The sequence below is a fragment of the Zootoca vivipara genome, chromosome 14, assembly GCF_963506605.1.
Source record: "Zootoca vivipara chromosome 14, rZooViv1.1, whole genome shotgun sequence".
NCBI lineage: Eukaryota > Metazoa > Chordata > Lepidosauria > Squamata > Lacertidae > Zootoca > Zootoca vivipara.
Window position 1 is genome coordinate 53,498,443 of NC_083289.1, and position 136,441 is coordinate 53,634,883.

General features: G+C 51.7%; 10 protein-coding genes across 17 annotated transcripts; 5 read left to right on the forward strand and 5 right to left on the reverse strand.

Moving 5' to 3' along the window:
* Positions 1-2,469: 2,469 nt before the first annotated feature.
* Positions 2,470-13,335, forward strand: INTS15 (integrator complex subunit 15). Its single transcript, XM_035132200.2, has 7 exons — positions 2,470-2,575; positions 3,946-4,144; positions 4,971-5,192; positions 5,988-6,153; positions 7,012-7,536; positions 9,132-9,171; positions 10,018-13,335. The coding sequence occupies exons 2-7, from the start codon at positions 3,953-3,955 to the stop codon at positions 10,214-10,216; spliced, it is 1,344 nt and encodes a 447-aa protein (XP_034988091.2). The 5' UTR covers positions 2,470-2,575; positions 3,946-3,952; the 3' UTR covers positions 10,217-13,335.
* Positions 13,336-14,122: 787 nt separating this feature from the next.
* Positions 14,123-29,999, forward strand: NAA60 (N-alpha-acetyltransferase 60, NatF catalytic subunit). 5 transcript variants are annotated; one of them, XM_035132214.2, is made up of 7 exons: positions 14,130-14,285; positions 23,288-23,403; positions 24,047-24,176; positions 24,791-24,887; positions 25,843-26,077; positions 27,025-27,188; positions 27,403-29,999. In XM_035132214.2, exons 2-6 carry the CDS (start codon positions 23,294-23,296, stop codon positions 27,179-27,181), a joined length of 729 nt encoding a protein of 242 aa, XP_034988105.2. In that variant the 5' UTR covers positions 14,130-14,285; positions 23,288-23,293; the 3' UTR covers positions 27,182-27,188; positions 27,403-29,999. The 5 variants fall into 5 exon arrangements, with proteins under 5 accessions (XP_034988102.2, XP_034988100.2, XP_034988105.2 ...); XM_035132211.2 differs by lacking the exons at positions 27,025-27,188; positions 27,403-29,999 and adding an exon at positions 15,756-15,843 and having other exon boundaries at positions 14,123-14,285; positions 25,843-27,018; XM_035132209.2 differs by lacking the exons at positions 27,025-27,188; positions 27,403-29,999 and having other exon boundaries at positions 14,124-14,285; positions 25,843-27,018.
* On the reverse strand, positions 27,575-39,006 carry NUDT16L1 (nudix hydrolase 16 like 1). Its single transcript, XM_060282420.1, is given in 6 exon segments — positions 27,575-27,704; positions 30,933-31,108; positions 31,111-31,164; positions 31,632-31,886; positions 33,382-33,630; positions 38,833-39,006. Coding segments are annotated over 6 exon segments (1,038 nt in total).
* LOC118092907 (forkhead box protein J1-B-like) lies at positions 37,869-41,743 on the forward strand. The gene is made up of 3 exons (XM_035131582.2): positions 37,869-38,116; positions 38,935-39,514; positions 40,500-41,743. The coding sequence occupies exons 2-3, from the start codon at positions 39,026-39,028 to the stop codon at positions 41,208-41,210; spliced, it is 1,200 nt and encodes a 399-aa protein (XP_034987473.2). The 5' UTR covers positions 37,869-38,116; positions 38,935-39,025; the 3' UTR covers positions 41,211-41,743.
* Positions 41,744-42,533: 790 nt separating this feature from the next.
* On the reverse strand, positions 42,534-59,245 carry MGRN1 (mahogunin ring finger 1). 3 transcript variants are annotated; one of them, XM_035132199.2, is made up of 17 exons: positions 59,040-59,244; positions 56,450-56,568; positions 55,837-55,925; positions 54,788-54,934; positions 53,589-53,706; positions 53,121-53,187; positions 51,341-51,393; positions 50,959-51,006; positions 49,924-49,992; positions 49,266-49,425; positions 48,316-48,425; positions 46,891-47,114; positions 46,555-46,672; positions 45,282-45,327; positions 44,713-44,838; positions 44,169-44,213; positions 43,730-43,859 (listed from the first exon to the last, which is right to left on the reverse strand). In XM_035132199.2, the coding sequence occupies exons 1-16, from the start codon at positions 59,125-59,127 to the stop codon at positions 44,173-44,175; spliced, it is 1,623 nt and encodes a 540-aa protein (XP_034988090.2). In that variant the 5' UTR covers positions 59,128-59,244; the 3' UTR covers positions 43,730-43,859; positions 44,169-44,172. The 3 variants fall into 3 exon arrangements, with proteins under 3 accessions (XP_034988088.2, XP_034988089.2, XP_034988090.2); XM_035132197.2 differs by lacking the exon at positions 44,169-44,213 and having other exon boundaries at positions 42,534-43,859; XM_035132198.2 differs by lacking the exons at positions 44,169-44,213; positions 50,959-51,006 and having other exon boundaries at positions 42,534-43,859; positions 59,040-59,245.
* Positions 59,246-67,820: 8,575 nt separating this feature from the next.
* Positions 67,821-91,134, reverse strand: C14H16orf96 (chromosome 14 C16orf96 homolog). Its single transcript, XM_035132195.2, has 16 exons — positions 90,510-91,134; positions 89,835-89,939; positions 88,840-88,908; positions 87,818-87,892; positions 85,819-85,957; positions 84,641-84,708; positions 84,402-84,512; positions 83,170-83,244; positions 82,302-82,466; positions 81,278-81,396; positions 79,574-79,636; positions 79,376-79,462; positions 73,926-74,085; positions 73,189-73,288; positions 72,718-72,804; positions 67,821-69,126 (listed from the first exon to the last, which is right to left on the reverse strand). The coding sequence occupies exons 1-16, from the start codon at positions 90,924-90,926 to the stop codon at positions 68,981-68,983; spliced, it is 1,986 nt and encodes a 661-aa protein (XP_034988086.1). The 5' UTR covers positions 90,927-91,134; the 3' UTR covers positions 67,821-68,980.
* A 2,347-nt stretch (positions 91,135-93,481) lies between these two features.
* CDIP1 (cell death inducing p53 target 1) lies at positions 93,482-108,517 on the forward strand. Its single transcript, XM_035132215.2, has 5 exons — positions 93,482-93,614; positions 103,286-103,387; positions 103,851-103,976; positions 105,266-105,530; positions 106,946-108,517. The coding sequence occupies exons 2-5, from the start codon at positions 103,300-103,302 to the stop codon at positions 107,055-107,057; spliced, it is 591 nt and encodes a 196-aa protein (XP_034988106.1). The 5' UTR covers positions 93,482-93,614; positions 103,286-103,299; the 3' UTR covers positions 107,058-108,517.
* Positions 108,518-110,485: 1,968 nt separating this feature from the next.
* On the reverse strand, positions 110,486-120,881 carry HMOX2 (heme oxygenase 2). The gene is made up of 6 exons (XM_035132207.2): positions 120,757-120,881; positions 116,998-117,134; positions 115,051-115,168; positions 112,286-112,777; positions 111,318-111,438; positions 110,486-111,216 (listed from the first exon to the last, which is right to left on the reverse strand). Exons 2-6 carry the CDS (start codon positions 117,075-117,077, stop codon positions 111,089-111,091), a joined length of 939 nt encoding a protein of 312 aa, XP_034988098.2. The 5' UTR covers positions 117,078-117,134; positions 120,757-120,881; the 3' UTR covers positions 110,486-111,088.
* Positions 120,882-121,161: 280 nt separating this feature from the next.
* NMRAL1 (NmrA like redox sensor 1) lies at positions 121,162-127,131 on the forward strand. Its single transcript, XM_035132208.2, has 6 exons — positions 121,162-121,426; positions 121,801-121,869; positions 124,188-124,426; positions 125,035-125,284; positions 126,507-126,697; positions 126,886-127,131. Exons 2-6 carry the CDS (start codon positions 121,830-121,832, stop codon positions 127,063-127,065), a joined length of 900 nt encoding a protein of 299 aa, XP_034988099.1. The 5' UTR covers positions 121,162-121,426; positions 121,801-121,829; the 3' UTR covers positions 127,066-127,131.
* Positions 127,132-127,803: 672 nt separating this feature from the next.
* On the reverse strand, positions 127,804-136,027 carry DNAJA3 (DnaJ heat shock protein family (Hsp40) member A3). Of its 2 annotated transcripts, XM_035132201.2 has the most exons (12): positions 135,850-136,027; positions 134,896-135,032; positions 134,032-134,115; positions 133,680-133,880; positions 133,234-133,386; positions 132,807-132,954; positions 132,503-132,567; positions 132,273-132,401; positions 131,531-131,646; positions 131,031-131,128; positions 129,653-129,774; positions 127,804-128,929 (listed from the first exon to the last, which is right to left on the reverse strand). In XM_035132201.2, the coding sequence occupies exons 1-11, from the start codon at positions 136,016-136,018 to the stop codon at positions 129,668-129,670; spliced, it is 1,407 nt and encodes a 468-aa protein (XP_034988092.2). In that variant the 5' UTR covers positions 136,019-136,027; the 3' UTR covers positions 127,804-128,929; positions 129,653-129,667. The 2 variants fall into 2 exon arrangements, with proteins under 2 accessions (XP_034988092.2, XP_034988093.2); XM_035132202.2 differs by lacking the exon at positions 129,653-129,774.
* Positions 136,028-136,441: the final 414 nt, after the last annotated feature.

A 136,441-nucleotide genomic window follows, 5' to 3' on the forward strand; every position in this document is an offset into this window, starting at 1 on the left:
TCAATGTTTAACAGGTATCTGAAGAAGTGTGCATGCACACGAAAGCTCATACCAAAATAAAAACTTAGTTGGTCTTTAAGGTGCTACTGAAGGAATTTTTTTATTTTACTTCGACCCAGACCAACACGGCTACCTACCTGTAACCAATGTTTAATAGATTACTGTGTTTTATTTTTCTGTTGGAAGCCGCCCAGAGTGGCTGGGAAAACCCAGCCAGATGGGCAGGGTATAAATAAAATATTATTATTATTATTATTATTAGGGGCCAGACAGAAGATAAAGCTCTCTGAGCCTGCTCACCCAAAGTTCATTTTGCACGACACTGAACGGGTGAAGCAAAGACTGCAAATGAGTGCTGCCTTTCTGGAGAAGATAAAACAGCTGCTGAAACAGAAGGGAGGTGAACAGGAGGGCTTAAAATGAAATAAAATAATTAAACAAACGAATGAGAGATGTGGTGAAGAGAACCCTGGCCCTACATAAAAGCAACTTATAGGTTCTACTCTGGGATGGGGAATGGACTTCCTTTGCTTAACACACACACACCCCTCATCCACCCTGCAGTGTAGCTCATATTTCAATCCCAGCACTGGCTAGGTAGCCTGGAGCTAGTTGTTTATACCTTACAGGGCTGTTGTGATTGTCAAAAATGAGGACAACCCCCCCCCCACACCTCTATGAACCTGGCTTGAAACTCCTAAGAGCCTGCTGGATCAGACCAATGGGCCATCTATTCAGCATCCTGGTTGGCTGCAGTGGCCAGCAGGGTAATAGCTAGGGGGTGGTAAGGTGGGCCCCCGCCAGGGGTGCAAGTGAGGGGGGGCACAAAATCAGCTGTAAAATATGTCCATAAATATGTCTCTAAATAAAAATATCGATGATTGCCTCATAAGAAAAGGTTTTTAATAGATGGTGAATTGAAGGGGGGTTGGAGGAGAGGCAGACAGAAGAGCTAATTTGTCCATGGCTAGAGGGCACAATCTGGACAGTTCTGCCAGGGGCACAAGATCACCTAGGGGTAGCTACAGCTCTGGTGGCCAGCCAGACGCCACAATGGGAAGCCCAAAAGCAGAATCTGAGCACAAGAACAATTCTTCCCTCCTGTGGTTTCCAGCAACTGGTATTCAGAAACCTTCCTCCGGCTGACCATGGAGGCACAGCGAAGCCATGTTGCATGAATTTGTCCAATCCTCTTTTAAAGCCTTCCAAGTTAGTGGCCATCCCTGCCTCCTGTGGGAGGGAGTTCCACAGTTTAACCGTTTGCAGGAAATGGTAGGAAAAACTGTTGTTGTTGATTAGTCGTTTAGTCGTGTCCGACTCTTTGTGACCCCATGGACCAGAGCACGCCAGGCACTCCTGTCTTCCACTGCCTCCCGCAGTTTGGTCAGACTCATGTTCGTAGCTTCGAGAACACTGTCCAACCATCTCGTCCTCTGTCGTCCCCTTCTCCTTGTGCCCTCCATCTTTCCCAACATCAGGGTCTTTTCCAGGGAGTCTTCTCTTCTCATGAGGTGGCCAAAGTATTGGAGCCTCAGCTTCAGGATCTGTCCTCCCAGGGCTGATTTCCTTAAGAATGGATAGGTTTGATCTTCCTGCAGTCCATGGGACTCTCAAGAGTCTCCTCCAGCACCATAATTCAAAAGCATCAATTCTTCGGTGATCAGCCTTCTTGATGGTCCAGCTCACTTCCATACATCACTACTGGGAAAACCAGAGCTTTAACTATACGGACTGTACGTAATTTCAAAAGCTGTGCATCGGTAGCTATAAAGGTTTTGATACTGGGGGCTGCGCCTGCGCCAAAGAACACCGGGACAGCCTGGCTACAGTATTGCTGGATAAGCCCAGCATCCCGTTCCTCGCAGTGCCAAAGGGAAGCAAATGGGACCCGGGCATATATTGCCCCTTCTCCTGGAGGAAGAATGTACAAGTAGCCACGTGGACAGCTTCGGCCTCCGTTAGCAGGGAAACAGCAATTCGGGAGCCCCTTTTAAAGCCATCGACGTCGGTGCCCGCCATCTCCACGTTTTCCGGCAGCGAATCCCACAGCTTCACGATGTGCTGCTGCAAGACTTAGTCCCCTGCCCTTCCTAGATGCGCGACCATTCAACTTCACGCATCTTAAGGCATTCCGACGAGACGAGGATGGGGGACGCGGGCTGGGAAATTCCCCAGCCACTCACAGGTGCCTGCTGCAGCAGCTGTTCCTGAAGGGGCGTGGCTCCGACCCCAGAACGCGGCGCGGCGCTCGGATTGGGCAGCTTCTGAGCCGCCCCGGCGAATGGCAACTGCCGCCCCGCCCCGAGCCACCGGATGGGGGCGTGACCGAAGTGACCTGCCACGCCCCCACCTGCACAGCCCCGGGCAGCCAGTAGGCAGCGCTGCGCTCGGATTGGTCAGTTTCTGAGGCGAGCCTGCCAATGGCCGCTGCTGCCGCGTTACGCCGTCCATCTTGGCCCTCGCGGGCCGCCGTCCCTATCCTGCCTCCGCGGCAGCAGCGCCAACAGCGGCCCGAACATGGCGGCCTGAGGCACCCTCGGAGGAGCTGCTCCTGGGGCGGGAGGCGGGCGAAGAGGTGAGGCCGCTGCCGCCCGGGACGGCGCGACCATTCACGTCGCCCTAGTCGTTGGGGGTGGCGCGTCAGGGCGGGCCCTTTGCACGTGTGAACCGGACACCCGTGTTGGGCGGGGTCGAGTCAGGACAGAAAGTCCCGCGTTCCGGTTCTCGAGCATCTCCGGTCAGGACTGTCAGGAGGAAAACTAGTCGGGCCGTGTAGGCCAGACTCCCCAGATTAGCGCCCTGCTGGTGGGAATTGTGGTCCAGCAATGTCTGGAAGGCACCCTGTGGGAGAAGATAGAAGGTGGGGGGGGGGGCAGGGGGTAAATAAGGGCGCCGACTGAGCTGCATTTATTGCACTTTTCTGGATGTGCTTAATGGATCTTTCATTCTACGTATATGGCTTTAATTTTATTAATGCTTAATTATTATTATTTTATTCCCCAACCTCTATGTTTTAACTGTTCCTATTTTATCTGCAAGCTGCCTTGAATCCCTGTCAGGGGGAAATGCATAAATATAATGATAATCAATAAGGTCCCCTCATTCCTGTAGTCCTCTGCCCTGGTGGATTCTTTGGGTCCCCTGCATTGTTAACTGAGAAGGGTACTTTTGAACATGACTACAAACAATGAACTGGTTTTGTTGAATTCTAATATTGGCCTGTTGTGTTGTTTCCACTTTTCCTTTCTCCTGCTCCCTAATTAAAGTCAGTGGAGGCCTGGCCCATTAGGGAGGGGGGCACCAACTTAATTGGCACCCTCAAAAAGCAGTACCAGACTCTGAGCCTTCATTAAAAATATAAAACAAGTCTCTAGCCCAGGGGTCAGCAAACATTTTCAACACGGGGCCGGTCCACTGTCCCTCAGACCTTGTGGGGGGCCGGACTATATTTGGGGGGTGGGACTGGGCCGCATCCGGCCTCTGGGCCTTAGTTTGGGAATCCCTGCTCTAGCCCTTCTAGAAAGAAAGTTATGAAGCATAATGTGCACTTTTTAAAACCAGGTTACATTAAATGACCAGCCTGGCTGTTCCTGTCAGTGATTTTAGCCAATGAGTGAAGTCAGAGCTGTGATTGATAAGTGAGTTGTTTGGACACTACATACAGTAGTAGGAATCGCTGGGATTCCAATATGGCCGTATTTATAAAGGAGTTGTTGTTGGAGCAATTGCACCAATGAAAGGCCCCAGACTCCGAGCATTCATTTCAAAAAAGGAAGTCTCTAGCTCTTTTAGAAAGAAAGCTGCGAAGCATAATGTGTGGACCTCCTGTGTATCTGAAGAAGTGTGCATGCACACGAAAGCTTATACCAAGAACAAACTTGGTTGGTCTCTAAGGTGCTATTGGACAATTTTATATATATATTTCGTGTGGACCTGCTGTTGCAGGAAAACCATGAGCGACATCCGCCACTCGCTGCTCCGCCGGGATGCCCTGAGCGCCGCCAAGGAAGTGCTCTACCACTTGGACATCTACTTCAGCAGCCAGCTACAGAACGTGCCGCTCCCCATTGTGGACAAAGGCCCCATCGAGCTTCTGGAGGAGTTCATCTTCCAGGTTCCCAAGGAGCGCAACTCCCCACCTAAAGTAGGTCGTTGGACATCAAGCCCCCTCAAGGGTCACGTAGCCAACATTGCTCCTCTCCACCTGGGGCCTCATAATTGCCTTTAGGAGCCACCCTTGAGGATATCTCTCCGCCATCTCACGTGGGGCTGGTGTCTGATTAGAATAGTGGTGGGGAGCATCCAGGCCTGCAAACTCTGCTAGAGGTCAAGCGGGGTCACAAAGGTGAAATCAGGTGATTAATAGGTGTGCAACCTGCTCATCTGTCAAAGTACCTTGTTGGGGAAGACGGAGCTCAACATCTGTCCTGCTGGCTGTATCCTATTTTTATTTACCTTATTTATTTATAAAAATAATAATTGTATAGTGCCATATCATAAAAGGATAGCCAGTGCCATTGCTGAGGAGGGCCTCACTGAGATAGAGGGGGCACCAACTCTTACTCCTCAAGGTTTCTTGTTTGTCAGTCAGACTAGGTAGGTCATTGATCTGACGGAGTAGTTCCAAGGTTATTCTGTGAAAATCAGATAGGGGAGATTTCAAGCTGTGGCCCTCCAGGTATTTTGGATGACATCTCCCACAATCCCTGGCCATCCAGAGAGATCCTGGCATTACCGGCCAGCTATCTTAACATTTGTCCCAGGAAAACTGGTGGGTAGTGTTTTTAAATATGAAATAGCCAAATAAATGTCTTTGGTCAAGATACACATATGAAAAGAGTCCTCTTGTTTTCTTTGATGCTATAATGCCAGCCTGGGTGATGACTGGGATGTGGTTGGAAAGGACCCTCCTGCGGGGGGTGGGGGCGCTTTGGCTCTGGCTCACAGACTTTTCTTTCCCTTTCTTTCAGAGGCTGAACTCACTGCAGGAGCTTCAGTTACTGGAGATCATGTGCAATTATTTCCAGGAGCAAAGCAAGGACTCTGTCCGGCAGATCCTTTTCTCCTCCCTTTTCAGCCCGCAAGGGAACAAGACGGATGACAGCAGAATGGCCTTGCTGGGGAAACTCGTCTCGATGGCGGTAGCTGTGTGCAGAGTGCCTGTCCTAGAGTGTGCAGCTTCGTGGCTGCAGGTGAGAGTTTACCCCAGATGCATGTGACATTGCCTTCCCTCCTAGAGGAGCTTCCAGGCAGCCTCTCATCCAGGCAGTGACCAGATCTAGACCTGCTTCATTTCAGCAAGGGGACTACTGTGCCACCTGCCCGGGGGGGGGGGGGGACAGCATCGGATTGGGCAAGGCTGAATTGGACCCTACCCTGCTGGCATATATGCAGAAACATGAGATAGAATGACCTCTTTGTCCAGGTCACATCTTTGCACAGCATTCCTCATACTGCTCTTGCAAAGCTTCTAATTCAGAATGGGGCCTTGGGCTGGGGTGCACCTTTCAGAAAGGCACCAAATCTAGGAGCGTGGGGTCTTCCAGTATTTCGCTACAGCTCCCATCACCCATGAAAAGAGCCCTGCTTGAGCACAAGGCCCATCTAGCCCAGCATCCTGTTCTCACAGTGGCCAGTTAGGTGCCTACAGGGAGCCTGCAAGTTGGACTTGAGGGCAGCAGCAGCAGCTCTTCCCCACTTGTGATTCCTAGCATCTGCCATTGATGGCCTTATATTCCGTGAGTTTGTCTGATCCTCTTTGAAGGACCAGTGCTCTTATTCCGTGATTGTTGGGCTCACTCAGGAGCCTTTAGGGGCTGCAGATCCTTGAACTCTTCATCTTCAAGGCTATTAACAAGCTTGGGGCGCAGCCAGCATCACTCGCACTGATGCCTTCATACGTTTTGCTGGAGCCAAGCTGTGTGTGGCTTCGTCGACGCTGCTCCCCACAGTTTCTCTTGGTGGCTAATCGTGCGTCTCTTTTGCAGCGGACGCCAGCAGTCTATTGCATGCGGCTGGCCCAAGCCTTGGTTGATGACTACTGCAGTCTAGTGCCAGGCTCCGTCCAGACCCTCAAGCAGATCTTCAGTGCCAGTCCTCGCTTCTGCTGCCAGTTCATTACATCGGTCACCATGCTGTACGACATGTCGTCAGGTAAGTTCCTCCAAATGAAGCGCCGGAAGCTGCCCAATGCCATTGGAAAAGGCACAAGACATGATACATGAAGATCGGTGCATGTGCAACTTTACTCCAGGGCAGGGCCAGAGTCAGAGACTACGATGTGTATGATTGACTCTCCAGGTATTTTCAGTGCTGCTTTGCTTGGTATGTGATAGCTCTGGTTTTAAAGCTCTCTGTCATTTAGATTTTATCTCCTCAAGTTTTGTTTTTGGCAGTGCAGTTGCTGTGTTCTAAATGTTGTGAGCTGCCTTGACCCTTTTGTCGAAAGGTGGGATACGAATGTTTCAAATAATCTACTATATATTTTGGAAGGGAGGCAGTGGAAGACAGGAGTGCCTGGCGTGCTCTGGTCCATGGGGTCACGAAGAGTCGGACACGACTAAATGACTAAACAACAACAAACAACAATATTTTGGAAAGCTGTTTGTTTGCAGTGCATTTGGATGTTTCTTTAGATATCGGAACCAAATTTTACATGTGATCAAGGTGCAGGTTTTTGTGTCTGGATACAATGAGACATCATTTTGAATCCAGATGGCTGACTGAACCTTTGAAAACTACACTGATCTTTTGGGTTCCTTTGAATTCCCAGCCTATGCTGGGAGGCTGCTGGTTCTAAAATAAATGTGAAAACACTTGAGCAACTCTCTTGGGAAGAGACAGAGCCTGGAATGCCCTTGATCTACAGCATGCCCCTTTCCTAGCAGCCTGCAGCCCACACTCGGGTGTGGGAGGCTCCGGTTCCAGTGCCAAGCATTGGCGAGCCCCAGCTGCAATTTCCAGTCCCGCCATTTCTATGGTCGCCAAAGCTGGCTTCCCCTTCTTTTCCAGATGACCTCATCCCGCCTCCAGACCTGCTGGAAATGGTTGTGTCTTGGATCTTCGAGGACCCCCGCTTGATCCTCATCACCTTCCTAAACACGCCAATCGCGGCCAGCCTGCCCATTGGGTTCTTGGAGCTCACACCGCTCAGTGGCCTGATCCGCTGGTGCGTGAAAGCTCCACTGGCTTACAAACGGAGGAAGCCCCCCGTCTCCAACGGCCACCCGGGAGGGAAACTTGCCAAGGACCCGACTACCATCTTGGACAAGGGCTGCCAGCCCTTGTACTCCAAGCTGCACCTCAGCGTCCTCCAGGTCCTGATAATGCTGCAGGGGCACCTGACGGAGAAGAACCTGTACGGGCGCCTGGGGCTGGTGCCCTTCGACCACGTGGTGGCTCTCGTGGAGGAAATGAGCAGGCTCTCTGATGAACTCAACCCCCTCAACGCCACCAAGGAGACCGAGCTGGCTCTCGACCGGCTGGCCCAGGCCTTGCAAGTGGCCATGGCGTCAGGAGCGCTGCTGTGCACGAGAGGTAGGTGCTGGGGGCAGCCACCAGTGAGCCCGCGCAAGCCGGCGGAAGACTATGCCGAGGCAAGGCGGGAGGTGCGGGGAAGTAGCAAGGAGGTGGGGAGGAGACTTTGGGCATTCAAGGAGCTGCACAGAGAGATAATAGAAGCCGTCTAGGCCGTGTCAGAGTGTTTGTCCATCTGGGCCAGAATTGCCTACTCCAGACTTCCTCAGTGTGGTTCCTCCCAGATATTGCTGGGCTGCAACTTCTTCCTCCGCCACCATCCCTTACCGTTGGCCAAGGTGTCCGGGAGTCTAAATATCCAGAGGGGAAGCGGCACATGGTGGGGAATCCTGCTCCACTTTTTAGGATCTTCCCCAATGCTGCCTGCTACTTGATCCTTTCAACTGCAGACGGCGGGGATTGACCCTGGCACTTGTGCAGCAGCTAAGCCCCTGCTCTCTGGCTGTTGCCCTCTCCTCCAGTGTAGCATGAATCCAGCCAAGGTGGAGAGGCTGTTGTCCAGAGGTCACGCCCTCTGCAGTCTGGGGGCCTGTGCAGATAAACTGCTGAGCTGGGCTGCCTCCCCCTTTTGCATCAGCCCTGGTTCTCTGTGTGTGACGGTGGGTCACATTCGGGGCACACTTGACCATCTCTCAGCTCCCTGCCCCGATCCCTCCCAAGTGCCCAGGGAGCAGAATGCCATCTGGCTGGGACTCTCACCTGCCAGAGGAAAGGAAGAATCATCCCCTTCCCTCACCCTTTGAAGGGGTTTCTAACAATTGCGCCCTGTGTGTGGTTTTGTTGGGTTTTATGTTGCTAGCTGCCCTGGACACCATTTGGGGAAGAAGGGCAGGTCACACGTTTTGATAGTAAAAAAATAACAATGGACCCTCCGGATACAAACGTAGTTCATTCCGGGGGTCCGTACGTACCCCGAAAAGTCCACATCTAGAGGCGCCACTTCTGCACACGCACGGAGGGCGAAGCCTGGAAGTACTGTATACACTTCCGGGTTTGCCACATTCGCAACCCGAAAGTTACGTTACCTGAAGGTAACATAACCCAAGGGTCCACTGTACGGTAAAAGTGGATCCCAGCCAGCAACGCACCTGCTTCCTCTTCTGCTGATTTATCAGGATTGGAACCAAACATCAGGGGGTCCTGCTCGCTGTTCGACAGCTGACCGGCGGCCTCTGTGACTCTCCCTAGTGCTCTTGCTCCCCAATTCTCCTAATCTCTCCCCCTCCTTGTTCAGGACAGGGATGTGAATTTCCAGGCATGCCTCTCCTGACAGTGGAATCAGACTCCCACGGAAGGACTCCTTTCTTGGAGGTTTTTAAACAGAGGTCGAAACTATCGGGGATTCTTTAGTTGTCATTCTGCTTTGCATAGGGTTGGAAGAGATGGTCTTTTGGGTCCCTCTCAACCCTATGATTCTGCCACAACAGTTCCACAACTCGCTTCTCCAGGGTTGCTGTGTTATTGAAGAGCAGCTCTCCCCATGGGTCTGGGATGGAGAAGCTGAGCGAGAGTTCAGAGCCCCCCCCCCCCAGGAGAGAGCTTTCCCCTTTGTCTTGCTGTTTCCACCTCCATTTTCTTCTGTTCTCTCCTTCCAGAGGATCTGAGGACGGTGTGCGCCAGACTGCCGCACAACAAGTAAGTCAGTGCTCTGTGTTTACAACGGAACTGAAACCGCTGTGCCCTCCCTAGAAGTATTGTCCAAGAGACACCCACAAAAGCAGAAAGGTGTAAATTGGCAAGCTGTGCTTCCACAGGAAAGTGAAAATGACAAAAGTGCGGGGGAGCCAACTCTTTCTCCCCCCCACCTTACTGTCTGTCTGTGACAAGGACAGCCAGGACTCAGCGCCACCCTGCTGGCAATCCATATACACCCCTGCTTTGCAAATGGCTTCCTTACTTCTAATGGTTCAAGGACACCACTGTGGGTGCTTGAATCCCATCTCTGTACATGAAAACAGGGCCATTTTTAGCTGCCAGGAGAGTCAAATGTTTTTCTCCCTCTCTCCTAAATTAGCACTGGAACTCATGGACATCCAGTGAAGCTGAACATTGGAAGTTTCAGGGCAGACAAAAGGAAAGTGCTCCTTCATCCAGCACGGATTTAAACTGCGGAACTCCCTCCCACAGGAGGCAGTGATGGCTGCCAACCTTGCTGGCTTTAAAAGAGGATTAGGCAAATTCCTAGAGAACAGGGCTATCGTTGGCTACTAGTCACAGTGACTTGGCTCTGCTTCCACAGTCCGAGGCAGTGATGCTTCTGAATACCAGTTGCTGGAAACCACAGGAGTGGAGAGGGCTCTTGTGCACAAATCCTGCTTACTGGGTTTCCCACCTGGTTGGCTACAGTGAGATCAGGATGCTGGACTAAAGGGGCCATGGGCCTGATCCAGTAGGCGCTGCTTCGTGTCGCTGTAGAATCCTGTTCCTCAGCAGGCCAGCTGCCTTCACCCACAATTGTCTCTCTCCTTCTTCTTCCTGCAGCCTGCTCCAGCTGGTGATCTCGGGTCCAGTCCAGCAGCCCACCCACAGTGCTTTGCCCCCTGGGTTTTACCCCCCCATCCACACACCTCCCCTGGGGTATCCCACCCATGCAGCCCACCCAGCAATTCCAGCTCTCCCAGCTCACCCCGTACAGACATTCATTCCAGGCATGGCATTTCCGTATCGGCCGATCCGCTAAAGAAACTGGACTTCTCCTCTCTTCAGGGAAAGAGTGTTTTCCACCCATTACAGAGAGAACCAACCTTTACTTTTTGCTGGGGCTGTGCAATTCCTCCTCCAGGAGAGACCTTGAAGGCCCTGGGCTTTAAGATGCACAGGGGGCTGGTAGTTGTTATTTTTAAAGAAATAATCTTGTATGAATGAGGAGGAGACGCTAATCTGACTGGAACGAATGGGATCTTTCTTTTTTGCTGTCAACCCAGTATGACGGTTTTACGCAGGAGGGTAAATGTCATGATCTGGTTTTCCACTCAGAACATCTGTTTGCAACTCCTCCTTATGCAAGAGAGTCTGGAGAGAGCAGCCCTGCTGTGTTTTGTAAGCTGTTTTCTTGGGGTCCTTTTTATGTGAATATGTATGATTTCAGTGCGAGTACACTTTTTTCAAAAAAATAATTGCAGACTTTTTTTGCTTCAAAATTAGCAGTCTGGCATTTTCTGTAAAAGCAACAACAAAAAAGCAACGCTTACTGGCCTTCGGTTTCTTTCTCTTACATTATTCAACATGTCTACAGCTGGTTAGGTGAAACTTGAACCTTCATTGCTCTGTTGCTCTGGTTGGTATCTTTCACAGGGTGAATTTGGGTGAAATACTTTTTTCAGAAATATTGGTGTCCATCTGACATATTTCACATGTTTTAAAGCAGAAACTAAATCACAGCTTAATTTAGTTAAGGGGATGACAGAGGACGAGATGGTTAGACGGTGTTCTCGAAGCTACGAACATGAGTCTGACCAAACTGTGGGAGGCAGTGGAAGACAGGAGTGCCTGGCGTGCTCTGGTCCATGGGGTCACGAAGAGTCGGACACGACTAAACGACTAAACAACAACAAATCACAGCTTAAAATTGTGTGGCATTTAATCTTAAATTAACTTTGCTGTTAAGGGGATGTTCAAATCAAGGCAGGTAGGACTGCATTTTTATTTAAAGCATTTTTATCCTGCTCTTCAGCAGAAAAAGACTCGCAGAGCAACTTACAAATGTCAGTGATAAGACAGTCCCTGACCTCAGGATAGCAATCTAAAACATGGCACAAAAGGAAAAGGTATTGGTTGGGCAGAGGAAAAAAGAAAACTCAGGCACTAATTCTTTGTTATAGATTTCTTGTAATGACAAGCTGGAATAGAAATACTGTACATTAAAGAGAGGAGCCCAAAGTTGCTGGTCTTTCAGCAGAGCTGATGAAGAGGCCCTGCAGCCCTGTTTCCCTCCCTCTCTGATAGCTGCTGATGGCGGGGCGGGTCTTGGTCTAGTCCACTATGAAATGGGGGTGGGGGGGGGAGTTGTCTCCTGGGGTTTACAGAAGACATTCCTGGGGCATACACAGTCCTGCTTCGGACACTAGGAACTACACACAAGTGCCAATATGTTAATGAGGGTGTATTTCAGGAGCTGAATGGTCTTTGCTCAAACAAGGTCTATTTATTTCTCTTTCAAGCCCTTCTAACTTTCAGAGGATGATGTAGAGAGGCCTGATGCTTTGACAATCTTCAAAATGTTGCCATTGGCCCGTTTGGTAATGGAGAGCTATAACGCCACATGTTCCACAGTGCCTTGTCCACAGACGTCAAGCCAAAAGGCTTGTAATATGGCTTGTAACTCTCTTAAATTAACAATGAAGGATCCTGGCGTTTGTGTCCGCCTCCATATTGCCTGCAGCAGAGGGCAGAAAGTCTCTTGTCAAGCCCTCTAATGAGAAATAATCTCTTGTCTTAATTTCAAGACACATGAATGATTCAGACTGGCCTTGGTAAGTCTTCCTTGCATTTTGAAAGGGAAGGAACTGATTGCTCTGAAATGCAAAATGTCTTCTCTAGTTACAGATATTTTCCAATATCTATCCCTTGTGCCATGTTGCTTCTGATTTTCAGCTTAAGGTCATCTTGCCACTATTCTCTTTGTTGAATTTGGTATTATTTATTTAGTATTTGATCCTATTGGAAGAAGTTGGACCTCTTGAGGCTCAGTCAGGCAAACAGCAGGCAGATCTGCCTTGATTTCTCCAGCTGAGACCCATCTCTGGCTACAAAAGCCAAGCTGGCTCTAGAAAGCTGAAAGTTTCCCCAAGCTGAAGCGCAGCTGTACCTTTGACAATCTTCTCTTCATTATTGTGGAAAGCACTGATGGACAGCTGGTAAATATGCATCAAGGAATGTGGGCTTTTAAGCAATAGATGAACTAGATTGGTGGCAGCCCTGAATCCTGCCATATTTTTGTATAGGTAAGCAGCATAATCCTGTGCAGAAGTAGGGCATTTCAGTAGACTTAGCCATGCTTAATTCTGCATGGGAAGGGGTTGTAAGAATTACAAATATAGGTGGGGGCATGTGTTTGTCTACTCTCAACCAAATACCTGCCCAGACCCAAGCGTGCCCTCCATGCTGGGCAACACTATTGACTTACATAGCTCTAGTCTAGAGAAACAGGCAAAGGCTGACTTTCCCAAAACCTTAAATTAGGTGCGCAGCTTTACTTAACATTTAGAGGTGTCCATTTATCCCCCTGCTATGGCTTTTCATAACATTCTCTTATAATAGAAAGTAGCTTTTCAAGAACCTGTCAGGACAAGTTTTTGCAGGTTCACTGTAAGGAGAGTTCTGCTGGATCTGCCTTGAAGCCCCTTTCAGCCCAGAATTCTGCTTCTGCCCCCCTGCAGGAGGTCAGTTGCCCTTCTCTGCAACTGGCTTTTCGGGTTACAGGTAGGTAGCCGTGTTGGTCTGAGTCGAAACAAAATAAAAAAATTCCTTCAGTAGCACCTTAAAGACCAACTCAGTTTTTATTTTGGTATGAGCTTTCGTGTGCATGCACACTTCATCAGATACCTTTTCGGCTTTTCGGGGGCACACTTCTTGTGGATGCGAGAGAGGGCCTCCTTGGTGGTGGCTGCTCCCAGACAACCCTGAAGCTCCTTCCTAGAGAAGTTAGACCGGCTCCCTCCTTGCTGTCCTGCCAGCAGCTGAAAACATTCCAACAGGATCTTGGGAAAGGACTTTTACTGAAAGGGCTGGTGCCATGCCATGCTGGATTGGGGGGGGGGCAATTATTTGTATGGCCTTAAATAGATTTGTTGTGTGTACTGTGTGTGTATTTTTATCTATAGTGTGAATTCAATCCATGAACTTTCATTGTCTTTTAAATTATTCCCCCCCCCGCCCCCTCCCATGTGTTTATCTGCTTCCATTTTAACTGTAACCCTCCCTGAGTCCCTTCAGGGGAAAAGGCGGGGTTCAAATAAATATATTATGATGGCAACGCTGCCTGCGGTATGGGAAGTCATCTATAGTCCCCCTGCCCCAAAGACCAACCTGACACCTTTTATGGAAAGCCCATAAAACAGGAGAGGATTCCTGCATTGCAGGGGGGGTGGACCAGATGACCCTCAGGGGGTCTCTCTGTGGTTCCAAGAGGGAAATCTGTGGTTCCCACCAGAGGTCAAAGAGAACAACAATTACCAGACCTTTAGAAGGCATCTTAAGGCAGCCCTGTTTAGGGAAGCTTTTCATGTTTGATGGATTTCTGTATTTTAATATTTTGTTGGAAGCCGCCCAGAGTGGCTGGGGGAACCTGGCCAGATGGGCGGGGTATAAATAATAATAATAATAATTATCCAGAATCCAGGGGTAGACTGCGCCTGACCAGGGAGGCTCCATCTGGCTAGTAGGCAGCCAAGGACCAGAAGCGGGCGGGGGAAGTGCAACTGGGCATGCGCAGAGCCGCCGGCCGGCGAAGCTTCCTTTTCGGCGTTGTTTACAGGCAGCTTGACTCCGCTGCCTCGGTGCGGTGTGCGCGTGCGCGGCCGCAGCGCCTGCCCTCGATGGTGACGCCAGCCATGTGACGCCGTCCTCCCAATGGGGCGCCGCGTTCTTGCGAGGAGGGCCTGGCGCAGCTGCCGCCGCCGCTGAGATATCCGCTCCCAGCCGCGCTCGGTCTCCGCCGCCCTCGCCCTCCTCGCCCGGGATGAACTAAGCGAGCCGCGTCCGGACGCCGCCTCCGGCCTGGAGCTGGGGCAGCCGCCGCCCCTCCTCAGGTACGTCGCGCTGAGCGGGCGCCGGGCCGCTTCGGGGAGAGACGCGCTGCTTCAGGGGAGGAACGTGGGCGAGGCGGCGCGAGAGGCCCAGGCCAGGAGGAGGAGGAGGCAGCCCGGCCTTTCCCTTCGGAGGAGCCGCCTCCGCGCTCCGAAGAGCAAGGCCCCTCCCGCGCCGGCAGCCCCGCGAAGCCCTCGGGCCCTTCGGGGTGGCCGCCGGCAGAGCCCAAGAGCGCTTGCTAGGATGGATTCCCCGCCCTTCACCCGAAGGTCGCAGCTTTAAAGCCAAGTACTGTAAGCAGCGCGCGCACGCTCACGCTCACGACACACACAGTATTATTATTATTATTATTATTATTATTATTATTATTATTATTAGCTTTTTCTCGCCAAAGGCAACTCAGAGCAACTTGCCACCAAGTAGAAAACCCAAATAAACAAAACCCCACGTAAATAAATGCATCTTAGAAGCCCATTGAAATAATACATTAAATGCGCACCCGTTCTCGCGGACACAAAACCCCACACGTTAAGTAAATAGAAACCTCGCCACCCTACTCACCACTCCACCTCTTCCCCCCCCCCCCTTTTCTTCCTAATGTAACACTAATGTCTCAACAAATGAAACTGATCTGTAGAAAATGTAACTTGAAAAAAGAGACATTGCACGAACTTTTGTAAACCAATAAATCTTTAATAGAAATACATTAAGATAAAAAATAAAAGCACACCCATTCTAAGAAGCAGATGCAACCTGCTTAGTGGGAGGCATTAATGCGTAAGCAACTGCCCAGGCCCCCCTGTCAGTACAGAGCAAGCAGTTGCCAGGATTGCAAAGGAAACCCTCCCTACCCCTGGCAGGTCCTCTCAGGTTAACACTGGTCTGGCATTCCTGAGGAGGCATCTCACTTCCCTCTCTCTTGACCTTGCCCCCTCCCCAAAGTCACCATGAGATAAGAAGTTTAATTTATTTGTTTGAATGAGTTCCGTGCCACTTTTTCAAACAGTCACAGCAGCTGAGGCAATGCAACAAACATTCAATGAGCCACAACAGTCACCATAAAAAACTAACCATCCTGAAAACATAATTTACTTGGGGATGGAGTAAACATAATTTACTTGGGGCTCCTGGGGAAGCTTGTTGCTTCCATTTGATTCTGCCATAAGACCTAATTGTGTGTTTCCTGTGAACTCTGATCTCCCAGGTCCTTGTCCGGTGCTGTTAACCATTACATCACAGGGCTGTACTGTATTTAGTGTTATTGCTTTACCTTGTTGAGTAGTTTTGGTCTGTTAACTCTCAGGATTTGTTTGAATATATTTTATTGTTAATACTCTATTGATATTCTGATTTTTTCTGATTACTGCTCTGGAATCCATATTTGAATAAAGGTATGGTTTTGATTCTTTCAAAGTAGTAAGGAGAAAAGGGAGGTGAGATGTGTGTAATAGTGTCTTCACCACTTTTCACAGGATTTCTTGACCCTGGACTCTTAGCAGTTGGACTTTACAGCAGCCCAAAAATAAGATCAAGTCAAGACTAGTCCTAATATTGCTGCAGGTGAGCCAGGGCAGGGGCTGTATCTATACTGGGTTGCTCCTAATGCCTCTTTGGAATATGTTGATATTTTAAAGCTGAAAATAGCATTTAGGTTTGCTTTTTTGTGTGTGTGTATGAGAGAGAGAGAGATGGAATGTGTGGGATGTTGTTTTGCATTCCAATGAAAGATCTGAGTCACAGTTCCAAAAGAATGGGTATAGGAACCGTGAGTGTTTTGTTTCCCAGGCAGATTTCTTTGGGTGAAGACATCATCTTCATTCTTTACATTTTTCATTGCAAGGAAGCCTGAAACAGGCAGGCCTCCTGTGAAGTGCATCAGAAGAGAAAAATGGGAACATTTGCCATTTGGGATGACAACAAGCAGGCACAGAGGCAAGGGCGTACCCACCGCGGGGCAAGTTAGGGCAGCTGCCCTACTCTAGAAGCCAGCTCCCCCCCCCCCCAGGCAAGGCCAAGCGCGGCGGGGAACCAGGGAGCGCGGCGCGGTGGGCGGGAACGCCGAACTCGCGCTCCGCTGGGCTCCGCCTCCGCCCACCAGCCCTGCTTCTAGGGAGGGGCACAGCCCGGCGGAGCGTGAGTTTGGCGTTCCCGCCCGCCGTGCTGCGCCCTCCCTCCAGCTCCCCTCCGCGCCCTCAGGCAAGGCCAAGCGCGACGGGGAACCAGAGAGCGCGGCACGGCGGGCGGGAACGCCAAACTCACGCTCCGCTGGGCTGGGCTGGGCTCTGTCTCCGCCCACCAGCCCTGCTTCTAGGGAGGGGCACAGCCCAGCGGAGCGCGAGTTCACCATTCCCGCCCGTCGCGCCGCGCTCTCCCTCCAGCTCCCCGTCACGCCCTCAGGCAAAGCCATGCACGGCGGGGAACCAGGGAGCACGGCAGGGGGGCCTTCCTGCCCTGGCGAACTCCTGTCTTGCTGCCCCCTTTCCTGGCGCAGCGGCGGCTGCACTATTGCCGGCGCCTCCCCAGCTTTCCTCTCTGTGACAAAGGCACCCGCCTTTGGCCAGGGTCTTTTCGATTGGGCCATCGCGAGGCAGCAGGAGGAGCTTGGCTCCATCATCTGCCCGCATGCAAAACCGTGCAGGGGTCGGCAGTTGCTGAGAACAGGGTCGCAAGGAGAGAGGGGCGTCTGCGCGGTTCCAGATCTCTCTTTCTCTCTCTCTCTCAATCTCCCTCTCAATCTCCCAGCTGGAGGGAGGTCGCGCTCTGTCGGGCTGTGCTCCGCCTCTGCCCATCAGCCCGGCGCCTCTGACTGCACTTTCCCCGCCCACTTTGTGGCCCCTCCCCTTCCGTGCCTTGGCCCCTCCCCTTGCCCCCCCCTAGTTTTGATCCTGGGTACGCCCATGCACAGAGGAAACAAAGGACTTTATGTGAGAGTAGCATAAAGTGTGATGGAGAGCATACCTGTGGCTATGCTGGGAATGGTAAAGGTCATGGCTGCACTTGGCTCAGAAGGTAAAGCAGGATGCCAAGTCTTCTCTGCCTTTTGGAAGTGTCCTTGAAGGGCTTGAAATGCAAGTGGTTGATTGCTAGCAAAGTTTTCTGCGTCCTCCTAAGACTGGTGGCACTTCTATAAACATGACACACCCCATAGCTGCCAAGTTTACCCTTTTCTCGCGAGGAAGCCTATTCAGCATAAGGGAAAATCCCTTTAAAAAAGGGATAACTTGGCAGCTATGGCACACCCTGGGGTTGAGCTGATGCTCCCATTTCCTTTTAGAGTATGAGGTGCAGCATTAATCCTCCAGGGCTAGACTGAAGTCACACCCTGACCTTGGACTCTGATGCTTGCAGTGATTGCCTCCTCCCCTTTAATGGTGTGGAATAGTCCTCCCCATTAATGCTACGCGAACCCTTTCAAGAGCCAGCAGGCATCCCCAAACCGCGGCCCTCCAGATATTTTGGCCTACAACTCCCATGATTCCTAGCTAAGAGGACCAGTGGTCAGGGATGATGGGAATTGTAGTCCAAAACATCTGGAGGGCCGAAGTCTGGGGATGTCTGACCTAGATGAGCAAGATGCTGATGATGAAAGCAACCAAGGGCATGTTGCCACTTAAGCCTGTTGAATGGTTGTAGCATCTTCCAAAGAATCTCAAGAACAGAAGTCCTTGATGGAGCTGATAATTCTGCATTGGAGTCCTGAAGTGTAACAGTTTCCCAGAATTGTGTTTATTGGTTGTTGTTTTTCCTGGGAAATTCTTAAACTCTGTTTAAGCTCTGTGTATACTCTGAAATAAATTAGGTAGGCATTTCTGACCTCAGAGCTTGTCTTGACTTGGCAAACTCTTTGTCATTTTGTTGGTTCGTGTTGCGATATTTTTAAAAAATTTAATATGAGATGAACAAATTCTTGGATGGATCTGAAACTTGTAAGAACAAGGTCGAGTGTCAGGAAGTAAGGAAGTCCTTGCCTAAAGAGGATGCCTGTTCTCTAAATGGGACCACCTTGTTCTTCCATTGCTCTTTTTTAAAATATATCTATTTTTCTCCATTGCTCTTTTTGATCCATTACATTTTTACTGATGAGGGGGAAACTAGACTCCTGCTGTCCACCTAAGGCACCAGAGGAATGGGTTGCAGCAGGAGTTATTTAGTGACATTGCTAAAACAATGGGCTGTTGGTATGGCCGAGGTGATAACCTATAAGTCTCCCTTTTAGTGGGAGGGGAGAGGCCCTTGATCTAGTCTGAGTCCCCACACCAGGCCTCTAGCTGGTACTGCTCTCAACAATGAAGCTGTTTTTCGGTACAGTAGTACCTTGGTCTCCGAATGGCTTGGCTCCCGAATGTCACAAACCCAGAAGTGTTCCGGTTTGCAAATGTTTTTCGGAAGCCGAACATCCAATGCAGCTTCCACGGCTTCTGATTGAGTGCAGGAAGCTCCTGCAGCCAGTCGGAAGCCATGCCTTGGTTTTTGAACCGTTCCGGGAGTCAGACTCCTGGAACGGATTAAGTTCGAGAACCAAGGTTCCGCTGTATTTCATTGGATTTATGCTGCTTCTGTCTGGGTTCACTGATTTGTGTTATTCCTCTCCCATGGAAGCCATTAGGTTTTGACAGGGAGATGCTAATGTGATAATAGTTTTGCTGTACCTGCTGGTATTCTATCCTTGTGATTAATTGCCATCTCTGTTTTAAATAATTAAAAACCTGGTTCTTATTTCTAACTTGAACTTTGGACCTTGAATGATTAGTATGCCTGTCACTAAAAAGCTATTTTGCATCTCTTATCGGGTTTTTTTTTTTTATAATATGACTGGGTTGTGCTTGTTGATAGCAAGAGAGTTTCCGAACCTCTGCCTTGGTTGTTGGTTGGAAGAACCCTATGCTGCTGGGGAGAGAGCTTTCTACGGGTAGAAGGAAATATAAAGTGCATAAGAATCACACCTGGCTTGGTGTGAGGGAACAGGAGAAAAACGGATTTAGAGAGTATCCAAAGAAATGGATATGAACAGTTTCAAATATATCAAAGACTTCATTTTTGTACATAGTTAACCTTTACAGTTCATGGCCATAAGATGTGGTAGCAACCAACAATGGGATGAGGCTCACAAGGAGGATGCAAAGATACCACTCTTAATGGAAAAAGCAACAGGCCCTTTACCTGAAATGCTGAGAGTGAGCAGCTTGTTGGGTCAGTGTTTTTCCATGTGCTGGAGACTTGCCTTTGCCCCACTGTTGCCCCCCAGGGAAACCTGATATCTAGTGGGTTTTCCCCAGGTTGACATTTGCTAAAGAGCAGCTTTCGAGGGGAAAGCAGCGGGGCAAGGGCAAAACCGCTGGGACCAGTGCTATCTAGGCATGGGAGAGCCATAAGAGTCCATAACAGACGAAGAATAAGAAATATTCATCATTTCCAAACAGGCCACTGGAAATTCTGAAGGGAGCTCTTCAAAAGCTTTTTAGGAAGTCAGTTAAAAGCTTGACCTCTTCCAAGACTGGAAAGCTGCCAAATGTGAAATTAAAGGAATGTGTTTTTTTTCTGGAAAGTGAAGACAGGATGACAGTAGAAGTTTTTCTGGACATGGGAAGAGGGCATTCGCAAGTGCAGCGCGAGTCAGCAGGACTTACTTTGGGTGGCTGAAGGGAGGAGTTATCACATAATCTGCTTGGGGAGGAGTTATCACATAATCCTAATTCGTAATTCTTAAGTGCTGTGTATGGTCCAAAAATATTCAGTATTATCCAAATGTCTTCTCATATTGCTGTTGATTTTCATCCCTTTTTGTCTGGTAGCCGTCTGAACTGCTGTGACGAGACCCCAAAAGACTCAGCCGTCTTGCAGGAAGCAAAGTCCCTATGGTGATATTTTCCATCTGCTGGTGTTTTCTTTGCAAAATGCAAAGCACATGGTGTTTTGACCCAGTTTTAGAGCAACGCTAATAATAAACTGCCGTGAGCCTGCCTCCTTTGTGTTATTAAGAGGACCTAGAAGCTACTGAAAGGTTTTGGGTAGTAGCTGGCTTAATTGGGAGTGCTGGATTCTACTTGGGCAGGGGTAATCCCTGGTGATTCTTAAGAAAGGTGTGCAACCTTAGGGCTGCTGTCGTCCTGCTGCTTGGAGGCAGTTTGGGCAAGGAAGGGAGAGTCTGCTTGACATTGCACTAGTTCTGGCCCCTCTGGCTGTTGGCCTCTTCTGGAAGGTAAGCTGGCAGTTTGTGCCTCTCTGCTTCCTGCTGCTTTGAGTCCGGGTAGTCTTCCTGCTTCCCAGACAAAGGTTTTAGCCAGAATTCCTGCTGTAGCAGAGGAAGTAATCTGACAGGTGGGTACCAGGGCCACCTCCTTCAGCTCAGCTGAGAAGTCAGCTGTGTTCTGCACTTTACCTGCCTGAACTATTTCCTTCCGTTAAAGTCTGTCATTTTAAGAACTCTTAGCTTTAACAGCTGGTGACGGGGTTTTGCTTTTGCGTTTCCCTCCTCATCTCTTTTTCCTTCTGTGTGGTGTTTTCAGGTTGTAAGTCTGTAGGCTGGGACTGTCTTTGTTTTTAGTCTGTGCACTACATTTTGGAATTGTTAGGCAATTAATAAATATGGAGAAGAAGAAGAAGAAGAAGAAGAAGAAGAAGAAGAAGAAGAAGAAGAAGAAGAAGAAGAAGAAGAAGAAGAAGAAGAAGAAGAAGAAGAAGAAGAAGAAGAAGAAGAAGAAGAAGAAGAAGAAGAAGAAGTAGTCCTGTGGCCCTTAAAAAAGGCAAATGTTATCAAATTGGACTGTCCATCCCAAGGCTAGATCTTCCACTCATCAACTCCCCTCCCTACTTACTAATTTGAGCAGGAGGAGGGTTTGAGCCATATGTTCCTCTCAAACCATATTACTGATGCCTGTCAGTCTGATTTACTTCTGCCATGGAGTGTGATCCTGTGCATGAAAGTAGCCCCACTAAAGACATATAAGAGAACTATATTTTCTGACCCTCCGCATGTTTACTTCGAAGTAAGTTCTGCTGAGTCCCATGGACTGCAAGAGGATCAAACCTCTCCATTCTGAAGGAAATCAGCCCTGAGTGCTCCCTGGAAGGACAGATCGTGAAGCTGAGGCTCCAATACTTTGGCCACCTCATGAGAAGAGAAGACTCCCTGGAAAAGACCCTGATGTTGGGAAAGATTGAGGGCACTAGGAGAAGGGGACGACAGAGGACGAGATGGTTGGACAGTGTTCTCGAAGCTACGAACATGAGTTTGACCAAACTGCAGGAGGCAGTGGAAGACAGGAGTGCCTGGCGTGCTCTGGTCCATGGGGTCACGAAGAGTCGGACACGACTAAACGACTAAACAACAACAAGTTCTGCTGAATTCATTACACAAAATTGTTGCTTGGATTACATTTACACTGGTAGAGGGCTTTAGATTAAAATAAATTGGTAACAGATGGTGCAGCAGTTGAGTTAACATCAGAGATGTTCCTGGAACTGAATAAAGATTAGCAGCACTGACATTTCCCTTCTTGTGTCTGTGTAGAGCTGGCAGTAGTAGCATTTCCCTAGGCAGACTGGGCCTTTTGAATTTCCCAGTCAGGGTCATTGGATTTGGCTTGTCGGCAGCAGGTAAACATACACCTGGCAAAGAGAGAATGCTTTGCTCTTCCTGTTTGGTGTTGGGAACATCTAGGTTGCCTTTGGTGTACACAGTGCATTACAATGCTTATATGTAGCAGCGAGATACCCACCCACCTCCAATTTAGCCCCAACAGAAGCTTTCATTTTATCATGTGAAGAATGTGTACACACAGACCTGTCCTTTGTACCTTGTTCGTTGCTCAGGCAGACATTTTTTTTTTTAAGTGATCTAATCATGTTCCTCTCCAAGTTTGGGGAACTCCCATCATTCCTGGCCATTTGCCATGCTTTCTGGGGCTAATGGAAGTTGTAGTTCAGCACCATCTGGAAGGTCAAAGGTTCCCGGCACCTGCTCTATTCAAACCAAGCAAACTTGTTTGCTTTTCAGTTTAATTTCCTGGAGTGTTAAAAGGAAGATATCTAGCTCTCCCAAAAGCCGAACGTTTATGTAAATGCGGGAAGAATGAACCTGATACATTGGGCCACATTTTCTTTTCCTGCAATTATGGTATTAATGCGAGAAGGCGATTGCTGGGTGCTTTGCAGGTGGATGCATCGATCGCTGCATTGCCAACTATTCAGGGGTTACTGTCGGATAATAATGATGGAGTTACTTTAGTGGTGGCTGAGTTTTTGTGCTCGGTTTATGCAGAGAGATTGGGCCACTGTGGAGAGGACCAGGGGATCCTAATTGAAAATTGATATATCGTTTTAAAATATTAATTTAATTAATATGTATTTTATTTCATGAAGTCTATAAAGTGAATGTTTTATCCTTATTTTGTTCTGAAGCTCTTGAATTTGTTATTGATTGATTGAATTTCCTGGAGTGCATCATTTGTCAAAGCTCTCCAGCTCATAGGAAGTGAATAGGAAGCAGACAGCTCAAGACCAGTTGCAGGCCTCCTTCAGCTGGGGGGGGAGGGGTGGAGGCGGACATTGCAAAATGGGCTTAGATCTATAGCATTAGGATGTCGGAGGTCTTTGCAGAGGTAGGATAAATTTTCAGATGCTTATTGAATATCTTTTTATGCTGACAGTTTGAATATTTTCAAAGCGAGCCAGTCATTTTGATGATTATTTTATATTACAGTGGACCCTCTGGATACGAATGTAATTTGTTCCAGGGGTCCGTACGCACCCTGAAAATTCCGTAAGGAGAGGTGCTGCTTTTGCGCATGCGCACGCAGCAAAACCCGGGTTTGCTGCGTTCACAACCTGAAAGTTACGTTACCTTTGGTAATGTATTTTCCACTGTATTTTTATAGAATGTGATCATAGAATTGTAGAATTGTTGAGGTGGAAGGGACTCCCAAGAGTCAGCCAGTCCAACCCCCTGCTATGCAGGAATCTCAGCTAAAGCATCCATGACAGTTTTCTTTCTTTTCTTTTTCAGGTGTGAATGACAGAGGAGGTGCCTCCAACTGCACTTAGTGAGATCTACCTTCGTCTTCTCTGCCATGATGACATAGACACAGTCAAGCAGCTCTGCGGTGATTGGTTCCCAATAGAGTATGTTGCAGCCTGGGCTCCTACAATGGATTTGCTTGTGGGGGGAGGAAGAGGAAGGGAATCTGCCTCCTTGAATTTTGTGAACTGGCAGGTGTAACCACAGCCAGAGCTGACACTGTCAACTCAGAGGTCCTGTTGTTATGCTGGGGCAGGTGATCATAAAATGAGAAAACTGTCAATCAAAGGCCATCTAGACCCAGGGGTGGGGAACCTCGAGCTTTGGCCCCAGATGTTGACCCTCCAGGCTTCACTACCTTGCCCTCAAGGCTCTCCCCACAAATGACTGTTAATAGCAGACACTTCCTCACATCACTGTCCCCCCCCCTTTAAATTGTAAACAAACTCTGAATGCTATTAACATCCTATTTATATTAATCTGTGCTTTCTAGGGAAAGTAACTAGAAAACAAGTTAAATACAACTTTGCAACTACCCAGCTTGACTGGTATTGTATCCATCTATCTGTATGTTAGTGGGTTTTTAAAATGAAATTCGGGGTCCCTTCAAACTGTTCAATTCTATGTTTAGAAATGGGAAATTTTCCATGTGAAGAAACAGCAGGGAGAATCTTTCCACTGCACATGTGCTGTGGCTCGTATGAGATCTGTTGGGTTCTTCCCTCATTGCTGTACCTTTCCTCCCAGGTACCCTGACTCATGGTATCGGGACATCACCTCCAACAAGAAGTTTTTTTCCCTGGCAGCCACTTACCGAGGCTCTATTGTGGGAATGATAGTAGCTGAGATCAAGAGTCGAACAAAAGTGCACAAAGAGGTATGAGAGAGGGAACAGGTGCACAGCCCTTGCCTACCCACCAGCCATTGAGCAACTGAGGCTTGCATCATGGAGTCCACGCTTGTCTTTATAATGGGACAGCAAGCTAGCTGCCTTTCATGGTTTCAGTCCCGCACTGCTAAAGGATGGGTGGGGGACCTAGGGCTCTCCAAATGTTGACTGTTGTTTCCGTCATCCCCAGCCATTGGCCATGCTTGGGGGGCTGATGGGAGTTGCAGTCCATTAACACCTGGAGGGCCACAGGCAAGAGATCCCGGGGCTTGAAAGGGATTTCCAGTGGTGTTGGGTAGGGACTTTCTCAATTTTATTTTGACTGTTCTCTGCCCCTCTCCATAGACTACAGTTTCAATTCCCATGTTCTTATTTACCACCTGCCAATTTCCATTTGGCTCCCCTCCCCTCCCTGTGTGTGTGTGTGTAACTGCTCCAAATCTTTCATTGCCTCCATCCAACTTCCATGCCAAGTGAAGGTGGCTGGATTGGCAAAGAGGCAGCTCGGCAAATAGCACGAAGCATGCCAGAAAAATGGGTTCTGTATCTTTGTATGTTGTGCAAATGCCTTTCTGTTGTGGTTTGTTTTTCCCCCCCTTTAGGATGGTGACATTTTAGCTTCCAGTTTCCCGGTGGATACTCAGGTTGCTTACATTTTAAGCTTAGGAGTGGTAAAAGAATTTCGAAAGCATGGCATAGGTAAGAGTATCTTAGCTTGCAATCTCATATGCCTAGTTGCCTTGGAAGTAAGCCTTATTGAACACAGTGGGACCTAATTCTGAGTAGACATACATAGGATTGCACTTTAAATACTTTGCACTGCTGTAGTCCATCAAACAAAACCCAAAGAAAGGCTGTGTAATTGCATAGCAAGCACAAGAGCTTTCACATCTGTTTATACTCCTCTGCACTTGAAAAAGAAGGGAATTCACATTTCTGGACTAGGAGTGTTGCTACTTTGTGCTCTCCATGTCTGGGGGCAAGGAATCCCATGTGCCCCCCTGAGGCAGGACCCCCCAGCTACCACCTGCCTCCCTGTGGCTTCTGAGAGTTTGTCATTCTTTGCCTGCATGCTTTGAAGCCTAGCCTTACAAACATGGGAGCTGGAAATGTGCCTCCCCTTTTAACTAAAAACTGAGGTGCTTGTGACACTTTCATACTGCAATTGGAAAATCCCCCCCCAGTCTTAGCTGAAGATGCCAGGAAATGTGGTGTGGAAGCCTTGTCAGGCAGAAGTGGCACAGCCCTTGTCATGGTCTTCACTGCAGCACAGCTCCAAGCCTGTGTTTGAAAACTGCAGAAAGCCTGCCCCTTAATGGACATAAGTGGTCATTCATCCTCACCCCAGAGTATATGTTTCAAGCTGTGATTAACCTGACAAGCTCCTTGCCAGGCTACCCATGTCCACTGGCCAGGGTCACTTGGCAACATTGTGCAATGTGTTGCTTCTGCTAAGTAGTCCAAAAATTAAGAGATGGAAGCATTCCTGTTCCAGTACTAGCGGGGAGGGGGTACAAGGCAGGGGGAGCCCTTGTTTCAGAGTAAGGGCATGTTACTGCAGCTAATACTCAGTCACAGCAAAGCAGCAGCGAAAGCTGCATGGATAGTGGGTTGGCCACGTTTGTTGCTTCTAACGCTTTCCCTTCTGTGGCAGGTTCTCTCTTACTTGAAAGCTTGAAAGATCACATATCAACGACTGCCCAGGACCACTGCAAAGCCATCTACCTGCATGTCCTCACCACTAACAACACTGCTATAAACTTCTATGAAAACAGAGACTTTAAGCAGCACCATTACCTGCCCTACTATTACTCCATAAGAGGCGTCCTCAAAGATGGCTTCACTTACGTTCTGTACATCAACGGTGGGCACCCTCCGTGGACAATCTTATATCCTTTGCTGGTGGTCTGGCAAGCTGCGGGATGCTGCTCATCTGGTCTGTGGTGTTTTGAGAAGCCATGCACCGCGTTGCATGAGCAGAGGTCAGGGACTGGTGCTTGGCAGCTCAGGGCACCGCGAGAGCCCCTTCCTCCTACCCAGAGCCAGGCTGGCACTGCTAGGGGGGGTCTGGCCACTGCTGCAACCAAGTGCAACTCTCTTAACATAGACATTGTACCTGGGACAAAATGTCCAGTGCAATGCAAGATGCTGTATATTGAAAGAAGTTAAATTGCTGCGTATTTGCTTCCTCTCCTGGCCCTTGCACCACTTCCAGAATAGACTTCATTCTCATATTTTGATAATTTGCAGGGGAAAGAATTCCTACCCTTGTGGAGCTGCCACCTTTCTGTGTCTAGTGTCAAGTAATAATTGCCTGGTGTGCTCATGTTTTGCCTTGTAAGACTGTGGTTATGGATTGCCTCTTAGTGGGGCCCAAGTCTCTTGGCCTTGAGAGGCACAAAATCTAAATTATAATCACATTGCACCTTACATGGATATATTTATGCTGCTCCCATGAGGCACCCTGAGCAACCCCAGTGTCCTGGGGTGGGGACCCAGAGCACATTAGAGTTTGCAGGCGATGGACCCTCTCTCCATGGGAAGCAATATTTCCCAAAGCACTTGGCCTGCCGCCCAAGTGTCTTGCTCTAAGATGCAAATTAGAGCTTGCTCATAGTGGTGCTCTGTGGGCTTGGGTCTGCCGTGCCACTGAGCTGACACCCGCAGTGCTGTCCAGCCGCTTGTGTGCTCGTTCCCTCTTCGAAAAATGGAATGCTGAGAGTCGTCCCAGAGAGAGCAGCAGCGATGGCACTTGCTTCTTCTTCTTCTTCCTCTTTGGCTTGGCCATTTCAGCTGTCTCAGTCTTCATTGTTGGGGCTCCTTAACGGCAGTGCACTGACTATCTCCAGCACATCGGATCGACCTTGGCCAGTCTGAGCCCCTGCACAATTCCCCAGAGGATCTACCGCCAAGCCCAGAGCCTCCTCTGCAGTCTCTTGCCGTGGTCGGGCATTTCAGCAAAGAGTGGCATTGAATACAGCCGGACAATGTGATTCTAAGGTAAGCTGCAGCCTGGCCATGCCATTTCCCTGCCCTGTGGGTGCTCCTTGGGCTGGGAGCAAAAGGTGGAGACCACCCTGGCACCCACTGTTGTATGCTCTCTTTAGTAAAATTTAAAATTAAGGTGCAAGTGCATTAGAAGTGGTGCAGGCTCCACCTTGAATGTGGCACAATACTTGTTTTTTGATGGTTCTGAACAGTGGTTCTCTTGTAGGCAGGTCCTTCTCTCCATGATGAAATGGACAACGGCTTTGCTCGCTGATCCATCCCATGAACCTGGATGCCCCTCTGTGAACTAGCCAAGACTTGGCAGGTTTTCTCATCTTGCTGGGCTCTCGTTTCCCATGTTGGCCCAGGGCTTGAAAGAAGAGTTTGCAGGTCGAAAGTCATGGTTCTCCCGTAGATGCTCCTCCTGCGCTGTAGGTGAGCAGCTGTTCATCCCCCAGCCAGTTGTTCAGCAGCTGCCCGAGAGATGCCAGGTGTGCTCCAAGCCCTCTGCTTGGGGTGAGGATGGACCTTGCAGAAAAGAATGGAAGACTGTGTTGATTTTTTCCTGATGCTGTGACTAGGAGCAGAGAAGCCCGAGGTGGTTTTTCACTTCTTTGGTGTAAAAGTTGTGGCTTCATAAGCTGCACTTCTATTTTTGCCGGCTGCTGGGAAGCCCAGAGCTCCATCGCTTCCCCTCTCACGAGGGCTTCCTTGGCCTGGGGGTGGTTTTTAATGAAGCATCTTGGATTGGCTGTTTCATAGGGATATGGGTGGGTGGGTGTGTATTTCTCAACATACACTGTGTATATAGTGTATATTCTGCCTGTAGACTGAGCTAGAACTCAAGACCTGTAGATGCTGTGAAGGTGTGGGGAGATCTGACTTGAGGAATTCATCTTGCTGTGGAAACTCGGGGGCCCTTCACTTCCTCCCTTGCTGAATCTTCTCGTGGGAGCCTGAAGTGCTTGCCTGTCGGTTTCCCCAGTGTCCCAAGGTGTCATTGTGGAAATGGGTCTCCCCATCAGGTTGCAGCCAGGGCTGAGGACGTTCAGAGGAGACGCTTGCTTTGCTGCAAGGCAGAAGTCTCACCTTCGGTTCCTGCTGTCTGTTGAGGCACCCTGGGGGCCTTCAATGGATGCTTTTTGTTTGCCACGTTTTGCACACGACTCCCGTTCCCCATTTAGCTATTAACCACTGGCTCTGCTGCCCAAAGGTGCATGGTGTAGACCTCTGGTCCCTCAAGCGTGGGGGGGGGGGGCACAACTGCCCTGCCCTGCCCCGCCCCATCTGGGCTTTGTGCCACAGCTATCCAGTATGGCTGCTCTACAGGCCAGTAGGATAAGGTGCCTGGCTCTTGTGCACAGCACCTCTCTGGAGAAGGAGTGCTTTGCAGAGAGCAGCACCGACAGGGTTGTGACTTCTCTGATTCTCAGGCAGCATCTCCCCACTATATGACTGCAATGAAGTCAAGGTGTGCTGGATGCAGGGCAGACAGCCTGTCCCTCTGCTGTCATCTTCTGGGAAGAGTTGCCAGATCCGAGTGGACCCTTGGGACAGGGCCAGCGAGCTCCTCTTCTTAACTACGCTGCTGTGGGAGCCCAGAACTCTTCTGGGCTAGGAGGCCCCTGCATGACCAGGTGCCTCTTCCCTCCCTTCCAGAATGCCCATTTGTTTACCACCCAGTTGAGATGATACAAAGCTTGATGAAGCAGCAGGCCTGAATTTCCAGTTGGAATTAGAAAGCAATATAGATCTCACCGCATTTGCAGCAGGAAGGTGCTGGGATATTGCAGTGTCCAGCAGATGATGGAGGGCCGACGGTCTCCCCTGCCCCAAAGGGGTCCCTTCCCCCAATATTGGCTTAATCTGACTGCATGCTCAGCTCTGTTCTGAGACTTGCACTTTTAGATTTTAAGGAGTAAAACAACTCTTAGGTTTCCTCTTCCATCATGTTGCTGTTTGTCTAATCAGGAGGATTCAGAAGCCTAGGCAGGTGCTCCCTACCTGTGTATGGCTTCGGGGGAAAGAGCTGCCTTTTTAAGAGGAAGGGCAGACACAGAACCCCTCCACTATGTCTGGTCACCTGGCTCATGAGGAACTGTTGTGTTCCAGTTTCCCATCCTCAACAGGTTTAGCATTTTGGGTGCTGGTGTACGCCACAGTGGCGCTGGGTTTGGCAAAGCTTCCGTGGTCCTTCCTGCCATTTAGGGCTTGATAAAATGTTACCTGCCTTCCAGTAACGATCAAGAACCCCCATTATGCTGCGGAGGGCAGAGATCTTCCAGAGCTTTGGCTCTCAAATTAAGAGGCAGGCTCAGCTGACACTTTGGGTGCTTCCTTGCCCCCTGGATTGATTGCACTGGCAATGCTGCCCTTTGCATAAAAGGCAGGGAGGGTGTCATGTCCTCCAAGAGCCCCCAAGCTTGGATGTAGGAAAGTCCATTTAAATAACAATCATTGTGTGTGATTTTCTTTTAAGTGTGTGTTGTGGTGGGTTTTTGTTTCATTTTGAAACTTCCCTTTTGCCTGAGAATGTCCTGAGCTGTTATTGTTTCCATGTGTATTTTGGTTTTCTTTTCATGGTTTTGTATACTCCTTGTCTGAGCTCTTTGTGGCTCTTGTATGCCTGCCTGCCTGCCTGCTTGCCTTTGTGTGTGCACACTACTTCTAAACAGATGGCTTCAGGAAAAGGAAACAAAAGGCCTCAGCTGTGGGCCTGCCCCCTTTGAGAAGATGGTGGTGTTTGCCACAACCCTTATTTATTGAAGAGCAAAGGTCAGCCAGTCACTTTAAATGTCTTTGATTAAAAGAGTTTGTTTTGTTTGCGATTCTCCTGTCTTGTTTTTAACCATTGCACAACAGTGTGGTCTTCTGCCTCTGTCCCTCAGGGCTCTGGCCCATGAAGCCAGACTGTTGGGGCGGAAGAGCTTTTTCAGAAGCACACACCAAGACTTGTGCTACTCTGTGCTACTGCACCCCGGCGGCACCCTGTGGCATTTGCCTATGTCTCCCTATGCACAGGGCAAGGCCAGGCAACACAGCAGCTGAAAGGGGAGAAATTAACAGCAAGAGGCAGTGTCTGTTGCTGGAGCTGGTCTGTGCTTAGGGTGGAGAAAGATCCACCCGTAGCCTTAGCACAGCTAAGATCACAGGTCCAGGCCCCAGCCAAGACTCTTGAGCCACTGCAAGTCACAGTAGGCAGCTGTGAAGTAGACTGACTGACTGACTGACTGACTGACTGACTGACTGACTGGTGGGCTAACAAAGTCAAACAGCTTTGTATGAAAGGGAGCCCTTTTGGAACGAGCTGAAGTCATTTCCTTCTGAAGCAAATATTACCGTAATACTTGGAGAATGAATACTTGGTGCAGGGGAAAGGAATCCCACACCTTTGAGCTAGTACAGTCTAGGAAAGGCTTTGCTGTGACACAGCAGCAAAATCGACTCAAAGCTATCACACACACACACATCCTGAAGTGCAGTGTTAAAAGTAGGAACCAAAAACCCCATCCTGACCTCAGAGGCCTTTCCACAAACAGGCTTTTAAAATAAATAAATCCAATGGCCAGCACCAGCAGTCCACAGGGCACCAAGTGGAACATCTCCCCAGGACAGAGCCTGCCAGAGGGCTTTGGGTTGCCTGAGCAAGAAGGTGTCTCCCCATCTTCGGCCCTCCTCACTCAGTCCCTAAACAACTCAGAGCAGCTCCTCCTGCTGCAGAGGCTACACTTTGTCTGCCGCTTGCCAAGATGGCACCTGCCTGACAGTTGGTCCAAAAGGTGGCAGGAGACAATGCTAGAGTGGTTGGGGGGGGGGCTGAGGCAGCTTCTAAGGAAGGCCTTCTCCACAGGTACCATGTTCAAGACTTTCAAGGCATAAAGGAGCTGGAACTTGGCTGTTCTGACAAAGGAATTCCCCAGGAAGAAAGGCAGAGGCCCCCCTTGCGATCTTTCTGGGTGTACAGGGGCACTCAAACCATTCCCATCACCTGCAACAGCACGGGCAAATGAAATACCACCATGCTATGCAGCCCACCTTCGCCCACAGTCATGCTTCCTCCAAGTTCCTAATTCTATGGTGCAACTTGCCTTTCCCTGGTCTCTGATTCCCACATTCCCCCCCCCCTTGCCGTGACCCACACCAAGCCCTCCACTAACGCCAAACTGCTTGTGCCTCGTACACCTTCCCACAAAAAATGGTCAGCAAAGAGCTCTTTTTCCTCTCTGCACTAGGAAAACCTGTATATTGCAATGCAGTCTGAAACCTTACTGCTCATAAGATTAAGGAATGCCCTTTGCCCTGAGGTTAAGGCCACCAAGTGAAAGCCCCCACCCAGGGGAAGCCCTATCAAGCTCTGCCACCCCATTAACTCTTTGTCCCCTCCAATATTCTTCGCCTGGTGTGGACAGAACCTCAACCTGCCCTCTGTGCTGCTGTCAACCCCCGGAGCCCCACCTCCAGTCAATGTTCCCGCGAGTGCACGGCACTGATCTCGACAGCATGTAGCTCCAGCAAGGTCAGCTGCTTGGCATACAAGTGGGCTACTTTGCGCTGGGGGCCCTCCGTGGTGTGTGAAGCCAGGTAGTTAGCTTCCATCAGACGCACACCTCCCAAACCCAAACCCAGCACCTGGTTCAGGCCATCCTCCAGTGACCAGAACCGTCGGTCCACAGACCCTCCAGGGAAGCCCAGCTGGCCATTGAACTGCATCTGCAACACAAGGAGGAAGAGAAGGAGCATGTTAATTGTGCATCCATTTGTGGAATGTTTTTCCTTACGAGGCTTCCCTGGCCCCTTTGTTGCATATATATATATAAGTGCCAGCCGAAAATGTTCCTCTTCAACCAGGTCTTTGGTTTCTAATCAGGTCTTTGGTTGCTTGATTGTTTATTATTTACTTATTAGATTTATATGCCAACCTTCATCAAAAGAACTCGGGGCAGTTCATAAGGAAAAAAACGAGAGAGAAAAGCACAAATAGAGAGTTAAGAAACAACAAAACAAAAAAAATCCCCTTCCCACAGACACATTTACAAGGTTGTAGAATATTAATCCAGAAGAAATATCAGCAACCTCAGGTATGCAGATGACACAACCTTGATGGCAGAAAGTGAGGAGGAATTAAAGAACCTTTTGATGAGGGTGAAAGAGGAGAGCGCAAAATATGGTCTGAAGCTCAACATCAAAAAAACCAAGATCATGGCCACTGGTCCCATCACCTCCTGGCAAATAGAAGGGGAAGAAATGGAGGCAGTGAGAGATTTTACTTTCTTGGGTTCCATGATCACTGCAGATGGTGACAGCAGTGTACAGAGGACTGTGATGAGTGCCAGAGCGCACAGAAACACAATCAGCCCAAGTCCTGGCTGAAGAGAAACATTTTTGCCTGGCGCCTAAAAATAAGCAATGAAGGTGCCAGGCAAACCTCCCTGGGGAGAGTGTCCCACAAATGGGAAGCCACTGCTAAAAAGGTGTGTTCTTGTGTTGCCACCCTCCAGGGATCAGCAAACTTTTTCAGCAGGGGGCCGGTCCACGGGCCTTAGTTTGGAAACCCCTGCTCCAGACCTCACAGAGGAACATGAAGGGCCTCAGACGGTAACCACAGCATTGGTTCATATAGGGAGAGGCAGTCCTTCGGGTATTGTCCTGAGCCACTTAATAGGCTTTATAGTTCAAAAGCAGTACTTTGAATTGGGCTAGGTGCAGATGGGCCAAGATTATGCTCAGGCGGTCTTGCCCCAGTTCTGCACACAGTGATGTGAGTCTCTGATTTGTCTTTCTGCCCTCATTTACTATGATTTTATTATGTATTTTTGTGTTTTATCTGTAGGCTGTCTTGAGTTCCTGTTGGCAGAGCGTAAATATATAATAATAAAAATAATCCGCCCTGTGGTCTCTTGATGAAGGGAATAACCAGTGCTTTTTTTCTTTAAAAATGTTTAGGGCTACTCTCATTTTCCTACACAGATTGAAATACTGCCCCTCAATGAAGCCAAACTTAGATTCACAAAATGTTTAGGGGTATGTGTACCCCCAGGAAAAAAGCACTGGGGATAAAATAATAATACTGTAACCATAACCATAATAATAATAATACGGTAGGAGGAGCCACAAAGGATGGTCAGGCGCCTCTCTGCCCGCTTGGCTGGCCTCCCACGTGGGAAAGTGAGCACGTGGCATCCCTGCCCTCGCCCCCACACGCCACGCCCCTCTGGAAGCCCCTCCCCAGGACGGCGTAGCGCAGCGGGATGCGGCCGAAGAGCATGCCGGGATGCGGGGCATAGAGCACGGCGTGGCAGGAGTGGCTCCATCCGGGGCCCAGACGGAGCGCCTCAGGGGCCTCCGCTCGGCCACGCCCATCGGCGTAGCGGACGGGCAGCCATTCGGTCCAATGGTCCAATGGAGAGGCTGCTCGCCTCACAGCGGCTCCGCCTCGAGACTCGATGGGGCGGAGCTAGACGGGGACTCGCCCCTGATGCTGCGCCTCTTGGGAAATGTGGTCCGTTCAGCGGCAGGGAGCGGGCGAGGATGTCCTAGGCATGTGCAGAGTGCTGCCTTCCCCTCCCGGGCCGGCTGGCGACACGACTGAGCGGAGGGAGCAGCTTAGCTCCGGCCCAGTTTGTCTCTGTTGTTTTTAATAAATCATATAAACACGACTTTAAGGGACATAATGTGGTGAATAAAGTGTCATTATGCTGCTTAGGAACCCTTTGAGTAACAAGTTTATTTTATTTTACAATATTAAACAATAAATATAAATCACACACAAACCCAGTGATTTTTCCTGCTACTTCCCTCCCTCCTGCGGTTTCTTATTTTTCTATCAAATTCTTACTGCATATCTTAATTTATCCTTTTTACCCATTTATCCTTTTTAATTCCCTTGTAATCCTTATGGCTCCTGTTTATATCAATCCTGCTAATGTTTTTAGTTGTTTACAGTTTGTTTTCCTATGTCCAATACATTCCCCCCCATTCTGCTACAAAGAGTTTATCATCCTGATATCTTAGTCTTCCAGTAAGTTTCGACCATCTCTGCGTATTTCATCAGTTTTAGCTGCCAATCGTCTTGTTTTGGGATCAGCTCCTCTTTCCAGTTTTGTGCATATATCATTCGGGCAGCCGTGATAGCATACATAGTTTTTTCCCCCTTACCTTTCGGCACCCCTTCTCCAAGGATACCTAAAAGGAAAGCTGCTTTTTTAACAAAAGTTATTTTAAACTCCCCCCCCCCAATCATTATAAACAATTTTCCATATGGCTTTTGCAACCTTACAGAATCACCACATGTGGAAAAGTCCCCTCTTTCTCTTTACACTTCCAGCATATCTTGGATTTAAATTTGTACATTTCTGTCAGCTTGCTAGGCGTCAAATAGCATCTCTACAACATCTTCATGTAGTTTTCTTTTTAATGCGTAGCATGCTGTAAATTTTAAATCTCCTTTCCAAAGTCCTCCCCCACGTTGACATATCAATATTATAATTGGGTGACAAGTTTAATGAATGAATGGAATGAACTCGCAGAGGAAAGAGGAATGAGTTGACTGTGCGCAGGAGCCCTGTTTTAAGGTCCATCGGGGTCCTGGCTGGAAAAGTAACCTTTAAGAACATCAGAAGAGTCCTGGATCAGGCCGGTGGCCCTTCCGGTGCAGTGCCACCTGCTTTCATAATAATAATAATAATAATAATAATAATAATAATAATAATAATAATAATAATAATTTATTATTTCTACTCCACCCATCTGGCTGGGTTTCCCCAGCCACTCTGGGTGGCTTCCAACCGAATATTAAAAACAGTACAGCATCAAACATTAAAAACTTCCCTAAACAGGGCCGCCTTCAGTTGTCTTCTGAAAGTAAAATTGTTACTTCTTGCCTTGACATCTGCTGGGAGGGCGTTCCACAGGGTGGGTGCCACTACCGAGAAGGCCCTCTGTCTGGTTCCCTGTAGCCTTACTTCTCTCAATGAGGGAACCGCCAGAAGGCCCTCAGTGCGGGATCTCAGTGTCCGGGCTGAATGGTGGGGGTGGAGACGCTCCTTCAGGTATACTGAACTGAGGCCGTTTAGGGCTTTAAAGGTCAGCACCAACACTTTGAATTGTGCTCGGAAACGTACTGGGAGCCAGTGTAGATCTCTCAGGACCGGTGTTATGTGGTCCCGGCGGCCACTCCCAGTCACCAGTCTAGCTGTCACATTCTAGATTAGTTGCAGTTTCCAGGTCACCTTCAAAGGTAGCCCCACATAGAGCACATTGTAGTAGTCCAAGCGGGAGGTAACCAGAGCATGCACGATTATGGCGAGACAGTGCACAGGCAGGTAGGGTCTCATCCTGCGTACCAGATGGAGCTGGTAGACAGCCGCCCTGGACACAGAACTGACCTGCACCTCCATGGACAGCTGTGAGTCCAAGACTCCCAGGCTGCTCACCTGGTCCTTCAGGGGCACAGTTACCCCATTCAAGACCAGGAAGTCCTCCACACCTGCCCGCTTCCTGTCCCCCAAAAACAGTACTTCTGTCTTGTCAGGATTCAACTTCAATCCATTAGCCGCCATCCATCCTCCAACCGCCTCCAGGCACTCACACAATACCTTCACTGCCTCCACTGGTTCTGATTTTTAAAAAGGGTAGAGCTGGGTGTCATCTGCATACTGGTGAACACCCAGCCCAAACCCCCTGATTATCTCTCCCAGTGGCTTCATATAGATATTAAAAAGCATGGGGGAGAGACCAGAACCCTGAGGCACCCCACAAGTGAGTGCCCAGGGGTCTGAACACTCAACCCCCAACCACTTTCTGAACCTGGCCCAGGAGGAAGGAGCGGAACCACTGTATGACAGTGCCCCCAGCTCCCAACCCCTCTAGATGGTCCAGAAGGATATTATGGTCGATGGTGTTAAAGGCCGCTGAGAGATCCAGCAGAACTAGGAAACAGCTCTCACCTTTGTCCCTAGCTCACCGGAGATAATCAGCCAGCGCGACCAAGGCAGTTTCAGTCCCACGGTGAGGCCTGAGTCCCGATTGGAAGGGATCAAAATGGTCCGCTTCTTCCAGACGTGCTTGGAGTTGTTCAGCAACCACCCGCTCAATCACCTTGCCCAGGAATGGTAGATTTGAGACTGGGCAATAGTTGGCCATATTGGCCGGGTCTAAAGATGTTTTTTTAAGAAGCGGTTTAATGACCACCTCTTTCAATGGGTCTGGGAAGGCTCCCTCGTAGAGGGAAGCATTCACCACCCTGCGGAGCCCATCGCCCAGCCCTTCCCGGCTCACTTTTATTAGCCAGGATGGGCAAGGATCAAGGAAACAGGTGGTTGGTTTCACTCGTCCAAGCGGCCTGTCCACATCCTCGGAGTTACAGGTAGGTAGCCGTGTTGGTCTGAGTCGAAGCAAAATAAAAAAATTCCTTCAGTAGCACCTTAAAGACCAACTAAGTTTTTATTTTGGCATGAGCTTTCGTGTGCATGCACACTTCGTCAGATACACTGAAACAGAATCAACCAGACCCTTATTTATATTCAGGGGGTGGTGGTGGGGGGGTGGGAATGGGTGATGGGCTGATAGGAGAGGTGAACCTGTTGATGGCTGTTAACGACTGCTGATTAATGCAATTGGTCCTGCGGGGGGGGGGGGAGCAAGGCACAAAAGAGAGCTAGATCATGCATAATGAGGCACAAAAGAAAGCTAGATCATGCATAATGAGATAAGAATCCGATATCTGGTTGATTCTGTTTCAGTGTATATGACGAAGTGTGCATGCACACGAAAGCTCATACCAAAATAAAAACTTAGTTGGTCTTTAAGGTGCTACTGAAGGAATTTTTTTATTTTACATCCTCGGAGTTAACAGATTGGAATTGATCCCATGAAACATGACTAGACAGCGCTCTAGCACTCTCCCGCCCCGGCCCTGCTCCCACGGTGGAGTCTACCTCCTTCCGAATCTGAGTGACATTATCTTCAAAAAAAACTTTACAAAAGCATTGCAGGAGATCTTGGGGTCCCTATCAGGCCCCGATGATGAAGGTGGTTCCGATAGATTGCGAACCACCTGGAAGAGTCTCCTGCTGCTGTTTTATGCAGATGCAATGAAAACGGTGAAGAAGGTCCTCTTCGCCGTCGCCATTGCCACTTGGTAGACTCGAAGTTGAGCTCTAGCCCGTGCCAAAGAGATGCCATTCATGGTGTACAATGGGAAACCTGCAAGCAGAATTGCAGCACAAGAGCCCTCTCCGCTCCTGTGGTTTCCAGCAACTGGGATTCAGGAGCCACCAACAGCTCTCTCCTCCATGAGTTTCCTCCATCCTCTTTTGAAGCCATCCAAGGTGGCCTCCTGAGGCAGTGAATTCCATAGTTGAACCGTGTGTTGCGGTTTACATATGCAATCTGCTTTTAGGTACCCAGGACAGATGCCATGGATGGAGGCCGTGCCGGGGAGGCCTGTGAAGGCAAAAAGGCTGCCTCTGCTGTGTGTGCGCCATGCCCCATGAACGCCTCTGTCCCACCCCCGAAACTGCTGCCCTCCCGATGTTCCAAGCTCCCCTTGGCCCCAGCGGTGCCAGGAAGAGCCCTCTGGGGCAGAAGTCGGACCAGGCAGCCAAAAGGAGGCTTTACAAGGCAGACGGGCTGCCGGCAGCTGCTTCTTAAGCCTCCTGGGAGCCACTTTGGGGACCCCAAAAACTTTCCAGGACCTGGTGATATTGCGAGTAACAAACTGCCTCCTTTTCTTCCTGCAGCGCAGCAGCTTTCGCAAGGTGGCGGCGCGTGAGACAAAAGGTGGCCTCGACAGCCAATGAAATGTGGGGCTTGGGGTGGGGGGTGGCAGCCTGAACAGGTTGCTTCTTTCAATCGCTTGCAAAGAGCCAGCCGGACGCGTCACTCTCCCCTGGTACTCGCAGAAGACGGCCCACACCTCGCCTGTTGCTGCGGGGCAGCAGGTAGGCGCTTGGAGGGGAGGGGGCACCTGGAACTTAAGGGGGGGGGTTGTCTTTTCAGAGTTTTGCCCGAAGCCCTTGCACAGGAGATGCACCCCAAAATTGGGAGGTGGTTGGGCTAGAGAGGAACGTATAAACCTCATGGCTGATAACGCTGCCCCCGTCCATCTCTCTTCTAATTTTCCGACCAGCTAGGTGCTCCTTCCATTCAGCCCGGGACACCTCCTTGGTAAAAGTCCCCCTTCCTGACCTTGCTCCCACCGCCCCAACTTCACGCTGCTCCCTGGTTCCGAGGGCGTTTCTTGCGCATGGGTGGCAGCTGTCTGGGTACTCCCGGGCAAGGGTGCTCGCTCCTCAGAAGCAGAGAGACTGGTGGAGGAAGGAGCAAGGGGGGGCACTGCCCCACGCAGGTGGCACCAGAGGACGCGGCGGATTTAAAAACCCAGCATCCTGCGAGCCGCGCTGGAGTTGGTCTCCGAGTCCCGCAGGCGGGCGCAAGGAGGGCAGCAGCAGCAGCAGCAGCCTTCGCGGGCAGGGCTGGCCAGGCGTGCAGCCGCCGGGGGTCTTCTGGCGCAGGGTGGCGGAGGAGAGGCCGTGTCGGGTTACAGCTGAGCTGTGCACTCCCCTAATGAATGTAAAGACGAAGCCTCGGCGGCTGCCACCTGCGCACCCTCCGAAACCGGATCGCTAGTCCCCAGGGAGCCGCTTCCCCAACCCACAGGCGGGCTGGCGAGGCCCCGGCGAATAGAGCCCGTGTAACCAAATGCGCCTGCGGGGGACCTGGCGGAGCAACAGCTTGTCCTTTGTCTCTGGCCCTGCAGGAGAATTTCCCGTCCAACGCCCCCGTCGCCTTGCCTATCCGAGGGCTCCCCTGGCGCAGGAGAAAAGGACATCTGACTCGGGCCGTGGAGAATGTCCCTCGTAAGGCCGAAGCAGCAGCAGCAGCAGCAACAGCAACAGCTGGGCGCAGAGCCCTGGGGCGCATCCTGCGGGGCTGGCGCTGTGGACGACAGCCTCACCAACCTGCAGTGGCTGCAGGGCTTCTCCTTCCTCACCGCCAGCCCGGAGAAACCTTCCTCTGCCAGCCTCCTGGGCCACCCGCGCCTCCTGCAGGGCTCCTACGCGCCAGCCAGCCCGCCCGCGGGCGACACAGCGGCCATGGGAGTGCCCACAGGGATGGGCAAACCTACCAGCTCCAGCTCCTCCCTGCAGCCCCTTGCCCCCACCCCAGAGGTGGTCGACTACCGGACCAACGGGCAGGTGAAGCCCCCCTACTCCTACGCCACCCTCATAAGCATGGCTATGCGGGCCAGCCCAGAAGCCAAGCTCACTCTCTCGGCCATCTACGCCTGGATCACGGAGAACTTCTGCTACTACCGCCACGCAGAGCCCAGCTGGCAGGTGAGGCGGTGCCCGAGCAGCAGGTGGTCTTGCAAGCAGATGCCTTGCAAGCAGGTTCATTCCCCATGGGCAGAGGAGGGGAGAGACTCTTGCCTGAAACCCTGGAGAGCCATTGCTGCTGGTCAAGGTAGACAATACTGAGATAAATGGACCAAGGACATACAAAGGCAAAGTGTTGCGTTCCTATGACAAAAGGCAGGAAGAGCCAGGCCCAGTGGGAAGGGGGAGACTGAGCTGGCCTCCCATCAGTATTGTGGACTTGCAAAAATGGGAAGCGAGTTTCTCCCCCTGCCCCAGAGGTGCCATTCCCCATTCTGTTGGGCAGGTGGAGGTGGGGGGGGAACATTCATCAGGTGGGCACGAATCATGTCTGCCAAGGAGCTCTCTTGTAGGGCAAGAGACAAAGGGCAACTCAAATGATCCAGGGGGCGGAGGGACTCCCTTGGGAAGAAAGGTTGTAGCGTTTGGGACTTTTAAGTTTGGGGGAAATGCAAGGAAGAGGCAGCTGTTGAGAACATTAGGCACGGCTTGGAGAAAGTGGGTGTATTGAGAAAGGTTTTCCTCCCTCTCCTGCAAATGCTAGAACTTGTGGACATGAAACAAAACTGAAGACAGGGAGGTTCAGGACAAAGAGAAGAGAAAGCAATTCTCCATGGGGCACAAAGTTACTATGGAACTCCCTGCCACAGGAGGCAGGGATGGCCACCAACTTGGATGGCTTTCAAAGAGGCTGGGCAAATCCACGAAGGGCAATCGGTGCCTCCAAGGCACAATGCCAGTCACTGGCTGTAGTGTGCAGCGGGTACTGCTTCCAAGTTTCTCACGAAAGGCACCTCGCTAGCCCCTGTGAGAGCAGGATGAGGCGCCAGAGGGATCCCCCTGGCCTGATCCCGTAGGGCTCTCTGCATGCCCTTCTGCTCACCCCTCCCTCTCTTTCCCCTTCTTCCCCTCCTCCCTCCCCATGGGCTTTTTGTCTCCTTCGCAGAACTCCATCCGCCACAACCTGTCCTTGAACAAGTGCTTTCAGAAGGTGGCGCGGCAGAAAGACGAGCCTGGCAAGGGGGGCTTCTGGCGGATCAACCCCCAGCATGCAGACAGGTTCGTCGACGGGATATTCCGGCGGAGGCGGGTGCCAACCTTTCAGGAAACACCCCTCTTGCCTGCCTCTGGTGCAGAGCTGGGCTGCTTCCGAGGGAGGGGACATGGCCCCCTGCAAGAGGACCAGGTGCCCCGGCTTCCTGGGCGGCAGCGCCACCTCGGTAAGCTGCCAGGCCAGGGCCCCAGCAAGGCTGCTTGGAGCGGTGCCCGCTCGCCTCTGGCCTCCATGGGCAGAGAGGGGGTGGCTCTGCCGGGGGACCTCAGCTGGGCGTCTGTGTTGGAGGACACCTTCGTTGGCAGCGGAAGCAGCATCGAGGACCTGGAGCTGACGGCAGCCCTCAGCTCCCTGGCCGCCGAGGAGGTGGTCCTGGCCTCCGCTGACCAGCCAGCCAGTGCTCTGAGCCAAGAAGGTCCCCCTCCCCCTGTCACAGCCCTGGTGGAAGACTTGACTCTGTATGCTGAGCCTCTGGGCCAACCGTGGGGGGAGGAGGAAGCAGCCACAGAGCCACCGCTGGGACCCCCCTGGGCCTTTGAGGAGGAGGGCGGCACCTGCTTTGTCGAGGGCTTCCTGGCCGAGATGCAGCCGTGGGAAGCATGAGCTCTGCAGGCCCCAAGAGGCAAGGAGAAGATGCAGCAGAAGCGGAAGTGGCCTTGGTTTGCAGCTGACCTCTGCCAGGGGCGGGCAGCTCTGCCAGAGAGCAGAGGCTGGGGGTGTCCGCCATAGTGTATTCCCAAATGGCAAAGCAGAGCTCCGTTAGCTGGGGACGTCCAGCTTTTTCTGAAACCAGTGAGCATATTCTCAGAGGTGCAAGGATGGGCAAAGTGGGTCTGCCAAAGGGCTGGGGGCCAAGAAACCAGGGGGAAAGGGGGCACTTCTATTCAGAAGACTTCAAGGCCTCTCCCTCCTTCCCTTCCTGTGCACGCAAAACCAATTATCCTTTTTTCCAAATCAACTTTGGCAGCACAATGTTTGTAAGTAAATACATGCAACTAATTTTGTCTGAGAGCAGAGTCTGGTTTCTGCTTCATTGAGCAGCTCCCATGGCAGGAAAGGGGTTCGGTGAAGGCATCCTGGCTAGCAGCTAAAAGGCCGGCCAGGAAGAGCATCGGAGCTCCCTTGGCAAAATCCCTGAAGATGCTGGAGGGAGGGAGGGAGGGAGGGAGGGAGGTGGGCATTCCCATGCCATGCCTGTGCTAAGGCCTGTGCCAGCTGCTCCTCTGTACATGGGAAGGGAGGAAGGCAAACAGACTCTCCTTCCTGTGCTCTGGTGAGGAGATGGACACCGGGCAGCAGACAAGCCTGGACCTGCCTCGGGCAGTTGGGCAAGTGCTCTGGAGACAAAGACAGACGCGCACATTGGCTGGGTGCTGGCTCATTGTTCCTCCAAACGGCCGGCCTCCTCAGAGGAACAAACTGTCCTGCTCACCTGCCAGGGTGGGAGAAAGATCTGCGAGGGCAGGGGCCAGTTAGGCCTGGCTGAGAGCACAACACCACCCCTCCCCTCCCTGGGGCACCCCACCCAAGGCAGCTGCCGCCCCCTGAAGGATGAAAGGTGGATCTCTCCTCCACCAGCCCCACTGAACGGACCACTGGCCTGGCATGAGAGGGCACTGGCATCTGGGTCAAAAGCGTTTGCCAGCGGGTGAGTGGGAGACCCACTCCTGACTGGGGTTTGGGGGAAAGAAGGGCTTGCTGGGCAGGGAAGGAAGGGGCAGAAGGCAAACCCAGAGCACTGCCACTCCCAACATTTATGTCACTCCTCTCAAGGTACCAAGAGTCTGACTTGGCATAAGGCCCATAAAGGCAGGAGGCTTCCTCAGGTCAGTGAAGAGAGTGGAACTGCGTGTGCCCCCGTCCGCCCACATGGTCAATGTGCCCCACTTGACCCCGGGAAGGAAGAAACCAACAAGACAAAGCCACTTCCAGTCACCAGCATCAACCAGACCGACACAGGAGGGTTTATTACTATAAATATAGAAACACATTGGCCCAGCTCTGCCCTCTGGGCCTGGAAAGAGAGTGGCCCCCTCAAAGGTGGCAGTTGGGGGGGGCAAGGAAGCAGCTGGCAGCCCCTCAGGCAGCTAGTCCACAAGGACGCCCCCCACCCCACCGCCTTCTGGGTGAAGCAGTTGGGAGGGAGGGAGGAAGAGGAGGAGAAGAAGGCACAAGGCCACCTGGGCACAGCCCCAAACTGTGGAGCTCAAGGTGGGGGCGAACAGGCTCCTGCTCTGTGCCACAGGCAGCACAAGGGGGGGGGGGACCCACCAGATGCCCCGGCCTCAAGGCAAGAGAGGAAGCTGCAGGTTCTGCGTCACCTTCCAGCAAAAGTGCCCCCAGGTTGGTCCTGCTGCTCTGCCCCCAAATCCTGCAGCAAAGCAGCAGGTCGTGGTGATGGAGGAGGGGTAGCTGTGGGGCAGAAGACACAGTGGGGAGCCTCAGGCCACTTCCAGCTGAGTCCCACCAGCGCCCTCCCGCCCCCCGCTGGCTTCCTCTCTGGAGTCCAGCCACCCCCCTGGCAGAAAGTCCATGGAGGAGGGGGGCAAGCAAGTGCCTTGTGCCTTCCCCACTTTCCCTTTCTGCAGGAGCTGAAAGAAGTGTCCCGCCCCATGTGCCTAGATGGGGGGGGGGGGTCCTGCCAGGAGGCCCAAGTGCCAGCTGGGTGCAGAGCAGACAGGCTGGAAAGCAGTAGGGGGGGGGGAATCAAAGGCAGAGAGTTGAAAAGGCCAAGGCGCCAACAGATATGTCCAAAGAGAGCTGGGGGGGGCAGGAAGAGAGCACAGCAAGGCAGGAGGAAATCTTTTCCATCCCACCAGCCTGACGGCCAATGAGGGTGTTGAATATCATGCATTTCTGTACAAAGACACTGAAGAGTCCCTTAGAGGGAGGGGGGAAGAGTCCTGGTCCGAGGCTGAGCCCCGCAGAGGGGAAATGTCTGTCTTGTGCCACAGCATTGGAATCAGTATCCCGTAAAGGATCCTTCGCTGGTGGAAGAGGAAGGGGGGCAGAGGGGGCTGCTTCCCCACAGGCAGGCAGGCAGGCAGGAAGAGGAACCGCCCCAGAGGAGGAGCCTGGACGTTTGGCATGGTGAGCACCTCGGTGGTGGTGGCGGCTTTCAAACCCCCGAGCCAGGCGCTAAGGGCGGGCTCTGCCCACTTTCCACGCAGAGGCGGGGATTGCTGAACAGGAAGGGCTGCCCGGATTGGCTGGTCCCACGGCCAGGGAGGGTGCCAGCGAAGTCAGAAGATCCTGTGGTTGGTGGGGGGGGGGAGAAAGAAAGAAAGAGGCTGGCTCAGGAGCCCTGGTGCTGCTGCTGCTGCTGATCCTCTCAGCCCTCCTGCCCCCCAGGCATAGGGTGGGAGCAAGAAGCCCAACTCCAGCCCCCTGAGGTGGGTGCCTGGCTGCTGAAAGAGACCGCCAACAGCAGGGCGGAAGGTGCCCAGTGCATCTCAGGCCCCTCTCTCTCCTCCGCCCCCTCGCCCCCCTTCTGGCTGCCCTTCCCCACCCTCCCTCCCAAGAGGCCCCCGCCAGCGTAGAGGGAGGAAAGATGAGACGTACCAGCTTACTCCTCTATCCCAACAGAGCAGGAGTCCGGGCCGAGGGCTGCCCAGGCGGGGCAGACAGAAAGGGGGGAGACGTTAGAAAAAGCGGTCAGAAAAGACGGACGGACGGACAGACGCCCCCTTGCTGTGCCATGCGTGGGCATCGGGTGGTGCCCGAGAGCGGGGCGGAGGCCTCTTCTGCAACCCACCACGAGCCTCACCCTCTGCCTCTCAGCCTCTTCTGGCCTCCTCTGCATGTGTGTCCCACCCCCCGTTCCCACTTGCCCTCCTCCTTGTGCCACACGGATGGGGCCTGCATGGTGTGGACGTGCAGAACAGGGCCGTGGCTGCTGCACGGAGAGCAGCAGCAATGCAAAAGCAGCAGCCAGGCCAGGGGTGCAGGAGCAGGAAAAGCCAGGGTGGCATGTGAAGGTGGAGGGGTGGGGCGTGGTGGCAGGTGGGCCAGGGCCCTTCCTTCTTGGCCAAGTGAGGACATCACCCCCCTCTCAGCGGAGGGAAAGGAAGCGCCAGTCACCACCGAGGGCTCCTTTCGACGTTACCTGGCAGGTAGACGTCCGCTGGCAGCTCGCTCTCCAGGATGGGGAGGCTGCTGGGGTCACAAGTGGCGCTGCTGCTGCTGCTGCTGCTCTCCTGGACAAGGGCCTCCACAGAGGGAGGCTGGGCACCTGCGAGAGGGAGAGAGAAGGGGAAGCCTCAGCGCCTTGGCATGCTGCCACTCCCTCACCCCAGGTCAAGGGTTTCCCAAAGGTCTTCCCATTTCTGCATTTCGTCTCTAGTGGTTCTCCTGCCCTTCTCATTTAATCCCCACAACAACTCTGAAAGGTAGGCGGCGGCAGCCCCAAGGTCACAGCCAGTGAGCTTCCTGGACCGTGGTCTCTCCCAGGTCCTGGTACAGCACTCTAACCACTACGCATTGCTCCCATGCCTGCTCCCCTTTGCCCAAGCTGCCCCTCCAGGGGACCAGTCCCAGCAGTGGGGTTCTTTCCAGGCCCATGTTTAACAGCACGGACATGCCATATACCCAGGAGGGGATCAGGCCAGAGGGTCAGGATACTTCCCCCCCCCCACACACCAGTTCTCACCCACCACAGGCCCAGGGAGTGCTCACCTTGCTGCAGGGGGCTGGCTGCCTCTGCTTCTTCCGCTGTAAGGCTCTTGAAAGATGGGAGGAGGAGGAGGAGGAGAAAAAGAAAAAGAAAAGGGTCTCATTTCTGGTAAAGGAGGAGGGTGGCTATACAGCCCCCTGCTTTGCATTCCAAATGGGAAGAAACCAACACCGTTCCAGAGCGGGGAGTTTTGTTTTCATGCAGGAAATAGGTTTGCTCCAGATCCCATTGAAAGAGACATTTGGGGCTCTCGAGGGGGAAAAGGGCAATTTTTTTTGGTTCAGTAAAATGTATGCCCAGCTCTCCTATTAAAAAAAAGTATATTCAAAGCAGGTGACCACAATGACAAAAAAGGCCTAGCATATGACCTTTGGGTATAGGGTGGTACAGAAATAAAATAAATAAAAATATGACACAAAACCCAGCAAGCAGGAATAAAAACCAGAAGGGTTCAAGGACTGGAAGATTGCTGCCAATGCCTCTCTGGACGCCTGTTGCCCTAGGCCCAAGCGGCAGCTGCGTGGAAGGGGGAGCCCAGGCACCCAAGGCCAGCGGGGAGATAGAGAGGCAATACTGCCCCTCCACACCCGGTGGGAAATCCCCTGATCTGGTAGCCAGGCTGCACTCGGCTTCCTAGGCTGACAAGTCAAGGAGAAGGAAAGAGAGCTGCCGTTCCTTCAATCAGGGGAGAGGCTCCGGAAGCCGTGGGAAGGGACTGGTGTGCTAAGCTAGACTGTCATGGGGAGGAAAGGAGCAGAAGCCAGGAATGGAGGGGATGCTTCTTCCCAGCGTGATGGTGAGGAAGTCCGAAGGGGATCCTTCCTCCTCAATCGTCACATTTGGTGGGGAGGGAGGCCCCTGCCAGAGCCCTTGAAGAGAGGGGTCTTGCTTGCTGCCCAACATCAAGAGGGCCTGCCCCCTTCCCTAGCCACCAGCACTGCCGCAAGCAGAGGGCAAGAGCAGCTCATCTCTCCCCTGGAGTGCTGGCCACCTCCCGGGGCCAGTAAAAACTACAACTTTCTGCAAGAAGACACAGAACCAGACACCTCCACTTGTCAGTTTGCACATGCACGCACACACACAGAGTCCAACATGGCCAAGGAGCTCTTGCGGTTGCTCAGCTGTCAGCAGGAACAGACAGTAGGCAGGCACCTACCTGAGGCTGCCAACTCAGCAAGGCTCACAGCAGCCCCAAGCCCGACTCCATCAGCAGGCCATTGCAGGCTTAGCAAAGAGGCAGGAGACAGAGAGAGAGTGAGTGTGAGAGAGATTCACCTCTGGGGAGCTGACCTCCTGCAGCACAAGCTCCGTCCCGCTGAGTGGCAAGTCTGAGTCCTCCGAAAGCTTCTCCTCATCCTCTTCGTGGATGGGTGACGAGGGAGACCGGAGGGTGCTGCAGAGAGCAAGAGACACAGCTACAACCCAGGGGATTGGCAGCGGCTCGCATGGCGGGGGGGATTGACTCTGGGGCGAGAGGCAAAGGCGCTGGGAGCCCTGAGCTTCAGGCATTGGGCAGAGGAAGGTTTGGACTGGGAAACGGAACGAGGATGGACTTGGCGTAGGGGAGGACAAGAGGGAGCGACCCGAAGAGGCTTCTCCACAAGATTTCACCTGTCTGGAGACTTGCTGTGCTTGCTTTTCTGATGACTGCTCTCCACAGCTCGGTCCAGCCCCACCAGGGGTCTTCCAGAGAGGGGGAGGCCATCCAGGACCCCTGTGTAGGTGATCTCGTCGTAGAGGGGAGCCGAGGGGATGGAGGGGGAGATGGAGCGCAGGCCATTCAGGGCTTCCAGCAAAGAAATGGGCTCATAGCCCGGTGGGATGTTGTCCGAACACTGTGGAGGGAGGAGCAGAGGAAGACAGAAGCTCAGCCACTGCCATCCGTCATTGCAGATTGATCCCTAGGGCATTGAAGTCTCTTGAGCTCTGCCCTCACAGAACTGCAGGACTGGAAGGGAGTCACAGGGTCACCCAGTCCAACCCCCACTGCAGGAATTGCAGCTAAACACACTGCCTGGCACTAGAAGACACCCACGGAGGGCCACGGAATTAATGTACACATTTATACGCCACCTTTTAACTCCTTACAACATTTAAGGATGATAAAAACACCGGAGAGAAAAATAACAAGAACCACAAAAAGGAGTTTGAAATCTTCCCAAAATCTCACACTCCTTATAGGGGAGGGGCACTACTTCACACAGCACAATATTAAACTATGGAACTCCCTCCTTCAGGAGGAAGCGATGGCCACCAACTTGGATGGCTTTGAAAGAGGGCTGGACAAATTCATGGAGGAAGAGGGCTCTCAGCGGATGCCAGCTAGGATGGCTGGCCAATTTCTCAACAGTTGGAGGCAGCAAGACTTCTGAACCCGTTGCTGGAAACCACAGGAGGGCGAAGGGCTCAGGTGCCGATGTTCTGCTTGCACCAGTCCCAGGAGAGAGTCTGGAGGCACAGGAAGCCACCCCCACCCCAGGCGAAAGCTCAGCAGACCTGGGACTGATCAGAGCCCAGGGGGGAGGCTGCCTGGGAACCCCCTGTAAGCTGCTGCTGCCATGGGCCCCCAGATGGAGGGAAGGGGGGGAGAGTGTGTTTTAAATGTTTGGAAGCTGCCCAGAGTGGCTGGGGCAACTCAGTTGGATGGGCAGCATATAAATAATAATAATAATAATTAGTAGTAGTAGTAAGAAAACAAAAGAAAACAGCTATTCCCACCCACAGGGATATCAACACTCCTCTTCCTCCTTCCCTGTCTCTCCCCTTTGCTATTTTTATGGCCTCCTGTCCTTCTACGAGGCAGGCTGACCCCATCCCCCCATTACCTGAGGGGGACAGCCAAGGCTCAGCAGAAAAGGCCTCCTGGAGCCCCCAGCAAGGGTGGGGCTGAGCCCATGCCTGCCCAGAACCCAAACCAACTCCCCTCCACCCCACACAGAGATGCGTCCTCCCCACACCCAGTGCTTCTAGTGTGCTTTGGGGGTGAAAGCACCCCTTCTGCTGACCCCTCCCGGGATGCCTGAGGCTGCTTCTCACCGAATGCTCGTCGTGGTCCAGGGTCTGTGCCAGGACAGGGCTGAAGGAGAGTGGAGATAGGGCCCCGGGCTTCTTCCTCACGGCTCGGATCTGCAGCAGGGCTCGGAAGGCTGAGGGGGGAAGGCAAGAGGAGTCCAGTCTCATCTCTTGCACCCGAAATCTGCCAGGGGCAAGGCACATCATCTTGGCCTCCTACGGGTTGGGCTGTGGGCAGAGTTTTCTGGGAGTCGGAACCCCAAAGCCACCTGCTAGCCACGTCCATTGGGGAACACAGCAGCAACTGCTCTTGCAAAGGGAGGCAGGCAGTGTTGACTTAAGCAACCTTTCCAGGTGCCCCTTAAAGGGACAGGCATCAGAAAGAGGCATGGGCACCGATCCTGGAATCCTGCAATGCTCCTGCGCTCGTGTGGCAAGGCCTGTGCACCGTGCTATACCACAGAAATTGAATCCACAGAGTTCATGCTTCCCTGCTCCATCCCTGCCCATCAGCAAAGGACTTCCCATGGGAGTTTCGCTGAACAGGGGGAACAAATGTGCCCCCCCCAGCATCCTAGGACTGTAGAGTGGGAAGGGACCCCGAGGTCATCTACCCCCTGCAATGCAGGAATCGCAGTTGAAGAATCCCTGACAAATGGCCACCGGACCTCCACTTAGAAACCTCCAGTGGAGGAGAGATTGCCACCTTCCAAGGGAGTCCTTCCCACTGTCAAACGCCTCTTGCCCTCCAAAAATTCTTCCTAATACTTAGTCGGAATCTCCTTCCTTGAGACCTGAATCCACTGGCTCCCCAATCCACTGGCACCAGAAAACAAGCTTGCTCCGTGCAATGAGACTGGCAGCCCCCAGTGGAAAAGTCTCTGTGCTTCAAGGCCCGGGTTTGCTGGCCTCCTCCTGGCCTGCAAAGGGCTTCTTCCCTCGCCTCCGCCCCGCCCCGCCCTCCGGCTACTCACGCAAGCGGCAGATGGGGCAGTTGTTGGCCTGGTAGCGCAGGGTGTCGGCACACGAGTTGCAGAGGCAAAGATGCCTGCAGGGCAGGATGAGGGTGTCCCGCAGGTCAGAGAGGCACACCACGCACTCATTGCTGTTGTCGCTGTTCTCATCGTCACAGGGCTGCAGCGGGGGGACAGAGAACTCACTGAATGCTCCTGTGGCCCAGCTCAGCGTTCAGAATCCTTGCTGTACTACAGAAATCCAGGGGCCCCTTTCCGGACTCTGACAGACAGAACCACCCAACCCAACCCTCTGCTACTGGCAGCAGGTGGCCAGTGGCTCCTGGGCCTCCTCCTCCTTCAGAGGAAGATCAACCCCGCCTAGAACAGGCAAAGCCCCCCAATTTTGAACCTGGGAGGCACACACTCACAAGGTGCCTTAGCAGGATTCGGCTTCAGCAGATGCTGGAAGAAAGCCACAGCTCTGAGCTGCTGCTGTGGGTCAACAGACAACTTCTCTCTCTCTCTCTGGAGAGCAAAGGCCTCAAAAGGGAATGTTCACAGGAGAGCCTCGGCTTGCTCCCCTTTTAGGCAGAGGGATGTGCTCCTCTCGTGGTCTTTGACTGCCTTGCAGCCCTGGGAGAGTTGGATGGCCTCCCCTCTCTCCCTCCCTCCTCACCTTAGTCTCCTGGTTGTTCTTGTTCTCAATGCCATAGATCTCCTGAAGCAGGTAACTGACCCGGTCCACCTGTGGGGAAGCAAGAAATGCTGCTTGCTTCTTTTTTAACCGTTATTCTTAACTATTTATTTATTTATTGTTATTATTATTTCCACTAGGATATTCTAGGCCAGGCATCCCCAAACTGCGGCCCTCCAGATGTTTTGGCCTACAACTCCCATGATCCCTAGCTAACAGGACCAGTGGTCGGGGAAGATGTGAATTGTAGTCCAAAACATCTGGAGGGCCGAGGTTTGGGGATGCCTGGTCTAGGCAGCTTGCAATGGAAGTTAATCACAACACGATACAAATACACAGCTGAAAACTAAACACAAACAAACAACCATCTAAGGCAAATGAGAAAAAAAGGTGAAAACAGGTTGGAAACCAAAACCAGAATAAAAGGGCAGCAATTTGCTCTTCACTGAGCGTGGCCAATCAGACGACTCTGGGAACCCCACAGGCAATGCAGGGGAGTAGGAGGAGCAGCACCCTCCCCACCTCAAGGGCTACTTGCCACAATGGCCATGTTGCAACACCCCCCCCCCCCGTCAGAAGCACCATGCACCTGAACATTGGATGCTTGAAAGGGGAGGGGGAGAGCTCAATAGGCATCTGGTCGGCCACTGTGAGAACAGGGTGCTGGACTAGATGGGCCATTGGCCTGATCCAGCAGACAGGCTCTTCTGATGTTCTTATTTGGGACTCGCAACAAATGGCGTTGATTCAGAGGCACATTGCCTTCAATCCTGTGGACATCATGCCTAGGACCCACGGAGAACTTTATCGTCTGTGAATCTGCCTAAACCTCCTTTAAAAAAATCTGTTTAAATATTTGCATTACACGTTCTCAGTGTAGTAAACCCGATGGGCCCTGCTAAGTTGGGTAGTGGGAAAGGGCTCAGGCCTCTCTGGGATGTCAGCCAGCACCTCTGCCAAGCCACATCCTTAAGGATATGTATCTAGCCACATCCTCGCAGGCAGGCAAAGACTTACGATCTGCTTCTGCTTCAAAGGTTTCACTGAGAAACTGCCATCCACATGCTGGTGAGGGGAAAAGACACGAGAGAGGTAGGTTGGCAAATTTAATATGGAAAGTCTTCAGCCGCTCGCTAAGCAAACCCCTCCTTCTATGCACAGACCCACTTGCATTTTCAGGATTTATTCTGATTACACAATCCAAGATGCCAGATTCTGCAGATTTCCCCACTCAAAGCACCAAACGCAACAGGGCAAGAGAGCAGTGAAAAGGAGCCCGGCAAGAGAGGCTGGAGCCACGGAGAAGGCAAGGCAATGTCTTGGCCCTCTCCCAGTGCTGTTAGTCCAGCAACCCCCCAAAGCCATCTCCTGCTCAGATGGGGCAAAGGGGGCTTCTTACCTTTTCAAAGGCAGCCAGGAGGATGTGGGCGTGGCCAGTCACTTCCACGACAACTGCGGGGAAAGCGGAAGGCCCATGAGATCAGGGGCAAGGCGACAGGCAGCCCAAATGCCCCATCAGAGATTCAGGCCAGGCTACAAGGGAGGAGGAGGATCAGGGCCTGAGCCCTCCAGCGGTAGGACTCTCGAGAGTCGGGATTTCCCACCAGCCCAGCTGCACAGGCTCTACCCAAATGGTCATATGGGCAGCAGAGCTTTCGAGGTGACCAAGGAAGAAATTGTGCGCAATCAATGCATACGATGGAGGTGAACAGGCGGTTCTGTACCAAGCCGTTTTCTGAACCCTTTTCCCGCTCGGTAATTTCCTTTTTGAGGCAAGGCAACCAGAAATGTACCCAGGATTCCAAGCATAGGCAGTTTTTGTTCTGACTCCTTTCCTAATGCTCCCTGGCATGGAATTCCCCTTTCTCACAGCTGCCGCCCGCTGCGCTGACCTTTTCATCGAACTGTCATGTGACCACAGGCTGGGGGGGGGGCCCTTCTTGACCCAGGCTCCCAGTTACACAAACAGAAGATAATATTTTCGTTTTCTCTCCCACAGCCTGATCGGGAAAGCTAACAGGGAAAGGCAATAGCTCCTTCAAACAACATCGCCATTGTCTCCAGCTTTACTGACGCACAGAAACTGAAGGAAGTGGGAGCAGGGAGAGAGAAGAGACTTCCTCTCTGCTGTCCTGGCTTGAAAACTTCCAGCACAAGAGATCCCACTATGGAAGTGAAGGAGAGCAGGCCCGAATTGTCGTTTCCCTCCCAGGGATATCTCTCTGAAGCGTCACAGATGAAACTAAGAGCGATGTTTCCCAAAGTGTGATCTGTGTATCCGCAGGGACACACAAAAGGGCTTCAGAGGGTTCACGGCAGAATTTGCTCTTAGCTAGATAAATCAGCTGAGGAAGCTCCTGCAGCCAATCAGAAGCCACGGAAGCCCTGTCGGACGGACGTTCAGCTTCCAAAAATAGTTCACAAACTGGAACAGTCACTTCCAGGTTTGCGGAGTCCAGGAGCCAAAATGCTCGAGAACCAAGCTGCTCGAACACCAAGGTTTGACTGTATTATTAAAACTACCCAATTAACAACAATAATAAGGGGGTAACTTTAATAATTCTTTATAAATAGCATTATATGTTTGTTCGTTTTTTAAAAAAACAGCTTTATAATTCTTTTATCCATAATTTTATTGTTTATATGCCGTTCATCTGACTGGGTTGCCCCAGCCACTCTGGGTGGCTTCCAGCAAAATATAAAAAATACTTCTCCTGAGAAAGGGTACATCAGTAAGTCTGAATTCTCAAAAAGGGGTACGCAATTATTCTAAGAATAGGAAACACTGAAGTTAACCTGCTAACACTGCTGGCGATCCCAATCTCTTGGGCAACGCGGGTCTTCTGCTTGGCTTAAAGCACAGGCCTTCTTTAGCAGGGGACACAGCCTCTCCTGTGTTCCACGCAAGAAGATGCCTATGAGCAAGGGGACCGTCCCAGATGGGAACAGGTGGCATGAGCCGAGTCCTGCCCAAGAGCCTGCAAACCAGTTTCCCTCCTGCTCCCTGCTCAGCTCCAACACAGAGACCTAGCATAGTGGAGACCTTTCCCAGGACTGTCTGGATTCCAGTGCAGTCTGGCCCCTTGGGAAGGCCACCCCAGCCTACTGGTGCACTTGAGCCAGCCCGATCGCTTCCGCTTCCCAGGGGCACGAAGGCAAAGAGGGGGAGTGGGTCTTACCGTCGCCTTCATCCACCACAGCCTGGATGACGACGGGGAAGATGCCGCGATCCAGATCAAAGTTCAGCTGGAAGGAAGGAGCAAACAGAGGGGTTAGTCCTGCTGGTAGGGAGTCCTGTGGCTTTCCATATGGAAAACCTCCTTTTGTGGTGGTGGTGGGGAGATACTTTTTGTGGTTGTCACGATGGCCTGGAAGCCATAACAGGATGGGAAGGAAGGACAAGCAGCCACTCAGCTTCCTCCCCTCCTTCCAGTTCCTCCCCTTGGAAGATCTTTAGTTCATTTCCCACCACCATTATAAATTTGTTCTTGTGCTGATGACACCACAACTGCTTTGCTTTCAAACCTCCAAACCCCCAAGACCAAATTCATGAAGACGGGGGAGGCAGGAGGGAGAAACACGAGCCTATGTGACTCTGCTAAGCTAAAAGACCCAAATCTGGGAGGCACTGAGGCCAGAAACGTCACCTCGTCATCTTTCCAGTCCGAAAAGTCTATCTTGAAGGAGGGCAGTGAGAATTGCTGGCTGACTCCCCGCTTGTAATGCACCGTTTCCGACTGCAGAGAAGGGTTCTTTGTGCTGTAGCTGCAGGCAGGGAGAAGAGGAGAGGCTCAGCATCACACCCAGAGGCTGCTCCTGGGCTCTCACAGGCCCCACCCGGCACCTTTCCGTGTCATGGCGAAGCACAGGCCGAAAGCAACGGAAGGCGCAGCAAACCATGTCATGTGCATGTGGACCTGCCTCCTGCAGCCACCCCAAGCTAAGCTAGCACATTTCTGGACATAAAGAAAAGAAGGGCATCTCCAAACTACCCCAGGCTGCAGTTCTCTCAGTGGTGCAGGGATGCCAGACCTTGGGGAGGGCAATAGATTTTCTGCTGAGCCAAGCTGGTGAATTTAAGAGCTAAGGTCGCCATCCCTTCGCCTGGTTCGCCAGCTACAACCGTTCCAGAACAGGGATAGCCTGACCACTGTAGTCCATGCACTGGTAACTCAAGGTTGGACTACTGCAATCCGCTCTTTGTGGGGCTGCCCTTGGATCTGGTTCAGAAGCTCCAGCTGGTGCAGAATGTCTAGCCAACAACATGGGGCTTCATTGCTAAAGCCCGTCTACTCCTGAGCCAGGTTCAAGGTCCTTGTATTCGCTTACAAAGCCCTGAACCTCTTCGGTCCAGGGTACCTCAGGGATCGCCTAATCCCTTATAGCCCAGCTCTATCAAGGAGATTATGGGCAGGAGTGTTGTTGGTCATTCTCCAAGCTGGCAAGGCTCATCTGACAACAACATGAAACTGAGCCTTCAGTGTCATCGGCCCAGTCCTGTGAAACTCTCTGCCACTGGAGATCAAGCAGGCGTCTTCTGTTTCAACCTTTAAATGCCTGCTGAATACTCTTCTAGTCTGCCAGGCTGATGCGGGCAATTAAAAGTACGTCTTTCCACAAGAGTTATCTGATGTCTGATTTTAACTTTTCTATATGGTTTTTATTGTATGGCTTTATGTACTACTGTTGTAAACGGCTTTAAAAAATGAAACAGCTGTGTGTAAATACTTTTATAAATAAAATAATACAGAACTATGGGTGGGTGAAGATGATGTCTCCAAAAGACACACAATCCCTTTGACGGGCTCCCCACAAGGCCCCTCGCGGCCAGGGTCCCAGCACTCACACGGCCATGCCGCTGATGAACTCCTCTGTCGCTTGGCAGTAGATGGTTATTGCAACGCGTGCGTCGGCATCAAAGGTGAATTCCAGGCTGTACAAGGCCTTCTGCTTCCCATTCTCCTCGGTAGGGCTGTCTGCATCTTCTTTGTACCTAATGTAAAGGGAGGCTGAGTCATGGCAGGTGAGCTCAGACATTAAGCTTGCTGCAATCTCTCACCTGCTGCAGAAACTCAATCCTTGAGCCGTCTCTGTTTCTTTATTACCACCCACCCACCCGAACTATCTTCACAACTATCACATTTCCAGCTCTCCTGATGGGACTGTCTAAAATGCTTTTTAAGATACACACAATATTTATTACATTAATGGTTTTATTATATTAATGGTTGTTATTATTATTATTATTATTATTATTATTTTATATGATCTCTGAAACCACGTATGTCATGAAACAATATTATCACAATATTATACATAATAAACACCTGATCTTCAGGAGACAGACTCCTCTGCTTCCTTGCCTCTATTCATGTCCCCCTGCCCAGATTCCTCAAGCCCCTCAACTCACCCCTCTCAATCCCTCCATTCTGGCCAGAATTACAAACAAGCAAAAGCAAGGTTTCAAACCACCTGCTTTCTAGATCTTGTGTATCTCCAGATTTTCACAATTCACTGCAACAGTGGAATGCGGTATTAAGCGCAGCCTTTGTTGTAACTCAAAACACCACCCACTTAAAATGCTCTGTTCAGCAGCACACTTAGACCAGGACAGACAAAGGAAGCCCCCCTCTTCAGCTCACAATCAAGAGCTCACAATAAAAAATAAAAAAAGGAAGCCTTTGAATGTCAGAAAATCAGGCAAGCTGCTCAGATGGAAAGAACGCAAGTTAAGCACCTTCTTTGCAAAAAGACACAATTTCAATCCCCTGTGCCAACTCATCACACAGCCTGCATGTTAAGCTCCTTGGCCTCAGCAGAGCATAGGCTAAGGCAGCTGCGATTCCACCCTGCCCCTGAAAAGTCTCACCCCATAGGGGTCTGGGTCTGCAGTACCTGACCAGGCGAAGGGAATCTTTGCGGATATTCACCAAGCTGCGCAAAGTCTTCACTGGCTCGTGAGGTGCTGGGGTTACATAGGGAAACTGGAATGAAAAACCAGGAGCCTCTTGAGAAAGCACACAGGAAGCAAGGGGGAAGGTTTAGAGGAGGATGTGAGGGGGGCAGGCCAGTCTCCACCCCCACCACTGGCACAAGCTGGCTCTCTCCAGCCAGACACACAGGAGGAACCTCGTCGTCTGCTATCCCTGGAAGGGTTTGAGCAAGAACAAAAAAGGGAGAGCTGTACACATTCAGCAATCGGGGGTCCGTCTGTCCCCAAATTGAAATCCACCAGTATTTCTCACTTTGTTTTTCTGAACCCCATTCAACCTCAGGGAAAAAGTTGTTTAAAAACACACACCTGCAACCCTTCAAATTGAGAGGACATAATTCAGGTGAAATCCTGTGAGGACAGCCTGCTCGGACCTGGCAGGCTCCAGCTGTTTGAGACAACAGCAACCCCCATCCAATGGCCGTGATGGGGGCTGTGCTCTGAAACAGCTGGCTGGCTGGCGCTTCCCCCCCTCCCCCCGGTTCATTTTGGTGCACCAAAATCATGAGTACTTGCCTGGACGGGCCTGTTGCCAAGGAAGTTCAAGTCCATGTTCTCCCCAAAAAGGTAGCCCTCAGGGTGTGGCGTGTCAAACTTTTCACCTCCCATGAAAAAATGACTGGCAAAGTAGTTCCCTGAAGAGAAGGCAAAGGCCTGGTTTTACGTGTGTATTTATTACATTTTTAACCACCGCCACCCCCACAAGGATCTCAAGGTCATCGTACAAAGTTCTCCCCCCCCCAATTTTATCTTCACAACAACCCTGTAGGGTAGGGCAGCCCAAAGTCACACAGTGAGCCTCACAGTCGAGAAAGGACCTGCGCTGCAGATCGGGCACAGATGCAAAGGACACTGGCAGGACTTTGGCACAAGGCGGAGCTCAGCAACCTCTCTGGAGTGGGAGAGGGCAGATATCCACACCAGTTGGCAGCCAAAAGCTTCATTTTGCCCCCCACCCCAAGATTTGTAGAGGGAGCCCCCTTCGCAGGCTGTGCAATGAATGCAGGCTTACAGCCACCCACCTTGCTGTTTGGCAGACGCCTGGAAGAAGAGAGCTGGCAGGCAGGCGAAATGTGGGGAGGGAGAGAAGAGGAGGGGGCAGCCCACTGCTGCTACCAAGCAATGCCTCAGAGGAGGGAGGGGCATGCCATGAGAAGAACATTAGAAGAGCCTGGATCCGTTCCAGAATCCTGCTCTTCGAGTGGCCAACCAAAGGTAAGCCTGCAAGCAGGATCCGAGGGCAACAGCTCTCAGGGTGCCCACTACAGCTGTACATGGGGGGCAGGGCCAGAGAGACACCCATATAACCTAGCACCCAGTTTCCATCAGTGAGCAGTTCTGGGAAGCTCACAAGCTGGCCATGAAGGTGGGCCCCTCACCAGAGACTCAGAGGTAGGCTGCCACTGAACACAGAGGCTCTATTCTCAGCTGTTCTGCTTCATAGCAGCTGGGGGGGGGCGTCACAAGCACATTGGAGCAAAACTCTGCAAACATCCCTGTTCAGCCAGAAAGCAGACAAGCGAGACATGGAATCGACAGCCCTCTCTTTGCCTCCAGGACCAAGGGGCATTGAGGAGCCCTTGGGACCGGTGGCTATTTATTTATTTTATTTCACAAAATTCATACGCTGCTTGATTATAAAAGAACTTCAAAAACTCTACGTGGCTCACAAGGAAAATAATAATACATTAAAATCATCCAGGAAAAGCCACTCTTTGAAATGTTCAAACGATTGAAAACCAGGAATGACATTTACAGGTGTTTTGTTTCCTCTCTGCCCATTTGACTGGCCCCTTTTCAGCGGCTGGGTCCCCCAAGGGGAAAAGGGGGGGGGCTATGCTCAGGTGGTCTCCTGGCTTCTCAGAAGAGGCACCTGCCACCAGGCTCTTCTGATGCGGGAGGGGGGAGCTTCTGGTCACCTTTTGGAATGGGGATCAGGATGGCAGAGTTGGGAGGGAATGCCAAGGGTCCTCTCGTCCTGGCTGCCCATCCATTTCCAGGCCCCGTTCAACGTGTTGCTGTGGACTCTTCAATGGCCCAGGACCCCAATCCCTCCAGGCGAACTGGCCCAGAGGGTGGCGGCAGCAGCAACAGCAGCAGCAAGAGGGGCCTTTTCGGTGGTGGTTCCCCTTTCCTGGAGCGCTTCCCCCAGGGAGGCTCAGCTGGGGCCTTCCTTGCCTGCATCTTTAGGTGCCAGGCAAAAAGGCTATTTTTATTGTAGGCCTTTTAAACTGCGCTATTGCACAATGAACATGCAGTATATTGAAAAATAATGGAACCGAGGAAGGGACTAGAGCAGGGATCAGCAAACCTTTTCAGCAGGGGGCCAGTCCACTGTCCCTCAGACCTTGTGGGGGGCCAGACTATATATATTTTTTGAGGGGGAAATGAACAAATTGCTATGCCCCACAAATAACCCAGAGATGCATTTAAAATAAAAGGACACATTCTACTCATGTAAAGACATGCTGATTCCTGGACCATCCGCGGGCCGGATTTAGAAAGCGATTGGGCCACATCTGGCCCCCAGGCCTTAGTTTGCCTACCCATGGCCTAGTCACTAGAGGGAAGTCAATTTGTTTTGTTTTTGTATTGTTATTGTTATACTGTCATTTTTGGAAAAATCAATCGTAATCAAATAATAATAATTACCGGTAGCAACTGCGCTATTGCTTTGCAATGCGCTTCTGCGATGCCAAACGCCTGTGAAACCCTCAGGCAGAAATGAACAACGACGGCGGCAGCCCGAGCCCCTGCAATGCACGAATGGCAGCTAGAGGGGCCCCCAGGGGTCATCTAGCCCAACCCCCCCCGCGACCCAGGAAGAGCCTGGGCGGCCGCTCCGAAAAACAAAACCGCCTCTCCTCTCAGGCTGCTGGGAATATTAGGGACCCCCAGCGCTGGGTGGGTTGGGGGGGGGAGAACCCTCAAAAAATTGGGGAGGGGAAGCCGAGGGGTCTGAGGAGGAAAAGGGATCACTGCGACCAATATCATCATCATTATCATCGTTATTATTATTATTATTCCTTTCCCGGGCCGGTCGCTGCCCAAGAGGTTCGGGGGCTTTGGCTCCACTAGGTGCGGGGGCGGAGGGCCCGGGCCTTACCGGACTTAGGCGGGTACCGGTAGGCCGAGTTGGCCTGGATGTCGATGTCCTCCACGCCGGCGATGCGGCGGCTGAGCAGGGAGCCCATGGCGGTCGGTGGGTCGGTCGGTGGGGCGACGCGGGCGAAGCCTCCTCTCCTCCCTCAGCGAAGCACCTCAGACACTCTGTCAAGGCGGCGAGGCCTGCAGGCCGCTCCCGCGCGGGGCACCACGGGAAAGAGAGTACTCGCGCACAGGGCCTTCTCGTGGTTCGCCGCGGAAGGAGAACGCTTCTGCGGACTACAACCCCCAGGAGGCGCCGCGCCCTGCTCGGAGAAGAGAAAAACACAACAATGGGAGGGCGTGATTGGCGCGGGGAGGGGCCTGTTCCTCAGCCAATGGCAGCACGGGACGGTAGAGATAGGAAATGTAGAGCTTCCACTCTGAACGTGAATGTGGAGTGGGGAAGATAGGGGAGTTTATTTACCTCAGATTCCTTGCGCTAGGTTTTTAGGTCAACATGAAAACTAAGTAAAATTAGATTTGCATTTTAAAAAATGTAGTTTAAAGTGACAATTCAGCTGTCTATGGAGGAATGTAGAGTTTCCACTTGAGGGGGAGACATTCTGATATTAATTACTCTTGAGAGTCCCATGGACTGCAAGAAGATCAAACCTATCCATTCTGAAGAAAATCAGCCCTGAGTGCTCCCTGGAAGGACAGATCGTGAAGCTGAGGCTCCAATACTTTGGCCACCTCATGAGAAGAGAAGACTCCCTGGAAAAGACCCTGATGTTGGGAAAGATTGAGGGCACTAGGAGAAGGGGACGACAGAGGACGAGATGGTTGGACAGTGTTCTCGAAGCTACGAACATGAGTTTGACCAAACTGCGGGAGGCAGTGCAAGACAGGAGTGCCTGGCGTGCTATGGTCCATGGGGTCACGAAGAGTCAGACACGACTCAACGACTCAACAACAACAATTTCTGTCCTGTTTTTAAAGCCAACCTGACAACTCAATAATAAAAAAAACGGTTAAACAGAACTTGTGTTGGTCTGCTGTAGTCGAAACAAAATAAAAAAAAAATCCTTCCAGTAGCACCTTTGAGACCAACTAAGTTTGTCATTGGTATGAGCTTTCGTGTGCATGCACACTTCTTCAGATACTTCTTCAGATGAAGTGTGCATGCACACGAAAGCTCATAACAATGACAAACTTAGTTGGTCTCTAAGGTGCTACTGGAAGGAATTTTTTTAAACTTTTCCATTTCTTGTTGTTTAGTCGTCTGGCAATTGCTGAGTTTTCCAAACTTGCTGGCATATTGGGTGTAGCACCTTAACAGCATCATCTTTTAAAATTTTAAATAGTTCAGCTGGAATATCATCACTTCCACTGGCCTTGTTATTAGCAGTGCTTTCTAAGGCCCATTTGACTTCACTCTCCAAGATGTCTGGCTCAAGGTCAGCAACCACACTACCTGGGGTGTACGAGACCTCCATATCTTTCTGGTATAATTCCTCTGTGTATTCTTGCCACCTCTTCTTGATGTCTTCTGCTTCTGTTAGGTCCTTACCACTTTTGTCCTTGATTATGGTAATCTTTGTACGAAATGTTCCTTTCATATCTCCAATTTTCTTGAACAGATCTCTGGTTTTCCCCATTCTATTGTTTTCCTCTATTTCTTTGCATTGCTCATTTAAGAAGACCCTCTTGTCTCTCCTTGCTGTTTTTTGGAAATCTGCATTCAGTTTCCTGTATCTTTCCCTATCTCCCTTGCATTTTGCTTGCCTCCTCTCCTCCGCTATTTGTAAGGCCTCGTTGGACAGCCATTTTGCTTTCTTGCATTTCCTTTTCCTTGGGATGGTTTTCGTTGCTGCCTCCTGTATAATGTTACGAGCCTCCATCCGTAGTTCTTCAGGCACTCTGTCCACCAAATCTAAATCCTTAAACCTGTTCCTCACTTCCACTGTGTATTCATAAGGGATTTGATTCAGATTGTATCTTACTGGCCCAGTGGTTTTTCATACGTTATATATTATTACATGCCATTGCCACCCCAATCTCCACCAAGCGGTGTGCGAGATTGAAGGGGCTCCAGGCGCTTGCCCTGGGTTCGTATCACCAGCTAGATGACAGTTGATAGAGATCAGGACACGTGATTCCTGCACTGCGAGGAGTTGATTTAGATGGCCCCTGGGTGCCCCTTCCAACTCGACCATTCTATGCTTCTGTGACAGTCCTGCGCAAGAGCCCAGAAATGCAGTCCTCGGTCGAGGACCCTCCTCACTCGCCCGCCCTATAAACTGCGCGCAGCAGCGGTTCCGAAGCCGGCGGGCGCCGCCCTCTGCCAGACTGGCCTGATTCCGTACCCCGTCGTCCCGTGACATCTCCGCTCCAACCCTCCCCTCGAGGCACTCTGTGCATGCTCAGAGGATGGTGCCTCGCCGCGCCCGTCGTGCCTGGCGAAGTCTCTTCCCGGGCTGCGGGCGCTGTTGCGGGGAAGCCGGCGGCGAGCCTCCCGTCGGCGCGGCAGCCCGGGCTCCCTGGACGGCAGCGCCGCGCAGCCGCTTCGGCCGAGCAGGCGGAGGCGGACCACAGCTGGCAGCGTCCCGCCCGTCGGGTCGCCCCCTCCGGCTGCCGCCGCGCTTGACCCTGCCCGGTGGAGCGCGAGTCCGCGGTCGCCGTCGCTGCCCGCGGCGTGCGAGAAGCAGAAGGCGCGCCATGGAGGCGTCGGGGGTGGGGTGGGGTGGGGGAGCGGCGCCTCGGAGGAGCCGAGGGAGAGGCGCGCCCTCGGGGGGCTGAGCCGCCTCTCGGGTTGGGAAAGGTCTGATATTGGGTGCCGGGGTGGGGAGAGAAAGCAAGAGGCGTCTGGGGTTTGTAGGATCGGAGCGGGATTCCGCCCTCGGGGCATGTGCAGAGTGCCTGCGCATCGCGCTCTTGCGTGGGCCACTTTGCGCATCTCAGAGCTGGGTTAAAATCGTGCGCCTAGCCGGGAAGAGAGTGGGATCCTTCCTCCTCCCCAGCCAGCCAGGCCTGATCCATGCCCGAACCGGTTTAAATGGCCTTGTGGAGTAACAGGTGCCGGAGGCCGGTCCGGGATGGGAGATACGCAAGACAAAGGAGAGAGGAAAGTTCCGACCAGAAAAGCCTGGTGTTTCCGACGAATGCACAATAACGTGTCGGAAAATGCAGGTCACATTGGAGCAGCACCCTGCAGAATTCCAGGCATCCGGACCCAGAGGCAGGATTGAGGGGGAAAAGTCCACACTGGCCAACGAGGGGCACCGCAACAAGGACTTAGAAGGCAAGAGGTTGGATGGGGCTGCATTTTGGCATCATGCAGGGCGCTGGTGAAATTTGAAAGCCCAAAGCCAGCCAGTGCCGCATCCTGTTCTCCCAGTGGCCAACCAGACTCCCTTGGGGGAATCCACCTGCAAGCCAGAGACCTGAGTGCAGAGCAGGTGTTGCCTCCTGGTGGCTGCCTCCCTCAGACCATGGAGGCCCAGCAGAGCCATCCTGGCTAGGAGCCATCGATTGCCCTCTTCTCTGTGAATTGGTCTCATCTTCTTCTAAAGCAGGGGTCAGCAAACCTTTTAAGCAGGGGGCCAGTCCACTGTCCCTCAGACCTTGTGGGGGGGCGGACTATATTTGGGAGGGGGAAATGAACAAATTCTTATGCCCCACAAATAATCCAGAGATGCATTTTAAATAAAAGGACACATTCTACTCATGTAAAAACACGCTGATTCCCGGACCGTCCGCAGGCCAGATTTAGAAGGCAATTGGGCCGGATCTGGCCCCCGGGCTTTAGTTTGCCTACCCATGTTCTAAAGCCATCTAGGTTGGCCTTCAGGAGTTTAACTCTGTCTTGTGTGAAGGACCTTCTTTTCTCTGTCTTGACTCTTCCAACTTTCAGCCTCCTTGGGTCTCTTTCTCCCAACCGACCAGGGCTGCTGCAATTGGGGGCGAGACTGGGGACCTTCTTCCTTCTGCATGCCTAGCAGATGCTCTGCCACTGAGTACCCTCCCTGCCTTTGCCCTCCTTCGCGATGGGCTTTTCCCAACTTCCTCTGCCTTGTTTTTTTCCAGCGACAAACAGGCTGAGCTAGAGGGATGCAGAGTCTGGGATTTTGTCGCAATTGCGAATCTGCCGCGGGAAGGACTGCTCCATGGTGGTGCTGGGGGGGGGGAACCCCTCTGACCTTCCCCTCTTGTCTTCTTTCCCTGCAGATGTGCCCTCCTGCCAACACGCCTGCCACCCCGCCCAGCTTTCCCGAGGCCCTCACCATGTCCTCCCGCCTCAAGGCCTTGGAGGCAGCAGCCACCTTTCCTCTCCTCCCCTTCCGCTGCCCCCACTGCCCCAGCCCGGAGCCTTCCCCTGGCCGGCCTGCTCCCTGACTGGGCAGCCGGGTACATGAACTGCCACCCATCCTCTGCAGCCGATAGGCTGGCCTGGTAGCGTCTCCCAGCAAAGCATCTCCAAGCCAAAGACCAGTGCCACACTGGAGGCTACGAGATGAGGAGACAAGGGCCAAGCAGCAGATGCAGGGGGGCGGGGCGGGTTAGAATCAGAATCGTAGAGTTGGAAGAGACCACAAGGGCCATCCAGTCCAACCCCATGCCAAGCAGGAAACGCCATCAAAGCATTCTTGACATATGGCTGTCAAGCCTCTGCTTAAAGACCTCCAAAGAAGGAGACTCCACCACACTCCTTGGCAGCAAATTCCACTGTCGAACAGCTCTTACTGTCAGGAAGTTCTTCCTAATGTTTAGGTGGAATCTTCTTTCTTGAAGTTTGAATCCATTGCTCCGTGTCCGCTTCTCTGGAGCAGCAGAAAACAACCCTTCACCCTCCTCCATTGAGACCCACAGCACTTCAGAGACACACAGAGAGAAGCCCCTGACGGCCCCAGGGGGGTGGCGTGACTCTGGAGGTTGGGGACACCAGGCTTAGCTGCAAGGGGGAGGCTGGTGCCAAGGTTTCTGCGCGGGTGGGGTGTTGTGTTTGGGCTGCCCTCAGAGCAAGGTCTTGCTTTTGCAGGGGGGTGGGTGGGCATGAGAGAGTTCTGCTTCCCCACTCCAGTGCCTTTCCTGTATGCGGGGGGGGGGGGGTGTCACTTTTGTAGGCTTTTCCTGGAGGAAACCCACCCCTGTTGGGCTCCCAGCAATTCACTTCTCTGCTGTCTCTTCCACCTCAGCTCTGCCCAAGGTGGGCGCTGCCACCCACAGACCAAACCGCAGGCTCAGATTTAAACCGCCCCCCATGAAAAAGTGGTGGTGGTGGTTGGGGTTTTGGTTTTGTTCCGCTTTAATAACCTGCCATTTTTTTTAAAAGGGATTAAAGTTCTTTTCCAGGTGTGCTGTTTGTGGCATGGCTTGGGAGGGTTGTGATGTATGTGACAGGTTATGGCAGTTGGCACAGCTGTGACAGTTGGGTGAACAGTTAGGGCTGCAGGGTGGATGTCGCTCCTGTGTGTGTAACTCTTTAATAAACGAATAAACTATGACTGCAGTTTAGTAAAGACTGTTTTAGCAGCATTGCTTCCTCACTGCCGAAGTCCAGGGTTTCCTGGAGACATGACATGGTGTCAGAAGTGGGATAGTATAGGGCAGCGTTTCTCAACCGCTGTTCCGCGGCACAGTACTGTGCTGCGGGACGCTGGTTGGTGTGCCGGGAGACGCTGGCGACGAGAAGGGCGATTTGCTGCCCTGTCACGTGACTGGCGGCTGCCATTAGGGGCGCTGACCCGCCGGAAAGGAAGCCGGCCGGGTCACGACGGGGGCGGGGCGAGCGCAGCTCTCAACAGCCACCACCGCGGCTGTTTGTCTCGCTCTCGCTCCTCCCGGGGAGTTTTTTTGTCAGCCCGAGAGTGAGCGGCCTCTTCGGCAAGGAGTCCTGCAGAAGGTGAGGTGCTCTTCTTGCTAGCCCAGGGGTCGGCAACCCGCGGCTCCGGAGCCGCATGTGGGAGCCTCAAAAGGGAGCCTCACCAAGAAGCCCCAGCCCACACAGACAGGGACCGATCGGAGGTCGGTCCGTCGTTTGTTCCCTTCCGCTGCAGAAACTCCGCCGCCGGGGCTGCGCGCACGGGGAGAAGGCGGCGAGTGGCTCCGCCAAGGACATAATGCAGAACAGACCCGCAAAGGAACCCCCCCAACAGTCTTTTGCCATTAAACTCCAACTTTTACACCATGCACTTTTTGCACCCGTGTGTGTAATGATTACGTCTCCCCTCCAAACTAAACTAAATATAGGGCGGCACAGAGTTGGTGTGCCGCGGGATTTTTTTTCATAGAACAAGTGTGCCGTGGCCCAAAAAAGGTTGAGAAACACTGGTATAGGGATGTCTACTGATTGCCTTGTTTAGATCACGAGGATCAAGGCATACATGTTGTTGTTATTGTTGTTATTATTGTTGCAGAGGATGTTGTTACAATTGCAGAGGTATCAGATGGAGGTGAAGTATGTGCCAGGAAAAGAAATGTACTTGGCAGACACGTTATCTCGGGCCACGGTAGATCCACCAGAGTGTGATGCGGAGCCCATAGATGGTGAGAAAGTAATACATGAAATAGGTGAAATAGTAGTGCACCCTACAGGGGTAATAGCTATACAGGAAGCAACAAAACAAGACATACAGTTGCAGAAGGTGGCATCTTTAATATCGCATGAATGGCCACTGCATCTAAGAGATGTACCACCAGCAGCAAAAGCCTTTTGGGCGGTGAAGGACTCGCTGCGCTGTCAGGATGGTGTTCTCTATGTTGGTGACAGGGTAGTTATTCCCGCATCTCAAAGACGGGCAGTTTTGGAGCAGCTTCATGAGTCACATCAGGGTATGCAAAGAACAAAAATGAGAGCAAAAACAAGAATGTATTGGCCTGGTATGAGTAAGGAAATAGAAACATTCACAGAGAACTGTCTAATATGTGCTAAGTGTGCGCCAAAAAATCAAAAAGAACCTCTCATATCACATGGGATTCCAGAGCTGCCCTGGGAAAAGTTAGGAGTAGATATTTTTGAGTACAGGGCGCAACCTTTTCTGTTGGTAATAGATTATTTAGATTATTTCTCTAAATATCTCTAAATATCTTAGATATTTAGATTATTTTTCTCTAACTATCCAGAAGTAGTGAGTCTCCCAGATAAAACAGCAGGAACAGTAATTAGTAGATTGAAAGCAGTGTTTGCAAGGCATGGTGTTCCAAGGCTAGTTATCACTGATAACATGCCATTTGCAAGTCAGGAGTTCCAGCAATTTGCCCTAGGCTGGGGGTTCAAACAGTGTTTCAGTAGTCCAGGATACCCACAGTCAAATGGAATGGTGGAAAGGGCAATACAGTCTATAAAACTACTCCTAAAAAAGGCAGAGCAGACACATCAAGAACCCCAATTAGCACTATTGGAGTATCGAAATACACCGGTGACAGGATTGGTATACTCTCCTGCTCAGTTGTTGATGGGTAGAGTCCTGAGGAGTAAGCTACCAGTGACTGAGGAAGTGCTACGTCCTAAGATACCTGTGGGGGTGAGGGAGAGCCTCAAAAGGAATCAAGAACGGCAAAAGTACTTTGATGATAGCACTGCAAGGCCTCTTAGGCCATTGAAAGAGGGAGATCCAGTATGGTTTGAGTCAGCAGAGGGATGGTCCCCAGCTGCAGTCACAAGAAAGTGTGATCAGCCATGTACATACCGGGTAGTCACTTCATCAGGACACGAGTATAGGCGTAATAGGTGAAGAATAAGGCCTAGGAGTGTACAAACTGAGGAGAGGAAAGGTATATTGATTGGGAATAGGAAGGAAGCGATAATAACGGAGAGGAAACTGGGAGAACATCCAATATGCGAACGGATATGTAACCTCATATGGCAGGTGTGTGTGTATATGCCTCAAAGATATATGTCATGAATATGTATAAAAAAATTCCTTCAGTAGCACCTTAAAGATACCATCTGATGAAGTGTGCATGCACACGAAAGCTCATACCAAAATTAAAACTTAATTGGTCTTTAAGGTGCTACTGAAGGAATTTTTTTATTTTGTTTCGACTCAGACCAGCACAGCTACCGGTACCTACCTGTAACTATGAATATGTATGTTTATTATTGTTTATTGTTATTTATTGTTTATTACCGTTTATTATTGTTTACTTTATTATTATTGTTGTATTTCTGATTTTTCCTTTTCCTTAACTATACTGTGAAAGGGAGATGTGATGTTATGGCAGTTGGCACAGCGGTAACAGTTAGGTGAACAGTTATGGTAGGGCTGCAGGGTGGATGTCGTTCCTGTGTAACTCTTTAATAAACTAATAAACTATGACTGCAGTTTAGTAAAGACTGTTTTAGCAGCATTGCTTCCTCACTGCCGAAGTCCAGGGTTTCCTGGAGACATTACAGGGGTGGAGACTGGATGCTGCCCCTCTTCCAACCTTCAACTGCAAAGGAGCCTTGGAGCAAGGCTGACCAGAATGGGGGGGGAGCTGCCCCCTCGTGCCCCAGGCCAGGTTCCCATGCTCTTTCCAGGCAGGGAGGGCTGAGTTCAGCTCTCCCCCCCCCCCCCCCCGCTGCTCATCCTCTTCTGCTGCCTGAGGTGAAATGGGAGGGTTTGGAAGGTGTCGCCTGTGGCTCCCAGTGAGATCTTGCAGGGCTCTCATGAGATCACCCCGGAAGCCACCCCATCGGATTCTGCCATCTAAGGCAGCTATCTCTGTTGCTTCGTGGACGGGCCAGCTGTGGTCCTGGAACTTCGTTCCAGGCAACCTCCACTCAAGAGTTCCTCCGAGGCCAGGATGCGGCCAGCTGCACACCTCCTTACTCACATGGGGACGGGGAGGCTGTCATGCACCTTCCGTGATGTGGATGGAGGCTTCACTGCTCTGCGCATCATGTCCAAAAGGAAAAGGGGCCGGGTTCAGAGACCCCACAGCAAAGGATAGGAGGGGGACCTGCGTGTATCTGCTGTGTGCTTGGGGCTGACTCGCGGCTAAGGGGGGCCTTCAAAGGGTGTCCCTGTCCCAGCCTTCCCACCCACCCCAATATACCCGCAAAGGCCGCCCAGTGGTTCCGACCCCCCCACCCCAACTTCTGTGAGCCTTGCCAAATGCGACAGGAAGAACGGCTGGCAGCAAATGAAGAAAACAGATAAAAACTTTATGGGTTCTGCTTCTTCCTCGCTCAACAAACTCTTAAGTCACATCCACCCAAGGACAGAATCAGGAGTAGCTCCAGGGGGGTCTCATGGGGGGCATTTGGGGGTTTGTGGCCCTCCCTGGGAAGAACTGGGGGGGGCAGGCAGCAAGAGCTGGAGAGGATAAGTCACATGCCCACAGATAAAGTGGGGAGGGGGGGTCAATGCACGCACAGCTCACCTCCCTGCAAACTCCAGGAAATGCCCCCGTAATCTCTCTCTCTCTCTCTGGCATCTAAAGCTCTCCTTTCCCATTAAAATAAGACTCATTCGAACAACCTCCAGCTTCCACTTTGTATGTGGGCATGCGTGGATATGTGGGGAGAGGGACGAGCTGCATTGACTGCACCCCCCGGGTGAGAGGGCAGGGGACAGGGTCTTCCAAAAGGGGCATTCTGGCAACTCTGGGTGGGGGGAGAGGCTTCGGAGCACCTGGCCGGACCCCCTCCCGCTCCTGGCTGGGGGCAAACTCTGCCCCTCTCCTGCCAGCCCCCATGCTGCTCACCAACTGCTGCTGCTAAGCCCCCCCCCCAATCTCACAGGGGCAACTGGGCCTCTATAGGCAGCAGCTGGTGGCAGGAGGTGGCAAGGTCAGTGTGGCCTGGTGCCCCTCTCAGTTGGGCAGCCAAAGGGAAGGGGGGACGCCCAGCAGGGCAGCCCTGGAGCTACTCCTGAGTCGCAGCCCCACCTGCTGGGGGAGGGGGGCACCTGCAATTAACACAAGGGAGGGCCGGATGCTGGCAGAGCCTCCCAAAGGGCCAGCCACTGGCGCAGCTCACATGCCCGCCAACCTTCCACCGCTCTTGAAGTTGCTCTGGTTGAAGGTGGAGGCCACAGTCCCATCCACCGTCTCGAAGGTGATCTCTTGCTGCATCTGCATCTGCTGCTGGCGTCCTGGTGCTATCCTTCGGAGTGGAGGCACTGAGAGAGAAATTAGATGAAAACGATGAATCGTTGGTATCCAACACCAAGGAAAATTGCTAAAATGTACGAAACAAATTCTAAATGTGTTGGAAATGCAGAGAGAATAAGGGCACTTTCTGTCATATGTGGTGGACATGTACATTGGTAAAGGCTTTCTGGGAAATGATATATAATGAGTTAAAGAAAATGTTTAAAAATACATTTGCCGGAGACTTCCGGTCTGCTGTGGAGCAGAATGGCGGTGCGCCCCGTGTCATCTGACTAAAGACGGAATGGTTCGGGCTGATAGGGCACTGCCTAGGCGCCCCCGAACCCCCCCCCCCACGGATTAGTGGGGACTCCTAGGGTCCAGCAGAGTGCAGAGAACTCTCTCTAACCCAATCCCCCCATCGCGACAGCTGCGAAGGTGAAGGGGCTTGAGTCTGCTCACGGCTCCATCGCACCCCACAGCCAAAGCCACATACCATTGCCAAAAGAGAAACTGATGGAGTATGCAGAAATGGCGAAACTGATGGGGAAGATCCGAAACCAGGAAGATCAAGTATTTTCTAAAGACTGGAGTAAATTTGTAATTTATTTAAAAGAACACTGTAAACAGTTAAAATCTTTGGCAGGGATGTAAAGTCACTTGTAATGTGAACTTTTAAAATGGTAATTATGGTTATATAATAGATGTTGTTGTTGTTGTTGTTGTTTAGTCGTTTAGTCGTGTCCGACTCTTCGTGGCTCCATGGACCAGAGCATGCCAGGCACTCCTGTCTTCCACTGCCTCCCGCAGTTTGGTCAAACTCATGTTCGTAGCTTCGAGAACACTGTCCAACCACCTCGTCCCCTGTCGTCCCCTTCTCCTTGTGCCCTCCATCTTTCCCAACATCAGGGTCTTTTCCAGGGAGTCTTCTCTTCTCATGAGGTGGCCAAAGTATTGGAGCCTCAGCTTCACGATCTGTCCTTCCAGTGATCACTCAGGGCTGATTTCCTTAAGAATGGATAGGTTTGATCTTCTTGCAGTCCATGGGACTCTCAAGAGTCTCCTCCAGCACCACAATTCAAAAGCATCAATTCTTCGGCGATCAGCCTTCTTTATGGTCCAGCTCTCACTTCCATACATCACTACTGGGAAAACCATAGCTTTAACTATACGGACCTTTGTCGGCAAGGTGATGTCTCTGCTTTTTAAGATGCTGTCTAGGTTTGTCATTGCTTTTCTCCCAAGAAGCAGGCGTCTTTTAATTTCGTGACTGCTGTCACCATCTGCAGTGATCAAGGAGCCCAAGAAGGTGAAATCTCTCACTGCCTCCATTTCTTCCCCTTCTATTTGCCAGGAGGTGATGGGACCAGTGGCTATGATCTTGGTTTTTTTGATGTTGAGCTTCAGACCATATTTTGCGCTCTCCTCTTTCACCCTCATTAAAAGGTTCTTTAATTCCTCCTCACTTTCTGCCATCAAGGTTGTGTCATCTGCATATCTGAGGTTGTTGATATTTCTTCCAGCAATCTTAATTCCGGCTTGGGATTCATCTAGTCCAGCCTTTCGCATGATGAATTCTGCATATAAGTTAAATAAGCAGGGAGACAATATACAACCTACAGACAGAGAATCTCACCTAAGAGATCTACAGCAAACCTTTTTAGAACTAAAATATCCACCTGATGAAGTTAAACAACAGATCAACAGAACCTGCTGCAAGACAGACCCAAAAAAGAAAATAACAGAACACCACTAGTCATCACATACAGCTCCCAAGTTAAAACAGTACATCGCATCATCAGAGATCTACAGCCTCTCCTGGACAATGACAGCTCCCTTTCTCAAGATCTGGGAGGAAGACCTTTCATTGCCTACAGACAGCCACCTAATCTTAAACAACTCCTCACCCACAATAATACAACCACCAGATTTAACATGGACACTGGTACCAGAGCCTGCAATAAACCCAGATGCCAACTTTGCTGCCACATACACCCGGACAACATCATTACTGGCCCCAACAACATCCAACATACCATCTCAGGACTATTTAATTGCTCATCTTCTAACATTGTGTATGCCATCAAATGCCAACAGTGCCCTTCAGCTCTCTATATTGGACAAACAGGCCAAACCCTACGCCAAAGGATAAATGGACATAAATCTGACATCAGGAACCAGAAGACAGAAAAACCAGTAGGAGAACACTTCAATCTCCCAGGACATTCTATACAAGATCTCAAAGTAGCTGTCTTACTACAAAAGAATTTCAGAAATAGACTGGAAAGAGAAGTTGCTGAATTACAACTTATCACCAAGCTCAAAACCATGGAGGGACCTGGTTTGAACAGAGATATCGGATTCTTATCTCATTATACATGATAAGCAATCTTCAGCCATCTCAACCCTTGCTTTTTCATGCAAAACCATTTGCAGTCGTTTTCGGTCATCAACAGCTATCAGTCAGTCAATCACCCACTTCCACCACCCTTCTGAGTGATCCCCCCTCCCCTCCCCATCCCCACCCCTTCTCTACATAAGTGCCTGGGGACTTCTATTTCACTGTATCTGAAGAAGTGTGCATGCACACGAAAGCTCATACCAAAATAAAAACTTAGTTGGTCTTTAAGGTGCTACTGAAGGAATTTTTTTATTTTACTTCGACCCAGACCAACACGGCTACCTACCTGTAATATACAACCTTGTCGTACTCCTTTCCCAATTTTGAACCACTCAGTTGTTCCATATCCAGTTCTAACTGTAGCTTCTTGTCCCACATAGAGATTTCTCAGGAGACAGATGAGGTGATCAGGCACTCCCATTTCTTTAAGAACTTGCCATAGTTTGCTGTGGTCGACACAGTCAAAGGCTTTTGCATAGTCAATGAAGCAGAAGTAGACGTTTTTCTGGAACTCTCTAGCTTTCTCCATAATCCAGTGCATGTTTGCTATTTGGTCTCTGGTTCCTCTGCCCTTTCGAAATCCAGCTTGCACTTCTGGGAGTTCTCGGTCCACATACTGCCTAAGCCTGCCTTGTAGAATTTTAAGCATAACCTTGCTAGCGTGTGAAATGAGCGCAATTGTGCGGTAGTTGGAGCATTCTTTGGCACTGCCCTTCTTTGGAATTGGGATGTAGACTATCATATAATAGATAGATAAGGGTAAAAGATGCAGTGAATTTAATCTTAAAGATGGAACCCATGGAGGGAGGTCTAAGGGTTCGAAAGAACTCTGTATTTTAATGTTTGAAATGTTTTGGTTTATATGTATACAATTTTGAAACAACTCTGTATTTTAATGTTTGAAATGTTTTGGTTTATATGTATACAATTTTTCAAAAAAATGATTAAAAAATATATTAAAAAGAGATAGAGAGAAGCAACAGCCATTTTTGCTTTCTCTTGCCGTACGATTAAGCAACTGCAATACAGCCTTTGCTGGATCCAGGCTCATAGCACCCCTGTGGAGCAGGGATTCTCTTATTTGGCCCATTCTGCAGCTCCCGGCTGGTACCGTCCCCCCCAGATCACAGCCCCCCTCTCCCGAGTCTCATTCCAGCCCCTCTTCCCTGGTGCCCAGTTGCCAGTGTTTCCCCCAGCCCAGGCGTGCTTAGAGACTCACTTGCATAGGGGGAGGTGCTGAAGTCGGCATAGGCAGAGCGGGCTCTCTCCATTCTGTTCCCCAAGGGGGGCCGGGGGGGCTTCAGGACTGGCAGGGGAGGAAAGCGAGAAGCCCAGTCAGTCCACCACCGAAAGCCCCCGAACCTGCTCCTCCTCCTCCTCCTCCCCTTCCCCATTGGCCACATTCTTGCTCATTCATCTGCCTCTTGCTCCAGCAGGAGAGGCAATGTGGTGTAGCGGGTAGAGTGGCACACTAGACCTGGGAGACCAGGGGGAGAGCTGAGATACGCTGCTCGGAGCCCCTGTTTTAATTCTGCTTCAAGCCAGTCATGGCAAAAGCCCATCAAGAGAGCGAGAGAGCAAGAGGCCAGGTCCTTGTGTGGGTGAAGCCCCAGGCAGAAGGGAAAGTGGACCCCAAAGAGGACTGCCATAGACGTGCCCACTGCCCTCAAAGGAGAGCCCTGTGCCGCACCTGTGAATTCCCTCTGGAGGGCGAGGGAGCGCTCGAGTGCTTGGGAGCTCACACGGCCTTTGTAGAGGACGCCGTTGACGCCAAGGATGTTCACCTCTGCCTGAAAGGGGGACAAAGGCTGTGAGAGATGAGCCACGCCAAGGCCCAGTAAGGGCAGGACGGAGTGTGGGGAAAATGAAACAAAAGGAGGCAGGGCCTTCCCAGCGTTGGCACCTCCAGAGAGGTCAGCCTACACAATGACCTTTTTAGGCGCCACGTGAAGAAAATGGCAGTTGTAAATATTTCTTCCCACTGCTTTTTGTTTAGATTTTTAGTTTCAAGTTGCATTTTATGGTTTGTTTGTTTTTTACTCATGCTAGGTGGCATATAAATATTGGGAATAACAAAAAAACCGAACCCAACCCAGGCCCAACTACCAGCTCAGATCTCTTGAAGAAAGCATTGCCACCAAATGCCTTCAGAGAGGAGGAGAGAAGGAGCAGCAATTGAACCTCCATGTTCAGAGACAGTCTACCTCCCGGCAGTTCCGGGGGCTTTGGCTTTTCAGCTGGGCTTGCCGGCTTCTTGGCCAGCCCAGCCTGGCCACGAGCAGAAGGCTGGACTAGATGAGCCTTTGGTGCCCCAGATCCAGTGGGTCCACCCTTAGCTGCTGTGGTCCCTCAGGAAGATCTCCCACCCCACACCCAGCATCCTCCCCCGCCCGGCAGGTGGCTCAAGGTGGCCCAGTGGCCACTCACGTTGTCATAAGTGATGGCTGTTGGGTCTCCGTAGGGGTAGATGGTGGTGAGGTCCTGGGCTCTGGTCAGGCGTTTAAAGGTGCATGCTTGGTGATGGGCCTGGCACTGCCAACAGGTGTGCGGGGGCTGGGTGGCACTGGCCTCGATCGCCTCCCCGTCCCTGAGGAAAGAAGACCAGGCCAGGGGGCTCAACACCAAGGTGTGGTGCCCACCAGGGCTGGAGACTGCCAGTCCCCTGGACAATGGCACTCTCCAGAGAGGAGGCAGAACCCACCTGAGGGGTGCCGGAATGGAGTTCCTGTGAGTTCCCCCTGGGAAAAAAAGCCCTGGCTCTGGGGACAAAAGGGACCTTGGAGAGAGGCTGGCCTCCAGAGACAGGAAGACAAAATACATTGAACCGGAGAGGCTGAGGGCTTCTCCAAACTTCCTCTTGTCTCTCTGCCTTCCCCCCCCCCCCAGGGAAAACTGCTCTTTAGCGCTCAATCGGATTGAGCTCATGGCAGCTGGGTTTTCCGAAGTTTGCTGTTTGTTCTGGTTTAAAGAGAGAGGAGTGGGACGAGGGGGAAACTGCTCAGACCCATGTCTAGAAGCTGAAGCGGAAAACTACCCGGACGAGGGTTGCCGTATTTCAAGAAGTATCTAGATACAAACCCCCTTGTACAGAGCTTTTGGGGGGGAGGGGGTGGGGTGGGGTGAAACCAGGACATTTCGCCAATTTTTAGAAATCCCCCCCAAATGGTAATTTCGCCATTGGAGTCCTGGATATGTCTGGGGGAAACTGGACATATGGCCTGGGAGAAGGTGAGCTGAGCTTGGGAGACACTCTGTAGGTTTTGTGGTTTTGTCTTTTGGGGCTGTGTGTGAGTAAGTTTGTGTGCTTATTTGTTTTCTTACTTGTTTGTGTGCTTGTGCTGGTTTTCTAGGGCTGCTGCCTCTTGGATCTGCCTCTTGGATCTGGGTGACCCATCTTTTTGACCTAGGGCAGCAAATCTCATACGTTTGTTAGGGGGGACCTAGGCCTCTTCCTCTTTCCCCCTTGACCTCAAGGTTTTCAAGATGGAGGTGGAGGGAACAACCATTGTCACCTGCAATTCCTGTGCAATGTTTGTTTTCTTGCCAAAGGATGTGGGTAGCTACACCTGCAACAATTGCAAGTTGGTTGCCCTACTGGAAAACAAGGTTGCCCTTCTGGAAGAGAAGGTGCAGCAGCTTCAGGGGCGTGTATCTACGCTCCAGAGAATTAAAGAGCTGGAGCTTTTCTTGGATGCAGCAGAGCACACTGTCTGCACCAAGGAGGAGACAGGGGATCTCCCTGAGGAGGAGGTCAGTTCCCCAACACAGCAGCCAGATGTATGGAGGAACGTGACTCATAGAAGTAGAAGGCCCAGGGATCGCTCTGAGTGCTTAGAATTACACAACCGTTTTGAAGTGCTCATGGAAGACGAGGAACAGACTCCACCTGAGGATCTCTCCCTCATCACAGTTGATGAGGAATATGAAGACGAGCAACCAAGTCAGTCCTCTGGAAATATGCAGGTAACCTTGGAAGGGACAGCACATAGAAGAATCCCAACCAAGCCTATGAAGAGGCGTGTAGTGGTGATTGGGGATTCCCTACTGAGGGGTACAGAAGCAGTGATCTGTGGGCCTGACAAGATGTCTCGAGAGGTGTGCTGTCTACCTGGGGCCAAGATCAAAGATGTAACAGAACGGCTGCAAGGAATCATAAAACCCACCGACAAATACCCCTTCCTTTTGGTGCATGTGGGAACCAATGACACTGCAAGCCATAGCTTACAGAAGATCAAAAATGATTATGAGGCTCTGGGCAGGAAGTTGAAGCAATTAGATGCACAAATTGTCATCTCTTCTGTCCTCCCAGTTGAACGACATGGCCCAGGGAGAGAGGGAAAAATAGGGGAAGTGAACAACTGGCTTCGCAAATGGTGCAAACAGGAACGGTTTGGATTCCTAGATCACGGTCTGCAGTTTCTTGAAGATGGACTTCTGGCAAGTGATGGACTGCACCTCACAAAAGTTGGGAGGAATGTTTTTGCCACAAAACTCAAAAACCTCATCAGGAGGGCTTTAAACTGACTTATGTGGGGGAGGGAGACAGTGGTCCTGAAGGTAGGAGTCTATCAAATGCTGAAGATGATCATCCAAATGTCAAGGACCAAATGGAGCAAGCAGCATGCAGACCTAGTGGTGGGACGAAAATATCCTTAAATAAGAGACATGGGGGAATGATCAACGGTCTTCAATGTCTGTATACTAATGCACAGAGCATGGGAAATAAACAAGATGAACTTGAGCTCTTGGTACAGCAAACTAAATATGACATAATAGGCATCACTGAAACCTGGTGGGATGAGTCTCATGACTGGAATGTAGTAATAGAGGGATACAATCTATTTAAGAGAAATAGACCAAACAGGAAAGGAGGAGGAGTAGCTTTATATGTTAGGGATATGTATACCTGTGAAGAGATCCAGGATTTAAAACTTCAAAGCCAAATTGAGAGTATCTGGGTCAAAATTAAGGGAGAGAAAAACAACAGTGATCTCATTGTGGGAGTTTACTATAGATCCCCAAGCCAAACTGAGGACACAGATGATGCCTTCCTGGAACAGATGGCCAAGCATTCCAAAGGAAGTGAGATAGTAGTAATGGGGGATTTCAACTATCCTGATATTTGTTGGATGTCAAACTCAGCCAAGAGCATAAGGTCGAACAGATTCCTCACTGGCCTTGCAGACAACTTCATTGTCCAGAAAGTGGGAGAAGCAACAAGAGGATCAGCCATTTTAGATCTGGTCCTAACCAATAGTGATGACTTGGTTAGTGGGGTAGAAGTGGCAGGATCATTAGGTGGGAGTGACCATGCTCTTCTGGAGTTTATTATCCAGCGGAAAGGAGCAACCAAGCATACTAAGGTCCAAATTCTAGACTTTAAGAAAGCCGACTTCAGAAAACTTAGGGAAACGCTGGGTGAAATCCCATGGACAGTAATACTAAAAGGGAAGGGAGTTCATGATGGTTGGGAGTTTGTTAAAAGGGAGATATTAAAAGCACAACTTCAGGCAATACCAATGAGACGGAAACATGGAAGGTGCCTAAAGAAGCCAGGCTGGCTATCTAAAGAACTTTTGACTGAGTTAAGATTTAAAAGGGATATGTACAAAAAATGGAAAAGGGGGGAAATCTCCAGAGAGGAATTCAAACATATAGCCAGCACGTGTAGAGACAAAGTCAGAAAAGCTAAAGCACAGAATGAACTCAGGCTCGCCAGAGAGGTTAAAAGCAACAAAAAGGGCTTTTATGGGTATGTCCGTAGCAAAAGGAAAAACAAGGAAACAGTGGGGTCACTCAGAGGAGAAGATGGTGAAATGCAAACAGGGGACAGAGAAAGGGCAGAACTCCTCAATGCCTTCTTTGCCTCTGTCTTCTCCAAGAAAGAAAACAACGCCCGACCTGAAGAATATGGAGCAGATGATTCAGCAGGGGAAACACAGCCCAGAATAAGTAAGGAGGTAGTACAAGAATACTTGGCTAGTTTAGATGTATTCAAGTCTCCAGGGCCAGATGAACTACATCCAAGAGTATTAAAAGAACTGGCAGAGGTGATTTCAGAACCACTGGCAATAATCTTTGAAAATTCCTGGAGAACAGGCGAAGTTCCAGCAGACTGGAGGAGGGCAAATGTTGTCCCTATTTTCAAAAAGGGGAAAAGAGAGGACCCAAACAATTACCGCCCAGTCAGCCTGACATCAATACCAGGAAAGATTCTAGAGCAGATCATTAAGCAAACAGTCTGTGAGCACCTAGAAAGAAACTCTGTGATCACTAAAAGTCAGCATGGGTTCCTGAAAAATAAGTCATGTCAGACTAATCTGATCTCATTTTTTGACAGAATTACAAGCCTGGTAGATGAAGGGAACGCTGTGGATGTAGCCTATCTTGATTTCAGCAAGGCCTTTGACAAGGTGCCCCATGATATTCTTGTAAAGAAGCTGGTAAAATGTGGGCTAGACAATGCTACCATTCAGTGGATTTGTAGCTGGATTACTGACCGAACCCAAAGGGTGCTCATCAATGGCTCCTCCTCATCCTGGAGAGTAGTGACTAGTGGGGTGCCACAGGGTTCTGTCTTGGGCCCAGTCTTGTTCAACATCTTTATCAATGACTTGGATGATGGGCTTGAGGGAATCCTGAGCAAGTTTGCAGATGACACCAAGTTGGGAGGGGTGGCTAACACCCCAGAGGACAGGATCACACTTCAGAATGACCTTAACAGATTAGACAACTGGGCCAAAGCAAACAAGATGAATTTTAACAAGGAGAAATGTAAAGTACTACATTTGGGCAAAAAAAATGAAAGGCACAAATACAGGATGGGAGACACCTGGCTTGAGAGTAGTACATGTGAAAAGGATCTAGGAGTTTTGGTTGACCACAAACTTGACATGAGTCAGCAGTGTGATGCAGCAGCTAAAAAAGCCAATGCAATTCTGGGCTGCATCAATAGGAGTATAGCATCTAGATCAAGGGAAGTAATAGTACCACTGTATTCTGCTCTGGTCAGACCTCACCTGGAGTATTGTGTCCAGTTCTGGGCACCACAGTTCAAGAAGGATACTGATAAGCTGGAACGTGTCCAGAAGAGGGCAACCAAAATGGTCAAAGGCCTGGAAACGATGCCTTATGAGGAACGGCTTAGGGAGCTGGGTATGTTTAGCCTGGAGAAGAGAAGGTTAAGGGGTGATATGATAACCATGTTCAAATATATAAAAGGATGTCATATAAAGGAGGGAGAAAGGTTGTTTTCTGCTGCTCCAGAGAAGCGGACACGGAGCAACGGATTCAAACTACAAGAAAGAAGATTCCACCTAAACATTAGGAAGAACTTCCTGACAGTAAGAGCTGTTCGGCAGTGGAATTTGCTGCCAAGGAGTGTGGTGGAGTCTCCTTCTTTGGAGGTCTTTAAGCAGAAGCTTGACAGCCATCTGTCAGGAATGCTTTGATGGTGTTTCCTGCTTGGCAGGGGGTTGGACTGGATGGCCCTTGTGGTCTCTTCCAACTCTATGATTCTATGATTCTATGATTCTATGATTCTAAGTGGATGTCTGCAGCCCGATATTTGGAATGGTGGGGGTGGTTCCCCTGCACAGGGCGCCAAGCCGAGGGGGTGCAAAATCGAGAACATCCTTAATTGAGAAGACCCATTTGGGGGAGCCAAATCTTGGCCTTGCGCAGGGAGCCATATCATGAAAGATTACCCTTAAGTTTGGTTGAGCCCCGATTCTGCCTGCCCCTGATTTGAGATGCAGAAAGGGCCCAGGCTGCCTGTCCCTCCCCCCCCTTAGCATCTCTCTGAGTGGGGTGATCAGCAGGGGAGGGGGCCCCCAACCGCAACTCCCGCCCCTCCCATTGCAGTGCCCCCTCCTCACTTCTTATGTAGCCGTGCCAGGTGTTCGTAGCCGCTGGCACTAGCCGGACGTTGGCGAGCGCTGCCCTTCCGCATGGTCACCATGTGTCTGCAAAGAAGGAAAGAGAGGGGGGTGAGACAGGGGGGCCCAGGGCTGCCTCCCCGCCAAAGCAGCCACCCTCCTCCCACCCCACAAGATACCAAGGGGTTCTGTACTCACGGCCCAGTCATCATGGTCACCGGCCGGTCGCAGGAGATGCACTTCACTCTCTCAAAGAGCTGCCTGAAAAGCACAGAGAGACCCAGTTTGACCACCTGAAGAAGGACCACCTTTTACCATCCATCTTCCATGGAATAACCCTGAAGATGTCTCACGTGGCAGGTTGGGTGGGGGTCAAGCACCTGCAGGGCTGGCAAGACAAGCCAGCCTCCTTGCCAGCCTGCATTCTGCCACTCGGGCATCTGTGCCAAGCCCTGTGTCAGGAATGTCCCTTCCCAGAGCAACAGCGAGGGCTCCGAGGACCAGGGGGGGGGGGGCAGGCAGAAAGTGACAGGCTTGCTTTCTTCACAGGTGGAGAGTGAAGCGAGCCCCTCCCGCCCTGGAATGCAGGTCGTAAATTCCCAGGACACCAAAAGGCGTAGACAGAAGGGCAGCAGGCTTCAGACACACTCTCAGGGGAGGAGGGGCAAACTGGACAATCTGCTCATGAGTCTCCTCGGACTAGGAGGATGAGCAGAGTTCAGGCTTGGTGTCAGGCCAACAGAAGGCAGAGCAGGTGGCGTATACCCTGTTGGAGAAGAGTCTGCCCTCCAGTGGGCTCAACTGACCCATCGAGTGAGGAAGATTGAGCTGTGTGCTCGGGCTGAACTACTGTGTAAATACCTTCAGGGCCGGTGCGTCCATTTAGGCGAACTAGGCACTTGCCTAGAGCGCGTAAATGGAGGGGGCACAAAACCCCCGTGCCGCCGTCGCCCTCCCACGGCGCGCGCGTTCCTCCCGCCTATGGAGGAGCAACGAGTGAGCAGTGGCGGCGGCAGCGCCCGTAGCTGAAGCCTTCAGCTATGGGCGCTGTTGCTGCCGCCGCCGCCACCCGCTCGCTGCCGCCGCCGCTGAAGAGCTCACAGCGTCCCCTCCATAGGCGGGAGGCGCGGGAGCCAAAATGAGAGCTCAGTGCCCTCCCGCCTATGGAGGGGACGCAGGGGCATCAGCGGTGTTGTGTGTGCGTCATGACACGTGACGCATGTGCCGGGGGTGGCGCCAGAAGGTGATTTTGCCTAGGGCGCAAAAAGCCCTAGCGCTGGCGCTGAATACCTTGAGGCAGATTTGCAGCAGTGCTGCAAAAATTAGTGGCCACTGGCACTGCAGAGGGGATGCCCTTGCCTGACCTCTCATGACGATGGAGAGGAGATGCTCAGCCCCAGCTTCCCCTCCAAAAACCACCCCCACTCACTTTTTTTAATTAAAAATTTATTCATTTTATGAATAAATTTATTCATTTTATAATAATAACAAACAATACAGTAATAAAACATCACACAACACTACAATAAAAAACAAAACAAACAAACAAAACAAACAAACAAAAACAAAAAATACAAAAATTTCACACTTATAAATCTCATTTCCTTAACATTTTGAGGTGACTTCCTTCAGTCTCCCCATCTGAGTTTCATTATATATTAACTTAATAATTTTTTATCATAATTTTAATAACATTATATAAATTCTTAAATACTAATCACTATCACTACACCTATAGCCTATAACAACTTCCAAATATGTTCCAAATTATCAAATATTGCAATATTTTTTAAAATAAAATTTAAATTTATTCCAATCTTCTTCCACTGACTCTTCTTCCTGGTCACGTAGTCTCCCCATCAGTTCGGCCAGTTCCATAAAGTCTCTCCCCTCCCCACTCACTTCTTAAAGCCGGCGGCACTGTCTGCGTCAAAGCGGGGGCCCTCTTTCAGGTACTTCTTGACAACCTGCCACACCTCCTCCAGCTGCCGGCTCAGAGGGTCCAGGGCCATGCGGTCCAGCTGTGGGGAGGTGGCAGGAGTGAGCCACTGGTCAGTCGCACTGTGCACGTTGGAGTTAACACTTCATAAGCAAGGACAGGATCCGCACAGACTTGGCGGACTGTCTGGCCAAATGAGCACAACAGCTCATCCACAGTAGGTCTTGCCCCTCCCCACAGATCAGTGGCTGAGACTAAAGGTCGAGATGATATACGCATTTTAATTAAAAAAAGTCCACACATCTGACTATGTCTCCTCCTCTCCAGGGTTTCCCCCAAGCAATCTGAGACTATGCCTCTGTGAAGCTAACTTCTCCTCCTCCCTCTTCATGCCTCTCCTGGTTCTGGGAGACCAGCAGGAGTTGCAGCAGCAGAAGGACACCCCTGTGCCTCTTCACCAGCTGGACTCATCTCTGCCTCTTGGCCTCCCTCCTCTCCTGTTTCAGCTTCTGCCTCTGATTCTGGACTTCCCTCTGCCACTGACTCTCCCAGCTCACATAGCCCTGTTCCTTCTTCTGACACCTCCTCCCAGTCTTCTCCCTCTGACCCCTCATCATCGTCCCACTGCCACTCCCCAAGCTCTGAGCCTTCTTCCCTTGGGGGTTCCCCAGCTACTCCCTCCCACCATTCCTCTGTGTCCAACCAGCCCATGACACCAGGCAAGGAATGCCAGGAGGTTTTGAGCCCTGGGATTGCAGGCTGGGAACTTTGCCCACCGCTAAGGATGTCTGTCAGGGCTGGGCCACAACTGCGGTGGTTTCCGGGTTCCGGTGAGATCTTGCAAGAGCCGAGCAAAATCACACAGAGGTCTCCGCTCTCGCAAGGTCTTGCTGGAACCCGGAACCCGCACGATCCCAGTAAGCGAGGCTTCAGCCGGGCTGCCCCTGATGCCCGCCTGCGCTTGGTGGCTCTGCCAGGCTCCGTCACCTTGCAGTCCATGTCGATGAAGAGCTTCTCCAGGGCCTTCTGCCAGTCCTGGTCCTGCAGGGACATCTTTTGCAGCAGGTCCTGCATCATTTCGCTCAGCTGGGCGGTGGCCGACTGCAGCTCCACCTGGTTCACCATGGCCTCCAGCTGGCTCTTGTCAGCTTTCTGCGGGGAGAAGCAGCAAGACCCTCCCCAGTGCCTTCCAGCAGCAGGGGGGCCAAGGAAGACAACCCCCCTAGAGGCTAAGCCAGTGATGGGCAACCTTTTGAGCTTGGTGTGTCAAAATTCGCCAAAAAACCGAGCATAACTCGGGTGGTGTGTCACTTCGAGAAAAAACCCATAATTTTGGTTTTGGAGGTTTTTTGGGGGGGTGCAAAAGTTGCTTTTTTGGGGGGGGGAATGCCCCAAATCTGCTGCGCTTTTTGGGGGGGAAAGAGAACAGAAATAAATGACTAATAATACCTTCATTGGAACTAACACGCAGCACCAACATAAGTCTACCAAAGCGCCAAAAAACCCAGCACAGAACGGGTTAAAAAATGAACGCTGTTACACCCAATCATCGTCTGCCAAAGCGCCAGAAAAAACAGCACAGAAAGGGTTAAAAAACCAATCTCTGGCTACCAGCAACAACAACAACAACAAAAAGGGATCCGGGTTTTAACAGCAGAGACAAGCTGTAGCGTGAGGAGGAGTGGGAGAACAAATGGGGGGCACAGCGCGAATGGGCCGATGGGGAGCGTGTCAGCAGTGAGGGCTCTGCGTGTCACGTCTGACACGCGTGTCATAGGTTCGCCATCACTGGGCTAAGCTCTCAGAGTGGGAAGGGAGGCAAGAGCCCCCTCCCAGCTCCACGTGGGCCACTTACCACGTTCATCTCTTCCTGGATCAGGGCTTTGTCCGCCTTTGTGATATCCAGCTGCTCCAACATGATGCGCATGGTCTGTGAACAGGAACAGAAACCACACTTGAAACCGGCATTTGTGCCCCAAGATTATTCGGAAGACACGCGGGTGTCCAGGCACTGGGTTTTTGTTTTTTGTTTTGCACAAGCTTTAAAGTGATATTTTTCATTATACAATACAATAAAAAGCAAACCAATCTAAGCAAGAGAAAAACAACAAGATGATAATAATAATGATAATAATAATAATAATAATAATAATAATAATAATAATAATATATTATTTGTACCCCGCCCATCCGGCTGGGTTTCCCCAGACACTCTGGATGGCTTCCAACAGAGATAAAAATACATTAAAATGTCACACATTAAAAACTCCCCTAAACAGGGCTGCCTTCAGATGTTTTCAGAAGAGAAGAGAAGAGAAGAGGATGGAGGAGAATACAAAGCTCTCTCTCTAGGGATAATATTGACCCTTGCCTCATCTAGAAGGGGTGGACCCTCCCAGCTCTTCCCTGGGAGATCTTCCCTGCCCCTCACACAGGCATTGGCTGGCAGCAAGGCAATAATGCACCAGCCACATCTGGAAAGGCAGAGGTGGGTGGGGGAAGTTTTGAGATGCAACAGGCCAGGGATGGGGAACCTGCTGCCCTCCACATGTTGTTGGGCTCTTAAACTTCCATCAGGCTGAGGGATGATGGGTGTTCAAAGTCCAGTTGCAGTGGCTGGGGCAACCCAGTCAGATAGGCGGGTTACAAATAATAATATTCTTCTGTTTCTATATAAATAATGTAGGAACTCTCACCACTGTAACTAAACCAAGTTGTACTGCCTGTGTTTTCTGACTGATGTATGGGAAAGCACATGAACCTGACCTTTGGAGAGTATGTAAGTAAACCATTTTCAATCACCCAACGTGTGGTCTTTCTCTACGCTAGGCGAAGAGGGGAACTTTGGAAGAGACTTATTTAAACAGCCTATATCTCCACACTTTGCTGTGGTTTTAAATCTCGGCTGGGGCTCTCTCACCAAAGAATACTTGCCCCAAACTTGGATCCTGGCACCCAGGAATTCTCCTTTTATACCCTATATTTTCCTTGCCATCAGCAGTGACGGCTATTGAGAGCTACTAGCTAGCTAGATGGACCCCCCTTCTTATTTTCTTACAGAGTTTCCAGGTGAGTGATGCTGCTCACCTGGATGTCTGACGTGCTCTTCATCAGCCTCTCCACCCCCGTCTGCAGCTTCTCGCACTGATCCTTCAGTCTCTGCATCTGATCCATAGTGCCCTGCAGGGATTCCTTCCCCTGGGGAAAGCAAGCAAAGCAGCTGGGAGACTCAGCAGGGGCACCCTTGGGTGCACACCCACCTGGCAGCCAACAGCTGGGGTGTGTGAGCGCCCCCTCCCCCTCCTGCCCCGTGCTCCAAAAGTCACCTTCTCAGCCTGACTTTGGATCCAATTTATTCGCTCCAGCAGATTCTCCATTTCGGGTGAGGAAAGGCCTGCAAGCAGAGAGAAGGCTCACAGCTGGGCTGCCTCATCCTCCAAATTTCTGGAGGAGGGAGCAAGTGATGGATCCTAGTCACTGTGCCCTCCGCAGCCAGCCACACTTCTGAATCCCAGTGTCTGGAAACTGGAGGAAGGAAAAGTTGCTCTTCTATGTGGGCTGCGATACATAAGTAGCAGTCAAGTACAACATTCCTTGTTTTCCTAGAGTGGACATGCAGGTGAAAGTTTGGTCCAGCCAGTCGAAAACTTCCTGTTTCCTCCTGACTGAGACATACTTCCTTTGCATGTGACTAGAGGTGGGCGTGACCTTACCTGTCCAAGTAACAAAAGGAAAAGGCACGCAGCACCCTCTCTCTTTTTGACGTCATCCGTCATTGGAGTAGTTTTTTTATTAATAGAGATGCTCTGTTGGCTTCCAGCAAAGTGAGGACACTGGGATTATCCCCACATGGGATAGATCCACATGCATATACTTTGTAACTAAGTCTGCCTTCAGGGATCAAACCGTGAACTGAATGTGAGTAAACTTCTTTTATATACTTTACACAAGATTGTGGCGTGTTTATTCTTTTAAGAGGGATATAAGGGAACCTAATAGTGAGAGGCTTAAACAAGCCTGCAACCAGCTATCCGCTGTGCGTTTAACAGGGGAATGTAAATCTCTGCTAAATTATAGAACTTGCTATCACAAATTAGGAAGGATACAGTATTAATAAACAATATATCCTCTCTTGCCTCCCTGAACATTCCCACACTGCACATGTCCTGCTTACTGGTTTCCCTTTGGGGCACCTGGTTGGCCACTGGGAGAGCAGGAGGCTGGGCTGGATGGGCCATTACTCTGACTCTGGGGGAGCCAAGGGAACTGTAACAGAGGGTGCCTCTGAGCATGCAGAGAGCGCATCTCCACACTTGGCCCCTGAGCTTGGCTCCAGACTGGCCCACCAGCCTTGCAATTCTGCCCCGGATGTGTGGGCAGGGCCTCTGGGTCAGAAGGTGTCAGCCCCAACGGGGTGCTGCTCCCCCCACCCCACCCCCCAGTGTATGGCTCTTCATTCCCATTGCCATGCTTGGGGTGGGTGTGGGGTCACCTGAAGACTCACCCCAAAGGCCGGCCTGCTTCATCTGCTCCTCCAGCTGAGTGATTTGGCCCTGCAGCACTTCGTGCTTCTCGGGCAGCTGTCCCAGGGTAGCCAGCAGTTCCCGGGACGACTTGTCAAAGACATCCGGTTCGGGGAAGCTCTGCAACATAACCAGGAGAGACCGTGGAGGGGAAACCGGGATGGGTGGGCTGAGAACGCCTGCCTTGCATGCAGAACGTCCCAAGATCAATCCCTAGACTGGGAGAGACCCGGAGAGCCACTGCCGCCAGCCAGAGCAGACAAAACTGGGCTGGGTGGAGCAAGGGTCCAACTCAGGCATCCCCAAACTGTGGCCCTCCAGACGTTTTGGCCTACAACTCCCATGATCCCTAGCTAGCAGGACCAGTGGTCGGGGAAGATGGGAATTGTAGTCCAAAACATCTGGAGGGCCGAAGTTTGGGGGTGCCTGGTCCAACTGTTTGAGCCTTGAGTGAGAGCCATTTGACAGGGAGACAAACTCATAGAATCCTAGAGTTGGAAGGGACCCCCAAGGGTCTTCTAGTCCAACCCCCTGCAATGCAGGAATCTCAGCTAAGGCAGCCATAGCAGATGGCCATCCAACCTCTGCTTAAAAACATCCCAGGAAGGAGAGCCCACCGTCTCCCGAGGGAGACCATTCCACTGTCTTTTTTGTTATTATTTTTAATATTAAAAATAAGCTTTATTGAGATTAAAATACACATACAAAATCTAAACCACTAAACAAAATAGAATATTAAACAAAACAATACTAACAAAACTCAAATGATAAATAATATTGGTTAATCAAATAGCAAAGTAAAGAAATAATAATTACAGATTAATACAAACCAAGGATTAAATAAACAAAAGATTAAACCCAAATATATATAAATCATAATATAACATAAATAAATTATAAATAAATCATATATAAATGTATATATCATGACATTCCACTGTCAAAGGGCTCTCACCGTCAGAAAGTTCTAGCTTAAGGGCTACTCGGGAAACCTGAGATGTGGCGGTCAAGGAGAAGCAGGCTTCTGTGGGATACCATGGCCTTTGCATGAACACCAGAGACTTGGCTGCCTCCATGATGGGTGATAATGGGTGGCATTGGCAATGGGAAGAGGATTGGCCAGCCTTCCATGGACTGAGCAGGGGGGGAGACTGAAGGAAAGGCCCCCCGCCCCCTGGAGGCAGCTATATGAGCTAGCTGAGTTTCTTGACTTCCAGTGGCAAACACAGGCTCAGGTGGCAAAGGGTTGCCATATTTCAAACGGTGAAAATCCAGAGAGAAAAGTTGTTGAGCTCTCTCTCTCTCTCTCCCCCCCCCCTGCCCCGATAGTCCTAGAGCAGGGGTCAGCAAACGGTTTCAGCAGGGGGCCGGTCCACTGTCCCTCAGACCTTGTGGGGGGCCGGACTATATTTTTGGGGGGGAAATTCCTATGCCCCACAAATAACCCAGAGATGCATTTTAAATAAAAGGACACATTCTGCTCATGTAAAAACATGCTGATTCCTGGACCGTCCGGGGGCCGGATTTAGAAGGCAATTGGGCCGCATCCGGCCCCCGGGCCTTAGTTTGGGAATCCCTGTCCTAGAGACAGCCTATATTTAAAATGTGGCTCTTTTTTGGGTGGGGTGTTATTGGGTTATTGATTTGATTTTGATTTTATATATTGTGGTCTTTTCTGTGAACCGCCCTGAGACCTCCTGGGTATAGGGTGGTATATAAATAAAATAATAACAAACAATAAATAAATATTCTGGATATGTCTGGGAAATTCCGGGTGTGTGGCTACCTTGGACTGTCTGGGAGGGGTCTTCTGCCACTCCCTTCTAGTGGAGGTGGGCTAAGGATTGAAGGGGGCGCCTCTGCTCGGAGTTTCTCCTCCCTCCCCTTCCCACGGGGCTGCAGGATCTCATGCGAGGGCCGCCAGGGCGTGGCGGCTGGGAACCTGCCTTCCTGCCCCTCCTCCTCTGTCCCCACACTCACCTTTCCCGTGAGCCTCTCGAAGAGGGTGGTCCAGCGCACCAGTTCCGAAGGGTCTGCCAGAGAGCCCAACACCGCCTGCGTTGGGAAAGGAGCAGGTGAGCACCTGGGTGGGGAAGGCCATCGCTCATGGCCCAGCCTGGGAGCGACAAAGGCTGTAAAGAAACCAGGGGACTCCCCACCTCCCCAGATGAGCTCAGCTTAGCTAAGTGGTCTTCCCGTATCGCCAGCCTCTGTCCATGAGCCACACTGAGTCACTTGTCTTGGTAAAGAGACAAAACCCGTCTCCCCCCAACACTGCCTGCCTTGCTGAGCCGCTTCGTGGAAGGTTCCCTGATTAATAAACCTGGGACAACAGCCACCTCCGGGATTCCTCACCTTCATTGTGCTGCTGGAAGACACCCCTTGACTGCTCTGATTTGGTAAAGCATTTATCGAGGTGCTTATTATTAAATTTATATCCCACCCTTCCTCTCCGAGCTGACCAGGGCGGGCGCCTGACGTTCCCCTCGCCTGCATCAATGCCCCTGGAGAGAGCTGGGCCAGGAAGAAGCAGGGCAGCAGCAGCAACAAGAGGCAGAGAGGGGTCAAGAGAGAGGAGTGTGTTGTTGTGCTCAGAGTGAGCCGTGGGTGTCCTGGGCTCACATGCAAGGCTGGCTGGTCTCCCATCTAAAACAGGGACAAAGCCTGCCTCTGGGGAAGGAAGAGGGTCTGCCTGGAAACCGCAGGAGGGGAGAGGGCTGCTATGGTGGTGGCTTTCCCAGAAGAGGCATCTGGCTGGCCCCTGTGAGAACAGGATGCTGGACTAGATGGGCCACTGGCTCTTAGGTAGGCTCAGAGCCAGCTTTGAGAAGAGCCACCTGGTCACAGGAGGCTGGAAGGAAGGCATCGCTCTCGTCCTTCTTGGCTCCAAACACACAAGCAACATTTAAGCTGCCTGTCCATCCTCAGTACAGAGCACAAGCATCCTTTCCGCTTTCGCGATGTAGGGCAGGGTGGGTGGGAGTCGGGGAGGTTGCACTCACCAGATGCTCCATCTTTCTGGCCTGCTCATCTAATCGGGTGAGCCGCTCCCTCATTTCGTCAGCGTTGAGCTGTTTATTTATCACATGGTTATTATTATGTAATAGTAAGTCGTATTATCAACTTTGGTCTCTAAGCATCTTACACAAAAGCCACGAGCAAAACAATGGCATTGAGGATTCCACACCCACACTCTCCCACCGTAACGCTCCAGAAGGGCATCGTGGGTCAGGAGGACCGAAGCGGATTGTGCCCCAAAACCAGACCTTGGCTGGAATGGGCCCAGGGAATGAGTTTCCTCCAACAGCATCTGCAGGTGAACTGTTGCCACTCTGTCAACTCGCTCCCAAAAAGTGTATTGGTGATCTGGGCGGCACACAGAGTTGCACAGAGGTGGGTGATTTTGCCCTCAAAGCACCTTGCAAAATTGTCCCAACCTGGCTCTGGGGATTAGGCTCTCAGGGTAGATGAAAGCAACCATTGCACCGCTTGGAAGACCTCCAGTGGATGAATAGTTGGAGATGCAACGAAGGTGACAAAGCAGGCCACCTTTGCAGCCTCCCCTGCCAAGAACTACATGCTCTTAGGCGTGTCTGGTGGCCCTTGCAAGACTTGCGCCCCAGCCATCTTTGGGCCTGATTGTGACCTCATAAACTAGGGGGCTGCCCCTGCTCTGGAGGGCTGGAGAGGGGACTCGGGTGCAGCTGTGCCAATGGCCCACTGTGCCTTGTTATTGAAACAGAACAGCTGGTCTTGTTGCTAATCATAATAAAAACAATAGTACAAAGAGGGGCTCTGAGCATGTCCAGAGTGCCTCCCCATGCCGGCGGAGTAACCACAGTTGGGCTGTAGATCTCTGAGAGGCACCTCTGGAGACCTAGCCCAGGCAGGCTTCATTCTCGGGGGGGGGGGGGGCTCGTTTTAAAATAAAAATGTCCACTGCCCCACTGCAAGATGCCACTTCCTGGTGCTGTCTCCATCTTCTGGGGATACTCACTTTGGTGAAGTTCTCCTTCAGCTGCCCCAGCTCTCCTTGGAAGCCTTCTGTGGTTGTTTGCAGGGTGCAGATGTTGTTCAGCAGATCCTGCAAGGTATTCATGGCCTGAACAGGACAGAGAGGGAGTTAGTGAGGGCTGGAACCAGACAAAGAGACCTGGGGAGATAGATCATCACCAGGAGAGCTGGGCAGAGCTGGCCATTGATAGGAACTATGGAAAGTGTGCTCAGTACACACACACACACACACACACACACACCTTTTCTGCAAAGCTCAGGCCCTCTCCTGTTCTGCACAAGCCACCCGTTTCTGCTCTTGGTCATCATCTGCATGCAGACCTTTGAGTTCAGAAGTCAGATATGGCCCAGGGATGGGGAGCCTAGGACCCTCCAGATGTTCTTGGGCCACAACATCCCTGGCATGTACCCTATGCTGGCTGGCGCTGATGGGAACCAGACCCCAGCAACTTCAGGAGGCCTCACCCATCCCTGCCCTAAAGAGGCAGGGCCATTTGCAGACCACCAGCTGATCATGAATGGTGGGCCATTGCAAACATCATGGTCCCTTCTCTTTTGCAGGTAGTGGTGCAGGGGGCCACATCCAGGTGTGCTGCGCCAGCTGCCCAGGAAAAAGAGGAAGGAAAGAAGGCGCCTCTCTTCTTTTGGGGAGACTCACCTTGGTCATCCCGGCCTCATTCATTTCCATCTTCTTCTTCAGCTGCATAATTTGCCACATGTCCTGGGCTGGCTGGATAGTTCCTTGGGTGCGGGCCAGCAGCTCAGCGGTGGTGGGAGTCTCGTTCAGGAAATTCAGCTGCTTCTCGAGTGCCACAACCCTGTCGTGCAGCTGGTGGAAGATGGAGCTGGATTTCTTGGCTGGCTGGTCCACTTCGGTCACGCTTGTGGCAAGGTCTTTCGGGGGCTTGATGAAGTCCAGCTCATCGTCGGTGATTTCCTTCTTCATGTCTTTCAAGTTGAGGTGATCCAAGAGGCTGTGCAGGAATAAATGGAGGGCGTTGAAGTTGACATTGCCCAGTTCTGGTGTCCCAATGGCCAGGTTAATCAGCTCTGCAAAGGAGATGCTGTGGGTCATGATTCTTCCAGCAGCTGGCCTCCGGAGAAACAGGTATCGAGATTTCCACTCCGAGGTTAGCTAGTTGTCTTGGGGACAGGACAGCAACACAGCCCAGTGGGTTCTGAGTTAATCAGTCACTGACAATGTGCGCATGGGATTTAGCTGGGGGAAAGAGCGTCAGGCTTGCTGCTCAGAGTTCTGCTCGGTGCGGAAAGTTTCTGCTGGTTGCTAGGAGATGCCGGAACACGGGGAGATCTGGAAGATGGGCAGCGCAGGCAGGGAACATGCCAAGCTTGTTGTGAATCACGGAGGTACTTGGACAGGAGCCAGATTAGCCACATACTCAAACAGCATTTGGTGCCAAGGGAAGGCGCTCTTGGAAATGAGGGTGGGAGGGGGCTGGAGCCGCTCAGCTGGAATATGGGGGGTGTTGTGCCTTGGCACCCTGGGAGCTGGGCGAAGGCTGTCAAGTCACACTCCTTCCCCTGGTGCCCATCAAACTAGAGCCATTGACAAGTTCAAACCCAGCTGCTACTCCTGGCAGAGGCAGGAAACCTATTCCTTCATGTGTTTTTTAAAAAATTATACTTGTCAGGTTTATACATTTCATTAATTTTACAATCATTTTAACATTTCAAAGCTTGACTTCCTTCCCTCTCTTTCTGCGGTTCCTTAAATTTATTTCTGAACATCTTCTGCATATCCAAATTCATTTAATTTGCTCATTTAATTATCTACTTTAAATATATACTCTTATGAACCTGAAGGTTGTTACAATAATCCTGCCAGTGTGTTTATCTGTTTGCAATTTATATGTAAATATTCAATAAACAGTTTCCATTCTTTTATAAAAAGTTTGTTATCTTGATTTCTTATTCTTCCAGTAAGTTTCACCATTCCTGCATATTCCATAAGTTTTTGTATCAATTCTTCATTTGCTGGAACTTCTGCTTCTTTCCATTTATGTATGCTGGAGTAGCATACAAAGTAGCCAATAAAGGTCCACATAGTTAAAGCTCTGGTTTTCCCAGTACAGTAGTGATGTATGGAAGTGAGAGCTGGACCATAAAGAAGGCTGATCGCCGAAGAATTGATGCTTTTGAATTGTGGTGCTGGAGGAGACTCTTGAGAGTCCCATGGACTGCAAGAAGATCAAACCTCTCCATTCTGAAGGAAATCAGCCCTGAGTGCTCCCTGGAAGGACAGATCGTGAAGCTGAGGCTCCAATACTTTGGCCACCTCATGAGAAGAGAAGACTCCCTGGAAAAGACCCTGATGTTGGGAAAGATGGAGGGCACAAGGAGAAGGGGACGACAGAGGACAAGATGGTTGGACAGTGTTCTCGAAGCTACGAACATGAGTTTGACCAAACTGCGGGAAGCAGTGGAAGACAGGAGTGCCTGGCGTGCTCTGGTCCATGGGGTCACGAAGAGTTGGACACAACTAAACGACTAAACAACGACAACAAAACCAGAATGCAGAGGCGCTGCCTGGCCGGAGCCTGGGACAAGACAGGATGCTGGTCCAGCAGAGAAGGGCCATTGGCCTGACCCAGCAGTAGGCCATTCGGATACTCCTGGGTTGTTAAAGAAACAAAGAGCTGCTCCGTCTCCTTTGCTATTCCAGGTGGGGAGGGATTAACAGAATCGCAGAGTTGGAAGGGATCCCAGTGATCGCCTTGGCCCAACCCGAATCTTTTGCCCAATCTGGGGCTCCCTGGAATTAAGAGTCACTCTCTTCTACGGACAGAGCCATCCCAGCTTTTGCTGCGATTCTGCATTGCAGGGGGCTGAACTGGATCAGATCCTTGGGATCCCTTCCAACTCCTACAGTTCTGTGAGCAGGCAAGGCAGTCTCAGCACGAGTTACCCCCACAATAAAGAACTTGCCCCCACACATCTAGAACGATGGTGTGCGTTTCAATCTCTTTCTGTTTTTATTTAAATGCTTTTTTAAAATAGGCAACAAATATATATATATAATCAAAACAGAAATCCAAAAAAGAAAATCACATTATTTGTTCACTGTACATCATTCTTCTTGAGTTCCCTAGACTTCGCGCCACCCCATTGTGCATTTACTGATTATTTTATCTAGTGCGCTATTAATCTCCATTTTCTTTTTAATTTTTAGTAAAATATTCTCTTATAAATATCCATGGTAACACGGAAGTCATTCAAATCCTGCCACAGACTTTATAGAGACTTTTCCATCTCTTTCTTATTTATCCTTGATTTTAATTTTTGAACGTTTAAACGGCTGTTTTTAACCTTTTTTCCACGGATGCCTATATTCTTTTTTTGTCCGCAGCAGAGCATTGCATAATTTTTGGGTGAACAGTTTTACATAAACAAACGAGAGAGGCGCGTCTTCTTCTGCACCAGCCTCCGTAATTCCCAGGCTTTTTGCTCGTCCCGGCACCAGCTGACCACGCCCCCTTCCGACCGGCCACGCCCCCCGTGGAGGTCTCGCTCGGCTCTCGGAGACTCGGGAGGACCCGGCGCGGCCGCCGCGCGGTGCATGCTGGGGGTGGTGGTTTGCGCCCCAGGCGGAGAACTCCCACTCCCATCGGCCCCCGCGCCGCCCTTGTGGAGAGGAGGAGCGGGGGGGGGGAGGAAACAGCTGGTGCAACGGCGGCGGCGGCGCAGCGACAGCGGCTTCGTGAGTCGGAGGGCAGCGAGAGAGCGAGCGAGCGCAGAGACCCAGGTGCGGATGCCAACGTGGCTAAGCAGCCCCGGAGGGTGACGCCAAGGGGGAGGCATGGCATGGCATGGGCGGGGGGCGTTCCAGAGCCGAGTGGCCCCGGGCTGGCCCTGCCTGCGGGAGAGGAGGCCCGTCGCAGCGAGGCCGTGGGGAGGTGGGCTCCCTCATATTCTCGTTCCCCAGGGGTGCCAGCCTCGTGCCAGAGTGGGGCACCCAAGTGTTGGCGGCTCAAATGCAGCCGCTGGGGCTCGGAGGTAGACTGCTCCTGCGCCTGGAGGCTCTGCCCTCCGTCCTGCAAGGAGGCTGCCTCAGGCTGAGCCCACCTTGCAGTGTCTTTCTTCCTCTCCTGCCAGCTGGGGCCTTTGGCAGGCATGACAGGGGCTTGCCTGTCTGTCAGGAATTTCTCTAGGGGCTTCTGTATGGTGGAACCTAAGGGGAAGCCCGGAAGCAGCTTGCAAAGGCAGCAGCCCCGCCACCGTTTGCTCCTCATCAGCGGCCCCTGGGAGGTAGACTGCCTCGGAATGAGGAGGCTCTATCTGGCTAGCACAGTTGAATGGGCTGCTTATCCTTTCTACATTTTTAAAGCTATGCAAGCCAGTGGCATCACCTCCTGAGGCTCTAGAGCAGGCTTCCTCAACCTCGACCCTCCAGATGTTTTTAGACTACAATTCCAATAAATTAATAATAATAATAATAATAATAATAATAATAATGGTTTCCCCAGCCACTCTGGGTGGCTTCCAACAGAACACCTATTAAGATAATCTATTAAATATTAAACGCTTCCCTAAACAGGGCTGCCTTCAGATGTCTCCTAAAAGTCTGATAGTTGTTTTTCTCTTTGACATCTGATGGGAGGGCATTCCACAGGGTGGGCGCCACTACCGAGAAGGCCCTCTGCCTGGTTCCCTGACCTTCATCCCTGACCACTGGTCCTGCTAGCTAGGGATCATGGGAGGTGTAGGCCAAAAACATCTGGAGGGCCGAGGTTGAGGAAGCCTGCACTAGAGACCCCGGCGTAAATTAATCTTGTGCTTGTTAGCCCTGCACCTAATTGCTTAACAAACCTGTTTTTAATTGTTTATGAGAAGGGGAAATGTTGGTCTCTGCATACCCCATAGATATATATATATATAAAATTTTTACACATCACCTGGGAAGACAGGTAAACTAATGATTCTTCAACATCACCTTCGTTGGACTGGTCATGTTGTGCGGATGCCCAATTATCGTCTTCCAAAGCAACTACTCTATTCTGAACTTAAAAATGGAAAGCGTAATGCTGGTGGTCAACAAAAGAGGGTTAAAGACTCTCTCAAGGCAAATCTAAAAAACGAATAATAATTGGGAAAGACTTGCCTGTGAGCACTCCAGATGGAGAGTAAAGGTAAAGGAACCCCTGACCATTAGGTCCAGGTGTGACCAACTCTGGGGTTGTTGCGCTCCTCTCGCATTATTGGCCAAGGGAGCCGGTGTACAGCTTCCAGGTCATGTGGCCAGCATGACAAAGCCGCTTCTGGCGAATAAGAGCAGCGCACGGAAACGCCATTTACCTTCCCACTGTAGCAGTACCTATTTATCTACTTGCACTTTGACGTACTTTCAAACTGCTAGGTTGGCAGGAGCTGGGACCAAGCAATGGGAGCTCACCCCGTCGCGGGGATTCGAACCGCCGACCTTCTGATTGGCAAGCCCTAGGCTCAGGGAGAATAGCCTTTACCAAAGGTGTCATGGGCTTTGAAGACACTCGAACTCAGGACGCAAGGGAGAAACGTGCTAAGAGGAAGGCACGCTTGGCAAACCCTCACCGGGACCAACTCCTGCCCAGAAACCAGTGTCCCCACTGTGGAAGGATGTGTGGATCCAGAATTGACCTCCGCAGTCACTTATGGACTCATTGTTAAAACTGTGTTTATGGAAGACAATCTTACTCGGCTACGAGGGTTTGCCAAAGAAGAAGACCCCACATAACATTTAATATAGTTATGCCTCTCTCCTTAATGGTCTTTCTCCCCCCCCCAAAAAAAAACCCCTCAAAGGCTCTTTTCCTTCCCTTCTGACTTTTTGAAATTTGATCTCCACGGGACTTTCCCACCCGGAGGCTTCAGGGGCGGCCACAAAGTCCTTGGAGGAAGGAAGGGAAGGGCACTCATGGGACAAATGGAAGCAAATAGCCGAGGATATTCTAGTGTGTCAGATCAGTTCTCAGCTCTGGAGTGTGTGGGAATCAAGGGAGTGTCGCAGAGCATGGGCAGAGTGCCTTTCCAGCATTTCCACTAGGTAATCCCATGGCTGGCTTCACCGCTTTGCCTGGGCGCTGCCTGCTTCCGAAACACGGCATTTAAGGCAGGCTTGCCTAGGTTTTTGGAGAAATTGCTACTGGGCAGCTGTTCTTATTAAAGCAAAGGATGTGCTTCAGAGAGCGCCATCCACTGGTGGTTGTGAATAGAGGCTGGAGGGGAGGAAAGGAAAGGAAGGCCTACCACATTGGTTCCACCAGGGACGGGGGCTGAGTTGTGGTGGCCCCTGAGAGCATGAGAGGGGCGTGCCCTGCTGCATGGACTGGCAAATGACTCAAAGGGGAGATGGGAAAGCGTTCAGGATGCGAGTCTGTGTGCACATTGCCTGGTGCTGATTCTGCCCCATCTGAAGGCGCAAGTCTGTGGGGGGAGGCCATCTGGAGGGTGAAGAGGGGACGAGCTGGCAACCAGCCTGCAATGGAGGAAAACATGTTGGGGAAGAGAAAGATTGAAGGGAAGAGGCTGTTCTCCCTCTCGCCCCCTACCCAAGCCTCGCTTGCTTATCAATGGATTGTAGAGTTGGAAGGGACCCCGTGGGTCATCTAGTCCAACCCCCGGCAATGTAGGAATCTCAGCCATAGCTGCCAAGTTTTCCCTTTTCTTGCGAGGAAGCCTATTCAGCATAAGGGAAAATCCCTTTAAAAAAGGGATAACTTGGCAGCTATGATCTCAGCTAAAGCCTCCCTGTCCAACTTCCTAGGAATGAGAGTCTACAACCTCCCAAGGGAGACCGTTCCACTGTCAAACTGCTCTTACTGTCAGAAAGTTCTTCCTGATGTTGAGTTGGAATCGCCTTTCTTGTAACTTGAAGCCATGGGTTCGAGTCCTGCCTCTCCCCCCCCCCCCCCGGGAAGCAGGAGAAAACAAGCTGGCTCCATTTTAAAAAAATAATAAACATTTAAATGTTGAAACATATTCAAAGTAATAGATAAATATATATATATCCATTAAAAAGTATCTTTTTATAATATACTGAGATAAAACAGCTACTTCAGCTAAAAAAAGAGCAAACTCAGGGGGAATAAAATACAAGAAAATGAGAAATCTAAGGAAGGAGAAAATGAGAGAGAAGGAAAAGAAAGAAAGAAAAAACTAAAGATAGAGTACTGTAGAATAAAAGGACTGTCTGCTCTCTGCAGCTACATGTGATATCCAACCATTCTATCTACTATAACCCAGTATTTTTTTAGTCTTCAAACCCAGATATTACAACTTCATTTTCTCTTCCTCGCAAAAGGGCCATAAGAAATTCCAGATCCTTAACAAATGTTAGTAATGGTTTTTCTGCAATTAAACACGTTAGCTTTGCTGTCTCAACTAAGTCCCGTAATTTTATCAGCCATTCTTCTATAGCAGGCTTCCTCAACCTCGGCCCTCCAGATGTTTTTGGCCTACAACTCCCATGATCCCTAGCTAGCAGGACCAGTGGTCAGGGATGCTGGGAATTGTAGTCTCGAAACATCTGGAGGGCCGAGGTTGAGGAAGCCTGTTCTATAGTGTGCAAGGCTGTCTCTTTCCATCTTTGCGCTTGTTCCTTCTTCCATGTGACAGCCCTTCAGAAGATGGCTCTCATCTCCTCTTCTGCAGGCTAAACATCCCCAACTCCCTCAACCGTTCCTCATAAAGCTTGGGTTCCCAGACCTTGTAACATCTTGGTTGCCCTCCTCTGCACCCCTTCCAGCTTGTCAATATCCTTCGTCAACTGGGGTGCCCAGAACTAGACACATGACTCCAGGTGGGCTCTGACCAAGGCAGAATCGAGTGGGACTATCGCTTCCCTTGATCTGGACATTAGGCTTAGAATAGAACCATAGAGTTGGAAGAGACCACAAGGGGCCATCCAGTCCAACTCCCTGCCAAGCAGGAAACACCATCAAAGCATTCCTGACAGATGCCTGTCAAGCCTCTGCTTAAAGACCTCCAAAGAAGGAGACTCCACCACACTCCTTGGTAGCAAATTCCACTGCCGAACAGCTCTTACTGTCAGGAAGTTCTTCCTAATGTTTAGGTGGAATCTTCTTTCTTGTAGTTTGAATCCATTGAATCAATTGTCCGCTTCTCTGGAGCAGCAGAAAACAACCTTTCACCCTCCTCCATATGACATCCTTTTATATATTTGAACATGGCTATCATATCACCCCTTAACCTTCTCTTATCCAGGCTAAACATACCCAGCTCCCTAAGCCGTTCCTCATAAGGCATCGTTTCCAGGCCTTTGACCATTTTGGTTGCCCTCTTCTGGACACGGTTCCAGCTTGTCAGTATCCTTCTTGAACTGTGGTGCCCAGAACTGGCTTCTGTTGAGTCATGGTCAGCTTGGGGTCTGCTAAGACCCCTGTTTCCTTTTCACATGCACTGCTGGCAAGCCAGGTGTCCCTCCCCCCCCCCCCACATTACAGGGATGCCCTCAAAAGTTCCTTTGGTCAGAAACCCGCCTCCTCCCTCTTACGGCTGATCCTTGGGATGGGTGTGTGGAAGAGCCGCCCCGTTCTCACAACTCGAGTGTCACCGATCTCAGGTTCCTCAGCTTGCAGGTACCTTGGAGTCCGTTTCAGGCTCGTATTTCTCTTCTTGAATGTTTCTTCTGGAACCTGGTAGATGGTAACAGATATAACTTTGCAGCCGCAAGCAGCATTTTCACTCCTGGCCAGTCCGAGTCAACTCTTTCCTGTCTGCCCTTTCATTGCCAAAGCCCCTGTAATTTTGCTTTTGTCCCAGGTTTGCTGTTTTTACTGAGTGTTGGGTCAGTGCCAGCGGCTCTTGCTTCTGGGGCACAATCTTGGTCTTTCCTGTCTTACGTGGAAGAAGCTGGTGGCAGTTGTGTGTCTAAGGCGCGCGCGGGGGGGGGGCGAGAGAGACCTCAGGCTTAGGGGGTCCACTTTGTGCATTTCCGCTATAACCTGCAAGATCCACCAACTGCAGCCTTGGTCGGAAACCCCACACACTATTCTGGGCATATATATTTTGAGTGCCACAAAGGAAGGGGGTTACCCCACACTTCCTTCATTTCCGCAGTGCAGAGGTGGAGAGTCGGAAATGCTTGCAGATCTACTGCAAATGACCCGGTTGAGCCAGATTTCTGCCCTGAACTGGCTGAAGTGTTGTGGCTTTGCAGCTTTGTTCCTCCTACCCCAGTGAGATGCAGTGGAGGCTATTCTACACAGCGGCTGCCTCTGGGCCTCTTCCACTGCCACCTGCCAGCCCCAGAGGAGCTGACTGTTTACTCTGGCAAGGTCTGTTCGTACTCCTTGAGGCGCCCACGGCTGAGGTGGGGGAACGGGCAAAAGGCAGCCTTGGCAGGGCCTGTTCAGCCTCGGAGCCTTTGGCCGGTGGGCAAATGCAGGGCTTCCAGAGTGATCTCCGTAGCCATGAGGACTAGAAGCTCCCTCAAGAAAGATCTGATGGGAGGGCTCAAGGTGAAGAGACTGCTGGGAGCAGAGGCTTTGTTTTGCATTCCTGTTTGAAGCAGCTCCTGCTTTTTAAGTTTGTTTCTGAAACCCACGATCTTTAAAGGGGGGGGGGTCCTGCCTCAAACAGCGCTGTCAGATGTTTTCCAAGTGTTTCCCGGTCTCTGAATTCGTGGTTGGCAGGCGCAAGGGATTTTGGCAGGTGGGCAGGGATTCTGTAAATCATGTGACATAATGATGTCACAGGATGAACAGGTGAATTTGCCCAGCCCACTTGTCAAAACTGTCTTATGTGGAGGGCACAGGGCACAATACTTTTTATTTATTTACTTATTCACATGATACCCTTGAAATTTTCCAACCAACATGTGCCAGGTTCTTCCCAGCACTGTGGAAACCTGTTTGTATTCAAACTATGTATGAGCTGCACTTTCCTTTCACAAGATGCCGACATGCGGAGCAAAAACCATGGAACTGCTGGGGGGCCCTACCTACTGGCTGATGGGGCAGCCTGCCCCAAAGGGCCCCCCTCCCTCCTCCTTGCCCCTGAACCAGTGGCCAGTTTTTGCTTAGGCCGCGTGGAAGACGTGGGCTGGATCGCTGCTTGCAAGGCTGCCCTGGCTCCGCTCCAGCTGCTTGCGAGGAGCCTGGCAAGTGCCGCGCGATGCAGGAGATCACTTGGGATTCAGGGCCTGCTTGCTGCAGGATGGTCTCCATGGCGCTTGGCTGCTGGCAGAGGAGCCCAGAGGCTCCCAGCGTTTGGCGAGGTTTTTGGCTCCCGTCCGGCAGCAGAAATCCTGGGAGCCTCTCTGCACAAAGACGGTCTTTGTTCCGGGGCGCTGAAAATGGCACTGCGGTCCAAGGTGGCTCTTGGTGTGTGTCAGTGTCCAGCAGTTTAAAAAAAACAGCCCATCTCAGGCTGCAGGAGACCCTCCCTCCCCTTCCCTGAATCGTTTCCTCAATGGAAGTTGAGGTATTTGTTGTTGATAGAATCAGAGTCGGAAGGGACTGCGAGGGTCATCTACAGGGCTGTCTTTAGCAGATGTGGCGCCCGGGTGCAAATATCCACTCAGCGCCCCCAAATTACCATGGATGGGGGGGGGGGCGAAGCTGCGCACTGCTGCGGGAGAGCAATCCCCGTAGAGGCTTGGGAGGCAAGCTGCACCCCCGCCAGCCTTAGCGTTGACGGGGCACAGCTGGCAGGTGTGCAGGGAAAGGGGAGACTGCCGGCAAAGCCGCACAGCTCCCCCAATCACTGGGGCGCCCCTGAGAGGCTGGCGCCCTGGCATGACGCACCACTAAGCCGTATGGGAAAGATGGCTCTGGTCATCTAGTCCAACCCCCTGCAATGCAAAAAATTTTTGCCCAACATGGGGCTCAAACCCACGACCCTGAGATTAAGGGTCTCCTGCTCTACCCTAATATGTTGTTGTAGCGTATTTATTCATATTTCACCTTTTCCCCTAACAGGGAGTCAAGGTGGCTTACAGATACAAATAGGAACAGCTCAAAGCATGGGGGGGGTCATTAAAAAACATTTAAACATAGGTAGAATTAAAGCCGTAGGTAGATAGAGGATCTATTAAAACTAATTACAAGAGAAACGGCCACGGTAGCAGCCCTTTCCTTAACAGCCTTCCCCTGCTGGAGGAAGGAGCGCAAGGAAAGAGGCAGACTTTGCTTCTTCTTCTGCCAGGAATCCAGCAGAAAAGCAGGCGGAGAAACTGGAGCCGCGAAGCCCTGGCTCTCCGGTGCCTGGTTGGTTCCCAGCGAGGCTGGCCTGCTTTCCTGGCTGCATCACGTGGCGCCACTGAGATCATGCAGTGGAAGGAGCCGCGCTTGTGGCAAGTGACTCTCTGGCTGCCCTTCTGCAGCTGCCAGGCCTTGTGCAGCGGAGAGGGGGCAGGGGACCCTTCTCTGACCCCGGCTGACCAGGCCGGGAGAGAGCCTGGCCTCCTCCTCTCCACCTCTGAATCTGCCAGCGCATCCTCCCTGTGTCCGCCAGCCCTGCATCTGCAGCTCGGGGGGGGGGGGAAAGGGAGGGAGCATCCCGGTGGTGCCTTCAGGAGGCGCCTCTTCGCAGCCGACTTGTGGCCGGGGACGTGGAGCTGAGCCCTGGATGCGGCAGAGGGCAGGATCCCAGCAGGTTTGTCTCACAGCTGCTGCTCATGGTTGCCTTCCTCCTCTGAGCTGGGCAGAGGAGGCTGTGGGCAAAGATGGGATCCTGCAGATGGGATAGTTTCTGGGGGCCTCTTGCCTTGGAAGGAGCCCTTTTGGGGGGGGCACTGCTGGGTTTTCAGCGCTGTCCAGATGTGTACACCGGAAGCTTTGAGGATGATGCTTGGGCTATCGGGGTTGTGGCTACCGGTCAAGAAAGGCCGCTCTCCGCAATCGGTGGCGGGGGGGTTGTTTTTTGTTTTTTGCTATGTTTGTGGGCTTCTCTCTGTTCGCTGCTCTCTGTCCTGGGTGCAAGGCAGGGCAGGAGGCAGCTGCAACTGGATCCTGGCACCTGAGTCTGGGAAACGAAACCAGTTGCGCAGGTCATTGGGTAGCAACTGCCTCTCACCAAGGGGGGGCTCCTTATACCACCACCATGGGCTAGTCTCCCCCACCCCCTGGGCCTCTTATTTTACTATAACTTCTAAAGTGAGAAGTGTGGACAGTAGATCCCACTGTAAAGTGTGTAAATGGGAACTCTAGCAAAAAGCCTGAGTTTTGTTTTGTTTTGTTTTTTAAAGTGTTAATTTGGGGGTGTTCAGGATGGTGGGGGTAGGTAGGCCTATGGGACTCCCTGCCTATTGATATCAATCTGGAGCCTGCACTGTACTTTTAAAGGCAAGTCTTGTTTGGACAGGCTGACTCGGATGCCAAGAAAGCGGATGCGAATTTTCACCTGTTTTACTATCTTAGCTTTTTGTATGCTTTCATCTGCTCCCTTTTTATCCCCCCCCCTTTTGTAAACCACATTGTGGTTTGTTTGTTTACAGTCAAGCAGTGTATAAATGTTATACCATAAATAAATATGTGGGGCAGGGGGCGGGGGCAGGCTCCATAGTCACAGGGAAGGCAGAGCCCTGGGCAGGGGGCAGCCATTGATCTTGCCCCCCCCTGCAGACTTCAATGCTCTTCTCTGAGGCTGAGCCAGGACTGGGAATTGGGGCCCTTGATTCCCAGGACACACAACCCGCCTGGTCCTGCCTGTGGGACTGATTTTCCTCGCCCGCCCCCCAATGGCATGATTGCAGCATCCCACCCATCAAGCCCTCTCCTTCCTTCTCCATCACTGTACAGTTCTGGCCACCTCAGCCCCAAAATGGGTATCGTAGAACTTGAAAAGGTTCAGAGAAGGGCGCCCAAGAGGACAGACAGGGGTGGAGTGACTTTCCAATGGAAAAAGGTCGCAGGGTTTGGGACCTTTTAGTTTAGAGAAAAGGCGAGTCACGGGCGACAGGACAGAAGTGTAAAAAACTATGGAGTACGTGGATAGAGAAAAAATGTTCTCCTTCTCTCAAAACCCCAGAACTCGTGGACACCCAGTGAAGCAGATGGTTGGGAGAGTCATGAGAAACAAAATAAAGTCCTCCTCCTCCTCCTCCTCCTCCTCCTCCTCCTCCTCCTCCTCCTCCTCCTCCTCCTCCTCACAGCACATAGTTAAACTATGGAACTTGCTGCCACAAGAGCCAGTGACAGCCACCAACCTGGATGGCTGTAAGAGGATGAGGCAAATTCATGAAGAGGGCTGTCGGAGGTGTCTAACAGCCCCCCTGGCTTTGCTGTGCCTCCGCGGTGGGCGACCGCAGTGCTGCTGAATGCCAGCAGCTGGGAATTGCAGGTGTGGAGAGTGTGGCTCTGGTGCTTTTGGGCTTCCCTTTGGGGCATCTGTTTGGCCCCTGCGAGGACAGGAAGGATGTGTGGCCAGGATGAGCCATTCTTCTAAGTTCCCTCTGTCACTCTCTTTCTCCTCCAGGCCAGCCGTAAAGCATGTCGTCGAGTGACCCACCTCCACCCTATCCGGGGGGACCTTCTGCCCCACTCATAGAAGAGAAGGATGGCTACCTTTACCCAGCAGGTAAGGGCATGGGAAGGGAGAAGAGTGGGGAGCGCTGCTTAGGCCAAGAATCGCCTCCCCTTCTGCGTCCAGAGAGGAGCTTCCTGGAGACTTTCTTGCACATCCTCTGGAGGCTGCTGGGGAGTTTCGGAGGGTCTTGTCCAGCTGAGATTGAGCCGGGAGGGGGGAGGGGGGGGCTGGTCCTTGCAGGTCACTCTCCGCAGTCCTGGGAAAGGGTTTGCCTTGTGCTCCGCAGATGGAGATATTCCCCTTGCTTTCCATTAATTTTGGGTTCATTTTCCCTTGTGTCGAAATGCACAGTTGAAAAACATTTTGCTTCATATAAGCGTATTTCCATAAAAACAAACATTTAAACTGGTTCTCGAGGGGATATGGTAATAATTACATGGCTTACCAAGCTGAAATGGCAAGCTGGGCATGTGGATTAGCCTGTTTCTCTTTTGGCGCCCTTGTCCTCCTGCAGGTGGAGTCTCGCCCACAATGGTGCAGCCACAAGGATCCCCGCAGCCCCCGATGGATATTGGACCCCCGCCGTACGAGCCTTCACCGCACATGGGCATCGATGGCTCGGTGCCCTACATGCCACCTGGTGAGTTGGGGTTGGGTGGGCAGAAGGACGACCCCTTGATGGGTACACCTCCCTTGGGCAGGGCAGGAGTGGGTGGGTGAGGCTGTGTGTGTTCTGCCATAAAGCATCATTTCAGGAGCTGCCTGGTGGCCAGGAGGGTAAGCATCATGGGCTGGCAGGATGCCGAGAAGTGGGGGACCCCCAAAGGCTGGGGGTGACAGCTCAGAGGCTGGGGATTGGTGGCGGGGTGACAGTGAGTGGGTGCTCAGGGGGAGAAGAGGAAGCAAGACGTGTCGGAAACAGAAGAGGCAACAGGGTTTAGTGAGTGGGAAGAGGCTGCGGCAGAGAGCAGTCCAGACTCAGAGGCAACAGCGGAGGCGGGAGAGAAGGCGGCCAAGGGGCAGAGAGGAACCAGGCTGCTAAAGAATCCAGTGAGCCCCTCCGGCTACTACCAGCTCCCCTCCCTGCTTGTCTCTAAGAACACACAGAGAAATGAAAAGAGCAGGGCTTGGTTGTGTGCAGGCGCAGTCTCCGATTACTTGAGGGGAGGGACCTGGAGAGGAGGGGAGTTGGGCAGCAAGCAGTGGGAAGACCTGCAATCTTTGCCACTGCCTCATAGGAGCAAGGCCTACTGGGAAGAGTTGCTGTGACCACTAGGCCTGCGCTGCTTTGGTTTCCTTGAATAAGGCGTTAACTATTGCTGACCGTTCCCTGACTCCGGCTCCTGACAGCAAGGCAGCTCCATCCAGAATGGCAGAGAAAGGAGTCTGCTGTTGACCACAGGGTTCTTCCTTTGGGGCAAGGGCACTAGGTCCTGTTTGGAGTCGTAGGGAGGCGGGCAGCTATGCTGGCACTGGTCCTGTGCCCATCTGGGAGCAAGGGGACCTTTAAAGCCCTAAATGGCCTCGGTCCAGTATACCTGAAGGAGCGTCTCCACCTCCATCATTCTGCCCGGACACTGAGGTCCAGCACCGAGGGCCTTCTGGCGGTTCCCTCGTTGCGAGAAGCCAAGTTGCAGGGAACTAGGCAGAGGGCCTTCTCGGTGGTGGCGCCTGCCCTGTGGAACGCCCTCCCAACAGACGTCAAAGAGGAAAACAACTACCAGACTTTTAGAAGACATCTGAAGGCAGCCCTGTTCAGGGAGGCTTTTAATGTTTAATAGATTACTGTGTTTTATTTTTCTGTTGGAAGCCGCCCAGAGTGGCTGGGGAAACCCAGCCAGATGGGCGGGGTATAAATAATAAATTATTATTGTTATAAGGGGTGCCCATGCCCAGCGAGTGCTCCCCTTTCATGTGCTTTCCTTCCAGGAGGCTACTACATGCCCCCAGGACCACATCCCCCCATGGGCTACTACCCTCCGGCAGGCCCCTACGCCCCTGCGGGGGGCCAGACGGCCACGGTGCTGGTGCCCTCGGGGGCCGCGGCCACCGTGACCGTCCTGCAGGGCGAGATCTTCCAGGCCGCCCCCGTCCCGACTGTCTGCCCGCACTGCCAACAGGCCATCACCACCAAGATCACGCACGAGATCGGCCTCATGAACTTCCTGCTGGGGTTCTTCTGCTGCTTTGTGGGGTAAGTGAGGGAGGCAGGCAGGCAGGGGCTGGGTCTCATCCTGCGGCTCCTTCTCGCTCACTTGCAGTTCTACGTCGCTTTCCAGAGTGGCTCACAAATAGCAAATAACAGCAACGGAGGAGAATATCGCAGGTACCGCATAAATCAGGCATCCCCAAACTCCAGATGTTTTGGCCTACAACTCCCATGATCCCTAGCTAACAAGACCAGTGGTCAGGGAAGATGGGAATTGTAGTCCAAAACATCTGGAGGGCCGAAGTTTGGGGATGCCTGGCATAAATCATACAGTATAATTAACAAATGCTCAGCCACACAGTTATCATCATGACACTATCTATTGGCAAAACCAGCAACTAAAAAACAAGGTAGGCACTATGAAATTCACCCACCCACCTCCATGACTCATAATCTTTCGCTTTATCTAGTGGTTCCCAATTAGCTAAGAAGTATCGCAGAACAAGGTGTATGAACAAGGTGGTCATATGTTTAAAGCCCTAAATCTCTGAGGACCAGCTCCTTCCTCATGGACCCTCTCAGGTGCTAGGATGAGCAGAGGGGGCCCTCTTGGTAGTTCCACCACCCTCCTTCCCCCCCCCCCCGAGCTGTGGTACTTCCTCCCCAAAGAGGCGCACCTGATCCCTTCAAGGTACAAGTTTTCTTGTATGCTTCAGTCGCTCCTCTTTTCGCCTTTTGATACTCGGTACCCATATATTTCAGGACCCACCCTATTCTTGCGATTGCAATTTGTTTTAAATCGTTCTGATTGTTATCTTCAAATCTTGTCACCTGCCCTGGGCAAATCAATTAAATTACTAATAAATTATATTAGGATAATTATTGTTAACATCAGCTGACAATGTTTTTGTTTTCTCTCCCTGCCCCCCAATAAATTTGCAAATAAAGAATAGGGGGGAAGGGAGGGCAGCTGTGATTACAGTGCTTGCCGGTGTCTGAGCTGGCTGAAATGGAGAGTTTGCAATAAGCTCAGCGCTTGCCTTCTGTGCCAACTCCTAAATGCCTGCTGAAATCTTATCTATTCCTCCAGGCCTGGGCAGGCCATTAAGAACACACCCTTCCGCAATGGTCTACTGCTGCCTGGTTTTTCTTTTGCTTTCAACGTGCTTCTATTTTTTTAGGATTTTACTGTATGATATGATGGTTCTTGCATTGTTGTCAACCGCTGTGATATATTTCTCCGACGGCATAGAACGGCATAGAAATATTTTTATAAATGAGCTTTTCCGGCTGGGGTCTGGCTAGCTCCCGCTCCCCGCAGGAGCATGAAAATGGGGCGTTTGGCTGGGATTTTGACTGGGCAAGGAGGTGGGTGTGCCATTGGCGCTGCTTGGGATTTTCCGACCTGCCTGTTGGCCTCACTGCGGGCGCCTCCTCTCCTCTCCTCTCCCCCCCTTCAGGTGCGACCTGGGCTGCTGCCTGATCCCCTGCCTGATAGACGAGTTCAAGGATGTGACACACACCTGCCCCAACTGCAAGGCCTACATCTACACGTACAAGCGCATGTGCTAGCAGTGCCCGCTGGGCCAGGAGACGTCCACCCCCCTCCTCGCGCCGCTGGCCTGACTCACCTGTGCCCAATGCTCCCCCCTGCTTGTGTCTTCCCTCCTCCCTCCTGCACAGAGAGCTTTGAAGGCCTCAGGACTGCGGGGTCCCTGGGGCTGCCCGGGGAAGCTGCAGGGCGGGCGCCACAACCGCCAGGCGGGCGAGCCATGGCCAGCCTCCCCCCCCCATGTGCATGTGTGGGCTCCCTGCCTCTAGCACCTCTTGGTTAGGATCTGGCCGCATGATTCCCACGGGCATCTTGTTGGCCAGTGAGACCGGGATGCTGGACTAGAAGGGCCATGGGCTGCCATGACGTGCGAGGAAGGCCTCATCCCTGTGGGGCACCTCCCTGGGATGGTGAGGAAGGGGGCCAAGGCCTGGTGTGTTTGCTTTCTTGACTTCTCCTTGGAGTGGCAGGCAAGGTGCTGCAGACCTCCCTTGTCCCCAAAGGTGTGGCATGAATCATGGGGCATGTTGGGTGGTTTTTGTTTAAAGGAAAACCTCGGCCGTTGTGCTGGGGGGGGGGCTGCTGCTGCCCCTCTTCCTTTTGCACCCTGCCAAAAGCTACTCTACTGTTTTGAGAGGGCAGGGGAGAGGGCAGAGGCCAGCTTGGGCCCCTGAGGAAGTAGTCCCTTCCTCTCCTCATTCCCCCGTGAGCTTCGCTGCCTCCACAAGGCTCTTCTGCACCCCTTGCCCAGCTTCCTCCCCCGTCATTGGTGGTGGGGGCTGTGCCCTGGGCCGTGTCCCTACGCCAGTCTTCTTTGCCTCTCCTTGGCATATGAAGGCCAAGAGACGGCCCAGGAGAACCCTGTATCCAGGCCCCTCTCCCCACATGTAAATACCTTGTCTAATCGGAATCTGCTTGTCCGAGTTCTGTTCTGTGATGTGGTTTGTTTCCCCCCCCCCCGTTTGTATTAAAGCTCTTAACTGTGACTTAACAGAAATGTGAAAGCCCTGTGCACACCTCCGTCCCCCGTCCCCCCAGTTTTGCACTAATTCCTCCAGAAAAGCCACTACGTTGCATGGATGAGCAACAGGACAAAGCAAGGCCGAGAGGGCTTGTCCTGAGATTCCACGCAGAGGGGGCTCAAGTCCATTGCCAAATGCTCCGTTTCGATGGCGGGTATCACCTTAGTTTGGCATGTGTCCCCCCCCTTCCTGATGCTGTGCCTCCAGCGTGCGTGGCCTCCCACCCCCTTAAGACACAGGTCCACGCCCTCTGGCGCCCTGCCCTGGGTGCCTCGTCCGTCCCAAGGGCTGCTGCATAGGAAGACCTGAGGAATGCAAAAAGGCTCTTGGCTCTGAACACAACACTACGGAGGCATCTATGAAGTATTTTGATCCAGCAGGGAGCTTCATGCTCTTTCTCAGAGGCAACCTGTTGATGCTTTTCCATGTTTCTATATAATTAAAATACAGACCCACAAGACTCTCTGTGTTTTTGTGTGAGAGAGACCGGTTGTGATTGCAGGCAGGGCACCAGGCAGAGTTCACTGGGTGGGTAGACTTCCTGGTCTTAGCAGAAAGACCGAGACGAGACACGAGATGTATTTGGTGGAGGTGGGGAGGGAAAGAAAGGCAAGTTGGAACCCCCTCCGGGCTTCCCTGGGCCACACTGACCATTCTCAAGAAACGCAGAGAAAGGGAGGCTCCCTCTTCTCCCCTGTATGTGCCAGCGCATATGCACAAGCATGAGATCGCACTTCTGAGTGTATGTGCAACCAGAAACGAATGTGCTTGCATACATGCTAGAGAAGGTTCTCCCTGCTTTTGGAAGATAGGAAACTGCCTTAGACTAAGGCCATTGGTCCATTGAGCTCAGGAGTGTTGACACCGACTGGCAGCTGCTCTCCCAGCCCTGCTTGGAGATAAGGAATGGACCTGAGACCATGTGCATCAAGGCCACAGGGCATCAGCCCTTCCCCGCAAGCTTGCTGCCGGCACATTCATTTTGCCCCCTTACTCCGACTTTCCTGAACTTTGGGAAGGCTGGCGTCTGCTCAGTGGTTTTACTCTGCCCTGTTGAAATTCTCTAGCAGGAGAATGCCATTAATGCATCCCTCCGATTATGATGCATTTTACCACGACAGCCCCCATCTTCCCACCTCCATCTACTTGGGAGGCTTTTGGCTGGAAGTGCTAGATGCTGGTAGGAAGGGACATCTCTGTCACCCGAGGAGGACTGCCCTTTGACCTGGGGGCCCCTCCCAAAAGGAAAAGGACGGCTCAGCTGCTGAAACGCCACTGCTGTGGGACAGCCATGAATTCAGGGGGATTAAACCAATGGTGAGAATTTGGAGAGGGGGAGGGAAATCTAGCAATGGCTAAATGGACTTTGTGGTAGTTTCCAGGCAGCCATCATGGGAGGGGAGGGGCCCTGCTTGTGATCTTCCTCAGCATCTGCTTGGAAAGCAGCAAGTTAGATTAAATGGGCTGACTTACTAGACTGCTGGATAGGAGAGTTCAGTGCTCTGCTGCCTCTTCATCTTGAGAAAGCTGCTACTCCAACCCCCAACATATATGAGCCACCAAACCTTGAATGGGCTAGGACAAATCTGAGCTGGCAAGGTGGCCCGACGGTTGACTTGAAAGGCCTCCGTTTCCGCAGCAGTGAAAGCCGGCCACTTGCCAAGGAGTTAGCCAAAAACAGGGCTTGAAAAACCAAGTGGGGGTTGTCTGCCAGGCACTAAACGCCTCACCAGGAGGTCACCCATGCAGGGCTTCAGGGCAACTGCCAAGTGGTGAGTGGATAGAAACCAAATATAAAAAAAAAATTATACCGTGAAATTCCCTGAAACGAGAGGCAATCGGATAAGATAAAAGTATATACCGTAAGGAACTAAAGATTATCAGAAAACTATAGAAAAAAACTGATATAGAATAAATTTACAAAAACAATCAAAGCCTTGACGGGATGCTGACTACAACCTTGTTTCACTGCGATTAACTGTTTTCTCAGAGGGAAATTGAAAAAAAACTATACTTTAAATAAACATCGTTCAAAGATAAAGGCTGCAGAAACTCCGACTTAGAATCGCAGTGAAATGTTGTAGCTGGCATCCCGTCAAGGCTTTGATTGTTTTCATAAATTTATTCTATATCAGTTTTTTCCTATAGTTTTCTGATAATCTTTAGTTCCTTATATACTTCTTTTATATTTGGTTTCTATTTACATATGTTGCCGTGACTCTTTTTTGCTCCTAAGTGGTGAGTGGAGGCATCTGGTGCAGCACAAGAGGGAGAGAGAAGGGGGGGGGGATCAGGGCCACACCAGGATTCCTGGCTCTGGGAGCAGTTGACCCTCTAGCAGGCTTTGCAGGGCACACTCAGCTGGGCCTCATTCTCACAAATCTGCAGTCAGGCTGTTTCCTCTTCATCCCCAAGTCACACAGCAGTTGTAAGACACTGAAGTATAAATTTTATTATTTCCGAGTCGTTAACACAGTCCATAAGTTACAGGGAAACTAAACCGTTAGCATTTCTCTTATGTACAAGACGGTTACTGAAAGTTTGCAGTTCGTCTACTATGTACCTGGAATGCCACAAAGTTGGAGACCACCATGAGCGGAAGCGGAAGGGGCAGGGCGCTTCCTGCCCCCTCCCTGCCTCCCCTTGCAAGGAGGCAAATTGTTTGGTCCCACCCATGGTAGCCCCCAGACCTCCCCCTCCACCTGCGCAAGGCAAAGGTGGGTAGGGAGTTGTGGGTCTGGGAACGAGCTGCCAGGCTCCACCCAGGGCTTTGGTATTCAACAAAGCGCAGTGCCAAGCAAGCAGCCCAGGGGGAGTGTCTCTAGTGCCATCTTGCTAGCTAACCCACCGAAACACCGCTCATGTACAGACAGGCAGGCAGGCATCTCCCCCATTCGCTCATTCCTTGTGCATTTGGGTTTAATGGTTTCTTAATTAAATCATTCCACCTGAGTCAGTGGGAAACATCCAGAGTCCCGCCAAGTAAGTGCCACCGTCACCAGGAAGCAGCAGCGGAGTGCGCTGCCTCCTCACATCACGTACCAGGCCACAACTCCTGCGGCGACAGCAAAGCAGGCCGCCAGGACCAGCTGGACGGTGGGCAGTTTCAGCAGAGCCAAGGCCATGTCGTAGGGGCAGCTGGAGCATTCGGCAGTGCCTGGGGAGAGGGAGCAGGGAGAGAAGGGTTGAATCAGAGACCGGCAGGGGCACAGGCAGGGCACCCGAAGAGGGAGTGGGAGGTGTAAGAAGGAGGCCCACCTAGCTTGGTGGCGTAGTACGGGCACTTGCGCAGGTCTCCTTTCCCATCATGCACAGGGAGGCCCCCCTCTTGGGCTTCTTCCGCTAACAAAGCCCCGATCTTGTCCAGTTCCTCAAACACCTGCAGAGAAGGGGCAAGGAAAAGCCATGAGCCAGAGCAACCCCCCCTGGAGCCCTGGTACACTCCCATGCTGGTCAAGGGCTGGCCCTGAAATGCCAGCTGTGCCAAGCCTGGGGTTCTAGTCAAAGGAGGTCCAACAGTGGCTAGCAGCGGGCAAATCCCAGCCCAGGGCCTGGCACCAAGCAAGCTCAAGGCCTTGGCAGCCTCGCAGGCCGCAGTTGCCTGGGCGGTGCAAAGATTTCAGCAAGGCTTGCTTATCCCTTAGTGGGACCTCTTCAGCGGGAAGAGACATTTTGCCTCTGGGTCTCAAATGGCAGGACTGCCCCTTCGGGCAATGCCTTACTGGCCATGGGGAAGTGAGACTGTGTGTGTGCGCGCACATGCTGCTGACAGGGGGCTAGAAACTTGTTTCACAACAACACTCCACCTCCTGCGCTAGGTGGCTGTTCAGTCGCAACCCTGGCAATGGATGCCACAGATCTGTGACCTTTGCACACAGCCCAGGAGCCAGCGCTGCCTGACTGCTCCCTTGAGGATGTGGGCCAAGGAGGGCAAAAGGGAGGGGGAGGGGGAGGGAGGTGGCACGCAACCCAGTCCAGAGCAGAGGCTGGAGGCACCACCCTGCCCGGGAGAGAGCACCAAGGGCCCAGCCTCAAAGCCAAGCTGAGAACTACAGGGAGGGCAAAGGCTGGCACCCTGCCCCCACAAGCACCCTGCCCCCAGCAGGCAGCAGGTCAGGGTTTGTAGCCCCTCCTGTCAGCAGAAGCAGCTTCCTCCTCCTGAGCTCCAGGTGGGGTCATCTCCGCAGCCGAAACAGCCTTCCCCTGCCCCTCCCCCGGCTCCATACCTGCATGTTGAACTCGAAGGCCTTGTTGGCCTCTTCGACGATCCTCTCCTTGGTCCCCTTGTCCAAGTCCAGGGCATTGAGCCGGGCTCTGTAGAACTGCTTGAACTGCTGGGGGTTGGAAATGTTGTCAAAGATGTAGAACTGGACCCCCTCGCCGGTGCTGGGCAGCTTCAGTGCCCGCTGGGCCACCTTCTTCAGCACCTGCCCCCCTGACAGGTCCCCCATGTAGCGGGTATAGGCATGGGCCACCAGCAGCTCGGGCTCCTGCTGCCCCACATGCCGGATGCGGTCAATGTAGCGCTGGGTGGCCTCAGAGCACTGGACCTTCTCCTGCCAGCCTTCCCCGTAGAAATACTCCAGGTCTTTCATCAGGGCCTCCTTCCGGTGCAGCTCCAGGGGGAAGTAGAGAGGGGTGAAGGCCGGCTGGTCCTTGTTCCGCTCCATCTCCTCCTCCAGGGCAGAGTACGTGTAGTACAGGGCCACGGTGCCCAGCTGCAACAGAGAAGAGGAGCCATGTGGGGAAAGGAGAGAGCACGGAACCCCGGCTTCCACTCCAGAGATGCCCACCTGGTCAGGAATTGTGGGGCCTGGCATGGGGGGGGCACTGCTTGCACACCTCTAGCCTACAATGTCTGACTGGCAAAAGCTCTCTTGGGTCCCAGACACAGCAGAGTCTTCCCAGGCGCTGCTGCCTGAACTGTTTTTAAGCCGAGATGCGGAGAGCTGAATCCCGGACCTTCTGCATGGAAGCAGGGACTCTGCTAGGGCACTCGGCTGCACTCTCAGGCTGGCCTCCTTTGCCCAAGGCCCCAGGCCATGCTGCTTGGGAACCCTCCGGTGGGCACCTAACTGGCTGGGCAACATGTCAGCAACTCCTTTCAAAGGAGGGGTTTGGAACCTATCGGGTGGCTGCTTGAATTTCACTGATCTGCCCCCACAATCTGAAGAGTTCATGGTGGACTATGGAGGGGTAATAACAGGGCAGCAGGTTTGAGGCAAAAGACTGGAGACTGGAACAGTCCTGGGTGCTGTGGGCTAAAATGTTGCTCCCCTGGATGGTCCCCCCAAAGGAGTTGCTTCTGGATGCAGTGTCGTCGCTGGCGGCTCACACAGCCTCAGGGGCTAGAAGGGCTTTTTACCAGCTGTGACGGGTTCAACAGTTACGGCTATTCCTGGCGCAGGAAAGCCTGGCCCCTACAGTTCATGCATTAAGTGACTTCAAGGCTACATCACGGCAATGCGCTGCCTGTGGGTCTTCCCTTGTGCTTGATCTGGAAGCTGCAGTTAGGGCAGAATGCTGCGGCACCATTGCTGTCAGCAGTGAGGCCATGTCAGTCTATAACACCTGTGCTTGGAGATCTGCACTGGTCGTTACCGAGCCAGGTTAGTATATTAAGACCCGTTTACCTATGAGATCACCTTATCACACTCAACCGCTTCGGTCAGCAGAAATGTTACTGTGACAGCTGCCACATAACACCATTCTGCATTTATAAGAACTTGATCGTTTGGCAGCACCTAGACTTGGGAAATCCTTGCGCAGGTGCGCAGCCTGGGAGTCATTTTGGACTCACAGCTGTCCATGGAGGCGCAGGTCCATTCTGTGTCCAGGGCAGCTGTCTACCAGCTCCATCTGGTATGCAGGCTGAGACCCTACCTGCCCACAGACTGTCTTGCCAGAGCGGTGCATGCTCTGGTTATCTCTCGCTCGGACTACTGCAATGTGCTCTACATGGGGCTACCTTTGAAGGTGACCCAGAAACTACAATTAATCCAGAATATACGTGACAGCTAGACTGGTGCCTGGGAGTGGCCGCCAAGACCACGTAACACCAGTCCTTAAAGACCTACATTGGCTCCCAGTACGTTTCCGAGCACAATAAAGTGTTGGTGCTGACCTTGAAAGCCCTCGGCCCAGTATACTTGAAGGATCGTCTCCACCGCCATTGTTCAGCCTGGACACAGAGGTCCAGCACTGAGGGCCTTGGGTGGTTTCCTCACTGTGAGAAGTGAGGTTACAGGAAACCAGGCAGAGGGCCTTCCTGGTAGTGGTGCCTGCCTTGTGGAATGCCCTCTCATCAGATGTCAAGGAAATAAACAACTATCCGACTTTTAGAAGACATCTGAAGGCAACCCTGTCTAGGGAAGTTTTTAATGTTTGAAGTTTTATTCTGTTTTTAATGTTCTGTTGAAAGCCTCCCAGAGTAGCTGGGGAAACCATGCCAGATGGGCAGGGTATAAATAATAAAATTGTTGTTGTTGTTGTTGTTGGTGGTGCGGCTTATATTTGGGTCAATATGGTATCTTTTATAAACACTTTGAGGTTTTTTAAAAATAATAATAATCAAGTGGTGTATAAGTGTTACGAAATAACATATAAGTAAGATCTCCAGCCCCTGACTAGTGAACAGGGAAGGCTGAGCAGCTGCCACTAAGCCCACTTCTGACCAGTCACAGGGGGACTATTCAACAGAGCCAGAAGCATCTGTGCCCAACAGCTGGACTAAGTTCTTTGCTGGGGGAGAGAGCTCCATACAGGCCACACAGCACATATGAATTGCATCCCCCATCTGCTAAAATGGGATGGGGCAACCTCTGCCGCCCCCCCCCCCCAGCTGATGCTCAACTACAACTCCCATTAGCCCCTGCAAGGATGGTCAACGGCCAGGGCTGATGGGAGGTGCAGTTCAGCAACACCTGGAGGGCTAAAGGTTCCCCACACCTGCTCTAAAGAGAGATCATAGCCAGCACACAGCAAAACGCACCTTGAAGAGCTCCCTCTTGATGCGCCCTTTCAGGAAATCCTTGACAAACTGAGTGTTTTCAGCCCGCTCATGCGATTCCTTGGTCCCTTCCTTGAGCAGCTCAGACAAGTCTGTGGCGCTGTGGAGAGACAGAAGTGCCCAAGGGGAAGAGGTCTTACAAGAGGGCAACCAAAATGGTCAAAGGCCTGGAAACGATGCCTTATGAGGAACGGCTTAGGGAGCTGGGTATGTTTAGCCTGGGGAAGAGAAGGTTAAGGGGTGATATGATAGCCATGTTCAAATATATAAAAGGATGTCATATAGAGGAGGGAGAAAGGTTGTTTTCTGCTGCTCCAGAGAAGCGGACACAGAGCAATGGATTCAAAATACAAGAAAGAAGATTCCACCTAAACATTAGGAAGAACTTCCTGACAGTAAGAGCTGTTCGGCAGTGGAATTTGCTGCCAAGGAGTGTGGTGGAGTCTCCTTCTTTGGAGGTCTTTAAGCAGAGGCTTGACGGCCATATGTCAGGAATGCTTTGATGGTGTTTCCTGCTTGGCAGGGGGTTGGACTGGATGGCCCTTGTGGTCTCTTCCACCTCTATGATTCTATGACTTCTATGTGCAGCCCGAGATCGGAAGCCGCTGGCATGTGCTTGATTCAGCCTCCCAGCAGCCAAAAACAACCAGCCCAGAACTCTCAAATCGCCATGAAACCACCACAAACACTGCTGTGCCTTTCTGCATTCCAGGGCAAGAGAAGACATGACACTCACCCCCTCCATGCAATGTGCCGCCAGCACCCCAAGCTTCACCCACCTGCCCTCCGAGAGCCTTGTACATGCCTGGAAAACAGCCCAGGAAGCCTCCCAGTCCTGCTGCCCACAGGCTGCCTGTGCCCTTGCGGTTCCCCTCCTTGGCCAGACTTATTGGCCTTACCTGGATGAGTCCTCTAATCTGGGAGACTCCCCCCAGCCCACCTGCTTCCATTTGGTTCTGTCAATGAGCTCCATAACACCTTCAGAGAGAGGTGCCATTTTCCTAGAGGGGCTTCTTGGCAGCACAGATACCGAACTCTGAAAGCACTCTCTGGATATGGCAGGCTGAGGACTCTGAAGACCCCCAGCTAAGAATCTCTCAGGGAGGAGTGGGTTTGATTACCAAACAAACTTCCCTTCATTCAGCATCTGGCTTAGCAGGGAAGGGGTTTCACCCAGCACAACAAACACCCGAGCCTCAAACATCAGCATTCCTTCAAGTTCCCACATCTGAGGCAGCAGCAGGAACATCAAGACTGTATGCAGAAAGTGAATTGTGTCGAAGCTGTATTTTTTATCACTGTGTTCTGTCAACTTGTTGTTAAAGTGTGCTGCTTTTTCAGGATTGTTGATAACCACTATTTTATGTAGATCACATAAAATATTTTATTTTATTAAGCTGCCTATAAATTTTGTTAAGATGAATCATTTGTTAAGATGAATCATTTATTAAGATGAGTCTCCTTTTCAGGCTTTTCACTCCATTTTCTTGCTCCAGGCCTACTCACATTCATGCAGTCAAAATAAATAAATTGTCCAGTAGCACCTTAGAGACCAGCTAAGTTTGTTCTGGGTTTGCGTGCACACAAAAGCTTATACCCAGAACAAACTTAGTTGGTCTCTAAGGTGCTACTGGACAATTTTTAAATTTTTTTATTTATTTTGACTGTGTCAGACCAACACGGCTACCTACCTGAATCTAGAACAGGCACCCCCAAACTCAGCCCGCCAGATGTTTTGAGACTACAATTCCCATCATCCCTGACCACTGGTCCTGTTAGCTAGGGATGATGGGAGTTGTAGTTCTGGTGGACCGAGTTTGGGGGTGCCTGATCTAGAACCACATTCACGCAGTAATACTGCATCGAACCACAAGGACAAGATCTCCCAGCCTGCCACTGCGGCTTCTGCCAATACTTCCTTCTCCTCACCTCACATTGTCATCCTCCTCCAGCTCCTCATAGGAGAGATTTTCAGGCTCCTCTAGCGCCTCTGTTACATCAGACGACATTCTGCAACCAGTGGATCTCGGCTGGGCTGCAGCACACTTTGCTCAATCCTCAATTACCTGTTCAGAAAGAGCAAGAGTCAGTTACACAGCCACAAGTCTGCAGCATCCTTAACAGTCAAAGAAGATTCTTGCAGCTGGAGCTGAAAACCAAGCTTTGCAAATCAAAGGCTAACAACTTGGTGGTGCGAACCATTAACCTGTTTGTGACCAAACCAACTTAGAAGTGCAGGATTTTAAGCCTACCACCCCAAATGTAAGTCCTTGTCACCAGCAACTTTCACTGTGCAGTCCAATAAACTGCCCACTCTTCAGTAAGAACAGCCTCTGACTAGGCTCCATGGTCAGCCTGAGAAGTGAGGAGAGCAAAGAGCCCAGTTTGATGTGCAACTGCTGAGCAAACCATTGTTTGGGCTGCAGCTGCCCCAGCAGCAGAAAGAGTAGCAAAGAAGTCCTTCAATGCCTGCCTTTCATTTCTAGGATTTGGGCTGCAGCAGCAGCAGCAGCAGCAGCAGCAACCAGCTCTACTTGGTGAGCCATTGAAACTGCTCCAGAGGAACAAAGGGAGGGAGCAGCCAAAGCTGAATGTGAGCCAGCTCTGCCATGAAGGACATGCAGGGGACAAGACAGGTGATACCTATGGCCAAGAACAACAAGGCAGTCAGGAACACTGCAGGGCTTGCAGGCAGATATGGGAAAGAGAGATAGAGAGACAGACAGATACAGCAAGACACGCAGAAAGAGAGAGGTGGGATATGGGAACTGCATCTCCTCAAGTTAGTGGGGACAAAGTAACAGCAAGTACGGTGCCAGTGCTTTAAAAAGGATGCCGCTAGCTGCCCATCAAGCACCATTACCCCCTGTCCAGCTGCAACAGCCCCTGCCTTGCGCCACCTCAGGGAAATCCTGGGCTTAACGAATGCATTTCTGATTTGGTGCCTTGATGGAAAATTGCAAATGAGCAACTCAAGCAGGAGCTGAGAGAGCCAGCCCTCAACACCTAATCAGGCCCGGGCTGAGAGATTTTGCAATACAATCTAACCCTATTTCAATTTGGCTACACAAGCCTGGTGACGCATCAACTACCTGCCACAGACATGCCCTCCATCGAAATGCCATCAGAGGACACCGGTTGCTCAGAAACCTGCTCCAAACCATGCACCCTGCTGCCAGTTCCTTTCCTAGACCACAGGGAACATGGAGAAGTTTTGCAAATCACTGCTATTTAGCTCTTCAGCTCCTTTCTGAGTCACCACTGCCCAAAAGGACACCACCTACCAGCCACAAAGGCACCTTATTATATGCAAGTGATGGATAGGGGCAAAAGTTATTCCCATCCCAGAGCACAGGAACCAGCTGAGTGCTGCTACAGATGTGCACACTTCAAGGCAATCCATCAGCCAAATTACAGTTCAAGAGACAAGACTTCCTTCTCTAAAATGTCCCAGGAGGACGCTGCACCCCAGGCACCTCCTGCCACAGGATTCCAGTCTCCACCCTGCCAACTGGGCAAGGACTTGACGTCAGGAGGCTGTTGATACCAGGAGGCCTCTCACTGCCTTTGCCTTCGTTTCAGGAAAACCTCTGCATCCTATCATAGATCCACTGTGCTCAGGCACAGCTCACTTCCAGAGACTGGGGATTTATTCCTTCTTTCTCGGAGGCTAACAGTTCCAAAGGAAAATAAAAAAATTCCTTCAGTAGCACCTTAAAGACCAACTAAGTTTTTATTTTGGTATGAGCTTTCGTGTGCATGCACACTTCTTCAGAAACCTTATTATATGCAAGTGATGGATAGGGGCAAGAAGTGTGCATGCACACGAAAGCTCATACCAAAATAAAAACTTAGTTGGTCTTTAAGGTGCTACTGAAGGAATTTTTTTATTTTACTTCGATCCAGACCAACACGGCTACCTACCTGTAACCAGTTCCAAAGGAACTTGAGAAAGGATCCATTAGGAACTTATGCGAGTGCCCCACTCCCCCCCCCCAAAAAAAACACCAATTTCCCTCTGACTTTGCTTCTAATAATTTCAGCTGGACCAGTACAGTTCCAAAGGAAAACCACACGTCGCCTACTAAAAAAACGCATCTGAAGTATACAGGACAATGAAGTGCTAATAAGTTACCACAGTTAGCAGCTCAACTACCGGTATATTTCCGGCACTTTTGACACTCGGTTTCCAAGCTGATTGAGTCTTGGACCCAAGAGTGACAGACCAAGCCAAAGGGCCATTTGCTAGCACTCTGTGCCAATCCTTCCTCCAAAACAGGAGTGGGATGCTCAGGATAGTGCCAGGCCCCATTCAAGAGTGAGCAGCAACAGCACGACCTTCAGGTGTTCAGGCAGGACGACTACCGGTAAGCATCCTCCACTTCACCACATGGAAGAAACCATGGCAGGTAGTGGAACCTCCAGGTCCAGAAGCAGCAGGCTGCAGATTACCAACTGCTTAGGCCGGGAGCGGTGGTGGTAAAATGAGCGAGGGCGGCAATCTTCATGTGCCACACGGATGCTTCCGGGCAGCATCCTGCTGGTTGCTGTTGGGAACAGGATGCCAGAGCAGCTGGGCCGCCTGGTCTGACCCACTAGGGCACTTCCATGGTATTAGCTGTGATAGCTAAGTAAATCCCAGAACCATAGTTAAAGAACAGGAAGTGGAGAGTAGGAATAGATAAGACAGTTCCCAGAATGCAGGGGTGCAAGAAGTGGGGTCTCCCAGAAAACTTGTCCATAAATCAAGTAATTTAAATGGACCCTCTTCGCAAGGGAGGGAGGGAAGCACTAAGTCCAGATGTAGTTCTTGCATCCATCCATGGTGGAGCCTGTCCGTTTCTTCCTACTCTCAGCCTCCTGCTTTTTAACCAATAAATAAGTAACATGTGGGGCTTTTTAGTTTGGGGGGAGTGAGTAAAGTGATGCAGGGGTTAAAAAATATTCACATCTGTGAAGAAAGTGAGGCTGAATAGTAGAAATTGGGGGTGGGCAGAAGGAAAATCCCCCTCCATGCAGCTAAGCGACTGGAATTAAGTGAGTGTCAGGCTAGAAGGTGGTTTCCGATCCCCTCCTTGGCCACAAAGCTCACTGGGTGTGACATTGGGAGCCAAGCGCTGCCTCCCTGAGCCTACCTCACAGGGTTGTTGTGGTGATGAGAGGAGGCCCTGGGCCCAGCAGAGACCAGGGTTCGAATTCCCCCCTCAACTCAGCCATCACAAGCCTCACTGGGCATGACCTTGAGCTACTCACCACCTCTCTCATCCCGACCTACCTCACAGGGTTGTTGTGGTGGGGGAAGTCTTGTCATTGCACCCCCACCTTTCTCTCTCTCTCCAGGCACCTCAAGGGTGGGGGGGTGAGGGTTCTTCTCCCTCCTCCTCGTCTCTGAATCCCCAACAACAACCCTGCGAGGCAGGCCAGGCCAGAGGGAGACGCTTCCAGGGTCGCAGCACGTGGGGATAGGTGGGGGGGGGAGCAAGAGAGATTAAACGAGCCCTGGTCCCCCTCAGGTTCCTAGTTCTCGCTGGACTCCCCTTAACAACTCCCCTGCGAGGTAGGCACGGCGGCAGCTGGCCGGCCTCGCGCTCCTCGGGGAGGGGGGTGGAGGGGGAGAGGGGGGCGAGGAGGCGGCCCTCTGCGCATGCCCAGGGGAAGCCCGGCCAACGGCCGCCGCGGAACCGTTACCTCAGCGGGCCGCCACTGCTGCCGCTTCCTCCGGGTCTCCTCACGGTACAGAGGCACTTCCGGTCAGCTCCTCCGCCGGACGGAGCTCCGCCCCTCCCGCTTGTCACGCGCACAAAGGGCCGCCTCCTAGGCGCGGCGGGCGGCCTATCGGCGGGCGAGCTGAACGTTTGTGACGGCGGCGGGGCCCGCCCCCTCGGGGGAGGGGCCGAGGGTGGTCCGGAAATAGGCGGGGGAATAAAACCCCGTCGGGCTGCTCCGCCCCCTCCCCTGCTAGGCCAGAGAGAGGAGGGCGGCGGGAAGGGATGCCGAGAGGCGCGCCTCCCCTCTGCCCCCGTGCGGCGCCTGCTGGCACTGCAGGGGGAGGGAGGGAGGGAGGCGTCATGGGGACTTTGTTGTACAGTGTTATCTTTATTGCCACAAACCCAGTAAAATAATAAAGGAAAAAAATAACACAGCAATGGCGCTGCTGCAGTGAAGCCCCTGCGAGGAAGAGAGTGACTCTGAGCATATGCAGAGTTCCTTTCCCCTTCCCTTTCCCTCCCTCCCGCGGCCTGGACTGCGTGACGACCCCGCCGCGCCTTTCCCCGCCCTAGCGGAGTCACGCGCTGCTCGCTAGGCTCCCTCGCACCAGCCCTCCTATTCCTGCGGATCATCGGGATCACCAAGAGTCGTGAGTCTGTCCGTGTGCATCCAGGGCGTTACCCTCAACACGTGTATTGACCAAGGGATGCAGAAATCCCACCCTACCCCCCGTCATTCCAGAATATATTGTGCCAAGTGGGGTCTCCAATCCGTTTCAGGGACTGGTAGTGGGGCGAGGGGAGCGGAGGGGACGTTGCTGCCACTAACTGATGGCTCAGACAGAGTGAAACGGGCATCCATCCGATTATTCCATTGCAATTCCTGCATTGCAAGGGGGGTTGGGCTGGATAACCTTTGGGGAACCCCCTCCAAGTCCTGCCTGATGCCAGGAAAGCAGCGGCAAGGCGGGAGCAATCTCCCTTGCTGCGAACTTTGCAAAAGTTCTTTCTTCCTTTCTCCAAGGCAGCCAAAGACCCCCAGCTCTTCCGAGGATGGCGGAGAAGAAACGGGTGGTGGTTTTTGGAGCTACAGGTAGGTAACCTTCCAAAATGGAGACTAGGAAACAGGTCACGCATTTTTGCATGATCTCGGCAGGACGTGCGGGCGTATCTCTCAGGTAGGTTGCCTGTGGGCGCAGCGGAAAGGGGGGGGGACTTAGGGAATCTGCGTCCCCGGGGGGGGGGGACTTAGGGAATCTCAGGCTCTGGACCTCGGGGGCTTTAGAGGGCCTTAATGTGCATTGCTTTGCCTGCTTCAAAGTGTGCATAGGCAGTACTGCTGCTTGGGTGTGGGCTCCCCCCCTTTAGGGAGTATACCCCAGTGGTAGGTCATCGAATCATATAATTTATAGTTGGGACCACGAGGGTCACCTAGTCCCACCCCCTGCAAGGCAGGAATCTTTCACCCAACCTGGGGCTCGAACCCGTAACCCTGAGATTAAAGAGTCTCCTGCTCCTCCTTCCGTCTCTGGCATATCCAGCTCTCCTGCCTGAAACCTCAGAGGAGCCGCTGCTAGTCAAGAGAAGTCGGCCCTCCCAAACTTGCTGCCCCCTAGAGTTATGTGGTTCCTCACCAATTCCCCTGCCCCTTGAAAAGTAGGGTCCTGGTGGGCCATTTAATGACACTCCCCTGCCTATAATAATAATAATAAATTTTTATTTATACCCCACCCTCCCCAGTCAAAACCAGGCTCAGGGCGGCTAACACCAAGAAAATTACAATAAGACATAAAAGAAAAGAAAACAATGAATTAAAATACAGATTAAAATACAATATTAAAATTTAAAATGCAGCCTCATTTTCAGTAGTCCATAAATCTGAACCATGAGGGAGGAAAACCCAGGGGTCAGACTGAATTCAACCCAAAGGGCAGTCGAAACAGCTTTGTCTTGCAGGCCCTGCAGAAAGATGACAAATCCCGCGGGGCCCAGGTCTCCTGTGAAAGAGCGTTCCACCAAGTTGGGGCCAATACTGAAAAGGCCCTGGCCCTAGTAGAGGCCAATCTAGCCACCTTATGGCTCGGGATCTCCAGAATATTGTTGTTTGTGGACCTTAAGGTCCTCCGCGGGGCATACCAGGAGAGGCGGTTCCGTAGGTACGAGGGTCCCAAGCCGCATAGGGCTTTAAAGGTCAAAACCAGCACCTTAAACCTGATCCTGTACTCCACCGGGAGCCAGTGCAGCTGGCTTTGTAGCAACTTTAACACACTGTTCTAGAGGCTGCATTGATTTCAATTGTATTATTGTTATTCCTTCAAATTATAGTACAGTACAATGAAATGCAGTCAAAAATAATTTTAAAAAATCCTTCCAGTAGCACCTTAGAGACCAACTAAGTTTGTCATAGGTATGAGCTTTCGTGTGCATGCACACTTCTTCAGATACCTGATACCACACTTCAGATACCACACTTCTTCAGGTATCTGAAGAAGTGTGCATGCACACGAAAGCTCATACCTATGACAAACTTAGTTGGTCTCTAAGGTGCTACTGCAAGGATTTTTTTTATTTTGTTTTGACTGCGTCAGACCAACACGGCTACCTAAATGAAATGCAGTGTGAGAAATAACCACAGCAATGCAGTTAAAATGAACATGAGCATTTAATGTGACGAATGTGCTGTCTCCACACATTGGAAGGTGGCGGGCTCTCCTTCCTGGGAGGCTTTTATAGGCAGAGGTTAGAGGACCACCTGTCAGGGATGCTTGACTTACGACTCCTGTGTTGCAGGGGGTGGGACTAGATGACCCTCAGGGCCTCTTCCAACTCTACCATTCCGTGGTTCTGTGATCCCCAGAGGCATTGCAGGCAACCTGAGTGAAGTTCACAAGGCCACCGTGCCCTAGACTACAATTCCCGTCCGCTGCTGCCATCGTCCCCTCTGGAGGACACCATGTTTGGGAAGGGTGGTTTAGACAGTGCCCAACTAGATGACCTGAGGAACTGACCGTGCCTAGGGCAGGGCCTTGTCCTTCTTTGTGATGCACCTTCAGGGACAGCTGAAGAATCCAGGGAGTCTCCCTCTCCGTCTTGTGGCAAGCTCCCCTCTCACCTGGTCTCATAATGAGGGGGGCAGAACAGAGGCCAGAGGTACGCAGACGCAGTTTGAGATGGCTTGGGAGAGGGGCATCTTAGGAGGGGTGAAAGGCAGGGACCCTCAGCCCTGGCACACTGCTCCATAGGGGCAAGAGCTGCTGGGAAGGGTTGCGGAGACCACTAGGCCGAGTAGCATTTAATTCCCTTGAATAAAGAATTAACATCACCGGCAATGGATATTTTCTTCCTTTCTTGCTGACCTGCTGCTGACTCTCCCCACCCACCACCCACCCCCGGACACTTGCATTCCCACAGGGCTCCAGGGAGGCTCGGTGGCCAGGGCCCTGCTGGGCGATGGCACCTTCCAGGTGCGTGCCGTCACCCGCAACCCGCAGCAGGAGGCTGCCCAGGTGCTGGCGAAGAAGGGCGCCGAAGTGGTTAAGGCAGACCTAGAGGACGAGCGAAGCCTGGAGCAAGCCCTGCGAGGGGCGTACGGAGTCTTCCTTGTGACCGATTTCTGGGATCATCTCAGCAAAGAGCGGGAAGTTGCCCAGGTGGAGACAAGGCTAAGCCCAAACATGGGGCAACCCAGAGTGCAGTGTGAGGGGTGCCCAACAGGCATGGGGGGTGGATTCTCTTTCACAACTGGCTGCTGAGGCTGCATCTGCACCAGTTTGATGTGCTATTCAGAGCATCGCATGCCAATAAGAAGCCTGGTCTGATCTTGGAGCACAGTTGTGACTTGCTGACAAGATCTCACTCGTGCCGGCAACCCCCCTGCAGCATTCTGCACTAACTGCGGTTTCCAGATCAGCCACAAAGAAATCCTCACATGGCATGGACTGCAGCAAATCCAGCCTTGAAGTAACTAACATACGAACTCCGGTGGCTAAAGTATCCAAAGTTGGCCAGGGCTACTCCTTGCCCCAAGGCCACCAGGGCCACAGCTGTACTTTAAGGCCAGGCCAGGGGGCAACTCCAGTGGCCCACAGGGGCCTCCACAACCCACAGCCCCCCAAGCCACCCCTTTGCCAAAGTTCTCTCACTGCGGCAGGGAGCACAGGCAAGTACCACCCCCTGCCTGCTGGGAGGGAGCCACTTTCTTCCTTGAGGGAAGACTAGTGCTTCCTGCCTCTCATTCTGTGTCTGGTCTTGCACTCAGGGGAAGCGCGTGGCAGACTTAGCCAAGCGACTGGCCTTGGGCTACGTGGTTTACAGCGGCCTCGAGAACGTGAAGAAGCTCACAGAGGGGCAGCTGGAGGTGCCACACTTTGACGGCAAAGGCGAGGTGGAGGAATACTTTCGGGCTGTCGGGGTGCCCATGACCAGCCTTCGGCTGCCCTGCTACTTTGAGAACTTCATCACTGTCTTCCGACCCCAGAAAGCCCCAGATGGAGACAGCTACGAACTAGGTGACAGCATCCCTCATTCGGCCCTTAAGAGATGCCTCACCTGCTGCCCAGATTGGCAGGGAGTCTGATACCACTGGCATGCCTCTCTCTTGCGGAGGAGGGGAGGGAGGGGGGCCTCAAGCCTCACCTTGGGCAGCAAAAAAGATGGGCAGGTGCTTTCCTTAGTCTGCCACTGCCCTCCTCACCCCATTCCAAAGGGTTAATTGGACACGCTTTCATAGTTTATTTTCATATATTAAATGTGTATACTGCCCTTTATCAATAATAATAATAATTTATTATTTATACCCCGCCCATCTGGCCGGGTCTCTCCAGCCACTCTGGGCGGCTTCCAACAGAAAAATAAAACACAATAATCTATTAAACATTAAAAGCCTCCCTGAACAGGGCTGCCTTCAGATGTCTTTTAAAAGTCTGGTAGTTGTTTTCCTCTTTGACATCTGTTGGGAGGGCGTTCCACAGGGCAGGCGCCACCACCGAGAAGGCCCTCTGCCTGGTTCCCTGCAACTTGGCTTCTCGCAACGAGGGAACCGCCAGAAAGCCCTTGGCGCTGGACCTCAGTGTCTGGGCAGAATGATGGAGCAGATCTCAGGGCAGCAGAGCAGCATGGGCATAGCCAGCATTTATGTTAGGAGGGGCAGGCTTCAGTTAAGTTTTCTTATTGATTTACTTGATCAAGGGGGGGCACGTCTCCCCTTGGCTACGGACATGCACAGCAGAGGAAAGTGCCTGCAGGATAGCTAGCACAGATCACCTTCCACAAGCTTCCCAAGAAATTTGGGGAACTGGTTGAATTTTTATTTACTAGTGAGCTTTGTATTCTTGGTGCCCCTTGTGCCTCTGATGGTTTCAGTCATAGGTTTGTGTTTCTGCTACCTTGCAAGTCCCGTGTGCCACACCTTTTGCTCTCCCGTTCCCTTTACCTGTCTACGTTGCTTATTGCAAATATCCAGATAACCAGCTTTAGAATGTCTTCTTGTGAATGTAACATCCCATGAGAACCTTGGTTTGGTTTTTAGGCGTTTGTCTCATGAAGTTCTATTTTGTGGTTTGGGACGCATCAATAATATTCAATAAAAATATGCCCCCTCCCTAAAAAAATAGTAACGCCCCCCTTTGTGCATCTGGGTTGCAATTGATGGTCCCCTGCGCTGTTTTCTCCTTGCCCTGAGAGGCCTCAGCTCTTGCTCAAGCCTTTTCCCTCTTCTCCTCTCTTTTGTAGCCATTCCCATGGGAGAAGTACCCATGGATGGGATGGCCGTGGCTGACCTTGGGCCAGTTGTGGTTCGGCTGATGAAAGAGCCGGAGAAGTACATAGGCCAGGACATCGGGCTGAGCAGCTGCAAGCACACCGTGGCAGAGTACGCAGCCCTGATAGGAAAGTACACCGAGAAGCCTGTGAGAGATGCCAAGGTAAAGAAAGCAGGGGCATGGGCAGCCTTCCAGGGAGGGCGTTGGGGAGGTCCACTGAGCTGGCACTCGCGGGATGGAACACGCCACACCCACCTGTACCTAAATGCCAGAGCGAGAGCACCAGATGCTGTGGAAAGCTCCCAGGCCCGTTTGTTGGACCAGTGAAGTTTCTATTGCTCTTTCTGCAGATGTCGCTTGAATCCTATGAGAAGCTGGACTTTCCTGGTGCCCAAGAGTTAGCTAACATGTTCCGCTTCAACACCCTGGGCCCAGTCCGAGACCCCGCCTTGACCCTGAAGCTCAACCCAAAGGCCAGGACATTTGAGGAGTGGGTGGCGGAGGAAAAAGCTGCCTTCAAGGACCTCTAGCAGGGGATCGCCTGCTTTGCTAAATAAAAAAAGATGGCTTGGACCGTTATTCCATTCTCCTTGTAGGGTTGAGTTCATGGGAGGGGGGCGGTTTTGAGGCTCACTTGCTTCAAGTCAAACCACAAAGGGGGGGGGGAGACCCGGCAGCTCCAACCACAGATCACTCAAGTCTTGGGGAGTTATTTGCCTTGGACAAAGCTACAAAGCCCAAGGCTTGCGTGACGCAAAGGAGGGGAGAAGTCATACTTGGGAATTGGCTTGGGCCAGGAAGTGATTTTGAGCCTGTGGCCTGGTGGAACCCTGTAGCAAGGCAGCCTGCCTTCCACTCCAGGGGCTGCTGGCCAGCTCTACCCCACCCCTTTAGGAACCCTGAAGAATGGGAGGTGACCAGCATAGCAGCAAAGCCTCAGGCTCTCTCGCCAGATAAAAGGGCATAGGGCTGGCAGCCTGGGGTAGGACTACAGGACCAGGAAATGGGGACTTGCCTTGTTGCTTTGGATCTAACAGCTGGATGTAGGAAGCCACGTCCTAATATGTAGGGTCAAGCAGGGAAAGGTGCTAGTTCAATAGGATGGCTTTCCTTTCTGAATCACACCCTAGCAGCAGGGTTCAGCGATACCATTTCCCTTCCCCTCCCTCACCCAAGAAAAAGCTCAAGAATATTCTTCCACTTCTCACATCCTTCCAGGTTGCTGTGACATTTGAAAGGGAGAAGAACAAATGGATGGATTCTAAAGATCTTTTTTATAGAGTGTATTTTACATTTGATACAGAATCACCTTGCAGGCCAAATGGCTCAGGAGGCTGGACATGCCGTCTGTTGGCAAGTGAAGGGAGAGAGCTCCAGTCCGGGTGGATTTAATGGCGGCGGGGGGGGGGTAGGAATCTTAAAGCGGCCAAATAAGTAACAGCAGCCACCTTCACACCCCCAGCAGTGCTGGTTGCTTTGTGGCTCAGCTGTGCCCAACCTCATAGCCAGCTCTTTCAGAGGCCAACGGGGCACATTCTGCTCTCGCTTCCCCCACCAACCGTCCTCTTGGACCAGAAGTGCAGAGGGATGCTTCACACGCAGCAAGTTCTATGGAAAACGCCTCCTGAGTGCAGGTAAATGGGAAGAGGCGCGTTGTTGTATTTGACTACTGCTTTCCTACAAAAAAACAATGTTGCTGCACGAAGGAGCTGCCCCCCCCAGCACCCCACGCTGCAACCCCACAAGCTAGCAGGAGCACAAAGGGGCAACTAATTCAGATGCATTTCAGACCTACACGAGAGACGCAACAGATCTCCCTGCCTTCCCAGTTGCAATGGAGGAATCCCCAGCTGTTTACTTACAGCTGCTGGAGTCAAAAGAAGCTGCCCTCCTGAGGCCAGGTTGTGCCACAAAACCCAGAAGCCAAATTCCCCTGGCGGCCAAAAGAACTAGGGGTACAGGGAACTCGTGGGCTCTCCACTGCCTCTCCGCTTTTGGGAGCGGGCGGGTGATCTCAGGAGCTCTCTGCGGGGCTTGTCAACATCTCGGGAGAGCAGGACTGTTTGCCAAACTAGACGGATGGCTGGTTTTTGCTGTCCAGGTTCCCACTCGGTGGTCTGCATCTGTCTGGAAAAGGAGGAGGGTCTTGTCCTCTCCAGGGAACCTGGAACCTTCTGCAGCTCCCGTAGGCGACATGGCAGAGGCCACCCCTCCCAAGTCCTGCTTCCAGAGGCGAAAGCCTTCCACCTGCGCAGACGTCCTGCCAAGCAAGTTCCAGCGTGTCTGTCTAGAATTCTTCTTGCCAGGCTCCTGTGATCGCTTCACCCCCAAGAAGGACGACACAGCCGCTCGACCGCTGCCACACATCATCCTAGTTTCCAGCAGAACATTTCCCTGGAGCCAAAAGGAAAAGGGAAGTCTTATGAAGCTTCCCCTGCACTGCACTTCGACTGCAAAGAGCAGATTGCTGGCAAGGGCTGCCCCCCCTGCCGCCATGGCCCTCCCTGTGGAAGTCAACAGACAACCAGCTGTAGCCACAGAGAAGCCTCATCTCCCCTGTGACTACTGGCAGCTGTAGGCCTGTAGGTCAACCCCTCCAACCCTGACATCCTGGGTGCAGAGTGGGCCTCTGCCTGGCCTTTTGAGATGCTTTGCCAGCATCCAGTGGCAGGCAGTTCCAAGGGTTCAGGGCCTCAAGTGGCCCTTTCCTGAAGGATTGCACCTACGCAATTCACAAAGGGATCTGATGCATTCTACTGACACCCAAAGCCGCCACACGTGGCTTGCAAGAGATGCAGCATCCAGACTCTTGTGCCCCCACCATTTATTTGCGTGGCTGTCGGGTCGCCGTGGCAACCAAAAGCTGGTGGGGAGGGACAGCAGAGAGGAGAGGAAGGCCCAGTGGGTCAAGGAAGGAAGTAGTGCAACATGCAGAGCTGTCACCAGACCAGACCTGCTGCTCTTTATGGGATTCTAGGGAGGGAAGAAGGGTCTCCCACCCTGAAGGGTCTCCGCTACCTTGTCCCCCTCAGCCAGAAAGGCTGCCCCACCCAGCTGCAAACAATTCTGTGTCTGCTCAGCAGCAGGGAGCACAGAAGAACACAAGAGGCCTCCTACCTCTGGCAGGGCAAATCAGGAGCTAAACATTTTCTTAAGTTTAGCTAGGAATCCCTCTTTGTCGTCCCCCTGGGCCTCAGGCCTCTCCTCGCCTGCCCCCGATCTAGTCGTCCCCCTGCCACCTAGACACAAACAGCAGAGAGCTGCGTCAGGATATGCAATTGTGAGATGGCGGTGCTGCTGCCACCCATTGGCTCACCTCACCTGGAAACATTTCCTGGCCACTTGCCCAAGGAGGAGAGGCAAGGCGGCGGGGGGGGGGCATGCTCGTGTTGGGAGGCCTAACAAACTCATTTCGGTTCAGCCTATGTTCTATGTATTGGAAGTGCCCTGGGATCAACCAAGACGGACTTTCCCATTATATTGCTTTGCCAACTGATGCTTCTTGGCCTCTTGCTCCTTGGTCTCGTCTCCAGACAGTATCTTTGCTGCTTCTCACAGCATCTGTTTGCAATTCCAATTCTATCTCTTAGATGCCAACTCTGCCAACCTGGTGCCCCTCCAGCCATTCTGGACTGCAAACCCCATGAACTCCAGGCTGTGCTCTCAGGGGCCTTGGGACAATGCAGACCAAAGCACCTGGGGGCCACCTGCTTGGTAACAGCTGCTTGGCTCTGGTCTCCTTTCTGTCACTCAGCTGCGTCAGGAAAGATCATCCAGCTCCTTTAAACCCAGACACGAGGAACTCGTGGTCCCCTAAATCTTGCTGGGCTATGGCTTCTATCACCCCTGGCCACTGGCTATGCTGGCTCCCGGGGCTGATGGGAACTGAAATCCAACAACTGGACGCCGTATCTTTACAAGGCAGTGGTGCAAGGAAGGGCATAAGCAGCTTCTCCAAGTGCCCCACCCCTTTCCTTTACAGCCTAGGCCTTCAGATGCAAATCATACTGTGCCCCCTACCAGGGAAAATGTCACAAGGAGACCAAGAATGTGAAGATGACTACATAAAAAATAATAATATCCAGGCTGTCTGAAATGCCTCTTACTACATCCTATGTCCTCTGGTCCCAAAATCAACACCTGCCTCTTCCTTTTTAAGGGAGAATCGCAATCTTAGCTTAAGATGACAGCTGATGGGTCAGGCGATGCTAAGAGATGCCCCCTGATCCCTCCCCCAAGTGAGGACCACAACACAACCAGACTTGTTCCATGTGGCGTCTACCCATGCAAAGAGACCTCCATTCCAGCAGGGGCGCAGGTCACACCGCTGCCATTGCAACTAGGCCACACAAGTCCCATGTTGCCCAGCTCAATACCATCATAAGCACCACATTGCAGAGCGGGCCATTTAATGAGGTGGCGGGAGGGTCTTCTGCCACCTCCAAGCGCCCAAAGACACCTCGCGGGGCGTGCTACCTCGCAGGGCTCCACTTACCAGTGGCTGTATTGGTGACGCCATTCACGGTCCCTTCCACTTCGGTTTCGTCTTCTGCATAGCTCTGCATCAAGGCTCGCTGGCGGTCTGTCAGCCTCCTGCAGCACAAAGGGGAGAAAGGGCTACCTTGGAGGCATCCACTTGGCAGGAAGGCTCACGATCCTGGGGAAAACCTGAACTGCCTAATGAACATGCCTACAAGCAAAAGGCAGGCTCTTCCCTCGGTGTCTGCCAGGCTCCCCAAAGCCACTGTCCTGCAGCGCTGGATCCTCTCTTTGAAACCCAGGTGCCTCTTCCCAATGAGGGCTCGCTAATAACCAATTATATACTGCTTAATACAAAAAGGGGTGTGGCCTGAGGAGAGGTGGACTTCCTCCCCTGTATCCATCATTCTCCGCTACATCTCCCAAAACAAAGGCCACTTGCATTTTGCGCAGTTTCATGTCTAACATGCTCCTGCTGAACGCCACCCCCCCAGGCCCCCAAAGCCCCCCACTTACTTGGGAACTTTGATCTTTATGTGAATATAGTGGTCGCCGTAACCGTAACTGTTAACCCTGGGAATGCCTTTCCCACTCATCCGAATCTTCTGGTCAGCTTGAATGCCTGGGGGGATCTGGCAGAGAGGTGGGGGGAACAGGGTTTATTCAGCATTTTGCCTACAACCAGATGTGTCCGGTTCTATTTATTTCTCCAGGGAGGCCCCCCTCCAACAAGACAAAGAGAATTCCATTTAAAATAAGCACAGCCCCCACAGGACTGTGTAAGCAGCCAGTCAGACACAGTAGAAGTAAAAGGGAAAGGATAACAGCCGACACAGATTCAGGATGCAATTCTAAATACGCTTACACAAGTGATGCAATTCTAAATACGCTTACACAAGGAAGCACAAGGGATCACAGTGGGAATTACCAAGTAACATGTGCAGGATTGTGCTGTAAGAGTCAGAGGAGCCTAGGAAGGGGAGGGACACTGTGGCAACACGCACACCACATGCAGAGTCCTGCAGCAGAAGACGAGGGCAGTGAGAGCATACTGTGCTTGACACAGATTTCCATTTGGACACAGTAAACATAGTAAAATGAACAAGGCGGCCCACTCCGTAGGCTGGGAGATTTTGGCCACCCAGGCTGAGCTCTCTGGAGGGAGACACCTCAGCCGTATCACCGACAGGGACCAGAAGGCACAGCCATACAGACCACCCACATGCTCCCCGTCATCAAGGGACCTGCTGCTACATACCGCAATGCTGATTGTCTCGTACAGACCAGGAGACCTGGCTGTGCCGCCAAGGACAGCTTGTGCTATGGAGACATAGAGGTCCGAGTGAATGTCTGCACCGTCCCTCCGGAACGTAGAGCTCTTCTGAACCTGAATCCAGAAAGAAGGTACAGTTCATGGAGGTGGCAGCAGCAGACGGGTGCCATTTTCAAACAGGGCAGAGAACCACGGGAGCCCAGACAAATACACACCCGGAAGGTAATGAAGATTTCCCTTTTTCCAACAGGCATCCGAACCGTCTGTCCATCCTCCACACCTGAAGCCAGAGCAAGGGCGTAGTAAACATGGGCATTCCCCTGGTACTTCCTGCTTCTCTCAATTCTAAAATCCTCAGCAGCCCACCTTTGCAAAGGCCCACGCCACCCCAGCCCTCCCTTGATCCGTTCTGCAGGAAGCAGCTGTTGCTCCTCTGCTCTGACCCAACCAAGCTTCATGAAAGCATGGCAGCAGCCGCCCCATCTAATGAACAACTCAAACAAGGCAGCGCATGCGGACCTGCGGGAACTGGGACCATCACCACCTTCTTCTGCTTGGTCTGCCCAGAGCCGCGACACATCACACAGGGGGTCGTCATAACTGAGCCACGTCCGCCACATCGCCGGCACGTCGAACGCATGACAAAGGGACCCGTGTTGATCGTCTCCTAATTTGGGGGAGGGGAGAGAGAGAAGATGCAGAGAGAGGTGATGCCTTTCTGGGCATTTTTGCAAGCGGAGATTATTTCTTTGGCATTTCCTAGGGGTGGGAGTCTCCAGTGGCTCCTGTTTCTCAATGAATCTAAATCAAGCAAGCAAAGAGGGGAAGCTCCCTGCCATCCTCCCAAAAGGAAAGGGGTCCAGTTGGCACAGGAAGAAGGCTCCACACAGCAGCCAAGTGAGCGGAGTCTGCTTTCCTCTGCGTTGTGACCCATCAATACACTTACCATGCCAGTGCCGTTGCAGTAGTGGCAGTGCTGCACTTTGGTGCCCGGCTCGTGCCCTTTGCCATCACAGCGCTGGCAGGTGTCGTTGATGTTCACTTGAATCTCCTTGTTGACGCCCTTGGCGGCCTGGTTGAATGTCAGTTCCATGATATACTAAAGAGAGGGAGGGAGCAATGCCCAGGCAAAGATCAGGGCCAGCTATTTTGACTCGTCATTTTGCACACGGCAGAAGACAGTGATGTGGGGCTAAATGTTTCCCTGTTTTAGGAATGGCCCCGTCTCATCAATAGCACAATTGTAAATATTAAATCAGTCATTTAATGAATTGCTACTTACAAGTCAAATTGGACAACGGGGCAGTCAAAACTAGAATCCCAGTCATAATGAACTTTTCCCAAGTAACTTTCCCTTAAAAACTACACATGCAGACAGATTGTTATGCTCACTTCCTGGGGCTGGTCAAAGGCAGTGTGGAAGTCTCCAAAAGGGGACCCTGAAAACTCCCCAAAGATCTTCCTGAACAGCTCCTCTGGATCCACAGAAGGGCCGCCACGCCAATACTGTTGCCCGGATCCTGCTGAGCTTGCATTGAAACCGGCTGTCCCGTAAGTATCAAACTGTTTCCGTTTCACTTCATCGCCCAAGACCTACAAGGAAGGAAGATGAGGACTTTATTTTTGCCTCACAGAGCTAACATGGCTGGATTTTGAAGTCATGATGCCATTCTGAGCCATGCCATGAGACCACTCCAGAAGGAGCCCAGCGTCACCACCCTTGAAAAAACAGCCCCCACGTTACCTCATAGGCTTCAGCCAGTTGCGAGAACTTCTCCTTCGCTTTAGGGTCATCTTTGTTCGTGTCAGGGTGGTATTTCTTGGCAAGCTAAGCAAAAAGACCCAAATGTGAACATGAAGCACAAGAGAATTGCTGTCATCGTTGCTTCTTTTTGTTACTGATTACAATATTGTTTTTCAAATCAACAGCATTATGCTCAAGTTAAAAGAGCATGGCATCACTCAAATTTTACACCATACGACAAGGAGAGTTTCTGTACGAGAGTAACAAGTGCCATAAGAGTAACAAATAACAAGAGCATCATAAATCCAAACTAAAGTAATTCCCAAAAGAACATAGAAAATATCTGGAAAATATCATGACAAGCGTGTGACACAGAGTGCTGTGTAGGCAAAGCTCTACCATTTCCATTCCGAAGGGTAGATAAATACATCCCTGCATGTGGACTTCTAGTAAGAACAAACTCTTGATTTTAAAAAAAAACCTGGGTCCCTTTGCTTCAAAGCAACAAACCTGGTTGCTCTTTCAACCACTATGAACCAGTTTGCTTCTCTAAAGCTGGTCAATCACATTAAAATGTCCTTCTCCACCATTTCCTAATACTTTTTAAAAAACTCCTCCTCTCCATTAGCCCATCCCTTCCTAAAGGCTACTCAAAAATTACCATGATTATTATATCCTTACTTGTACCCCACCTTTTCCCCTGAGGGGGCTCAGAAAGCATAAGGCACTGCAGTTAAACATTTGTACGCTAATGCCCTGCGGAAGAGGACAAATGGAACAAGCCAGCACCCTCTAACTCCAATGCTAACTTCTTATTTTTGAGAAATATATTTTCTTAAAGACATTTCTTTTCAGCAAACATGCCTGGTAATAGGCCTTCTTGATCTCCTTCTGGCTGGCGTTTCGAGGCACCCCCAGGATCTGGTAATAGTCCTCTTTGGCACAGCTTGCGGGGCTGGTATGAAATGAGGCAGCGCAGGCAAGAGGATGATGTTTCACTCCTGCAAAAGAAGAAAACGGGGTTTTAGGAGAACAGACTGTCTCATTCTCAGCTACGTGGTCTGTGCAAAAAACACCACAAGTCCTTTGGACACCAATTGGAGCAATCCCCCTATCCTAGCCAACCAGAACTTGGGCACCGTACCTGCCTAACCAAAGTCCATAGGTACATGAGTAATGGATGTGTTTAAAACCTGCTTTTTCTCTTTCGGCCAACCCAATAAGCAAGGATACCTGCCTCATGTCTGTTTAAAACTGGTTGGCGATAATAACATGCCCAGGATCCTAGGACCCCTAAGGCACCGGCTGTCACAAGTCACACAGCTGGCTGTCGATACCCAGAAACTGCGTCCTTGGAGCTAAAGGTCTGTTTTCTCCAGGAGAGGACATGGGTTGCAGAAGGGTTCCCCAGACCTAGAGCAGGCATAAGCAAACTCAGCCCTCCGGGTGTTTTGGGACTACAATTCCCATCATCCCTGACCACTGGTCCTGTTAGCTAGGGACGATGAGATTTGTAGCCCCAAAACAGCTGGAGGGCCAGGTTTGGCCATCACTGTCCTAGAGGGAAAGGGTCGCTGGCCAGGAGCTTTCAGGATTGGGCCAAAGGGGTCACCGCGGCCGACCAGCTGCCCCTTTGGGGGGGGAGCCAGGCAGCGGAGAAGCGGGAGCCTAAGAGCGGAGGCAACCCCCATGCGGAAGCACCGACTGCCTCCTCCGTGAATCTCACCGCCTTCTAAAGCCCCCCCACCATGCCACCGCTTCTCTCCAGTGGCAGGGAGTTCCACATGCGGCGCCCCATGACGTCACGCGCGCCCTCACCGGAGCCTCCTCCGAGCCGCCGGGTCGCGGGGGGCCAGGCGGGGCCCGCGCTCAGCCAGCGCGCCACGCGCAGCGCCAGCAGCCTCCCCCGGGCCTCGGCGCTGCCCAGCCGGCTTCCCCCGCCAACGGCCGCCGACAGCCGGAGCGAGGCGCGCACCGCCGCTGCCATCTTGGGCCGCCGGGAAACACCGCGCAGGCGCAGGAGACGCCGGCGGACCCGAGAGCGCCGTTTGCGCCTGCGCACGGGAGCGGGAGGTGGGGCGGCTCTACTGCGCGTGCGCTCTCTCGTCGGGCCCTAGACCTTTCTTAGCGGTCAACCAACCCCGCGGCTGCCTGGTCTCCTCCGGGTTGTTCTTGGGTCCTAGCGCCCGCCTGTATTCCAGGTTTCGTGTTGCAAGCGCAAAGAGCAGAGCACGAAGGGCTCTGTGGCATCGGGAAGACGACCGCGTTGGTGCCGGCGGGAAGAGCTTTCGTGGGCGGTTCTTTCACTTGCAGCTTAGGAGAAAGAGCCAGCGGCTACGCAGATACGTACATGCAAACATCTATCTGGCCGAGGGAAGCTGCAGGAAGAGGAACGGGCGAGATCAGGCGC

Bases quoted from the DNA above. Each gene is read 5' to 3' on its own strand.
- INTS15 (XM_035132200.2), top strand. From the start codon at position 3,953: ATGAGCGACATCCGCCACTCGCTGCTCCGCCGGGATGCCCTGAGCGCC. The intron at 5,193-5,987 runs GTGAGAGTTTAC...TCTCTTTTGCAG, and splicing joins GTGCAGCTTCGTGGCTGCAG to CGGACGCCAGCAGTCTATTG. The intron at 9,172-10,017 runs GTAAGTCAGTGC...TTCTTCCTGCAG, and splicing joins GCCAGACTGCCGCACAACAA to CCTGCTCCAGCTGGTGATCT.
- NAA60 (XM_035132211.2), top strand. From the start codon at position 23,294: ATGACAGAGGAGGTGCCTCCAACTGCACTTAGTGAGATCTACCTTCGT. The intron at 23,404-24,046 runs GTATGTTGCAGC...CTTTCCTCCCAG, and splicing joins GGTGATTGGTTCCCAATAGA to GTACCCTGACTCATGGTATC. The intron at 24,888-25,842 runs GTAAGAGTATCT...CTTCTGTGGCAG, and splicing joins ATTTCGAAAGCATGGCATAG to GTTCTCTCTTACTTGAAAGC.
- LOC118092907 (XM_035131582.2), top strand. From the start codon at position 39,026: ATGTCCCTCGTAAGGCCGAAGCAGCAGCAGCAGCAGCAACAGCAACAG. The intron at 39,515-40,499 runs GTGAGGCGGTGC...TCTCCTTCGCAG, and splicing joins ACGCAGAGCCCAGCTGGCAG to AACTCCATCCGCCACAACCT.
- MGRN1 (XM_035132197.2), bottom strand. From the start codon at position 59,127: ATGGGCTCCCTGCTCAGCCGCCGCATCGCCGGCGTGGAGGACATCGAC. The intron at 54,935-55,836 runs GTACTGCAGACC...CCTTTACATTAG, and splicing joins GATTCCCTTCGCCTGGTCAG to GTACAAAGAAGATGCAGACA. The intron at 44,839-45,281 runs GTGAGCACTCCC...TCCCTCTCGCAG, and splicing joins AGCCAGCCCCCTGCAGCAAG to GTGCCCAGCCTCCCTCTGTG.
- C14H16orf96 (XM_035132195.2), bottom strand. From the start codon at position 90,926: ATGACCCACAGCATCTCCTTTGCAGAGCTGATTAACCTGGCCATTGGG. The intron at 87,893-88,839 runs GTGAGTGCAACC...TTCCCAACGCAG, and splicing joins CCAGAAAGATGGAGCATCTG to GCGGTGTTGGGCTCTCTGGC. The intron at 73,289-73,925 runs GTGAGTGGCCAC...TCCCCCTTTCAG, and splicing joins CAGCCATCACTTATGACAAC to GCAGAGGTGAACATCCTTGG.
- CDIP1 (XM_035132215.2), top strand. From the start codon at position 103,300: ATGTCGTCGAGTGACCCACCTCCACCCTATCCGGGGGGACCTTCTGCC. The intron at 103,388-103,850 runs GTAAGGGCATGG...GTCCTCCTGCAG, and splicing joins TGGCTACCTTTACCCAGCAG to GTGGAGTCTCGCCCACAATG. The intron at 103,977-105,265 runs GTGAGTTGGGGT...CTTTCCTTCCAG, and splicing joins GGTGCCCTACATGCCACCTG to GAGGCTACTACATGCCCCCA.
- HMOX2 (XM_035132207.2), bottom strand. From the start codon at position 117,077: ATGTCGTCTGATGTAACAGAGGCGCTAGAGGAGCCTGAAAATCTCTCC. The intron at 115,169-116,997 runs GTGAGGAGAAGG...GTCTCTCCACAG, and splicing joins GAGGAGGATGACAATGTGAG to CGCCACAGACTTGTCTGAGC. The intron at 111,439-112,285 runs GTATGGAGCCGG...CCTTCTCTGCAG, and splicing joins CCTTCGAGTTCAACATGCAG to GTGTTTGAGGAACTGGACAA.
- NMRAL1 (XM_035132208.2), top strand. From the start codon at position 121,830: ATGGCGGAGAAGAAACGGGTGGTGGTTTTTGGAGCTACAG. The intron at 125,285-126,506 runs GTGACAGCATCC...TCTCTTTTGTAG, and splicing joins TGGAGACAGCTACGAACTAG to CCATTCCCATGGGAGAAGTA. The intron at 126,698-126,885 runs GTAAAGAAAGCA...CTCTTTCTGCAG, and splicing joins AGCCTGTGAGAGATGCCAAG to ATGTCGCTTGAATCCTATGA.
- DNAJA3 (XM_035132201.2), bottom strand. From the start codon at position 136,018: ATGGCAGCGGCGGTGCGCGCCTCGCTCCGGCTGTCGGCGGCCGTTGGC. The intron at 134,116-134,895 runs GCATGTTTGCTG...CTTTTTGCTTAG, and splicing joins TCAAGAAGGCCTATTACCAG to CTTGCCAAGAAATACCACCC. The intron at 132,955-133,233 runs GTAAGTGTATTG...CCCCCAAATTAG, and splicing joins ACTGCAACGGCACTGGCATG to GAGACGATCAACACGGGTCC.